The sequence below is a fragment of the Leptosomus discolor genome, chromosome 12, assembly GCF_034619465.1.
Source record: "Leptosomus discolor isolate bLepDis1 chromosome 12, bLepDis1.hap2, whole genome shotgun sequence".
In the NCBI taxonomy this organism is placed as follows: Eukaryota; Metazoa; Chordata; class Aves; order Leptosomiformes; family Leptosomidae; genus Leptosomus; species Leptosomus discolor.
Window position 1 is genome coordinate 18,742,117 of NC_141402.1, and position 144,179 is coordinate 18,886,295.

Consider the following 144,179-nt stretch of genomic DNA (forward strand, 5'->3'; position numbering starts at 1 on the left):
ACTTCTTCTGGCAGACACGACCAAGACACCTCAGCTTCCTTTGCGATGCTGTATTGATTTTTTGCAGTCTCTTTTTTCCCCAAGGAATTGACTGCACTAGATCAAATTAAGAACAATCTGAGCATTTAATGGGGCTCCTTCAATACGATGAAGTTTGATTGCTTGAAGTTGAAGTTCATGATAATTATTTATGCTGACAGCACCCTCGCAGGCAATGAAGACTGACTCTTTCCCAAAGGCCTCAGTCTCTCCAACAGGGAGTTATTTTGATTCTGCTCTGCTTACCTAGTACGTGTACTTCTCATTATTAAATAGGAGAATGATGATCAGAGAACAAAATGTACTGTATTTCCACCAAAAGCTGGCATCAGAATTCTGATTTTGTTTCTATTCTCAGTTACCAAACAAAACTCTCGTGCCTGACTAGCACTAGCAGCACCAGAGCTCATCTGCAGTTCTGGGATCAGTGGCAAAACCACCTACTGGGTGCAGGATCAGGCCTCTACCTCCTCTTCTGCAGTTCCACAGTACGTGGTAAAATCCATTCGTAACAAAAATTGTGACATTTCTGCATTGTCCAAGAGGTTTGTCCTGAGGGTTGCCTATAATCAGGACTCTCTGAGTTAATAAACAGGTTTATCTGTGAGCAGGTATTCTTCATGAATGACAGAGAAGTTGAAAATTAACTTCTCTTGCAACTTCTTGAGCCCTATTAGTAAAAACACTTCTGGTTGGGTATAACGAAAACAGTCCTCAAAGTCTGTGTGTGCGCACTTACCCTCTAAAACCAGCTGCCTTAACGCCTGTGGATGCTTGAAATGCACAAAGCATCAACAGGCTTTCATTTTTGGTGTAGGTGTACACACACATATAAGAAAGCAAAACCATTATGGTGTTGTATGTATGCAGGCACATAAAAACGCACACACCTACGCAAAGCAGCCCTCCACCTGCAGCTGCTATAAATGAAGCAGTTTACCTCCTCAGCCCTCATCAAAGTGTGCGAATTCGCAGCAGCTGATGGTCTGCTCCAAAAAGTGCACAAGGTAAGCAAGGAAAAAAAGGCAGTTTTCTGATATTTTTTTTATTGTTATTTTTTTAAATTTCTACACCCCCCCAAAAAAAGTAGCTACATGCATCCTACTTTTCTCTAGAGCAAAACTGTCAAAATACAACGCATTTTGGGACACTTCTAGCCCCGCATGTATTCTGTTTCTTTCTAGCAGGGAGAAGAATAATGAATATGGCTTTCACACAAAGAATAAGGTACTTACCTGGGTTGTTGAGTCCTCCTTCTGTGGTGAAGAGGATGGCTACAGTGCTCTGACACAGCTTTATAAAATCCTTGCCTTTCCTTTGAACAGCAACACCAGAATCCCTGCTGTTCCTGTCACACTCCTGCTCCCCAGTGCAGGCGCCTTGCTCTATGCAAATTCTAGCATTAGAGCTTTCAGCTGCAGGCACAGCTGCCTCGCGTTACCCAGTGACTCCCCAGCCAAGGGACTGAGTAGAAAAATGAGTCTCTGAACTCGTCTAAATGTAAAAATATTGTTCTTTAAGAAAAGAGTTTGTGTAACAGTTAGAAAAAGTGAAAATTAAAATGAAGCTGCATGGTGGCAGCAGACCTTCACCGGGACAGCACTCGCTCTCACGCAGCAGTACCACACGTGCTGGAGCAGCACAACTCCATACCCACAGAAAAGGAGCAGCTGGAGGCCGGCAGCTGATCAAGGGGGAAAAGCACACTTGAGGGGTTCCCTTGGACGGCTGTACTTATTTCTTGTTTTGGCTTTCATCTGCTGTAACTTTTGTCCATATCTTGGTTCACCCAGTTTAGACTGTACGTCAAAACAGATCTTGTGTCAGGGGGTTGCTCTGAAACCTAACGATGGCTTGTTCAATACCCCTGAGGGGCCAGGGAAAAGGATGGAGCCGCCCCTCCTAGTACAGTCAGGGTTTGCATTTGGGGAGGGAGTTGGCAGAAAGGGGTTTTTCAGCAATATGGCTTGATGCAATTAAAGAAAAGGGTTCAAACCGGCTTCTCATTTGAAAAATAAATAAATAAATAAATAAATAAATAAATAAATAAATAAATAAATAAATAAATAAAAGGAAGAAGCCAGGGAGGTGAGATGGAAACTGCTCTGTTTCTTTAAGTGACAGAGGCTGTGCAGGCTGCTCTGCTGAGCATTCCGGCCATTCACAGCCCTGCTCTAAGTTTTCCAGTAATACTGAACTCCAGGTGACCCTCACAGACAATAATTGCTTTAGCATAGGTTTGACAACAACAGCAAGAAACTCTCTAAAAATAAGCACAAGCTTAAAATAAATTTCAACCCTGGAGACCCCTCACGCAAAGAATCCAGTGCCTCTCCTGAGTTTTCCTTGATTAGCGTCACCGTTCTTGGCAGTTCGAAAAATGACAGTTTTCAAGGGATTTGCAATGCCTCCTGCTCCAGTTTCTAAGCTCACATGGAGCCAGCCAGGACAGACAGCGGGTGGCCTTTAAAGGGACCTCACAGGGCAGCTCTGGGCCAGCATCACTGCTCATTTAGCCCAATATCTAGCTAATTTAAAGGTGGGACGTGGAAGAAACCAAATTTAATTGCAGGGCCTGGGAAAATGTCTTTCCTTGCTTTGCAGCTGTAACAGAGTTCATTGAGAAAGGGTACATCACACCTCGCAATGCAGAGTACCCAAAAGCTGCCCACCAAACCCCTATTTAGTCACCCTTGTGTTGGGAGCATGAAACAACTTTCTGCTCATCAGCAGGACACAGAGAAATTTCAGCCGCAAGTGCTGAAGGAATTATTTGTTCTTAAAGAGGTGTCCACAGGACACAGGCAGAGCAGAGGCACGTCCACAATTCCAGAGCACTTTTAGAGGATTTCCCGTTATAACAAACCTCCTGGAAATGAGCCCTTGTCCCACTGAGGTTTTAAGGCAGTACATACACCTTGCTGCTACACTGAATCTGAGTGTAGAAATCAGAAAGAACCAGAAATCCTAAATGTTCGCTAAATTTGATGGAAAGTAGCTCTTCTTTCAGTAGGGAAGAAGAAAGCATTTTAATTAAAAGGACAAAGTTTGCTTTTTCTGCCATTCAGTGGTGGCGTACAAGGGGACCTGGGGCCAGTGAAGGTAAAAGCTGTCAGCTGTGCTGGATGGACCACAAAATGCATTTTGATTTGGTGGGTGATGGAGAACCAAATATATTATTCTCTGGCTCTTTTTAAGGACATTTTTCTGTTTGCCAGGCTGACTTCTTGCAGGTGCTGTCTGACAATGTGAACTATCGAAAGTTAGAAGGTACCTGTCCACCTTGCATACACTCCTCTTAATGTTTGAGAGGATGCTGTGTTAAGAAAAGGCTGTCAGGACGCTGCAGAAGAACAATAGACACGTGCATAGAACTGCACATGGCAGTCAATGAGTGATCCAAGCTTGTGTTTTACCCTCATAGGAAGACTTCAAGTATTTCAAGTAATGAATTTGTATCAAGCTGCAGTCCTCTATAGCAAACATACAGAAAATAAAATGTCTCAAGCTTTAAATACCAGTGGGTTCCAGGATGTGGAGTGCGAGGCAAGAGAAGACATACATTCTCTGCATACTGTTGGCTGCAAACTGGATTCTTTTTCTTTTCCCTCCCCCTCTCAGATAAAAGGTAGAGTTAGATCCCAGTTGTAAGGTGAAATATTCACCTGACAGCTGATATTCAGATATTCCAGGCAATCCTGGAATCTATTTCTCCTGCAACAAACCAGAGATCTGAATTCCGAGAAACATGAATATGAAAAAGTCTACATCCTTCTCTTGTTTTCTGATTACACTTCTGCTTTACCATCACTGATGGGATCAGTTTGGTCCAATGACTTTCGATGAGACAATGTGGTGAACTGACTGTTGGCTTTTTTTAAGTGCCTACATCTCAGAAAAAATTGGCTATATCGGCTCGCTAAATAACAAAACTTGTGAAATTGCTTATTTTAGTCATCATTTGAACTAGTAGTAATTATGCCTGTAATAGTAAAATGAGGTTTTAATGCTGATTAATGAAACTGCTAAACTGTCAAGACTGCTAGTCACACTTATGGGTCTCTGGAGAAATGTCCCCTAAAACAGTTTCCATCGTATGTATAATACGGCTTTTTTTCTAGGACCAGATGTGAAGCATATGGTGACCTATTACAGTAGGGATGAGCCATAAGTCCTGGCTGAATTATATTGGACAAACTACCCAAATGGAAAGATAACGTCCAGTGATTATTATAGGATCATAGCAGCTTTCCAGAGTGTAAGGGATGATGATGGACTTGGGAAATTGCCTAGCTCAGTTAATCATTCCTGCTTGATAGAGTAATACTGATATTCTTTTATGCTTATTTATATCCTAGAGGAATACCACGCTGCTGTGCACGCAAACACACTGTAAAAGGTATTGCTACCACCTACCACTTGTTCTCCCTCCTGCCTGTTGCAGGTACCCGTTCCCAGTGCTGGAGGGGAGTCCCGTGGGGCGGTGGGTGCCAGCGAGGGGAACCTGTGGCGTTCCCCAGCACTTGGCCCGACGGTCGGTCGGGGCAAACCTCAGAGGTACCGCTGCAGAGGAGGAAACGTGCCGTAGGACTCAAAGGATACCGTACTGCCCAAACCACAAAGAAGCGGGCAGGGAAGTAAGAACTAATTATGTAATGAAACTCACTGCTCCCTGCTTTATGCAGAAGCACAATCGTCGTGTAATTGGGTCCATTTTACCTCCTTACGGCCCTTTAGTTGTTGGGGCAGGGTCCTCGCTCACAGGAAACCGGTGAACGGCTGCACTGAGCTCTGGAGGGCTGTCACGAGGGTGCTCATGTCCCCTGGCAGGAGGCACGAGGGAAGAGCCTTTGCTGAATAACCATATTTCCCCAAACCCATTAACTCCATCATTATCCAATACGGTACTCGGTCTTCAGTACGCTGGCAGGTACTATCCAGAGCACAATATAATTGACTGCTTTTCAGTTTTGCTGCTGCCACTTTGTATTACTCTCTGGTAGGATTCTGTCATTTTATGAACAGTTTAACCTATTTACTCATGTGTAAATGGACAATGGTTGCAGATTAGAGAGGCTTCATTTGCTATGAAGAGCTACTATCTTTCTCAAAGGAAAAAGAACCAGTTGACCTAGATGGCAGGTCATCTCCTGCTTACTGTGGATGTACCAAACTGCCACCCCAGTGTCAGCCGATGTGTACAGTAACAAACACACAACAGCACGGCTCCACAGTGATTTTTAGAGGCTAGCAAATTATAGACAGTTATTTCAGTAAATAAATACACAAATCAATACACAGGATGCTTCAGATGATTCATAGGCACATGCATTATGTTCCATATTCATTTCTAAAATCAGGACTGTAATTGCTGCCGGTCAAACTTACTTTGGACAAGATGTTCTGTTTGAATGTGTATTTGGAGGAGGGAGTAAATTTTGTGTTACCTCCTTCTAAACGCATTTCCCAGTATTTCTCCCATTGCCATATTCTTGGGCTTTAAGATTGTTCCATCTGATTGAAGTGCTCTTCTTATAACCTGTTAGGTCTTGGTGTTTTGTCAGTGATTTCACAGCACCCAGTCAGTATCACCAACTTCATAAAATCAGATCCGCAGAAATGGTGAAACTACTTTCTGCAATTCTGTAATCATACAAGGCCGATTTATTGCAGTAAAAGTCCTCTTCAAATTGTCTGGCAACAGACACTGAGGTATTTTTGTTATATGGCAAAGCTTTCTGTGACAAATAATGCTAACGCAGCTTAATTGGCATTTATACAAATATTCAGGCCTGTAAACGATGCTAGTGAAAGCCACAGTTACAGCTGGGGCTGTCTGCATATGGTTACTACACTCCAGCTAGATAATTCGTTCCTTGGAAAAGTCTGTTTTCATAGTAACGCAGTTACAAAGCAGTCTCTCAAGTGCCACTGTGTCAGGAAAGCACATCACAGACAGGAGGTAATGACTGCTGACACCAGACCAGCTTTCCGCTTGTTCCATATAAAAGCCAGCAAACGCTAAATCATCAGCGCAACCACGCTGCTTACCTGCCCCCGTTGTTCGAGCGTGTCTTTACAGCAGGAAGCTAAATCTGTCAGAACACAGTTTAAGAAAAAATTTACCGCATGGCATGTAGAAGTCCAACTGGCTAGTCCGAAAAAAAATTAAACTAGGATTAAGATTTCAACAAAGAGCACTTCCTACCCAAGGAATGGTGCCTTGTGAACTACTTCACCAAAAAAACCCACCCCACCCAAAAACCTCAATGAAACAGACAAAAACAGCCCAACCCCCCCAACCCAAACAAACAAACAAACAAATCCAAGGTGGGATGTTCCTGTCCTGGACACTTTGGCACATAACCTTGTAAGCTTTATCAGGAAAATGAGGATTTCAGTAAACAAGTCAGGAAATATCGTTTGTCTAACGTTTCCAGTAGTTACAGCCTAGGTACTTAAGCCTGGAAATCCAGTATGTCTTTAGAATGCCCCTCTGGTATCTGTTAGCTGTCGTCGGCCCAAATGACAGCCTTAATGTGAAATGCTTTGTGGGTTTTTATATCATTTTGTTTCTGAGTTAGGATTAGGAAACTGGCTTATTCTCACCGTAAGACCTTTCCAAACAAAAAGCTGTGGGGAACTGAACAGCAGCAAGCTGTCAGGTCAGGAAATAAGGATTCAGTCCTTAGTTTGGCCACAGGTCACTGGTGTGACTGTGGACGATTAGTTTAATTTTTGTCTTATGGCTATTCCAGCAATAAAAATCGCAGTTACCAGCTTTTTGCTTTCCCTGATTCTTGCTTGATTTGGACTTCACAGTAAAGGGACTCTCTTACCACACTGGACTAAGTCAAGAAGGTCTTAGCTTTGCCTGGAGTGCCGCTGTCATCCAAATGAGAGTCACGGCTTTTCCAAGCGGGTGTTTGCATAGCCGATTGTTTGCTGGACGGCGTTATACTAAGAATAGTAAAATTTATCAGCACCTATACACTGAAGTCTAACTAGTAACTGCAGTAGCTCCAGAGAAATCTTGAAGCAAGAAGTTAAGATTTTTTGCATAGGACAGGTCATAAAACTGGTTTGTTTTGGTTTTTTTTTACACACTTCTAGATGCCATAAGGTGAGGGATTTAAATGTCACCAAAGTGACAGGGTGTCCGATAGGATTTTTCAAATGTTCCTGGCAACGTAAAGACATCTGAAAATCTGGCCTCAGTTTGTTAATAGGAACCCAAATCAAAGATAAAAATAAACCACTTGAGTTTCATTTTAAACTGATATAGCTATTGAATTTCAAATTTTTGTATCTAGTCTAATTGATTATGAATAATAAGGCTATGTATTTTGTAGTTTTTAAGTCTACAGTAAATTCAATAGCACTTAGTACAAGAAGTTGTTCTGTTGATTAGGAGACCTTAATCAATACAATTTAGCTCCTCTTAGGAACTGCCACTCTCCCAGCCTGAGTTGGGCTTCAGCCAGGTGCCTTGTGGTGTCAATGCGATGCTCAAATATCTTGTCTCCAAAATTCTCTAGACACCTCATAACACAAAGCCAATAACAACGAAGTGCTACTACAGAGCTGTAGTCGGTATCTTACAGTAATGTAAAGATTTTGTACCTGCTTCAGACCTTTTAAAGAATCTATGATAGTGATCATCTTCAGAGAGTTTGGACTAAGCTAATTCATCACTTATTTGCCTGCTGAAGAAAAAAGGTAAGATGCACTTTAACACTTTAAGATGATGGATAAAGGTTTTGCTGTGTGTCTAACAGATTGCCTGTTCTTTTACCAAGAGCTTGGTTTTACCTGTTTATCCTCCCTCTATTCTAGCTCGATTAAAAATGCAGGAATTGTCTTTGATTTTTGTTTTCTGTCTAGCTGGAATCTCCCCTGTCACAAGCCAGGCTGTGTTCCAGGATCCTGGGATGATTTTCATATCGTAGCTTTGTTCTTGGGGTAACAAAGGAATTGGTTTCTCCATCTATTTGCAAAGGAAAGTGTACAAAAAGGAAAACTGTAATCAAAGGGACAGACCACCGCCCAGGAGATGCAGATTGTTTTTGGGATTGTAAGATCTCCTGTGTGATCTTGGGCAAGTTGGTCACGGTTGACTCAAGGGACTCCTTTCCTCCTACCTTTTCAGCATCCTGTCCTTTTTAGACTCAGCCTTATGTGGGAGATCCCTTGTTATGTGCAGAACAAGCCCCCAGATCCATGCTGACTTTGGGCAATACTATCTATACTGACAATTAAGAAAAAAGGAAAAGTTACACTCTTCCTCCAATTGCAGTGACTCTCAGCAGCCACAAAAGAAAAAAAATACATTGCTGAAATACTCACAATGACGGTGAATGTTGAAAATGCTTGTACGTGGTATGCACAAACTTAAATTTGCTGTGCTGTTCCTTTTCCAGCAGCCACCACTGAAAGCCCTTGGCAACAGACTGACAGGTTTGAGCCACGTTAACAGTAGTACAAAAATACATTTTAATGGGATTTGAGGAAGACTTTAAGTCTTTTATTTTACACTGTTAGGTCTTATACTTTCAAGTCTACTTTTGAATATTTTGTAGTTTAGATAAACTCCTAGGACTTTTGCCGTCCTAACTCCTCAGTTCATAAAGCTGACAAGTCCTATTGTACCACTGAGCCATCTACATAGATAAATACTACCCACTGTTGGAGGAAGAGATGAATGTAGGCCATTTGTTCAGTTATCCTCACTGTGGTACATGGTTTTGTCAGACCCTCTTCCATGAATGTAAACCTCAGGTATAAAATAAGTAACTAAATTGTGTAACAAGAATTGCAGGGAAACGCTGCCTAGAGGAAATGAAGGACTCCTCTGATTCTATTCTATACTCTACAAAAAGCAAATTAAGCCTGAGGAAAAATCCCTCAGAAAAGAGGTAAAACAAAAAGAGATGCATCCTTATGGCCACATCCTAATTGAACCATTACAAAACTGGCTGGCTCAAGCCAGAGATGGGAGGTACAGAAAGCAGTAACTAGATAGGGAAAAAATAAATCAATATGGATGACTGAAAACCGATTTAGTGCACTAAACTCACTCAGACTTCTCTTGCATTTTCTCTTGATTAGGCTGACAGGAATTGAAGACGAAAATATTAAACCCCAGCTTTAGTCTCCCGTGTTGCACTTAGGCTGCGCTCATTTATTAGAGTCCCTTTCCTTGTGCTTGTGTAGGTCAGACAGTGCTTTGATGGCTGAGACTCAAGGGCTGACAGAGTTGTGCCAGCCTGATCGTAACATGATTTTCTGAGCAGCAGAATGTAAATTAGCAACAAAGACAGTCTATAAAAGACTGGTTACTGCACATGAGCAATCTGCAAGGAAGCTAGGATCTGTATCTCAAAACAGAGGAAGGACAAAATACACTGCTTTGTGATGCAGGCTTTGTTCCATGCAGCTTTTACAACGCATTTCTCTTTCCAGTAATAAGTTACCATGTTGGGCAGTGAAAATCAGGATCCCTGCCTGGAACTACTAGAAAATATAAAGTTAAAAAAAAGAGGGGGGAGTGGGGGGTGGGTGGGAAGAGAAGGGGTGAAAATAAAATTCCAGAAATGTAATTCAATCAGGTGTGGTCAAAAGCAAGGTCTCAAAGAAAGCCCTTGGGTCAATTTAACACAGAATGGAAGGGCTACAGAGTTTGGAAGTCTCCCTGTGACTTAAATTACAGATGGTTTCCAGGAGTTTCCTTAATAAAATTTGTCTAGGGAGAAAATATTGGTGTCAGTGAGGGGAAAAAATCAGATTCACGGAAAATGGAAAAGAGAAAGGCAGCTTTAACCAGGAGTTAGTCATCAATCTATTTCTTAGACAGAGTCTTGGCAAAACCCATTCTCCTGGTAGAACTTGCCTGGAGTAGACCAGATTGATTTGACAGTCTCTTAGCCTAATAAATGCTTGACCTCGAGGTCTGCTGAATTCACTAAATTCCCTATGCAGAGAGAATTGGGAACCAATCACCTCTGGGGAACATCCTGTTCTACAGCCCTCCCCTGATAAAGGCCTTGACTGCTTTCAGCCTTATCGAGATGACTAGATGAAAGCTGCTCTCAGAAGAAGAAAGGTTAATCGACTACGCTGCTGTTAATCAATCACTTCGAAAGATTCAGCACTTACAATAGGTAGGTCTCTCTTCCTGCCAAGAGGTTCTTGCATGTTAACCAGGGACCATCTCTTCCAGTTTGAAGGATGAGTAACAGACAGAAACACAATCCAGATAGATGCCAGGTGTCTGATCCAAAGCCAGCTGAAGTCAATAGAAAGACTCCCAGTGAGTTCAATGGGCTTGGATCAGACCCCGGAGAAAGACTTATTATCCAAGGTTCATTCTGCATACGGATACCAAGCTACTTTAGTAGTGAAGGATCCTTGAAAAGAAGCAGATTCATCACACTTTTGCCTCCTTGTGAAATCAAACTTCTTCAAATCATACTGTGTCCCATTTACCCTGATTGTCAGATATGGCTGACATCCAGCAAAGGAACATTACCTGCCTGTGACAGCACAGACAGACACATATACAGTTCAAAATCTCTAAAGAATACAGAAAGAAAAAATGCCAAACTGCTAAGGTTTTCCTGGCCTTTTTGTAATTGCCACTAGCCAAAACGATAGCTTCCTCAGAAGAGAAAAAGCTAGATCAGTTTCTGAAAGGATGAAGGAAAATTGAGGGAATAAAATTAAAAAGATCCTGCCACCGAGAACAAGCTCAGTGCTGAACAACCAGTGGTGGGCAAGGTGAAGCTGACAGAGCCAGAGAGAAAAGAAATACAAGCGAAAAGGCACACTTAGAAAGTACCCCTGAAGAGGAGGTATTTCTTAAACAGCCGTATTCAGCACCAACACCAGCTGATGACAAAGCAGTGACTGTCCTTGACGCTTGTCTACATGGAAGCAGAGCATGAGCCTGCTGTTACAAACCCAGGCCCTCATATCCCAGCGCAGAACTACTGGTAACACAGCTGCTGCACCACACAGCCAAAAAACCATACGGAAAACAGTTGAAAGCAAAAGATACACACCTTTAGGACATCTACAGCTACACATACCAGTTTATAGTTTATTGCAGAGCCTGGTAAAGACTTTTGCTTCTTCAAGGCATTGCTGCTGATATTCGTTCACTATCAGTCTTAACCAAGGCAGGCTCCTGGCTGAACTTAGGCCAGTCTTTACTCATCTGCCTCTGTCCGCTGCCAGAAGGCTTCAGGCTGCTCAAATCCGGGAACAAAGCTGCTGGCTTAAAATTTTTGCTTCAGGAATAACCCAGTTTTCACTAGAGGCAGAGACATGAAGCAGAGAACAACAGACTGGTGCCACGGACTGTACCCATCCTAGCTAGCAAAGAGGCGCCAGGTTCTCCAGAAGGCTGGAGAGCAATCCAGGTGCAGTGGCTATTCTCTGCTGTCTGGAAGTTCATGGCACTACCCAGGCGATGGGTATTTCCTCCTTTTGCAGTGAAAACAAGCAACAGCTCAGTGAAAGAGAATGATCTAAGGTGTGCTATCTATATGATTTCTATGAGCTCCAAGAAAACGCTTTATCTCAGGAAGGACAGCCACCTTAAATGTAGCCATGTTCCTTGCCAATAAACAACTGTGGTTGCCAAAACCAATTCCCTAGTCTTCCCATTGCTGGCTGGAAAAACCCCGCAAGACAGATCCTGCATCTACATCCAAAAGGAAGGACCGATATTTGGTGACTTTTTTCCCTTTGGCTCAATTGATAAAATAACCAGCACTTGCAAGCAAAGCAGGGCAGGTATCATTAAAGAGTGAAGACGCCTGTCTATTCCGTAACTAAACCTGACAAGAAATTCCACATACAAAACAAGAACTAGATTTAAGAGGCACAGCAGCTTCTTTCCCAGAAAAGGCTTTGGTATAGTAGCCTTATAAATCTGAAAATTTCAGCCTAACTCCACAGTTATGTGTAACGCGCATTGCAGCAAAAGACACAAGCAGCAGCCCTCTAAGTAGCACTCTGCTGTAACAGCCTAGAATTTGTTGTCTATAAGCTTTGTATCCAAATAATGTCAAAAGTTAACAACCTGCTAAGACAAATGGGAACACTCTGTGGCTCTCCAGGTCTCGTTTCATGTTACTGCAGATGCAGATTTATGAAATCAGTGCCTTATCTTTTCATGTTTGAAACTGGATTTTCACAGCTATAACTTCTATTTTAGAACCAGATTCTGTTATTACAGAAACTGTACTGCAACAATACCAGCAGGTCCTGTCGTGTCTGCCGTTCTACTGACATGCACTGAACCACCCTCCCCTGCAATTCTCTTGCCAGTGGCAGACCCTGCTGTAGCCACAAAACCGAGAAGGGATCCAGATAACAAGTGATACACTTCATCTATGACTAATTAATTTCTTAACCTGCAGTGGATGCGCATAAGGCACCTGCAGCTTGGTACTAACGACCAAGTGAGGAAGTAAAAAGGTTACCGCCTAACCAATTTTTCCTCATGTCATCCGGAATAGTATCCTACAAGGCTTAACTATGCAAACTTGGTTGCACCGAATTATAGCATCTGAAGACAAAATCTCTTCTGTCTAAAAGGAATGGAAAGATGGATGGCAGAGAAACGGAAGGAAAAGTCTGAGCTCTTTATCGACCCAACTGACATCCTATGAATGGTGAGCAACAGAAATTTATTGAGAAACAGAAAAGTTCTTACTTACCCTTATCACTGCTCCCTAATTGTTAATGCCACAGAAAAATGCAAAATTCCCTTAAACCACGTATTTAAAAATCTTGCAATTTTATTTGCATATAAAGGCCGCTAGATATAATATCACAATAAATTTAAAGAAACAACTGCTTTTCTAAATTCCATTAACAAGGTAACATAAAACAGAACAAAGCTCAATAGCATTTACAGTGGTAGAACAGAAATAACTATCTGCAACAATATTTTGTGCTAGCAAGATTGCATTTACACACAGTGCAAAATAAGAAAAAGGAAATAAAAAGACAAGAAGAATATTTAAATATAAAGGACAACTAAGCCTTATTTTAGTTAGGCTTGATTGTATCCATTTGACTCTATACATGCCTGAACTACGACAAAGATTTAACTTGGGCTCTTGAAGGCCTTGAGCACTTGGAAAATGTGTCACATCCTTCATAATTTAGATGTGCTGTACAGCATAATTTTGCAGATGCTATACGGCAATATTAAATCCTAGCTTAGTTATAATGCACAAAAAATACATATATATATAAATTCATATTTAAAAGGAGTCCGCATTTACACTTTTTTTTACTGCATGAAATACCTGCTCTTTGCAGCTTTCACCCTCAGTCTTTTAAAGCTAAAATAATTTAAAAACAAACAATAGAAGGTAGATATCACACACAGGCTGTGGCTATCTATATCAGTCTTTAACGTACAAAGCAGGTAGAGACAAACAACTGACAAGTCTATTCTCCCCTTGCTGCATTCTACTGTTAATAGAAACAAGTTTCAGTACATGCACACATATCAAGAGGTAAATGGACCCCAAAATATTGTTTGTGCTAGTAAAAAAAAAATTATATAAATGGAGATGAAAAGGTAACATTTAGACCTAGGGAAAAAGAAGACACTTAAAAAACCCCGACAATAACATAAGTTGTGCAAATTTGGGTGTTTTTAAATGCTGCCTATTTTTTAGCTTATAATATATTATTAAAATAAGGTCTCTCACTTATTAAAAGAAAGCTTGGCTGTCCTTTTGAGAACACTATAACAATTTACAATGGCAAATTTCTTGAAAAACAAAATTCATTTTACAAATCCACAATGCTTTATCAATTTAAAATGAATGCTGCATTTCCAAAAAGCACAACCTCTAACTTTTCTTCTTGTTTTTTTTGTACCAGCAATTTACAAAAAAAACCCCAAAACCCACCCAGAAACAAAACCCCCACGGTTCCCCCAAATTTCCACCCACCCACCCACCCCCCCCCCCCAGCCCCCCAATTTTGAAATAAACATGTAACAGAATGTAAGTTTGTAACTAGAAAATGGCAGTTTATAGACCTTCCCCAGTTCCAAATGTGCGGTAGTGCTTCATGATCCTTGAGGGGTTGGGAGGTCAAATATAATTGGAGGGTTGGTCGGTTGAAAGCTGACTGTACACGTTGAAGCATTGATGTAGGTTGTGTAACCGTCTGTCATAATGCCGTAACCTGCAGGGAGAACGTGTCACACTCACTGCAAGATGAACAAACGATACTGCCCGTGGGCAGCTGCACCGAAAGCTTGCTGTGGGATCAATGCTGCTTTGGAATAGAATTAAATTAATCCCTCCAAAATGATACGAGCTCTTGAAAGCTGCCGCAAAGGCCTGACTGAAAAAAAAATACAACGTACTGCGTTTGAAATAAGAACTGCCGCTTTTGTTTTATGTACAAACTTTGTCCCCCCGTGGAAAATCCTCTGTTCCAACTGGATACGACAGAAACAGAGACCAAGCCACACATGTACTTTTGCTAATTACTTACTTTAGTGAGCTGCAGTTCGCACGCCTGTAACGTCTGTCATAAGAAAAAGACCAATCAGGAGCAAAAGCTTTAGGAGTAACTTTGGTTTCACCTACAAAACCCCCCTCTCTGGGCAACGAACCGAACCCAGTAAGCTTTCCCCATGCTAACCCTTATCATCCAGTTCCTCATCATGGGACTGCCATGCTGCTGCTCATGCTAGCTTGTGAAACTCATTGGCAGGTTAAAAATAGACACACACACATATTTACTTTACATATCTACCACTAAAAATCCCGACTAAGGAACGGCATCTCCTGCTATAAACACAACGGAGCGCTGGAGGTCAATGGATGACCCCTAGCTTAAGCAGAAAATCGAGGTGAAGGTTAAATACCTGACTGCTTTTCATTACGAAGTGATCTTGATAACTTCTTCCCAAACAAAAAGCAAGAAAAAGCGAATTATTAAACACAGGTTTTTCAGCCTGCCAAGGACTTGCCTCCTCAGCAACACTACGGCATCAGTTTCAGGATGCTGAAGACTGTTCTCAGCCTTCTGAACATCTGGCCAGCAACGCTCTTGTTCAGAGCGCGTCTGAGGAACCAGCAGCAATCCCCTTTCTCCGCTGGCCTCTACCTCCTCTCCCACTTGCCGCACAGGAATAGGACACAACAGAGGGTTGTGCACTCCGGTAATTTTGGGCAACTGGAGCAAACTCTAGCGACCCACGAACTGAGTCACACCTGAGCCTTCATTCAGCAAATGTGATGTGAGAAAACGAATGATAACGGAAGCGTAGAGATACTGACAAGGTAGAAGCTCTGCTCTTACAGACATCCCCTCAAGGTTAAGGAGACAGAGGCTCCAGTTCCATCAGTACGGAAGGTGAGAGAAAGCTTCGCCATTGTTTACAGCTGACATCCACAAAAAGCTAACAAAGAAGCTAGAAAAAATCTAGGAAGAATTTGGCACCAAATGTACTATTAAAAAAAAATAAATCAGGGTTTCATAGAGGAAGGGAACTTCCCATGGCAAACCCACAGGGGAAAAATGTTTTCCTTTTAAACCATTATGATACAGTACAGATCACTGCTGGCTGAAAGCTAAGATAAATACAGCTACCCACGGTGTCTATCAAAAAGAATAATCGCTTCAGAATTGCTGCACTGTCCGCCTGTATTACTTTATTTATTTAGACTGGCAATTTTGATTTAGATGATCTCATGGTGGCAAAACCCTTGTTTGTAGTTGTTCTTGCTTACCAACCAGGAAGAAAGTCTGCACCACCAAAATGTGTGTATAGCCTCCACTGATTTAATGGAATGTGGTGCATGTTCATCTCAGCTGGAGTTGGATGAAAATTAATTGCACTGTAAGATAATGCTCTTAACACCTGGTTACTTCTTTCTGTACTGAAACTAGCTGCTCTTACGTCTTCTGTGTAAGTACTAAACAGGATTTTAACTATTTTGTTAGTATTCTTGTAGGAATACATTGGAATGTTCACTTTTAATATGTGCTGCCACCTTTCCTATGAGATCTAAATGTGAGGTGCAGCTTGGTGCTTTCTCATAATAATGATCTTGTACACTAAAATACCTTCATCTCCCATTACTTAACACCATTACAACTAGAAGTTTCATCATCCAAAGTGCCTACAAAGGCTGTAGACAATTTACATGTTTTAGCTGAGAGTTTTGCTGTATTTGTTTGTTCTTAATACGCAAGGATTAATATTCATACAAAACACCCAGTCTTTTCCTGGGTGCATTAAAAGACTGCTATTCATGGCACTACACTTAAGGTCATGTCAGTATTTCCTTTATAAACTCTTTATTTACAGATACCAGGCATGAAACTCATTGTATGAGGTCACAAGGGCTTCAGAAAAACCAACACCACCAGTTGAGAAAGCTGTCCTTTTTTTATTTTTCTTTTATGAAGTCCTCCAAATCTTTAAGCCTATGGAGAACCTAGTTAGAGTCAATGGAGAAACCTCCAGGGGGGAACAATATAAAGCATTTAATGTGTAATTTTGAGTTTTAAGGTCACAAAGTCTTACACTCTCTCTCAGGCAGAACTCCTAGTGTTTGTCTCTCAGCCACATGAAAGCCACAGATTGTATTAATTATTTAAATAACTCCAAAATGTATTTAATCTCTCGGTCTCTTCCCCTGCCACAAACTGAGCTTATTTTTTTCTGCCTTCATTTGGTACTGGCAGTGGGGAAATACCTCTTCTAAAATATGAGACTGCTGGAAGGTAACATACACAGTACAAACTTTTAAGGATACTTTTAGAAACGTATGCAAAGTGAGTTCTGGCAATCTCTCCTCCTGACGACTGACTCAAGATGCCCTCCTTTCTGCTCTTCCTTATATGCTGAGGGAGGTGAGCTGAGACAGTAAGTTGTCGTCAATTTTCTTTTTTTTTTTTCTAGCACCTTTCTTGGCTCCTGCGCTTGGAATAATGGGGATAATTTTCATTTTCACTTCCAAGTGTGGGGAATCTCATCTGTTTCTCTAACCAAGTTTGTCAAAATTTGAATTGCTTTCAAATAACCTGTATAGAACAACCTTTGCACAGTGAAAGATGTAGGTGGCTAAATGTAGCACATGCTCCTGAAACAGTCTGTTTTAATTTTGGCATAAATTTATGAAGTGCTGTGCATGCCATCACTTCCCTCAACTCCCTCCCTGCTTTAGTCCAATATGCCATTGTCCATCCTCCGCAATACACCACTAAAATGTACTTCTTTGCAATCAGCCTGAGATCCAAGAGGGGAGGGAGTAGCGCTGCTCCTTACCTTCATGAATCCCACCAAAGACATGGAGTTTGGGCCTCACTCGCCTCTGCACTGTGTTCAACAGTTCCACACAACCCACTCTCTGCAGCTCCTTTGGAACCCAGTCTCGAAAACCTGAAGGCAAAATGCAATCAATACTATTAATTTTCTCTATTCAGGTAAGGTTTCACGTAGTCTTTCAGGAAGTCATAATTCACCGAAGGTTTATTACATTATCTGTAGTCGTAACCTCTCCATTAAAGGACACAATGGCTTTTAAGAAATGCTTCACTGTCACTTTGTCTTCCTTAAGATTTCCTCCCTCCATCTGCATTAATATTTTTCTGGATGTGACTTGGTTTTTTTAAACTATAGGTTTAAACTGTCTTCCACCTTGAAACCCTGGGACATTTATTCCCGGCACTGCTGCAGATTTTTATTCCCTTTCCCCTGGCTCTTACAGCAGTCAGCTTCCCAAGCCAGCCGTGCTTTTACTTCAGAAACGAAACACCTCACAAAGATCAGCTGATCTACGACCCGCTACCTCTGCCACCCCGAAGATTTAAAATACAGTCTGCCCCAACCTCCAGAGGACCATGCTCTGCAAGCACTAGGTTACTTCTGAGACCCCCGTCACCAACAACAAGCAATGTAGCAAAACAGCTTCCAACAAGCTAGTGCTGAATGACTACATTGTCACTCGGTCCTATGGATAATACGGAGAAAAAGCACAAAGCTTGACATCAGTTATTACAGCAGAAGTCCGCTGCCTGGACTAGCACTCGTAAGGATCAGCAGGGCAAAATGAATGAGGGGTAAAAGGGAAATCAGGAGCCACATCCAACTGTAGCACCGTTCTACTGACTTCAGAGTAATTACACCCTGTGCCAAGTTTATCCCAGGTGGTAAAAACATGTTGTGACATGAACTTGACTGAATGTTGGAGAGAACAAAGAGTCCAGTTACAGCTCCACCTCCTTTAATATTTACGTAATTTAAAAAGCAGCATTTCGTCAATATTATCATGCAGGGTGAGACACAGATCCCCTCCTTTCAGGCACAGTACTAACTCGTAATCTATGTCTGTACGGCGCCAACCTTTTGAAATTGAACTTCATTATCTCCATCAAACCCAAAATTTAAGTACACTATTCAATTAAAACACTCATTAGTGTCTGCAGCATCACAGTATTTCTATATGAACCCAATTCAGAGCAGATGGATTAGCAACCTATTTAAAACAGCACCCATGGAACATTATAAACATGCTTGTGGGGTTTTTTGCTTCTTTGGGAAAATAAACAGATTAAAAGAGTGCTATTCAAAGCGTTAGTTTTCAATATCCGGTGCACTCCACTGTCAGTGGATGGTGTATCGCTTGCTTTATCAAAGCAGCATGCTGGTAGCTCTAGTAAGATTAAAGAGATTTTGCACTTCATCTTACAACATTCTCTAAGAAGCATTAAAAGCGTAACCAGGAAATAAAAGGAGAGTAAAGTACATTACCAGTCAAAAACTTTCTGGACTATTTTTTTTTCCTTAGCTGTGCTTAGATTGCAGACTCTTAACTTAATAGTGGTACAAAACATAAGCATGCATTAATTCCTGACTCCACGGTCACTGAGAAGCTCTGTGAGAGAGCTGAGCCAGCCTGGTAGCACTTAAATGCTGTTTTACAATGCACCTTGCAACTCTGAGAAGTTTTTTTCACATTCACTACCACCTCAAAAGTCTTGACTTCATGTGGTCATGTGATGATCAGACCCCTTGGATTTCAAGAGATTACTAAAACCCTGACAAAATCCCAATCTACTAGCAATAACAGTAATGAAGACGAGACAGGACACTTTCTTATCCTGATAAGCCACATTTATAAAAGGCAGATGCTCAATTGTTGTAAAAACAACTGAAATATTTTAAATATGGTCCTAAACTGCTTGCCACACGTGTCTTAAAGAAAAGCAGTAAAAAATATGTGATACTGTCTCGTGGGGTACAGGATAGGGAAAAAATAGTGGGAATTTTCAAATGTTTTAGTGTGGGGTTCAATGACTTCAGATATGCCAAACCCGAGTACTCCTGCCTCTGCTGAATGATCATCCTAGTGTCTTTTTGAGACCACTAAAACTTAGTTTAGAACCTAGAATTAAAATGGGTATCAGTGAATTACTCACATTTACAAGGCAAGCAAAATTTAACCAAATGAAAAACTTCAACTACTTCATGAAGAAAACAAATTATGCATTCATAGACTTGTGCTTACCTGTCATTAGTTCAAGTAAGGAACAATTATCTGAGAACGTAATTTTACTCCTTCACAAATTTGCTATAAACCAATTAATATCTTTAAAACTGCTGTTACAAATTCTGAGTTTACAAAGACATCATCAACGAGAGTACATGACTCCATGCTCCTAAACTGCGTACTCTAAAACCTTAAGGTAACAACAAGTCATTGTAGCGGAAAAATGTTTTGAAAGCTTTAGTCAATCTCTGAGAAATCATACGGGATTTGAAACTGTTTGTCAGATGGATACTTCTTAAATGAAATGCCAAACTATAATGCCTACAGAGTCAGATATTTGATCTTCCCTAGCTTGACTGTTAACAAAAAAACTTAGGTTTTATTAAGAAAACACCTGGGAGCTCACCAGATTTGCTAAGCCTAACCATCACTTGACACTTCTTCCAAAAACGCTTCTTAATTCATAATTTCATGTTGGGGTGCGAGTATGGTATGACTTAAGAGCATTATTAATTTTGCTTATTTTGAAAGTAAATTTTAAAATTCTCATGCAAAAAACCACACACAGATTTTGTTTCACTTACCAAGGGGAGGTCCATGTGTCATTAGTATATCAATTCCCTCAGGAATAAGGTTCCACTTGTCTAGCAAAGACTGACCTCTGGGTAGGTTAAAGCCCCATCCATTAAACCACGGTGTCCTTTGGGGGAAAATAAGATGAACTGCATCAGTGTAAAATAAAAATCTCTTCCCTTCTCCAATTCTTCTGAATTAAGACCATTTCTGTGCTTCAGAGATTACTTGCAGGCAAGCCTTTTTGAAGGGGATGCCTCTAAAACAAACGGTTTCAAATACATACATACACTAATCTATACGTTTGAATTTAGTTTAATATCCTACGCTCTTTTTGTACTTCAAGACTACTCAGCCCTGGGGGCATTTACTCACTAGAGAGAAAGGGAAAAAAGTTAAAACACCACAGTCTAAACCTCAAGCTTTTTTCCAAAGTTTGGGGATGTTCAAACATAAGAACTCCTTCCTTACGTTACCTACCAAAACAAGAAAAAAAATAATCTCAAAAGCTTTTTGGAGGCAGGAGTCAGTTTCTCACAGCACAGGGCAGCTGCTGGGTAGCAGCTCAGCAGAAGGCCGTACGAGGCACCATCTGTACTACGGTGTTTCACTAAGCCCCAACTTGCTCCTTTTAGCACATTTAGTATCAGAACACTATCACACAACTTGGCTTTGAACTCCTGAGCCTCTCAGAGGTCTTGCTCACACAATCTTTAGCCTCAAAGTTACTTTTTAAAAAGATCTCATAATTTAAAATTCATTTAGTATTTCTTAAGGAAAACCGAGATCCTCAGTCTCCTCCACCATAGCGTAGCGTGGTTCTGAGGCATTGGTTTATCCGTCAGCCCAAGCACGTAGTGATGGAAAGCAGACCTTCGAAGAGCACTCTTCCAACGTGTAACAGCCAAATGGAGTAATTTTGGTGCACATATCAATGCCTCTCCTTATCAGGTAGGTACAGACAGCAATTGTTCTGAAGAGATACTATAATATTTACACCTGTTGCTAACAACTTTTTACCCAGCTGTTAGTATTGTACTGATTTTAAGAGTTTTCATCCACACGTGTTTCCTAGAGCTCAGGCAACAGATTTAGACTTCATTTTCCAGGCAGGATACCGCTGTCCTAGCCCTAGTCATTTGGGAGCATCTTTCTGAGCATTCAAGCTACTCCTGCAGTCTTCTACGTACTGCAGCTCCGAAAACAAAAAACAAAAACTGGGTGGAAAAAACCACCACAAACCAACCTCAAAGAAAAGCATACCTGTTAAAAAGAGAGAGATCATTGACAGCCCTACATAATTTCATTATGTAATCTGCATCCTGTACCCTCCAAATTATGCCTTTTTTTCAGCCTCAAATCTGCATTTAACTGGAAATTTCCTGCTCAGATTACAACTCTTAATTTTATTTTATTTTTTTGTAATTAAAGTATTTTGTTTTCCAGAGACAATAATTTGACCAACGAAGATTATACCCAGCTCTATGTATGTATGGTCTGAATTCCTGACAATCGGCAGTGTGGGAAAACAGCAGGCGCTGCTAACACAGGAGCAGGAAGGTCACTGGTGCCTTCCCAGTAACAAAGAATAGACATATCCCATGCAGTCCTACTGAACTCATACTACACACACACGCACACGGGAACTCGTTCAGCCTAGCAGACTCCCTGGATGCGGGATGAACGCTAACGAAAGATGGGACAACTAGATGTTAGTTAAACATTTTATGTGAGCTAAGGGTTCCTCATGTGCACAGCAATGAAACTCCACCTCTCACTGCTGGCTTACTCTGCCCCCACTGAAACACCTGAAAAAGTTCCTATGTTGTACAGTAAGGTCAGCGTACCTCACAGGTTTATACGCAACTGAATTCAAACTGAAGCGTGTATCTCAGCTTTAACTAAATCACAAGTGTTTCTGCTTTTCTATGACTGACCTTTCTGAAACACATATTTAAATTCCCTTTCCTACAGTGTTCCTAGGTTTTAACGTATCAAGATTATTGTAACCTTCAGGGCTGCAGTTGAAAGTTAAAATATGGTTTGGCTAAACATTCAGCTGCTTAAAAAAATAAACACACAGCGCACAGGTTGAACTTTTCACTGTCAATTAATGATTCTTTCCCCACTTGCATTTCTCCTGCAGATAATACTGTAGTTATTACACCATAGTTAAACCTGAAATGTGAAACCACATCTGTGATCTCTCTCTGGAGCTCTTTGGAGACTACAACCACAGAAAAACCTGGATTTGTCTGCAGGTTTTTTATTTTATTTTCTTCTGAAGCACTGGGGGAGGAGGAGGAGGAGGGGAACCTGAGCTCCAATACATTCTTCATTCACCAGCCTCTGTAATTAGCTGTGACTAACAGGCACCACATGGGAATTCACTTGTAAGAAAACTTTTGAGAAACCTTCCCCATTATGCAGGATGTGCACAAAAAAAGATGGTCAAGTACTTCTTTAATATACCGAATATTTTCATACGAAATTAATAATTCAAGAAGAGCAGGCACGACTGGAAGAACACCTGGATTACAGATTTGGGTTTCAGACCTTTAGAACACAAGCCTGCATTGCATATTCAAGGCGAGTACTGTGCCCTGGCTAAGGCAAACCAGGAGCGCCTGCGTTTCTGAGGCGGCTCAGGCCTCACCAGAAAGCCGAGAGGAAAGAGGACGTGTTCAGAACTTCACCAAGAAGAAAAAACAGCTTTATGGCACAGATTCAGGTTTAGATGAGATCACAAGGAAGGTCACCCAATGTTTGCACCACGCCGTGTTACAGTGCAGACAAAATGAAGTTGATGTACTGTGAATCCCGTGAGCGGACAGAGGAGTAGCTGTTTACCCCCAGCAAACTTCAGATGTGTGCAGGAAAGACAAAGCCTGCACTGTAGGTAGGTAGCATCCCATCAAGGGATAGTGGATAGGGATGTTTTACTCCTATTAGTACCCTTTTATGCATACCTAAGAGTTAAACAGTCACTCTCAACCTCTAAATAATTTAGAGGGAAAAAACCCGTGCATGTAGTCACGTGTCTTCTGCAACATATTCTCAAGCTGATTACTTACTGGGAGAAACCACCTCATATCTAGGAAGAAATGTCTATAATGAACTTTAGCTGCACCCACCTGTGGTAAATTGCAATCAGACACAAATAATTAGTAAAGGCTAGTTACTCATTAAGTAACCATATTTAAGACCTATTTTTCTTTCCTATGAAGCTCAAAGTAAAAGATTTTGGTTAACTCCTAAGATCATTAATAGTATACTTCATTTTTAAGTAGCTGGCAAGAAAAGAAAGCTATCAGCTGTTGGATAACGACACAAGGGAGGTACAGATGTAAAAAACCCACAGAGATTAGTAATCAGAGATTACAAACGACTTTGTCATTTTACGTTTGGCAGACCAGGACACTTCCTCATACCTGATGCCCAACGTGACACGGGTCCCACTTGCCCGGCATGCCAGCCAGCATCCAGGAGAACCTAACCGAGCCTGTGCTCGTCAGAACCATGCTGCACTTCCCAGCTTCCTTCACGTGCCATCAAACCACCACGGTAATTCCTGATCCCTGGCTCACCTGACAGCTCAGCCCTCCCCTGACTGCAAAGCTTCCTTATCGTTTAGGGAGAGCAGTTACGCTGGCACCGGACGTGGCACAGGGAATATCCTCATGAAAGGCAGACACCTGGCCCATCCTTACTCTTCAGTTCTTCATTTCTACACAGGAATCCCCACAGACTCCCCTCCACCTGGCATTTTGGAAGTCACATTTTCCGCAATTAAAAGGCTGCCTATTACCTTCACACTTTTAATGGCAGAGAGCTGCCTCTTCAGCAGGTGATCGATCTCCCTTCTCCCAAGTAACTTTGCATGGTTTTACTACTCTACTATTCCAATTAAAAAAAAAAAATTAAAAAAAAAAAGAGCACAGTAATGGAGCATTATTTTATGACACAAAATCACAAGCACTCCATGCTGTGTACACCTCAGAAGCAACACTGTCACATGGGGAAACAGGAGACACAAGGCCATGGCCAAGTTCATCCAGGTGATACAAGAATTTCAACTCCTTCTGGAACTTTTAACATTTTTAAAGGGTGGTCTCTCCTACTACCTACTTTCAATCTCTTCTCTGGCTCACGAATTTAATTACTTGATCCTCCGAGCTCAACAACGCAAAAGGTAAATGTACAATGAGACCTTCTAGATCCAGGTTCTCCTTTTACCTCCACCAGTAAATCCATTTATTTTAACAGTTACTTCTAAACGGGATTAGAAAAAATAAATTATCCCATACGTTTGTAATAATTCATTTCTAAAGTTACACAGTCTTTTAGGAAAGCTTCAATTTTATCCTTAATCCAATCAATAAAGTGCACAGGAGGCAAAAATCTCAGTCTGTTTCCCTCCACAGGATAACAGCCGAGGGGGTGTCTAAAAGCCACCTCAGCAGGAAGCACTTCTGCACCACTAATAACAATCACGGAACGCTCTTTATTTTTGCCAGCATTGAGACCGAACACACAGACCTGTCTCACGAGGGAGAGAGACCGTTCCATTAGCAGAACAAAACCAGTGGGACAGGACACCAGTACGCACTCCCGGACTTGTTCAGTTACAGGACTAGCCTACAAACACATCCCCAAAGTATCCATGACAGCCCCAGACGAAAGCCGCAGCCGTGCAGCGGACCAGCGGAGAACAAACCGCAAAGGGGGGGCGGGGGGGGTGTGTGACCTTTGTGCACAGCAAAGAAAAGCCTTTCAGTCCTCCCCCCTCCGCCCCGAACGCCGCACACAAACGTTTGCCAGGGCAGAGCAGCACACACGTGCCCATCGCCATTCGGTCAATGGACAGAGCGTGCCTAGCGGGAATACACAAAAAGGGATTGTAGCGTGTGGCGAGGGAGAAGGGGAAGGAGGAGAGCGCGTGTAATCATGGAAACAAAAGGCTGAGTAGGGCAAGTGCACAACGTATTAAGGAAGCACGTTTTACAAGATACGAGCTTCTACAAGCGTCCTGAAACTTGTCTTCAGTGCTACAAAAGCTTTTTTTTCTGTTTAAGCTCTTTCTTACAGTGAATATTCAAACGCTTTTCCATAATGTAACAAGAACCAGGAAACCTTAAAGGATAAATGATTTCCTAAATGTGCTCGTTATATGTAATGTTGTGATATCAGTAAAAGGCAGAGTCTGGTGGCTGGAGCTGTATTTCATTCCCACTAGCATTTACCCGCTGTGCCTCAGTGTCCCATTTAGAAAGTGAGGACGAAACACAGAACTGAAAGACGCACCATGGGGTCTGGTTCCTTGGGATTTTGCTTACCCTGCATCTTTAAACAGCTGAAGCTCTCACAAAAGTGGGTTACCAGTACTGTGATTATGTCAGCCATGTTCCTGTATGTACCTCTTTACCACTGACCTGCATAGAAGTCAGGAAGTCTCTAAAACATAGTTCTGCTTTTTTTTACAGTGTTACAAAAACCTGAAGCCTCCACAGCTGCTGGTAATTTCCTCTCCCCCACCCACCGGTTTTACCTCTCTTTCAACTTACCTACTACAACCTCTAAATACCTGCTGGTTGTCTAAATGGCAAAACATTTGAGAAACACAACCCCCACCCATACACTGTGTTTGGAGGCAGAGAATCCACACGGTGCCTTCTCTCTGCGAAGTGGTCTTCCACAAGGAAAAGTTGCAGCAACCACCTCCTCACCATGATCTCGTGCGACCTGGTATACTCCTTGCACGAAGCTATTCTCAGTTTCTACCTCAGATTGTACAAACTGGTCAATGGAGGTTTTAGCTTAGACTCCTGTCAGATACAGATCCGTGCCCAGATCTGTCAGAGGTATGACAGAAAAAGCTACTGCCACTCAGCACGTTCCACAGATGGTCTGATCTGGACCAGATTATGGCCTAAAATTGGGGCAGACACAGGAGTAAGCTTCAGCCATCCATATGGCTGGAAAACGGTACCTGAAAAGAATTCCCACCTGCACCTCGCAGCTCTTCCCTCTCTCAGTCTGTGTGCATCTCTGCCTTTGCTGCCTCCAGACTGCCCCGGCTGTTACTGATCAGTAACTCAGCTCTGGCCCCCAAATCTAAAGCCTGCTACCACTGTGGATACCCTTTCAGTATCTGGTTTCTCTGATGGCCCATACCAACCACTGTATCTTCTATTCTGCGTCTCGAATGTTTAGTGAAGTATTTTGGCAGAGGAATGTCCGTTCAGTTCACAAATTGTGTGTTAGCAATACCAGAGCACCACAGACAGTATTTATGACCACAAGTCGTCTTCTGTGAGGAAGACCTTTTTTTTTTAAAAAAGAAAACTGAAGGAAGTTGAATAAAGAAACACATAGAAAATACACCAGGGTTTAAAAAACACGAGTGCAAAGGAGCAGACAGGCAGGAGGTCAAAACACTAGTAACGTCATGGAGGATCACAAGACACAGAGGACAGCACAACCTGGAGCACAGGGCTCTCCAAGGACGGGGTAAAGAATACACAGTGAAGCACAGGAGTGGACAACACCAGGAAGCTAGTGGATACTGGAAAGGAGAGGAAGGGAGCAGATTAATTTCTCAAGCTTATGACTCAGACAACCTTTGCTTAAGTATTTGAATTGCTCATCAAAGAGGAAATTTCCTCCAAACCTTCTGAGGTTTTCCAATCCCTAACTGTATTGCAATTATTTTATTTAGGGCTTTACTTAATGAGATCTGGGAGATGTTTTAATATCCCCAAAATATGAAAATAATTCAAACTTGACTCAAGGGCTAATTTCATTCTACTTTTTAAAAGAACAGAATAACAAAGGCCTGCTAATAGAAGGAAGTATTAGACCTTGCATATTTCTGTGCTGCGTGTAGTTGAGGATGGCTTGAAAGCTAGACCTGGTCTAAGGTAGCAGCAGCCGCAGCTGGGTCCATACATCAAGCACATTGTGCTTCCCTGCACGGCAATGGGAGCAGCGTGGCAGCAGCTGAGGCCTATGAAGTACCATGCTGGACTGATATGCAGAACAGCTTCTCATTCCAAACTGGTATATCCTCCCCTTCATTCCCATACTACATCCCTGTGCAGGGTACCTGCAACCCTGAAACGGCAATGCATGCTGCAACAGTGAAAAGAGCTCGAATGCCTCAAATTGTTATGGTAGAACTTCGTGGTCTTTGTGGAAACATAGAGAATCACAGAGTATCTATCTAGAGGAAGGAGCTCTCTGGTCCTGAAGCTCACGACAATGTAAATCTAACGGCCATTCTGAGGGACAGGCCGGGGGAAGGAAGAAACAAAACGGAAAAAAACCCCAGCTGGCTGAAATTTTGATTCAATTTTGCTCAATAACTGCGTGTTATTAGAATGATGCTTGGGTGCTTCGTTTCTTCTACTAAACATTATCATAGTACACTAGTAGTAATACATCTTAAATTAATTTCCTACATGCCTCACACTATTCATGCAGGAAGCGTAAATTGACAAAGCTTCCACCCGAGGCAGACCTAGAAGAGGGCTTTACTAGCAGCCCTGTTACCTGTTTCTGCAGTGACAACGCAAATTAAAGCAGAGCAAAAGCAAAAGGGAAGTAAAGACCTCTCCCCCAACACATGCTGATTCGTGCATATTTTCAATCCACCAGGGCAGTGTGTGTGTTTCACACGTGAAAAAGAAAAATCTGTACAGGTAATTACATCCAGTAGCTTCTGTTGAATATTTTATATATATTTATAAAGGTAGCATTTGGAAAACACTAACTGAAAGATGGCTGCCTTTAAAACAAGCAAGCTACATTCCAGTGAATTGTGAAACAAGTGTTGCCAGATGTTTAGTACATACGTTAGTATAACAAATAAAACACTCAAAGAAGTTACGTCTGCCTGCCCTATTGGTGAATTTGGTTCTTACTTCTAAGAAACAGCCTCTAGAAACTTCATGTTTTTGAATGCTACTTAAAACAGAATTCTTTAGCATCACTACAGAGTCTCTGCAGTTTTTCCAAAAGGCTATGCTGGTCAGAGAACAACATGACTGCTTATTCATTGATAAATGCCAAAGCCACAAAACCAGAGGAATTCCACATAGACATTTTTATGTAGCATTTCAGCACCTTCACGTAGCTTTACTTCTCCACCCTGTCCTGCTCTTAATACATGTAACTTAATGACACTGACATGAAAGGTGAGTCTTCCCCCAGAGGATTAGTTTCGGCTGGGAACTCCCTAAGAGTCGCTGTGTCAACGTACCAGTTCATTGCTGGTGTGCACCAGAGCAGCCACAGCGCCCCCACACACCCACCACCAGTCCTTGTACCAGCTCCAGTTCTTGCAGGCCCCACCTATTTGAACCCTGGCTATTCAAATGGGGGAGAACACTAAACGATGTCACTACTTCTATAAGCCATGGCGCAAAACCCAGCCATAGGCGATGGCGGAAAAAGCACCAGTTGGGCTACCTGAAAGGAAGTCACTTTTCTCATGCTGCTGTTCTCTGAAGGCAATCCTCTGAAAACGGGAGACTTGCCACTTTATGCTTACAGGAACACCTACTAGATATCACATCTATGTTTTGAGCCACCTTAGGCATGAAACCCATCACCAGCACTCTTCATCTCTCACAGTAAAACTATGGCTAGTATACACCTAAAAAGGACCCCGAGTTACAAAGTCTCTCAAACAGCGGGCTTACCTCAGAGCCAAATTTAGCTCTTGTTTTTGCAGTGCTTTAAAGCTTTCCACTTAAGACACTTCCATGCTCTAGCACATAGCACCAAGAAGAAAAGATTTGGGGTTTTGTGCCCTTATGTTCTGGATGTCTGGGTTGCCCTAGCTTTTCCTGATCTCATTTCCAGAGTTAACAAACCAGTTAAGTAAAACCAGAGAAGTGAAAAAACAACCAAAAAAATCCACTAAGCACAAACCCACATTACAACCACAGAACTTGAAGGCGTTCAAAAACTCTTTTCAAGTACCTTACAAGTAATAATTAGTTTAGCCACAGAACAGTTTAGACCGAGCACTGTTTATAGAGGTACTGTGTAGAACTAGGTTGACTACACCAAGAATAAATTTGCCAGAATAGATGCCTAACTAACTTGCCTAAAGGGAATCACGGTAGACACAGAATGATACCCTTCATGATCTTCACTATCAAGTCTTTAACAATAAGTCAATTATCCTTACATAGTCCAACAATTTAAAATCAGACACTGAGATTGCTTATTGCCAGATGGTGCTGTTTACCTATAAATACCATCACTATTTTTATTTATGGTTTGCTTAAAATGCTGCTTAGCATTCTTCAAGGAGAAACCGAAACTTTCCAGAATGCCTGGTAGGAAAACCAAACAAGATTCACAGGTATTAAGTGTTTCGTGCACACACAGCCCACAGTATTTAACTGTAGGAACTCGTAACATAACCTTCTGAAAATTTACAGAAAAGAATGGAAACAGTTATAATTAGGTCACAGGATACTCCCAGCATTTCTTGTTTGTTTGAAGTCTGTGCCACCTTCCGTTTCAGCTTATTCTTGAAGCTGGATGTAAAGTCACCCTTGCTAACCAGATGAAAACAGCCAAAACAATCAAAGAGTTTCCAGTGTCACAATCCGTGTTTATCTGGCATTTAGGTACAGTATAAAACACCATGGCTGGGCTTCAAGCAATAATACTGGTTTATTATTGAATTATAAGTTTTAGGAAATGTTATTTTCTTAAAAGACACGCAGATTTGCTTTATTTTCTTCATGTATTACAGCCTTTGCTTTGTGCAGAAATTTAACATCTGTCCTGCTCAAAATTTCACCTTTACTGAAAACTTGTGATCCTACTTGGAGTGTGCAGAAAGGGAAAGCTATCAACTCTTGTACAACCTTCATCAAAAAACATTGTTACTTTATTTGTCAAATTCTGTCAACCAAGAAACTAAAAAAAAAAAAAAAAAAAAAAAAAAAAGTCATCTGGGGAAAGGGGTGATTATGGATCTCCAAATGCTATCACACCTCCTTCTCAGCTCAGGAAACCTCAGGAGACTTGTATGCAAACAAAGTTCACACCTACAAAAATTCCCAATATTACATGCATACAACATGTGCGTGTGTGTGTATATATACATGCACAAAAATAAATCTATCTCCTGTTGCTCTCCCTGTGACAAGGAGTCCAACAAATAACTTGAAGAAATGGTGCAACGCACTCCCAAAGCAATGAAAACTCCAACTGCTGTAGCACTCAAGCATGACCTCAGTAATATAAGCTAACATTTTCAGGTTATTACCTGGAGGAGCCGTCTTATGTATGAGCCAATTTAGCAAATCAATTAAAGTAATGCAGTTACTTGATCAACAGATGAACAGAAAGAAAAAAAAAAAAAAGACAGAACAGACTGAGGGAGAAAAAGCATACCAGGGTCATAAAAGAAGCAGAAGCTGCTGAAAAGACTGCAGAGAGCGTTCGGCATCACTGAGGTAAAAGGAGCATTATTTTAATTGAAAAGGATCTGTTTAAGCACGGGTCACTTGCTTTTGTTGGCTTCAAGATCATTAAGCAAGGAGCTCAGATTACATGTAGGTCAATTTACACAACATTTAATTTTAGGCTCCCCCACCTTCATGTTGTCCCTTCAAAGAGGTTTGTGGGAGATGCAGATCACCACAGACTGAATAAGAGTTAATTTGACTCTTCTGGTGAAAAAAAACCTAACATGAAAACTTTAATTATAAACCAATGCAGCAGAATTTTTACCTCAGTATCAGTGGCTCCACCTGACCAACAAAATGCTACTCATCCTCTTTCCAGTTCTCACCTTGATGGAGAGAGGATTTTGACCCCCATATCTCTCCCAGGCCACATGCAACACCCCAAAAGAGTGTCAACAGAATGTAATTAAGCAAGCAGCAGACAAAAAAAGGGGCAGGGAAGATGTCTTTCTCGTTGACCAGCAGTCAAAACTCCAGGTCTTATGAAAAGCCTGAGTTGCCTCCTAGTTGGATTGCAAGGTAGTTCAAAAACCTCTGGAGGCGGAGCTGGCTGACCAAACTGCTTCTCCTGGAACGGCAAAGCACCAGCTCCAGTCAGGGGCACTGCTCGGTGGGCAACGTGCTGGCATGACCTGGCGTTTCTGGTGCTACAAAGCCTGTGCTCTAGGCTCACAATCACATACTCATCCCTTGGGACCAGACACACTTGTATTTTTAAAAAATACACTTCCAAAGAAAAGTTGTGAGCTCGTATTACAAGTTCTCACCTGAAGTAAATTTTTTACTGATGAGTTACAAGCCTATGAACTGGTGGTTTATAATAGAAAGGCAGACTGACATTTAAACAGACTGGCACTAGAATAATGGCTTTACATTAGTATTTTATGGGAGGCCGAATAACCACAGAGTTAACGTACTGTATTTTCTGGCAATAAAAAAATCTGTTGAAAACAAAAGGTCATTTTATTTGATAATGTGAACAAACTAGATTTGTATTGTATGGTCAAGAGAGTAAAGGAAAGATTAATTCTTAGAGGAGAAGTCAATATATCAGGATGGCTAGGACTGGTTTGGTTTTAATTCTTAAACCATGTTGTAAAGCCTGTGGTTCACAACCCACAGCCATATATTGCTGTACACTGTAGGTTTTAATACAGGCCCCAGACTTCAGTCTGATCTGATAAAAATCTGAAACTTGCAGTAGGCCATTATGTGGGCAAACTATTCATTTTATATTCACCTCCTTGTCGTGTCAGTGCAGAGGTCATCTAAAGAGGGGGTCTAATTAATCAAACTGTCAGAGCCAATGAGGAGGAGCATGTTAATAGGACTTTTATTTCACCCAGGGAAGCAGTGGTCTGACAGGAACCAGAAAATATAGCCTTGATGTTGCTGTTTATTAGCAATGCTGAGATCAGTGGTAATAGGTGCCAAGCAGCCTATGTTTGATAAAGCACTGAGTGTCAAGAACCTGCACCAACTAGAAATTAGACTGACAAGAGGAAAGAACCTCAGCATATTGATAGCTACCGGAGAGCAGGTACGGTTTGGAACCTGCACAGGACACTTGCTCATTTCTTCAATAGTAAAGCCAAAAAACCCCAACCACCCCAAAGCACATCCCCACCCCCAAATACCGAAACCCACCAGCTATTTTCCTGCACTTAAAGGTGAAGCTTTGCAATATTTAAAAGCTATCTGGCAGATACAAGCAACCGCAGTGGTGCTTGGAAACAAAAGCCCTTAGTTTGGTACAACAGTGCTGGACTTAAAAGGACTGCCTTGATGGGATTCCATGGTGGTATAAGGCCAGCACACCAGTATGGCCCTACACCTCTGTGATCCCTTGAGAGAACTGTCAGGATTGTAAACGGTCCAAGACTAGTTTAACAGCCAACACTAACTGAACCAGATCAATGCAGAAGCTGCACCAGGTGAAGGAAGCATGGCACAGGTAGCAGTTGGGTCTGTGCACCTCTTGCCTCCTCAACGAGCTAAACCGTGGCCCCACAAAACACAATGATAATGCTAAAATAAATGTGGTGAAGATTCCATTTCTTACCCAAAGCCTTTCCACAAAATGGATGTTCTTAACACAAAGTGCATGCCCATAGTAAAGAAGAAAACAAGCTTATCTAAAAGGGAGTGAGTGGGAGACACAAGAGATGCTCACAGTTTTTGAAGGGCACTGGACTCATTTTAGCAGCAGCCACGGCATTTGCTGTGTGGGTGATGTATGTAAAATTTTAAATTAATTATTTTAGTAATGCACCCCTACGTGATTTCTCAGTCTGCAATGTATTTTATACTTCAGGCCATGGTAGGCTTTATAATTAACTACTTTCTGAAGCCATTTTAATTAATTTTTTTTTCCCCAACGCCATTATTTCCAAATGAATAGAGAGCTAACATTAAATAGCCTTCTAAATAGAGCTGCATGAATCTACTCTTGTAGGATAAAGTACTTGGAATCACACCCCTAGCAATGCCCCCAGAAAGGTTTAGCAAAGAACGTAGCAGCTGAAAGGAAACGTGCTGCCAAAGCGGAACCTTGGACATTGATGGGGCATGCAAGTTCCTGGCTAAGTTGAAATTCTTCTTGGTGGAAGAGGAAAGCTGCTGTGTTTATGGCTCCTGCCATGGATCTAAATATCCTCATCCTGAATGATGATCTTTTTTTTTGTTTTTCTTCCCTGAGAACACTCCATTGTCTGGATCTTCCTCTTGAAGCCAGCAATACTAAAATTGGAATCAAATGATGCAGAACTGAGTTCTGTGCCTCTCACTCGGGTGAGTCAGCCTCCCAGGCAGCCATGGTCCATCCTGGAGCTCAGAGCAAGCTGTCGGAAAAGCAGGAGCTCAGGGTAGTCCTGCCTTCTGCGCTGCAGACAACTGTTCCTTGCGAGTGCACTAGCACAACTTGATCTGCACAAAGACTAGAGAGATGCTGGCAGTACGATATCTTTCTTTGGCAGCAACGCTACCTGGAAAACCTCCTGCCTCTCTCTCGAGCCTTCCCTGCTACCCCATGCCACCAGCACCGCTCTCTTCTGGTGTTACTGGCAAGATTGAGATGGGGTCACCGCCATCACCCGTGTTTAAAAAAAAAAGGAGTATCTTTTCAGTTATTTGGTTTTACAGGGTTCAAATCTTCCACAGCACAAATACGGGACTGGAGAATGGTAGCACTGGGCTCAGGACCAGTTATTCAAGGCAGAAGCTGCTCCTCTGATGACAAAACTCGCTTAAAGCTTTACCATCAAACTACAGCTTTAAAAACAACAGTGCACCCCTGCCGTAAAAAGCGTATGAAGAATAATTAAGGCCTTCTTCCCTTCCTAATCTGAGGTCGACAATGTTCTTTTGAATGGTTAAAATCATACTTATTTCCCCTTACAGTTTCATAGTTTCTAATTTAAACATAAGGCACGCCCCCTATACTTCACAGAAAATATGTCAGATTGAAAATAAATGCAGAAAGCTAAAATGTGCTTCAAATGACTACCTTTTGGAGCTTTAGATAGCTGTTTTCACAGCTACAAGAAAAATAAATGTTGGTGGGTAAAATCTTAAAGGTTACGAGCCTCATTTTTACATTTCTCAGTGGCAGCAGTGTTAAAAACACGTATTAAAGTCAGTTCACCATTAGCATATGAAGTAGCACAAAAATTTGGAACTATGTTGAACATCTTTTTGATTGAAGAGGGCTTTTCTGACATTGACAATGTATTACTTAGCCACCAACATAGTATTTTATTAGTGTTAGGATTTTATTACCTAGATTGTACTATGAGTTCATGGGGGGGGTGTTGAATTTTTTATAATGGCACACCTGCTTTTACTATCATTGTGTCGTCAGAGTATGACCGAGCAACTGTTTCCTCAGAGGCTTTGTAAAGAGTGTATTCTTTAAATTACTTGCCTAACTTCACGTAGACATTGCTCTTATTTTGAAACAAATCTGCACGTTAATCCCAATGACATTGCTATAGGAACCCTATTTACAGTATGATAAAAAAAATGGTCCTTTCTTACAGCCTCATTAAATCTAAGCCTCATTTAACTACTAGGACATTTTTACAATGGGTTTACTGACATACTATGATAAATGTCTGTACGACATCCTTCAACAATAGCCCCGACCACAGCCACAACCACAATGTGTATAAACACTGCATCGGTTTTAACAATGCGCTGCCCTGAATAGTAGGAAGTGAAGTAACACTAAACACGTTTTTACTAAACCCCCACATCTCCAAACCTGTGTTTCGCTTTAGGTTTTTTCATTGGTTTGTTTTGTTTGGGGGGGCTGGTTTGTTTTGTTTTCTCAGTGGGAAAAGAAACATTCCCCTTAAAATTATGAGAATTAAGATGCTGAACTTTTTAAATATTACAGGATCCCTTTGAAATTTTGACCTGGGCAGAAAGGTTTCCTGAAATTTGATTCTTTAGAGATAAAAGGGTTGGCAGCAGGATGAAAGCAGCCCTACCCTTTTTTCCATGTCAGAGAAATGAATGGAACAGCTTATGAATACATGTAACTCACCCATTCAGGAGCCATGCTGGTGCCTATTTGTCCTGAAATATCAGTGTTAGGTTACTGTGCAAAGCAAAATAACTGCTAGCCAGCATGAACCCGATCCACAAGAACAATGAGGGCCAGAACAAGGTTTTTAGAAACTTAACAAACTTTTCAAACTTCAAGGCAATGCAAGGAATTAAAGGACATCTCTGTGCGAAATATGCTTTCAAAACACCTTTATAAACGGTCAGCCATTGTAACTTAATTTTGCGAGGAACGGAGATCAGGAGTACCAGAATTGTACGACAAACTAAAACTGAACAGGCTCAACTGCTTTCCTGTTCATGGCTGGCCTCAGATTCAATTTCACTTCAAATGATATCGCAAAGCTGGACATAGTAAACCTACGGTATTTTAACTGGAGACTAGGGTCTGACATTCTGTCTAAATGAAATTTCCCCGTTGTCCCAAACACTTTTTATCTTATTTCCATGCTAGCAGTTTGAAATGTCACTATGTATTGCCACAATGACAGATGAGCAAAGGCATAAGAAAGCAACAGACCTGGTTTCTCCAACGAACCATGCCTGGCAAATGTGAAAATTTACTTTTGTCCGTGGCTCCTGGTGCACTCCCAGGTATCAGTGGTAACAGGGATAAGCTCTGCAATGTGACTCCATGCCGGTTGAAATATAGAGCATGGGTTAAGAAAGCTCTGTATGCATCTATGTATGTATACACATACACTCATTATTAGAAAACACCACTAAAGGCCAAATCTTTACCACCACGGGTTATTTCTCACTAAGGTCAGTGAGAGACCGACAGCAATAAAACCCCTGCAATACAGAAGATTGGGCCATGTGGCCATAATACATATTTATGTGGATTAACAGACTGAGGCTTGGACAGTATTGATAAAAAGATAAAAGGAAACATCGTTCAGAAAACTTTTGCTGAAGAGATGATGCCTCCTGCTCGCTCAGATTTCAGAATCTGCAAAGACTTCCTTTCAGTGACAGTGCGGAGAAGACCATGGTAACATTTATCATTACCCTAACTTATGTGAGTATTTCTATTAACTGCAATGAACTGTTCCAAGGACAACTTAAAGATGAAACTCTGAACTTGGGCTTCTCTTTTCTAAATTTCTTTTTCTTGCTGTAATGAAATAATCTTCTGCCTTTAAAAGCCAACTTCTTTATATAGGCTTGCTCATGTCATAGAACTGGTAACTGCTAGGAGAGAAATAGATGGGTTTACATTACCAATTAACCCCTAAATATTGCTTACTCTCTCTCTTCCATTTGAGTAACTCCTCACTCTGAAAAACAATCCCGTTCACCTCACCTCAATAACACAGGAAGAATTGCCACTCACGGCAACGACTCCCTCTGAGCAACACTAAAAAATGGAGCAGCGAGCATTTGTATGCAGCAACCTCCAGCTAGAAACATCCAGCACCCATACCAATGCGTGTGAAATGCTGGTCTCATTGCAGTCAATGTTCAGAATTTCACCCATGATTTATTTTTCAGTAAGTCATCTCTTGCTGTTCTGCTCTTTGATATTGCTTTGCTTCTGAGAGCGCAGAAGATATGAAAAGGTGCATTTCTATTAGCAACATCTACTCTAAAACTTCACATTCTACCCTCTTTATAAGGCCCTGCTGCCATCCATTCTCTGATACAAGCTGTTACTCAGCCTTCACCTCCCTTTACCCTCAGAAGAAATCATTTTGACCATCACAATACCTTCTGTGTAAAAAACCCCAGAGGTCATCAGGGTCTCTCTTATAAGCATTAGGAAACAAACTTTTGAGTAGTAGAGGTAGGGTAAAAATAGGGTTCTGCACCGCTGTAGCTCTATACAGCTATTTTCTTTAACAGTACACAACTGAGGCCCCAAATGACTAGAATCTTCCGTGACTGAGATATACCACATTTTGGGGATATATTTTCAGAGCTTAATAGTGGGATGCATCTGAAACCCTCCTCTTCCAGGGACGCAGGAGATTACCCGGCCCCAGGAGAACCACAGCCCGAGCCATTTCCTTAGCTTACCGTTCCTTTGCTACGGCTGGGAGAAACAAGGGGGAAGGGAATCAGAAGACTGCCGATGGTGACTTCAGTCTATTCAGTATGCCAGTGGTTAAAAACTTCCTCAAAGTCCTCCTCATTCAGGACAAATGAATTAAATACCCTTTAAAAACCAAACAAAAAACTAGAGGAATCACCTCACCATCCCCTACAGACAAGGTAACTCTATGCATGCACACACACCTATACATAACATATTCCATATATTTTTCATATATATATATATATACGAACAAGATACCCTGTATAACATGCTATGCAACTATAATCAAAACATTTTCTGTATTTTCCATAATCAATAGAAAATGAGCATGATTTAGCATGTTAGTTTGACATACTTGCATATCAAAACATAAAAGTCGTTCCCAAACTTTGTTCACCAAATGTTACAGCAGTTCGACTTCTGCCTGTAAATATGAATTTTTAAAAGAGAGAACAGTATTCAACTTTCTGTTTCAATGTCTAATTGCTTAACTGCAGCTTGTATTCAGATAGATGAATTAGCAAATGTTTAAAATACAAGCTATACCTGGCTGTCATCAGGAACGAGTTTCCCACAGTGCTTAACACTTTTCAATGCCTAAATCACTGTCACAATATCCTTACTGAGGTAACTTTATCCCTGCTGTAGTTTTATTTCTTACAGTGCAGCAGGAACAAATATGACCTGTTATTATGAGGTACAGGGAATGCAAGTCTATTAATACTAGAGTCCTTGTCAGCTAAATTTAGGCATTCAAAAGTCAAATGTTTGGTACAAGCTAGTTTCCTGGGCTCCTTTATAGGCAATGGAGGGAGACAAGCCCTTGCAAAGGATACAACTCGTCCATGGGCTGATGTTTAAAGCAGCCGGGATGGATTGCAGGTTCTGCTTTGAACCCCCTTTAACTAAAACAGGATGCTGAGGAACTCTTGCTTGGCTTCAACTCTCAGCTTTTAAATACAAAAAAACCCGCATCAAACCTCCAGACCCAAAAAATTACGACAAAGGAATTACTATACCTTAGGGAACATCATGCATTATATAAAATAAAAGCTTCTGCAAAAATGTGTTGAGAAAGGTGTTTGTTCACATGAGTGTGCATGCATATATACAGCACATAAAATCTGACACCTAAAAAAATACATCCACCAAGTTCTGGCAATATTGAAAACCCTTCAGCATGTTTCTTCTTTGAAAGTGTGCAACGCTTATAAGAAGGCAACTGTGATACTGCTTTTAAGCTATTTTAGTAAGGGCCCTTGACAAGCTTCACATAAAATATTCAGCATTGATGCTTTCAAGTCCACACAATTTAACTTAAAAAGCTCTCCATCTTCAGCCCACATTATAAATAGGGTTATTATAAAGGTGGTGTGTGGATTAGATGCTTTCCCTTGTCCTTTCCATCTGCCTTTCTAAAGCACGGTAGCATTGGGCTGCATCACACACAAGCACAAATCAAAACCATTTTCTTTTTAGAATTAAAATTATTTAGTGAAAGTTTTAATAGTTTCTAAGAAATTTGGAAGAATTTCACATACTGTTCAAATATACTGTTTATATCCTCACCAAGTAACAGTACAGCTGAAAAGCAGCTGGAATTATAAGGGTCCTCTATTTATTTAGTCCTCTAGTATGAAACTATATTGGCCACACCTTTTATTGGAAAGGCTTTTGTCTTCTGAACCAACCTTTGAAATTAAATCCTTTAATTTTTTTACAGTACTGAGGAGCCGATGCTACTGATTTCAGAGGGAGCTAACTTTCATCCCTAATCTTTTATTTCTATCTCCATAATGAACTGATACCTGCTTAATGTAAGGAAGTTCTTAAAATAATACAGTGAAATATTGGAAAACATCTACACTCTGGAAAATGCAGCACTCACGTAACTTTTCAGACTATAGCTGCAATGCAGGACTCTTTGCAAGCATAAAGCAAAAGTCTTTTTCAAATTCTTACAGGCCTGGAGACTTCAGTATATTTTTCTAAGCTATTTAGATGCCAAAGCTGGCATCAAGATGGAGATACAGTCGAGCCTGTATGCTGTATTTCATAATGTAAATCTGCAGTCCTTAATCAGGCAGAATTCCAAGTACAGTATTTAAATTTTTCTCATCTGTTGTCTAAGAACTTCAGGATCAAGCACATAATTTAAAGCCTACTGAGATCAGTGAAAAAAATCCTATTGGCTTCAATAAGCTTTGGATCAGACTCAAGAGGACCACAGTCAGAAAGTTATCTAGGTCCTAAAAATGCACCCAGTGAGTTTTCTGAAGAACTGACGCAGCCTTTCTGCAGATGCTGAAGACGCTTTTACGACTGAGTGCTTTCCGCATGGATTTGGAAAACAGATTCTCAGTTGAACTATGCCAATTTTGCTAGCTCAGCATCAAAACTCCTAGTTATCTTAGTCTTCCTCTCAGCTTTTCTGCACTTCTACCCTGAACTACACTAATCAGACTTTTTTATTATTCTTTCTTTCTCTGAAAATCTGGTGCCTCTTTTTCAGTGTTGTTCCCACCCCCCTGGCTTGGTACACTTGGGAATTTTATCCTTGACAATAGAATTTCATGATAAAACAGAGACTAATAACACTTTTAACTTCTACTCATGTTATGCAAAGATATTTTAACTTCTGTTGAACTTAAGCTATAGGAAATGGTGATTTGAAACTAGACTGGATACATTATATGGTCAGTGAGATATTTCCTATAAATATTTTAGATGGTAATTCTATTCTTCCCAAAGAGAAAATGACTTAATTATCAGGGCCTTTTGCTCACACTATTCATGGAAACAGATATACTTTTTTAGCATATTTAAAGATATTAAATTATGAAAACCAGTTCACATAGGGTAACTATCAGAGATAATTATTTGATAGTTCATTATGATGACTACAGTAGATTTATTTATAATAAATGCCATGTTTTATAATGTGGTACCAAAATCAGAACCAAAAAAAGCCTCCTTTGGCACTAGCAGGTTGAAAATCACTGCAATCTGTTAGTCCAGTCCTGTTAAAATCCAGACACACTTCTCTTTGCTATATCAATATTGCACAGCCACTGCAATCAATTTTCTTGTCCAAAGCCACTCTGGTCAGTCTGCTGTCTTACAAGAGCTATGTATGCACATAGGTAAATACGATTTGCCATTTTCTATGTTGTATAATCTATCATTTAACCTTTAAACGTATGTTTACCAAAGCCTCTACAACTATAACGTCTTATTTTAGCTGGAGAATATCAGACATACAATGCAAGGTTTATACCGTAACTCCTGCTTGACCACAAAATATATCAAAACAGAATGAGTCCCTGTCTGTCTTGGAGGGAACAATAGCCCTCTGTCTTCTCATCCCAGATTTGAGAGTCATTGACAGTGACTGAAACTTCATCTCCCACTGAAATGAGAAGTTTGGCCATTGGTTGAAACTATCAAAATTTAATTCCATGTGACTACTGGCAAGACACTTACTGCAGAGTTATTGCAAAACAGATTTCATTAATGATAATGATACTAAAACGTTGGAAATCCATGAAGGTAGAACCAGAAGGATGGGACCAAATGCTTACTGAAGTCAATGGAAAGATGAAGTGAGCTCTGGATCATGCCTTGCTTACAAAGCACCACCTTTAGAACTAGCAAAATTCTACACAAAGGTAAGAGGCATGTTAATGATTATCGATATAAAAACCCCATAGAACAAAATTTAAAAGAGAGATATGAATGGTGAAAAGACAGTGACAAAGTGGGAAGAGAAGTTAAGATCATCTTTCCAGAAACACACACAGTTACCGACACACATTCAGGGGAGGTGCTTATAACGAAATTTTTCACACCAAAATTTGCAGATGGGCTCCTCTGCTGACTTTCAGCAACCTCATCGCATATTTGAGAAATCAAGCATAGAAACCACAGTCTGCAAACTTCTTTGCTTCAAGTTTTACCAGCACCTTTCCAACCCTGGACAGTTAGAAGTGTAGCGTATCTGACCGGGAGCCACAGAGCAGCAGTGTGAGATGGATCTTCTGCTTAGAGCCTGGGGAGCTCCCTGTGTGGCTCGTCTACCCCGAGGGCAGCTGCTTTAACAAATCACCACACTAATGAAAAAATGTAGTTTCTGAAACAGAGTATCAAGACGGAGTGGTTTCTATAACTTTGCCAAGTTTGCCCTTTCTTGTCAGCTTTTGCTGGAGTGAAACAAATGCACCTGAAATACAGACATCAGAGTGGGGTGAGAGGAAAGTGCAGTACAATTACAATCAGAAGTATTACATGAAAGCTGTGATAATGAAAGCCACAACCCCCTCTGCCCCCACTACTTATTCCAACTAGAATAACATCCTTTGCTCACACCAATGTTTACCTTTTTAGCGGAAAAACAAGTCAGATACACTTTTCAATTAACTTATGTACCATGCCTCCAGAAATGACTAACTTCTTGAATGGATAGTTAAAAACAGCAACAAAAGGAAAACCTAGATTATTGTACCTGTGCAGAATTTCTTCTTCAACTAAAGCTTATTCCTCAAACAGTAATACCTAACTGCTGATGTTGTAAGATCAGCTGCTACAAAAGTATGGTCACCTAAGCTTTCTAATGCACAATTCAGCATGATACTTCTGTATGAAAGCCCAGTGCTTTCGACAGGTAGGCTGAGAACACAAGGAACTTCCATTACAGAAACAAAAAAGGCAAACAAGAAAATCTGAAAGAGATCCCTGGAGAAGACCTGCCTGCAGCGCTTGCTTGCCACCAGGCCTGATGGACTGAAGCCCTCAGCAAACGCACCACCCATCCCCGTGAGCTTCTCCAGACTTTGTGAAGAGCACTACAGCTTTCCAGAAGCTGCAGCCGTACACGAGTTCATCAGGTTCATCTCAATTCGCATTAGGTGTGTTCCAGAAAGCATCACACCACCCCAGAAGCAGACAAATACTGAAGTTTAGCTTACAATGGATGCAGTTTTAGCTTGTAATGAGTGGGACGGCTTCTTATTCTTTGTTGCTAGCTTTCACTGTTCATGATAGAAGAACGCTGACGCCTTCACTCTTTTATTGCTCACAAAAGGCATTCAGTCACCCAAAATATTTTTTACTTCACTGGTTGGCTGCTTTCTTGAGCAATTTATTTTAAATAAGGATCCACGGGAAAGGGTATTTTGCAATACACAATTAGAATAATTAACAACTAAAATTAAAATAGAAACACGTGGAATGCCATTCAAAATCTTCAGCATATTGTTAGCATAACCTTCTCATATTGTGTAACTAAACACAAAACCAAGTGTCATAAGCAGCTGCAACCCCTAGCACAACAGGGGAGGAAAAAAAAGACTACCAAGTAGAAAAGTAGTTTCACATGTGGCTTCTCTGTTCTCTTCAGCCAGTTTAACACAGACTTGCCGCAGAAATTATTAAGATTCAAACAATAAATGGTGGTGGGGAGACAAACTTACATTTCGGATTTAATTAACATGGATTTTTATTTTGAGTTTTTACATAATGAATTCTAGTTTATATTAAGTACGCTATTACTGTTTTGGACAGCTAATTATTTTTAACATTTACCCTCAATCTGTAACTACCCACACAAAGGCTACACTTACAATAATATATTAAAACCGTTAATATCCTAAAAGATAAGCAGTCTTTAATGGCTCCTGAAGTTAAAAGTCAAGCCACTGAACTGGCAGAAGTCCTCACATAAGCTCTCAGAATCACAGTTTCCTGAAAAAGATTTTTTACAGGATTAGTTTCTGCTTTTGGAGAAGATAATGTATTTTTTACTTTAGCCCTTAAGCGTAGTTCATATTAATCTTTGGTTAAAAATAAAAAATAAAAGAAAAGAAACTGGGAATCGGAAAAGCAAAGGTACCACCTGCCATTTATGAATAAAAACTAAGTATGAAAGAGTAGGTCCATTATCTCTGCAATCTTGAAAGACTAGCTTGACCAGGAACAATAGATCAGTTTAAAAACTGAGACAAAGGTAATACTTGGTCTTGTAAGATAAAATTTGCTTCAATGACCTTACTTTTTCTTCACGCATTTAGAAGTTTTAAGGTAGTTTTATTCTGGCAAGAGAACAATTTTAAACCATTCTCTGTTAATTCATAAATTATTTCTAACAATTTGCATCAAAAATCAGCTTGAATTAATGACCAAAAAGGAGTTTAAAAAGCATAATTCACTTTATAAACAGAAAAAAATTAAGTGTAAAAATGTAAAATAAAAATGCAATTACTCTCATGTATAGTAAGCTATGCTGTTATTTAAGTAGATCAGTAGCATACCATCCAAAGTTAACAAGAACGAAACACTGCCAATCAGTGACAAACGACTTTCTTCAAATATACATATCACTTGTAGATTTTTAAGCAACAACAGCAAAAACAAGAGTAAAGCTAATTTTAAAAGTCACTTAGACGTAAACCTGCCCACCCTGAAGAAAACGAAACACTTTCTTTTACAAACGGGTAACTTGAAAAACGGTAACATTTATTTTCCATCTGCTCCTGAGGTTTTTCCATAATGCTGTCTACCTAATCTTTCTGCAGCTCCTTTACGGTGCCGTCCAAAGCTCTACTTCCCATAGCATGCGCCCTCGCTCTGCACCTTGCCCCTGTTTATCTATCTTATCAGCTCAGGAAGAAATTTCGGCAAAACTCTTCCTCTGGTCACCGATATCTCTGGGAACTGAACCCATTAAGATATTTCTGACCCCTACTCATGCTATTTTAACTGTCTGTTGTACAGGAAGGAACTGATAAAAATAGGATTACAATGCCCTTACAGATGAACTAGCAGGAGGCTTGATTGTGATTGATGCCTGAATAAATATACAATAACAGGCCCTGCATTTCAACACCGCTTTTGATAAAAGGTAAGAAGACGTGTCAGTTTTCACCGCCTGGACTACAGGACTCTCTTCTCAAATACCTGGGAAGTGCCTTTGATTGAAGACTGAATCTTCTACTTTTAGTCTGATTTTAAATAAAGGAGCAGAAGGTGGTTATTAGTAGGCAGGAATTTAATATTAGTATTATTTTGAGGTACAAAGGTGCATTCCTTCCCACAGGTGCTTAAGTGTGGCCCACCCCCAAGTTCAAATGAAGGTCTAAATTCCTTTGAAATCGAAGTGTCTTCCCCACAGATACTCAGTGCCAAGGTAGGTCTACTGGAAAAATAAGCAACATCCCGACAGCTCTGTGGAAAACAAGTGGGCTGGACTTGGAGTTTGGGGTGGAGAGAGGAGGGCTGGGATTGCCCAGGTCTTTGGGTAGAGACGTAGTCTAGGGAAGGGTTTCTATAATAGGTAAAGGTGCGCTAGCCAGCCCGCTGCTGGGTTTGGATAGCAACGAGAGAGCACAGCATTCCCAGCAAACAATTTCGGAGGGTTTTCCCTGACTCCGTTGTACTGCAGTACAGACTGAAGCCTGTCTGCATTCTTCAAATCTTTATTAAACTAATTATTAATGAGCGATGTATTTACCATAGCAAACAGAATTTCAGGAAGTAAACTCACTACACAGCTTATATTAACCTTCCTCTCTTTGGAGAAGAGGGCTTCAAGTGTCATAAAATCACACGTTATCAGCTCCCGCTTCAAGTAACACAGCTGTCTATTCCACTTCAACGGTATCTCAAATACGCCCCTTCTTATCCCGCAAAAAAACAGACACCTACTTAGCTTTCCAGTACAAGATCCAGCCAAGTACTTAGGCAAGTACACAAACTTCAAGCAGGCAAACAGTCCCACTGGCTCCTTTGAAATCGTGCATGAAAGTTAAGTCTGCATCTGCTCAGTACCTTGCTGGATCATCTTGCTGAAAGTAAGTTACTTGGCCTTTTGACAGTGCTTCACGTGCTGAAACTACTGTCCAAATGGCAAGCAGTGAGGAAAGCGTATAAGTATTATGAGGCTCATTTTGTAGGTGAGGAAATTAAGGCCAAGAAACTAGTGACCTCCTGCTCCTTGTATGGTGAGACAGTGTCGGAGCCGGGACTCCCCTTTCCTGTTCCCTCACCCATATGCTCCATCCTTCTGGCATCCACGTGGCGCTCTGACTGGAAGCACAGTCAGCACACGCAGCACCTGCTTAGCAGTCCGCAAACAAACTTTACCAACTCAGTTCCACCCATTAGTACACTCTGCAGCAATTAATACAGACCAAATACCATAATTAAAAATAGTCACATCATTAAACTGTGACACATACCAGCACAGTGTCATTTAAGAACCAGAACTCCTTGAAGACACGTGTTCTTCTACTAGCCCAGTGTCAATTTTGAAGGTATTTCTGATACACATACGCGACCAGCTCTCGCAACTACAGATACCTTTCTAGAGCACTCTCTCTCCTCTACACTGAGAACCCACGACCCACCAGTTTGCCTCCTGAAGAAACCAATGCATTTATTGTATCGCACTCTTACCCGCTTATCTTTCTGAAATACGTCTCAATTAAAATTATTTCAAAGCAGCCACCTATGTGAAATTGCCTTTCACGTACGTGCATAAGCGTGAACCACATGGCTTTCTGATGGGAGGGTAAAGGAGCTTCTTAATGGATTTCTCCTCAAGGGTTCAACACATTAAGAACATACACCAGCTAAGTAATACTGTTTGAAAATATATCATGGCCACTTACAGAGAGCACTTTAATTCACATGGGACATCCTTACGTTTACAGAAGTACAAAGATACACACCAAACCTGCCATCCCATCTCTCACTATTCATTAGTAGCAGATCTTACTCACAATTCTGTCTGGAAGTCATCGTTCAACAAGACAGTAAATCCCATCTTAGTGTACTCAGCACTAGATCAAAATTCAATCACACCCCCAAACCAAAGTACTGGAGCAACAAAACGCAAAGCATTTACCCAGTATAAACTTGCCCAGTTCAAAATTTGGAGCACAACTGCAGAAGTAACTGTGTCCCTCCTGCAGTCAGCACATGCTCCCCATTTTATGCTCTGGGGAATGGATCAGGAACCTGTCTGACTTGGAGGAAGTCTGTGTTAATGGGTAATACGGCAGAGCTCAGACCCAGTATTACCAATTGCGGAACTGAGATTAACCTGTCTCCCAGCCTCCCTTCCCTTCCCCAATTTCAGTGGGATTTAAATGCTTGCAGGGTGACATCAAAATCACCGTGTTTAAAGTAATGTAATACAGCATCTCACTGCTTCGTGTCACTGGAGAAGTTGCCCTCTTCAGCAGGCAGAAACCAGAAATTCTGGCTCAAAGCGGTCAGGGATGTATGCGCACCACGAGCGATCACTTCGTTCAGACTGCAGCACGAACCAACCAAAATGTCATAACAAGTGCTCTGGTTTTCTGTTACTACAGCTCTGGATCAGCACAGTTGTACATCAGGACTGTGACCCACGTTCTAATACCTTTTCTTCTCCTGGTTATGACGATTCAGTTGAGATTTGAACAGCATGCCACCCCAACCAAGCTGTAACAAATAAACTCTCCACATTACACTTTATAATGTAAAAATCAACTTTTGCATGGAGCTTCTAAAATCAAGCCAAACATACACAACAGAAACTGAAATTTCCCAAGATCGTTTTTATCCAGCTGCTGAGGACATAACTTGTTATTCAAGTTCATACAGATGCACACAATATAAATGGAAAAAGTCATGGAAAAATTTTTTTCCCTATTGCAATTTAAAATATCTTTGAATTTGAATGAAATATAAATTCAGCGGGCTACTAACCAAACGATACATATACCCCCAAGCTGTGGAGCAAGAAAGCACTTAAACCCACGGTGATCTTAAGCAAACACATAAATCTTAGAAATTGCACAAGGATGAAAGTGTGCACTTAAAAATTAAGGCAAGAGTTTACTGTTGCTTTTGCAAACAGATGAATGAAATTTCAAATAGACACATACAGGTATATACACAAATATATATAAAATTACGTAGTAAAAAAGCTCTGCCCACAATGACTGTTGACAAACAAGCAACAGACAATTCAAAGCTTGAAATATTAACAGAAGAATTCTATCTGGAGTACTTTTTGTTTTCAAACTCGGATCCTGGAGAAGCAGTGAGAAACGTGGTGCTGATCTGTACACTGTGAATTAAGGAGTGATACTGAGAACTATCTCCTAGTAATTCTAAATTCAGCACAGAATAAAATTACAGTGTAATTGGGGTGGGGGGTGGGTGGGGGTGGAGGAGTTGTAATTGCTCTAAGAAAGGAGAATTATAGCTACTCAGCTGCTAAGATTTCCAAGTGCCCCCAAACCATAGCTCTATTTAATTTTTGTAAATATATTAAATTCAGTCAAGTCAGTAGAATAAAACAACATAGTAGATTGTATCATGCCCGACTTTGCCAAATGCGACACAATCCCGTTTTAAAAAACCTAAAATTGGCTTGCCTGTGAGGTCTATCACACAGATGGATAGTGGCTAAAGGGCTATAAACAAATAGATTGCAGCAGAACAAGGGAGGTGCTAGTGGATTGCCACAGGGATTGGTATTAGGATCAGTTTTATTTAACATCTTTATTAATGATCTGGAAGAACGGCTGAACAGTACATTAATTAAATTCACAGATTTCTATGTAGTGAGAGGTGTGATAAACATGACAGTGGGGAAAGAAATTATGCAAAAGGGGGTTAGAAACACTAAGAGAAATAAGAAAATGTATTTCCTTCTGAAAAAATGCATGCTAATACAACTGAGAAGAATTAAAAAACGTAAATAATCACTGAGAGGAAGAAACCCGAAAGCCATTAAGCTAAAACAAAAGACCTAAGGCCAGCAGCCGACAGCAAATTATGTATGAGCTTGCAACATGAATGGGAAAAGGAATAAAATGATCTGGGCTACACACATGGATGTATCACAAGACACGAAAAAGACAGTGTGACGCAAGTCTGGACTGTCTGCAGAAGCGATGAAACATACGGTTGCCATACTACACCAGTATTTCAACTAGCCAAGTGTCTCCACTCCACAGTACGTTAGTGACATCATGCAGAATACCGGGGTTTGGCTCTGAGCCTCTTGTGAAAATTTTTAAAAAAAGTCACACATCCAACCAACCAAAAATCCATACCCAGGGACATAAAAAGTCCTCACCAGAAATAAGAAAGAGCAAAAGAGGAAAAATCTGAAAGGATTATAAAGACTGACTATATAATGTAATTGACACAGGCCTGAAAGGCACAAGAATATAAACATCACAAAAAGTACAAGAAACCTTTAGGCTCATCTCATCAAATATGGAACAACTTGGGTTTGTTTTTAAAGTGTAATGAACATAGGAAGAACATAAGCAGAATATTAGTTCCCATTAGTAACACCTAGTACACTCAGCAACAACCTACACAGGAATTAACTAAAACTCCCTTTTCTTCATCCATTAACACTGGGCAAAACACCCAAAAGTACAGTGTAGGAGACAATCCTGCGATGGCACAGTGACTTAATAGGCCTTTTCCATCTCTAACTTCAATGATGCCATAAGAGACAATAAGCAGAGAGACAACCCTCTGCAAAATTAAATCACTGGAGAATGAAAATTAAATCACAGTAAAGTATTTTCTTCTTTGTAAGCATTAGCATTAATCACATGCAAAAGTAAAATATTAGTTAATTTGATTCTCTGTGCCTTCCAGACTCTGGTCGAAATGAATCAATGCAGGCAAGAGTGATTTATCTGATAATTGGGGAAATGATAAGGAGGGAGGAAAAAATAAGAAAGAAGAAAAAAACCCAGTAGAAATAGCTGGTGAAAATGAAATTACCAAAAGGGGACTAGAGAATACCACATTAGGGGACCTATTTCTTCTGAATTCCTAATAAGAACAATATATGTAAAATTTGACAGTGGTGGCTTTGAAACAGCATTATCCAAAGATGTCTAGAATCGGAAAGAAAAATCACCTTGGACAGCACAAACTGTTACTAATTTGTTTACGTGACTGTTGTTACCAGTCTGCAAACCTCCGAAAAACAGCTTTGCTATTTCCCATGGCACCTTCAAATGGTTAGCTCTCTGTAACACCTCAGGTTTGCCGCAGGGAGAAGGCGACAACCCAGAATCCCAGCTCCTCCTCGACCAACACAATAAAGAGCGGGCACGACGAATCTGCGAGGCACGATCCATGTGGGAACGCCCTCTCCTCAGCCGCTGTGCAGCAGGTTACTCGGGTGTGCGCCAGCCGCTCACTCGGCTGTTCCTGTCAGGATCCGGTCAGCGAGAAGGCACAAGCGAAGGCAGGACATCTGCCCCGCGTCGGCCGAGGGAGAGAGGTGTCACGCTGGCATTTGGCTCTGCTCTTTAGGCCATCAAAGGTCAAACTGGACAAACCACTGCCTAATGAAGCGGTGTGTAGTTGGGGGTGAGGCAGCACGAAGCCTTTCAAATCAGCGGTTAAATGATGGCACGAAGCGCGTAAGGGACCAGTTCTCAGTGTAGCCAACAAGAACTCAGGTGTGGACTTTACCGGGCCAGTTTTGCAAAGGTCGGTAACCCCAAACTTGTTCACGAGAGAAACTGAGGTGTGTGCCGTGGGAAAACAGAAAAAACGGCATGAACACAGCGAGAGGCAAGCACAGCAGCTGAGACAAACCCGGCTGCCTCAGGGCCAGCCTAAGTTCTTTAGTTCAGTGACAGACTTTATTGAGCTTGCAGAGAAACACATAATCAACATAACAACAACTTAAAACAAAACAAAACAAAAAACCACAAACACCTCCACCCTCCCAAAAAAGCCTAAACCACCAAAGCAACAGTACAGAAAAAGTAACCAGGGGTCTGGTTTATTTCTTCTGATACATTTTAAAAATAGATACTTTCCTCCTACAGGGAGGAAATAGTGTATTTAATTAGAAGCATAAATCATTACACTTTTATAGTTAGTAATATCTTCTATAACGAAACTGGATTAGTTTCTCACTACATATCCTGTTTATTGTTCACATTTTACGGTAAGTTCTAATGGAAGTGTTACAGGACTGTTCACTTTGGGTTTTTTTTTGTTCATATTCCACCAACTCTTACATTATTTTTTGGTTTATATACATCAGCAGAAATCTGTCTGGCTTTCTAGGTACTGCAGAAAAATACACGCTATCTTAAATGATCCTCTGAATGTTATGGGGATAGATTTATCTTTAAATCTCTGTAAGAGTTTGAAACTTCGCCTCCTATTTGTGATCAAAGCTCGGATTCTAATCCTTGCATTTAAAGATGGGGCAGGTTGCTTTCATTCAAAATACACCTAACAAGCAGCTCTGCTGTGACAGGATCCATCCTGCCGCTGCCGGTTAGCTCTCTATCAACATGTAGCCACAAATGTCACTAACTTAGGCAATTTTCTATAGGACTGCAATTATTTTCCTCTCTCTATTTTCCCCATCCTACAGCAACACAATCAAGACATAAACACAAAGAAAGTGCAGCAGACACATCACTGATTTCATTGCCATTTAAGACAACCCTAGCAGCTCTGTGCTGCGGACTGATGAGGAAAGAACATTAAGCACTTGCAACAGAACATCCAAGTAGACCTGTTTTGCAGCCTGATTAATAGAAACAACCTCTAAGGACTAATCACAAGTCAAGCCCTGTTTTGTAGATTAATAGAACAAAGGCACAAGAGAATAGGGAAGGTTACAGGGCTGGAATATAAATAAGAAAAGGTGTACACTCTAGGTGGTTTGACTGCTAGTAATTATCAGCTAAAGACACATCCTTACAGCGAGGTCTCGCTGCTCTGTGCTAAAGTAGCTCACTTCCAGATGGACGATCAGCCTCTGCATCTCTGAATATTTTATCTGTATTTTAATTCCAAAATTTACAAAACAACAAAATCCTTCTCTGAAACAAAGCATACTTTCATCTCCACTTTAAGTACCACTTAAATTTCTGTTGCTATTAGAAGATTATAAAATTTCAAGGAACTATACATACATGGATCAGCAAACACAATATTGGCACGTAATGAATGACCGTTACTCAAAACACTGCTGCCACTGCAATACGGTAGCAGATGCTAAGACCCAGCAGAGATCCCACATATCCCATCTGACCCCGGGAGGAGGTGTGCTGCTTCTGCTGCGCCATCCTGGCCAGTGGATTTTGCTGGCCCTGAGCAGAATGCCACCACATGAGGAAAGGCACTCAGCCAGAGAAAAGTCCTACAAATAAATCCCTGTGAAATGAATGCAGGAACTATGTGCAGTCCCTACACAGACACCATACGGAAAATGATGGACTTTCAGATCTTTTAAGCTTTCCCAAAAGCTGTAACCTCTTCCAACGCTATACACACAAGAACATAAGCAATGTCATTCTTGAACCTCACAAATCTAGGAGTTTATGGAAAAGATCCTCAGGTTAGGCAATGGAAGACATTCTTCCTTAAACTGGTACTTTCTGGGTTTCTCAACAAATACAAAACCTGTGTTATATTCACAAACAGAAGAGGGAGATAAACCTACTAAGAACTGAAAAAACAAGATCAGGTACTGTTAACGCTGGAGATTACAAAATATTGGGACATCCCACATTAAAAATGGGAGCACTTTAGGACTACAGCTTTCAGACTAGCACTCAGTTTGCCTTTCTCCTCCATCTTCCTGTAACGCAGGACATGGAAGTGTCTCAAGCAGGCCAGACGGAACACCGAGAGAGGTGTCAAAGAGAACACCTTGCTTGCTGCTTGTTTTTATTACATTTCCAGTTTTGCAAACAAGACGCATTCAAATCTGCACCAGGAAAAGGAGACTGAAAGATTCATCCTTCCTTCTTGTATAAAGTTTGAGGCAATACACAATCCGTAAGTATATTCCCAGGGTACAAAACCTGTAAACCTTACTCACGAGAGCAATTCCGTTAGCAGCTGCAAATACCAGCTTTTGTCAGCAAGATACACTGATTCGCATATGCACAGAAGTGGCTTTTTGAAGAGCCAGACCACACATCTTTATTGTCAGCCTACCCATCCAGCAAATGCTGCTGAAGCATCAAAATGGAAAGCGAGAGCCCTCCAGAAGCAAAGGACAGACAGGTTGGCAGATCTGCAGATACGTACTCAAGTACTCACAACATTACTTGCAAAATGAATACGATGACACACTTGTCAAATGATTTAAAATCATCACGAACTCATTTTCTAGGAAGCATTATTTCCTTTGTCAAAGTAGCCACAGGCACAGGGTTTCCAAGCATGACATGCATGTCACTATGTAAGGCAAACAGCTAAGCACACATATTAAAAAACACTGTGTTTACCTAAAATGCTAAAAAAGAGGAACACAGAACGGAATTACCAGGGGGTAGCTCCCATTACTTTCTCCCAGGTACACTGTGCATGCAGGCCGTAAAATAATGCCCCTGGCTGTGCAAAATTAACTGAGGAGGTAGCAAGGCATCGCAGCTTGTGAGGCCTTCTGTACTTACTCAAGGGTGTATGCAACTCAGCCACATCTATGAAGGCACAATGATACGCTGTTGACATCTTCCTACTTGTAAACCACTGCCTAAGCCTTCTCTCTGTGTGCACATACACAGCACAGCTCTCAGCCATATTAAGATTTTGATATTTAACTAGTAGAGTCAGAAATGTCAGCAACTCTCATACTTTAGATGCACACAAACCATAATATAGACTAGCACCTAAACATTTTAGAGGTGGTTATAAATACCCAGTGGTCTCATTGATTCTCAGCTGAATCCATGAGTGTTGACCACTTCTTAAATAAGGTGCCAGATCTATTCTACTGAATGGATTCTCATGAAAATCTGATGAATGTAGCTGTCACTCTTGACCTTTATGTCTATGCTCAGATTCATGATGTGTTCTCTTATTTGAGATGCCTGTGCAATTTTTGCTTTATTTCACAGCCTCTGTGAATTACTTTAAGCATTTTATACACATGTCAGGGTAAAGTTATCATTCTGATCGATAAGTATTAGATAAATATGACCCAAATCATCTTGAAGACAGTCATGAGAAATCTTATCCTTCACCGGGAGCTAACAAAATCTAGTCAATTGCTACTTGACTTACTTTTGTATTAAAACCAAATACAGTTTTTCAAACATAATTTCTTTTCCATTTCTATTGCATTTTATCACCATCACATCATGGTAGCTTTATCATCAGCTTTACCCGAAGCAATGTAAATTCTTCCAGATTTTTTCCCGTTTGTCCTGAACAGATGAACTATGAAGCAAACCATCTGCAGGCTACACCTGGTTCGCCCACCTGACAGTACACGGGACAAGACCTACCTTCTCCCCTCTCGCCCCTCCAACCCATTCTCATTCATTCATTAAAGACACTTGGAAAGTATCCCTATTTTTCCAGTTACAACTTAACTCAGCAAAGCTGTTAATATGTATATCTGCATGTAGCTGATAATTATATACTTAATCAAAGCTTATTACGAATCTCACTGAGTCAGTGAAACTACCCATGTCCCAGACTTGGCACATTTAGGTCCCTTGTTGAAGTGAGGGGGTTGCTACACTTTTCCAGTGTGGGTTGACAATCGCACTGTGGAGGTGTGGGCCCATGTCGTCTCTTCTGACTCAGGGTCACAAGTCCCGAGTTAGAAACGATTCATGCATTCACTGCTTTTAAACCCACAGCACGGCTGATAACCCCCCCACCAAACGCACCGATGTGTTGTTTGGATCTAAGTACCCTGCTGGGAACACACACCTTCACGTACACTGGGCTGGATGGGCCTTGCCCTTCCAGTGACACAGCCCTTGCATCCTCTGCCTACCCCTACAGCAAAGTCTTCATCTCCCACTTAGTTCCTTGCTGGAGTCCTGGCTTCTCTGGCTCACCAGCTCCTCCAAAGGGCCCTGAACCTCCTCCCGCTCTGTGCTCCAGCAGCCAGGCCCAGGCTTGCACTCACCCACACGTCCTCCAGCAGCCTCTTTGCCTGTCACTCGAAGCATCCAGCAGCTCCCTAATTCTTCTCGCTTAGGGTATAGGGGCAATGAAGGAAAAGAAAGTAACGGGGCTTGAAGAGCACCGTCCAATGCAAAATCCGTTCTGATGTCAGCTCGTCAAAGCTCAAGCTCCTCTCTTACTTCTCCACTTCCCTACTGTGAAGGTGGTCGTCCTTGAGTGAAGTAATTTTTCAGTTAACCTTAACAGCATGGTATTTTCAGTTTTGTCTTTCTTCCCTTCTGCACTAGACCACCACAAAGAGGTATGGTGCACATACAGGCAGAAGAAAATGGAAAAGTAGGAGTCCTGAAGTGCAGAAGCCACACAGAAGAATTTGCTCAAGCAAGCATCAACACACAGCACCGAGTCCATTCCTGTAAGGAACAGTGTATCTCCTCATTTGGGTTAACTCTCACCTTCCCGCCTCTTTTCCCGGCTCCCATTCTCTGAGGGGGTTCAGACCTCCTCCCAGGAGGCAGTCTGTAGCAGCCAAGTTGAAAACTGCAGTTTTGTAGTATTCTAGGTAATCTCTACTCTTCCCAACTCCTCGCTGGGTGCAAATGCTTTCAGCCTGCTCAGGGTACATGAATGCCACATTGACCGCTGTGTTATCCCAGTGCTCAGCAAAAGGAAACCAGGCTTGTTTTTCCTGGACAGCTGGCAAGCGAAAAAACACAAAACCAAAGCACAACTACAAACACAAGCACAGCTTGTGCATTTTGTATGTACAACCCTTACATCAAAATGACCTTGTTGTTGAGCAAACCACGCTTCAATCTATGCAGAGGAGACCACCATAAATAATTAGCCCCTCAACAGCACAGATCATGCTCATCCTGGCTCTTTGCTTTTTTGTGCAGCACCTACTGAACACCAGGAAAATGGAGCAGGAATTAGAGACGCAGAGCATATTCCCACAATCATCAGTTTGGTACTGCTCTGAAGGAGTTCAAATCCCTGTTTCCACACTAGGAAAGATTCCAAAGAGTTAGAAGAGCCACCATTTTAGGTCTCTCTTAGTGGGCTAGACTTCCAACCACAAATAGACAGAGTTTGTGTGTTACACTAGTAATGAATACTCTAAAGATCTTATTCCTGCTGACTTCAAGCCTGAAGGACAGGTTAAGGCTTCACGATCTGCCCTAGTGCCAGGATGCAGAGCTTTCCAAAGAATTACCTAGGGCAGGTTAGCATCACAGTATTAAAAATTACTTATGAGATAACATATTTAAACATTCTACCATTACTGAAAGAAAGAAAGAAATAGAAAGAAAGAAATAGAAAGAAAAGAAAGAAAGCAAGCTTTAAAAAGGAAATGGGACAACTTTTTTACTTAGAAGCAAATCTGGTATCAAGGGAACTGAAGAAAAATCAGTGACATTCCCAATAAGGCAAAAAATGTAAACAAACCACTGCAATTCTAAACCGGGAAGAATACATTCTTCGATCCTAAAACGAGAGACCTGAAGGACAAATGCCAAGAAAAACGAAACAGAAGCCTGCACCTTTAAACACAACCACGCTACAGTGGCGGTGTGTTTGTTTAACACACAGACAGAAGACTTCAGTCTTTGCCAATACTTTTCTCAGTTGCTGACTTCCATTGCATAAACACTAGAATTCCTGAAAGACTGGTACACCACTAACAGCCTTGTCCAGTCTCCCCCTGGTTTCCTCGCCACTAAATAGCGATGAATTTTTGTTATTGCTGAGTAGTCCGATTTCTATTCTTCCCCTTTTTTAGGTGCAAGCTAATTGCCAACTAAGACTATGAAAATAAAAGAAATGAGATCCATTCCAACCCATCAGTATATCTGAATCCCATCATGTGAGTTGCCAATTGGTTTTCCAGTCCTCACGCTCAATATCTGCTGTTAATTTGCTTGCTATTTCAAGAACTTGAAGACTGTCAGCAAAATCCATGATGCATTACAAAACTTATAATTGAAAAGAAAAAAACCCAACATCTGACGCTTTTCTGACCGGGTAAACACGAAGTCTGAAAACACTGATCAGAACAAGGGAGAGGTACTAACTTAGAGCTATTTGTATTAAAATATGATTGCAAACGAAGCGGGGAAATAAACAGAGCTACAGAAATAATTTTGAACTGATACAAAATCCTTTGACGAAACCTCTAAAAATTTACCCTGGAATAAAAAGAAAATAAAACCATTGCACGAAACATTATTTTTAAAGGAGATGGCTGAACCTGTCCATAATTTCTTAAGGCCGCATTATCCAGGCCAATTAAAATTTTGCTTCTGAAAAAGAGTTAAGGCACTTCCTCTGGAGTTACTAAAAAAAGCAAATGAAAGCCTTGGCTTCGCAGAGGTGAGCGATAGTGAGCCGTTTGTTCTTGACCTCTGGATCACCCTACAGATCAAATTCTTGGACATAGGAAAAACCCACTAGTATTCATTAAAAGCAACTGGGAGGCCAGCTTTGTGCTTCTGTTCTTGAGACCTGAACAAGCTACAACTTGACAAATGTGCAGGATACTGCAGAACAATGCTGCTGTTCCTGTCAGAAGGGAAGAGCTTTATTCCCGGCTTCATTCAGGATGAATTGATTTTCATCACACTGATGCAAATCACAGATTTCAGTCATTATTTAAATAATCAATTTTAATCTTATATGTTTCTGCTTTTCAGTTATTTCCATAAAGTTGTCTCCATTAAACATTAAAATGCACTGATTTATGTTGAATTAGCTTTTCCATTAACCATTTTCTTCCCTCAAAAAGAGTCATCTATCTGTAGTTAACTAAACAAATATGCATGCTGAAAGTCTGGGATCTTCAGTTTTACTGTTCATTCTGCTAGGCAGGGGTGGAATTTGCCCATATATTTTAACAGCTAAAAATAATGTAAATGATCGCTTTATCAGATTATTTTATACTTATGGCTTGTGACATTTTTTGAGGACTTTTTAATAGAGAACAGAATTTAAAACCCATAAATAGGCCTAGGGCCCCATTATTCATTAAATTAACTACCAGAAATTTCCAGGCACACAAAGTTTTTCAGAATACTTTTGCACTTCAACTATTTTTTGTCTTTCAAACAAACCAAAAAAGCTACCTGTAGAGCTGAACAGCACAACAAAATAAAACAGAGAAAAATATTCTCCCTGAACAATTGTTTCTGTCAAAACGTGGCTTAAACAAGTTCTGGCTCCAGTTAACCGGAGTTCTCTAGTGGTTTGAACGCTTTTAAAGCTTCATTAGAAAACAGACATTGCTAGAAAATTTGTGTTCAAATGTCTATAGCATACTATAGTAAATTAAGTCCTTAGAATGGATGAACAATTTCAAATAAATTTAAGAAAACCACACACATTTTAAAATAACATTTGAATTTAAATACAACTTACATGTATTCACTTATACATATTCATCACCCGAAGCTGCAGTAAAAACACTGTCTCTCCTTACCCTTTTACAGATACATCAGTATTAGTTACGCTTATGTATACTTCACAAAGGGAGTTTTAAGTATTAAAAATTCATATATCCATTACGTTTTGAATTTTTTGTCCATTCAATATGTAGCCTCAATCTCAAATTTCCAAAGAAGAAAATGTTTCCATTGGAATCTTTGAGAGTTTTGACTGCATAAAAGTATAAATTATCAGTTTTTTCCCCCACCAAACAAGCCAGGTTCATAGGGCAAAGTCAGAAGGAAGAGAAAGGAGGGAAATGATTCTGTGGATTATTAGCTATAGACCAAAGGGAAAATCTTCAGCCATTTTGCTCCTTCAAACATCTTCAAACGTCCAAGAATTTCCTATTTAAGGCATGAAAATGTCAGTTAGATTCTTCACCTCTGAAAATGAGCAGATGTCCAAACGTGATTCGTGTCCCACCCTTACTCTTTTCTCTTTTAGGGTCTGATACTCTTGTTTTCAACTCCCCTCCAGCTAATGCCATTTAATACTCTCAGAACCATCAGGCTAAATTCAGATTTTCTGCTCCTTAGAGGCTGTTGATATGCACCACCGCACATTCCAATTGCAAATACACATGAATGCTCCCGTGTATTGTAAGTTATTTTCTACATACAAATTCTACTAAATTGTAAGTTAGGAGGCACTACTTGAATTCTCTTAGGTCTTTAGAAAGCTTTCAGATGTACCATGAGTAATAACATGTAATGAATATGGACTGATATTTCTTTTCTGTAGTTACACTGCGTTGGCAATTTACATTTTCTAAATAGATAGATGACTTCTAGCCAGTTTTCCCAGTATTCTGCCAATTACTTCTTAGAAACCCCTGACAGGCTGAAACCTCCAGAATCACAGCTGTTATTCTTGGTTTGATCCCTCTTTTTAAATTAAAACCAGTAGCTTTATCAGCAAATGAGAATTTTTTCCCTCTGGAAATACTTACAAAAACACACATAAATTGAACATGCCAACTTCTAATTTTAGGGTTGGAGCATCTTCTGGATTAATGACCAGTGTTACACTCCTGTGACAAAACTAAGTGGGATAGGGAGGCCATAAATACATACAAAACCCCTTCCTTTGGGGTAATCTGAAGATTTATAGTAGTAGAGCGAGATGCGATTGGAGGGGAAGGAGAAAAAATTTAAGGAGTGCTAATAGGCTTGTCTGATCACTCTATCTGTTTCCAGGCACAGAACAGAACTGGAACAGATTTTTCTAGTATCTGATGTGACTCTTTCTTCCTCTCAAAGACCAACTAAAATGCAGGTAATTAGCTGAATTTTCATGTTTTCCAGGAATATGAGAGACAGAGAGAGAGAAGATGACATCGCATCCCTACACTCTGAACACACAGACTAGCTAATCTAAAAAGCTGTATTCAAAATGATAGCCTCAACTCCACATCAACAGTTGCTCAAAACATGCTTTGACAAGTGTTTTACGCAGCTGAACACAAATGAAACACCCTTCAAGAGAGAGAAGTCTGCACTTGGCTGGAGCTCAGCATGTCTTTCTAGTAATCTAGCTTCATTTCTCGTTGATCACTAATTGGAAAAATCCAGTTATCAATGGATTATAGGGACAAATAATGAAGATTTGTCTTCCATGACTAGGTCAGAACACATATGCTACTCACTTGTTACGGTTAAAAAAAAACAACTCAGTTCCTTGATGTAGCATTCCTTAATATTTCAGAACAAACATTCTAAATCCATGTATATATCTGCAAAATGAAAGAACTTCTAAATCCAGCTGGAGAAAAAAGGATAACAGATTGCCATTATGGATTCAGGATGCAAAAGGGGAAAAAAAAACCGCTACATTTTGCCATAAATGTAAAACAGGCATATCACCTGGTTCTCCATTTCAGAATGCCAAGCTCTCTCTTCCCCAGACTTGGATTCTCCATGCTCCAGATCTCTCCAGCAGCTCTGCAGTAAGCAGAGTTCAGGTAAATCTGCCCCAAATAAATCTGAAAGATGCCTACACTTCACAGTCATTGGTTGTCTGCAGAATACAAGTCCTCTGCGTCTGACACACACATATGAAAGGAGCTGAACACAATCTTAGCAGCTAACTCTCCAGCTCACACAGCTGCTCACCTTGCAGCTTGTCTCAAATCCACCTCACACTGCCCAAGGCATTTACGTGCCCTGTCTTCTTCTGTGTGTTATATGCTGCTATACTAAAGAAATTACTTTGAAATGTCTTTAAGAGATGATTCCTAACCTGAATTAAGATCATCTTTCCCAATTAGCTGATACTGCAGGATTTAGCGTTTTGGGTTTTTTAGCTAAGCAATGTCAGATTGATTTAAACTGCTAGCTAAAGGCTATGACTTAAATTAAAAGAATTAGTATCTTAAGTCAAGAATGTGAGATACAACGCTAGATCAGTTTTCTAGCCAGCACTAATGTATGTATATGACAAAAAATATCGTTGTCAGAAGCATCCACGTATGTGGTGCTGTATGAATCACCCAGGCCTGCGGGCCAAGTAAACAGTCAGCGGAGACGAGATGAAGAGGAAAATTTCAAATATCTGTATAGGTTTGCCCCATTCTTTGGTTCAACCCCTGCCATCCCTCCCTCTCCTACTTTCCCCTTTAAAGCAAGCCTGACATCAAAAATGTAAGTTATAAGCTTACAATAAACCCTTCTTACAGGTGTGCACAAACTAGCACCTAAGCACTTCAGCTGACAACAGAGAACACCAAGTAGTGTAATGATTCTCACCATCACTGACATTCACATTTCTGGTAGAGCCTCAAAGGACTGTGGCTGTTGTTGGCATGAGAATTTAAAACAAGTGCTACCCAAGCCTCCACACAGAGGTATCAGGCATCACAATTAAACAACACGTAGAAAAGACAAGGAAGAGTCTCCTTAGTACAAAACTGGACAGCAATTTTTCCTGCATATCCGTGGCACAGGGGTGGAACGAGATCAAAACTGGCTTGAAATCATTATCGCAACTTTACAAGCAAAAGAAAACAATGTGTAGAACTGATCAGAAATAAGTCTTTAAAGCACCTGCTGCCATGAACCTTATGCTGTGCGGGTGTTAAATGCTACCATATTAATCTAGCAGCACAGCAGACATAAATACCTAAATAGCATACAATATAATGGAGCTTCCTTCCCTAATACATGCAGTTAATCCACCCGCACACGGTGGATATTGAGTCCACATTTTTTTAAGTGCATTCAGCAGGCAGAACAGAAATAATTACAATTCTTTTTCTGGTATTTCACACACATGGCTATTTATCAACGAAAAATGTAGCAATTGTTTCACAGTGGTTCACAGCTAAGTTCAATACTCTTCTGCAGGGCAATGCAACAAAGTGGCTTCATGCATTTTCAGCAGGAACGATTCCTGCTGTGGTTCTAGTAATAAACGGCAAAGAAAGTTTAAATTGAGACTTACCATGGGGCACCGTATATTCGGAATCCTTTAACTGTTATCTCGGAATCTTGTAAGTAAATGCTATTTGTCAGGAGTGACTGAACATTGTCAAAGTCCTCTGGTTTCAATTTGGACACAGAGGGAAAGCGGTAGTAATCTTGTTTAACAAGGTCTGCCATGAATTCCTTATCAAATGTCAGTTCATGATTCCCAGCAATCACTATTTTATATTCATATGGTAGGTTTCCTGAAATAACAAAAAAAGAGGACTTAATTAGCACATTTTCCTCCCACACCAGCATTGCCGGCACAATAAGCAGACAGCTAGCAGTGACAGAATGAAATACCCAAGATCTGTGTGCATCTCCATGTTGAGCAGAAGTTACTAATATCGCTTCTCTTCCACTGAATGAAACTGTGTTAAAAATGTAATGTCACAGAAAGCAACGTCATAACAAAAAGCATTAAACAAAACAAGCTGGTAGGCACCAAACCAGCTCCAAAGGCGGCACAACCCGCCACCGCTCCCTTGCCTTCAGCTGATGGCACACTGACATAGATCAGCCCAAGATGTGACCCCTAACGCTCAAGTCACGGTACTGGGTCACACTCTGGAGTCCTGAGTCCTAATCCACAAGAGTGACCTGCACTGAGGTACCTCGAGCGCTTGAGTGGGTGGGTAGCCCAGAGAATGCAGGTCACCTCAAAAGTATGTCATGAGGGTACCAGGCATCGGGTACTGAATTAGGCTGCTGGTGCTGTGGTTTCTTAAATTATGCAGTTATTTGGATTAATTTGCATAGAACGCAAAGCGTTCAAGACGCGGCCTTTATTCCAGACCTAGCCTGTTCTTCAGAACTTCAATTCACTTCCAACAGACTTTCACTTTACCATTATAATTCAGTTTATGGTAGTATCTCATTTCAGTAATACGTACACACAGAGAAGAAAATGAACAAACAAGGAAGACACCAAGTAGGAAACAGGCAATTCATTGACTGTGAGGGTCACAGATAAAGAGTACAGGCTTGATCACCTCAAGTCAGGGCAACTATTTTCAAAGAGGCATGGATCAGGCACACGGAACCAGATTTTTGGAGTTCAGAGACAGATTTTCAAGTATTTGGTACCAACAACCAGTGCCAGATCTTCCAAATAAACATACTGGGTGCTGAGCTCCCTTAAAAATGTCATCCCATACTGTGGCGTCTTCATAGAAGTTAGGTTGTCTTACAAAATCTGTCCCACTGTGACTTGCCAAAAGTCACACTTAAGTTTGCAGCCAAGCTAAAACCAAACTCGCATCTCCCTTCTACTGCGTTCACCATAAGCCTGATTTCCTAGTCTTACACCAAATCATTCATTTTGATGTATATTCCTAACAATCATTTAGAAAAGGCTGGGTTTGGTTTGGGTTTCCCCCCACCACCACCACAAAGGCAGCAAAATATATGTGGAAATCGATGGGTCCAGCTTCCACTGCTGGTACTCCCAACATCTGCCTCAAGGAACACAGAATTGGATGCTATGTATTTCTCATGAATGCTGTTCTCCTAAATGGATGTGGCTTTTCTAGTTTAGAACTTGTCTTTCAACTTTCAAAATTGTTTGGCTTTATGTTGTTTGTTGTTTTTTTTTTAAACTAACTTTTGAAGTAAAGCTGTAAGTATTTATAAGAAGATTAACTTTCCCCTAAATAAGACTCAAAAGGAACTACTCAAAACCCTTTACTTTTCAGTATTTACATCACGGAAACAGGAATTACATAAGATGTGTATATAAACATTAGCTTTGCAAAATTAGTTAATTCTGGATAGAAAAACAAAAAGCTATAAAACCCCTGAAAAAAAAAAACCCAAGCAGATATCTTCATAGACACCTCACATCTGAACGAAATGCAGATCATACATATTCATAACTCTCTGCAGTGCTGCATTAGATTAAAAGCTGGGGTAGATGCAATAAATGCTCCTCTACAGTTTATGCCTCACCCTCTTCCCTCCCCCTCCCCGTCTCTGCTACATGCTGCTCTGCAATTCATTTTTATTTAAAAACTTGATGTGGCAGGTACCTACAATTCCTGCTCTCCGTGACTCCTGGGCACAAGGTAAAATTGCTATTTTCTCCTCTCTCAGGAAACATAAAAGATACCACTGGCATGAAATTTGATACACTTGTCATAACTATCAATCCCCCAAAACAAGCCAGATGTGATTAAATTCTCAGAGAAGTTAAATTCAGGTTTCTGCCAAGTTATCAACATTGGCCAGTTTTAGCAGAGAATAGTTCTCATCTTACTGGATAAATGTTCAGGTTTTACATTCTCTCCCATTTATTTTGGAGGATGTGAAAATCAGGACATTTTGCTGACATTATGTCCAATTAAGTCTGGAATATTTTTGCTTGAAGTGAATGGGTTTTTATCTTGACACCTTGAAAAAGAGGGCTTACTTTGAAGACACGCAGGACACAAAAAGACAAGCCGCTGGTGGCACAAAACATGCGAGTGTAACATTATATATGTTATATAAACACCCGAAATCAGTACGGAAAACCAAACTGCTGTTACTGCAATTGGTGTCAAGGCAGCTGTTGATTTTGTTAAGACTCAAGAGAGGCTCTGCTCGGTGAGTTCTTGAGAGCCAGGATAGCGCCAGGGGTCCTGGGAGAGAACAGCCTCTCCCCGGTGCTGCTGGGGAGCCCAGGACATGGTCCCACCAATGAAACCTAAGGACCAACGCCAGGACTGAGGAATAAGGCAAAACTAGCCCTGGAGGGGAAACCCCAGGTTCATCGACACCCACCCGTACGCCCTAGCTCAGCGGTGCTGCAGACCCAGGTCCCCCATCCAGCGCTGACACGAGATGGGCTCCGCTCCATTCTAGTACACACTTCAATATTGACCATAGGAAAGGGCACCAAGATCTGACCAGGCTCCCCGCCTAGACCCCCGACTTTATAACCAGTCATGTTTTGCTTTCCTTTTCCGGAGCTGTCTCGGGAGCTAGCGGTGAGCAACACCACTCATCAAAACGCAAACACAGCAAAAGCCTGGCCCAAGCAAAGGGAAGCAGCAAGAGGAAGTCTCATCCATTTCTTTCCTCTTCCCTGAGGAAGGACTATATAGCACTAATCACAGCAATAAATTACCTGCAATCAGATTAGCTATTTATTCATCGCACAGGTCTTCCCTTCCTGGAAAGCCCTGCGGCAATGCACAACATTCATTCTCTCTGATACAATTTATGAAACATTTTGGCGTGTTTTCTTTTGGCAGTCCTGCCCTCTGCCTATAATCTGCTGACCTTCTGTGTTTAATGTGGAAGCAAAACCAGTCACACACAAGATCTCCTACTCCATGGTATTTTAGTTTCATCTTGACCGGATTAATCTCTGCGTATCTACATCCATGCTGTCTGTACAGAGGGAGATGCTGTAGCACAATACACAGGTTGAAAGGCATTTCCTCATTCTCCTTCACTAAATTTTTGTTAGCTATATTTGGTCTTTATTAGTCTAATTTCCTAACTAATGCACCAGTAATATTATTCATTCCAATTTATACTGTGAATCTGGAAAATAGATAGGAGAGTCGCTTTCCAAACCAGGAAAAAAGAGTTTGATATGTTTGCTGGGACGAGCACTTCAGAAACCCCAATTATCAACTCCCTAGATAATAACTGGGTTTAAATTAAAAATACTTGAATATTTAAAAGGTGAGATCAAAATCCTAAAATTACAGCTACTAGAAGTGGTTAGGGCACCAAGTCTGTGAAGAGAGTCACTTATACTGGGGTATTTGAAATTTTACATATTTATGTGTATATACCACACAGGGGGCGCATGTGTATCTTCAATATATATTTGTATTATTTTGGCCAAGGTATTTTTCAACATCTGCCCTCAACAGCAGAGAAGCAGCAAGGGCACAATGCAATTGCTGATTAAGGAAATACTGCAATTAGATGAGGCATTCTCTTCCGGAAGACAGAAGGTCAGCATCACTCTTGCTCAAATAAAAGCAAAGATAGTTAACTCTGAATAACTTGTAAAAACTAAATTGTTTATAGTAAATACATTAACCTGGCAGTCTCAGCAGATTTCTGTGACTTCTCATGTAACAAATCAACCCTCGAGCTCCAGTGTCATGTACCTCCATCCTCCAAGCATTCACCCTCACTCCTGTGCCACCACGCCTCTTTGCCAACACATGGATTTGGTGGCCACAGAACACAGCGGATCAGGAAACCGATCCAGCTGAAAACGGACAGAGCAAAAAAGGAATGAGACTCTGTAAACGCTGGTAAGGCAGGACTTCTTTTGCGCTTCCATCACTTTGAAGCGTTAGCTGAACAACAGACTGACTTTAAATACACTTATTACATGGGACGAGGGGGGAAGCTGGGGGTGGGTGGGGAGGAGTTGGGGTTTTTTAACCGACGTAAGTAGGTGTTCCAGTGGGTTTTTTAAGTTCACTTTAAGTACTTGATCCTAGGAATCCTTAATCTGTTGAACAACCGTTCCCGTTTTAATGGCATGCTTCATACGAGTACAATTTAGTCACACAAGCCAGGTTCTGTAGAGCTGCCAGACACAATGGCAATGATGTTAGCTGCTAGGGCCCTATAAAAATAGAAAATCACATTATTTTTTGACTCCTGTTACCTACAAAACCCACAGGGAAGTAGGGGTATAAGAAATAACGTGATATTAGCTATGTATACAGCGGTAGAAACCTGTATTTACACACAAATGCTATGCAAGTGCTTTTAATGTGAAGCTCTGCATACGCATACACACACATTAACTATTCAAACCGCACAACACTTCCACGAAATGCAAAGCATTTTCATGCCCATTTCATAGCCTTGCATACCCTTTGGCCATATGTTGAGAAACAGGCTGAGAACCTTGAAGTACAAATCTTAGTCCCTTCAAAAAGAGAGGAATCCGTACAAGTGAGATGCCTGTGCAAGTGGATCATCTTGAATTTATGGTATATCATATATGCATCAAAAGTGCAAAACTGGTCATTTGCCTATAACCAACCACATACACATCCAGAGATAAACACTGAAGACCAGATTTTGTCATTGCTATGGACTTCCAGTCCCCACAGCAGCACAGGTTGCTATCAGTTGTCTGGCCACAGCCTTCCAACTTGTCCACAGATGGGCAGCAGGCGAGGGCAAACAGCAGAACCTGCTACTGGTCAGCAGCTCTGTAATTCTTCACCCAGGTTTCTCATGGAAAGCCCACTGCATCTCCGGACCTTGATTCCTCTCTCTTCCCAGCATTTACAGCACAATCGCAACACATGCAGACCCCTTTTAACTTTTTAAAACACAGACAGAATATCTCAAAGGCTCCGATTTCTCCTTCAGCAGCAACAATGAGTTAGACTGTGTAAGTACAGTTATACAGACCCGAGCTTTCAAATCATAAGTTGGACTTCTGTTACCAACAATCAATTGCAGGTACTGAGATCCAAAACCGGGTAGGAAAAACGAATGGTTTTTCTACTATGAGAATGATCAACTGACTGAAAATATTCTGGCTTTTTTAACCAAATAGCCCTCACAAAAAGTCCACAATGGAACAGCCAAAACTGCTATCAACCAACATACTGGCTGAAAATGTAACCCATTAACTTCTACGCATTTTACCTCTCTGTGTCCATAGAAATCTACAGAATGAAGCAATTAAACCCAAAAAAGTAGGCAAATAAAAGACAGAACATGCACAAAACCAGAATATGCTTCTAAAGAATTACAAAGAACTGACATACAAGATCTCTCAAAATCTTCCTGATGAAAAGTATTCCACCAGCTCTTTCAACTATCATCGGTTCAGATGCCCCCCCCCCCCTCCGTTTTATTTCCCCCTCCAAAAGAAAACTTTGTAGAAGGAAAAATAAAGGCAAAACACACACGGCCAACGCAGCAAGGGGAGTAGATGAATGAAAGTTTAACTGTTTTGCCTTTATGCAAAGAAAACATTAGACCACAGCCCAGGGAGAAGCAAAGGCTGAGACCCCTGAATTCCTGTGATAAATCTAAAGCTTGTACATTAAAGCTCCCCTTTGTTGAAAACGCTGTTAGACACAACAAAACAGAAATGTTAGGTAAGTGCAAGCTCTGCCTCTGACCTTTCACTCTGTAACCGTCAGGCTTCATTAATTTTCACAAGGCCTGACAGCTCTAGCGTTAATACTCACACTTGCGGATCGAGCCACACAGCAGGTTCAGACTGCTACCTTCTCCTCTGAAACTCATGCATTACGATTTCTTCCATGCTGGCAATGGAAAACCAAGTCTAAGAAACATTAAACACAAAAAACTACGTTACAATAATGCCAAGGTTGAGTCATAAACCCATGAAAGCAAGGAAGTATCGAGCGAATCCTGCCTCAGCACCCCTAACTCAGCTACGTAGCGCCAAGGTATGGCAGCAAACACGCTCTTCTCCGAGCCACCGCAGGCACAGGTGCTACTTCACCTACACGGGCACTCGGGACGAGTCTGATACCGCAGAATCAGCGGTACCTAATACCAAGTGCTTCCACTCATTCTCTCTCCCGTAGGTAAACGTAGTGAATTTTGCACAACACCGGGACATAGCACTGCCAAGCGCAGGATGAACCCTGCAACAAGGCCACGCACACTGCAGAACCTAGTTAGCTATGGGTCTGATTTAACAATGCTCCGCATCGGTAACAATTCCTTGCTTTTATGTATTTATGGCTCAACCATAACATTATTCTAATGTAACTGTTTGTGATTAATATACTTCTCCTCTCTGTTAAAAGAAAAAAACGTAGCACAACATAAGCAATCTTTTTGTTTTGCTTCAGTGTTCGACGGCTTCCTTAGCATTATTCTGACATAACTTGTGTTGGGTTTTGGTCTCAAAGTTGTTTTGAATTTCACTGGGCTACTGTTAATGAAACATTTTTTCTTGAAACACGGAAAGCTTCACCCAAGTTTTATCGATTAATACATAACACTTATTTGTTTTGAAACAGACAGAATGTTTCCAGTCTAACCTCAAAACCAGAAAAGCCTCCAGATTTTGCAGCTCACAGCACTGCCAACTTCAGGTGTAAGGAGTCCCCCAAACTGACTTTAAAATTACAAAACCTGAAACAGAAGCAGCACAGATTGCTTGCTAGTCCCTGGAAAGGCTTTCTTCCAGGCTCGCAACCATGTAACCTAAAAGATGGAGCTTTCAAAACTAAAAAAAAAACCCAAACAAACAAACAAAAAAACCCAAACCCAAAAAAGACCTAAACTAACATCAAAAACCCTGACAGCTATGAAGGTTCCCTTTAAATTTAGCAGATTCTGAAAACAACACCCTCCCTGGAAAGCATAATAGCCTTATTTTTCCCTTCCATTTTTAAAAAAACATTCCTTGCAGAAACAGTAGTTCCTGCTCCTCTTCTCTTTCTCATAGCAAAGCAATACATAAAGGAATACTATAACTGCATCGGTGCTATGTGCGCTCTTAAGCGAAACAGCATTCGCTTGGGAAAATACAGAGGGTTTTCAGGCAAGAACATCTTTTCTCTGGCGGAGCTGAAGGGCGTTCCTCTAAACAGAATTACCTCATATTCACACTTATGAGATTTGCACCTAAGCCCCTGTAGTTTAAGGTCTATAGTGCATGTATACTGTAAATACATAAATATGTTCTATTTTGTCCAAGAGAATTTGCATTTTCTCTTGTGATCAAGACCTTTATGTACCAGGGCGGACAAGTTTTACACCAATTTCAGCTCGATGTGGTTTTGAATGGCTCAGATCTTGAACTCTGAATACCAAGGCTGAGAATGGGAACATAAACTCTGCCTTCACAGTGCCAGTGGGGATAAGTAGAAATGTTCTCCTTGAACTTGATTAAGACTAAATTGAAAAGGAACATTTTTGGTTACTATTACATTAAGCTAAAATATAGAAATGAACTCTAATACTATCTAAATCTAATAAGAAAAAGCCATCTCTATTTCAAAATTTTCAAAGCATTCTCTATAAATGCATCACAGATCAATTTACATGGTACTTTTGCCAATAAGCAAAACGAAATCACAGGTTCCAATTGGCTTAACTCATATTGGAAAGTGTGAAAGCAAATGCTAGAAAATGCAATTACTGCAAACAAACTCTATTTTCTCCACTCAGGAGGGAATTTCAGTGAACATTTTATTGCCCTCAAATAATATTTCTGAAGGCATCAATACACAATTCTATTTTCTTTTCGGAGTCCCCACACTATATAACCTAATCCTCTATAAAGAAACTCACTGGATTTTGAAATAATACATTGGTTGTTGATATTACCTTGCGCACACACATACTGTATCAATTTAAAATATTTTTCTCCAAGAATCTTAAGAATATAAAATCCCACAGCCACTGTATGACACAAACAGATCTGGACCTACTTCCCATAACATACCCTTTGTCTCTGTAATTTATAATTCCAATTAAGTCCTTTTTTTCTAAAATAAATGAATAAAACCCATCAAAAAGGAGGTCATCTTGAGAAACAATTATACAGAAAGTAATTAAGCTAATAATAATTATCACAGGCAATGTCTTGGTATTCTCATGCACCTGTATTTTCACACTGCAAAAGGCCAGCAAATGCTAAGGACAAGATTTTCCAGACAAAGTAAAATCTTTATTTAAAAGAGAAACAAGTCTGGATATCAATTCCCCACCACTTACTGAAGGAAAGCTTACCGAAGGAAATGAGAATTACGAATACAGGACCCAGATCTAGATTCTGCCCCAACTTTTCTGCCTTATTCACAGGGACCTCTATGTGAGCAGCAGAACTTCTTTTTTTGACCACAGGATGGAAAAAACACACCTGTCAGGATAATTCCGACACCTATCTACCTACCTTAAGACAGACAAACAAATAAATCAATGAGGAAACAGATATAACCACCAAAACCACTGTCCTGTTTCTCTCCTCTCTGAACTTGTTCCCATTATTTGTTTTCTCATTTTCCAATGAAAGGCTCTGAGGCTTACAAATGCACAAAGCAGCAGGCACACGCCTCCCTCTGTCTCTCAGCCTGGTAAAGCCTAGTCAATATTTCTGAAATAATCCCTCCAAATGCCTCCTTTTTTTCTGTATGCTGGGAGGGTGATCAGAGCGTTCCTTATGAAAAGCAAAATCTCAAATACATAAATAAGAAACTTCTGATAACTATTTTAATTTTCTTTCTATATTACAGTATACTTTACACAACTTCTTAATTTTTATACATGGAACCGAAATAATTCCTTTGAAAAGTATAATTTTTTGGAGTACATTATTGGTAATCTATAAAACATACTGGGGCTCAGACTTAACTGACTACCAATGCTAAAGTAACCTGGATAAATTCCCATAACAATAAGGGGAAAAATAATAAGCAGGGACAGCAAGAATAATCTCCAGGAAAACAAACTGAAAGGAAAAAGAATAAATAAGATAAAATATTTTTCAAAGATCCCAAAGGTTTTAAGAGCATGGACTGCTGTCTAAAAGCAGGATATCAGCTTTTTAATAACTCTGAGAATGTAACATTCTCCAGTGCGCAAAGCAATTAGCTGCTTTTGAAATTTTACCCTGTGATCATGTTTTGTGCTTTTACTTGTAAACATTTAAGTATAAGAAGCAAGTTTGATATTCAAAGGTGGTTTAAAATATATTTTCGGCTGGCAATGCTGATGTTTGTTGGGAATTGTTTCTTCCTTTTCCAAGTCAGAAAAGAAGTCTAAAACCTGAACTAAACCCCACTTCTAGAAGCAGCCCAATATCCATTTGACAGCACTATGTGCTGTATTTCAGAACTACCTCTATGGTTCCTCTCCTGAAATTTTTACAGAGGAAAAAAAATCAAGTACACAGAGAACACAAACAGAATTTACACTCAAGTCAAAATATTCAGGCACGTCTTTGTGAACCTCCAGTATTATTTTCTGAATCCCATGTTAAAATTTATTATTCTAAATAAACCTAAACATTCCATTATAGTCTTTCAAGATGAACTTGGATACCAGGAATCTCCTGAGCCCTGTAAGGAAATTCCTTTTAATAACCCAGCCCACAGAGAGGTTTCTTAGCTACAAAAGGCAACAACCAAATCGCTCCAGCTGTACCATGTTATTGCAGGGAAGTGAATTCTTCTTGTGCAGGTTGGTGGGTTTTTTCCCTAGCCATCTGGACTTGCCTAAGCAGAATGGCACATAGCCTCAGGTACCTTCCTTGTAAGTTTAAGCACATAGAGTAACACAGAGAAGGAAACTTTAAGCCTGATAAAGGTCTAGAGCGGTAACTATGAACTTGGTGCCAGTGATTTCTGAGTCCCAAATCTCACCCCTGCCTCTATTTCTTGCCACCTCCTTTCTTCTCCCAGCTTTGCAGAATTTCAATTACCAAATTATTTATGCTCCAGCACCCCAGGACCTCGTAAGAGACAGTTCAGACTGAAGTTTTTTAAAAATCCAAGGCACCGCTCTCTGAATTTCAGTGGGCAAACCTATGTGCTGAAATACCTCCTAATACTCCTTCCAAAGAAGGAAAGACAAAACAGATGAATGAAAACTAGTATATGTAATGTAAACTCCATTCTACAATATCAAGAGTTTGCATGCTTTATTTGTGATGGAAATCAGGTGAAACTCTTATCTTTCCTATCCTTGTTACTAGAAGTATGTAGACCCTCTGCTGCAGCCATCTCTGCTCCTTAATAAAATAAGGATAATAGTAAGCACCTAACCAACTACGGTAGTGAAATGTTTTTAAATCGAGTTAAATAGATACGTGAGATTTATGGTACTTGCATCTGTGCATTTGAATTTACAGTAATGTTTTCACAAGGTGTTGCAAAATCTGTATGATGCAGCAATTGTAGTTTCCTTCTGCATACAGAACTACATCGAGGAGTCTGGTACACGAATAAATATTTCTCTGTAATTAAATGCTATCATTAACTGTTGGGGCACGCGGCATTTGCAATTTTTCATCTAGTGTGCTTTCTGCAGAGTAGGGTCTCTCTTGACTTACCCATTCTAGCCACCAGTTTCCAGACTTAAAGAAAAAAAGGAATGAAAAAACTATGATAAAAAGGCACAATATCCAGACCTTAAGTTTTGCTGAATAAAGCGACAACTATAGTCAACCAGAGCTGGTCATTAAGACAAAGCACTACAAGAGCAGCTATTTCAGTCACTTACACAAAGGCAACAATTTACTTCTTATTTATACTCTTTCTGCTAAGGTTTTGCCCTTTCACCTTAAAGGCAAGCATCATTGTTTTTACAGCTGGCTTCACGGAAGCATTTGTTTATGAACGGCTATATTGCTTCCACTATAACAGTACACACATCCTCTCCAGTAACTCTCAAATGCCAGGACCCATTTTAACACAGATAGCCAGAGCTGTCAGTCACCAGAGCAGCAGCTCTGCCTTCCCCCTGGTCCCCAGGGCAGCCCGGGGGACTGCCGCAGCAGGGCGTCCCCTCAGCCATCCTCGCTCGGGCAACCCCTCCCCGCCTTTCACACCCCAGCTAATGGCACAGGATTATAATTTACAACCAGGACACTGCAAATGGCAAACGGCTTTCCCTACAGCGCTGGTCTGGGAATTACTTCGCATGGGGTTTTATGAGGGGAGGTTACTCCAGGACCTTTACTCTCAGCACCACTGGTATTGCTACAGCAGTGTTATTCTATTCCCAGTGACCACTGAAGCTTGCAGCAGGGACAGAGAAGAGCAGAAGGAACGAGCTTCTTCTCCACAATGCTCAGGAGGCATCGGCACAAAAAGGCAGGAAACCTCACGGTTGCCTTGCAGTTTTTCTGCTCATCCCTCAGTAGCGAACGCAAATGCCAAATGCTGCTTAGGGAGTGGGAAGCCTTAAGGGTAACATATGGGGGAGAGCAGTACATGCAAAAGGAATGAAATGCAGGTAACTTGTCATTTGCAGCTCTGTTTTAAACTAAAACTCTCTCTGTTTCTGTGGCTGGTCACTTAAAGGAAAAATAAATTAATAGCAATGTTCAGGAGAGAGCAAGCTATTGCACTCTGATACCCAAGCCTGGCCTGTAACGTGAAAGATTCTGGTTCATTAGAAAAGATGTACGTAATTCTGAGGTCTTTAAGGTTCACTTATCAACAGTTATGGGAAATTCAAAGCACAGACTGTTCCTGAGCTCTTAATTTTATTAACTTGGGAAGAAATTAAGCTCTGGAAAAAGCAGGTGAACCTCCACTACTTTACATCTCTGTGCTCTCATTTGTCTCCCTCTCCTTTGTAGCCTCCGTCCCTCCCCTAGCTTTAAGTTATTTTGCTCTCTTCTGAGTCGGCTTCGCATCTTCTTGCTTCTCTCCTTCCATTGCTGTCCCTTGTTGTGTTGCTTTGTTCCTTCTCCACTAGATGTACCATCGGCAGTAAGCGAGGGTTTGGTAACCGTCACATCACAGCTGGGGTGCAGGACGAGGAGACCTGAACAGCTCACTGAAGTGACCTGAGCCTCAAAGCTATCTCAAGTCCTGAGAAACACAGTTCCCAAAGCTGTGCAAGGGCCACCACGAACCAGCCTGCACAAGAGCCAAATGCCAAGGACCGGCCCAGTGCCACAGGACGTGGCAGCAGAGCCGGTCCTCCCAGCCTTGCACCGGGGTTTACCAAAAGAAGACGCTCGCTGCCTTTGGGTCTTGTAACCACTGTCCGTTATTCACACTGCCACGCTCGGGATGACAAAGCAAGACAAAGAAAACGCGAATTCCGCTAGCTCTGGGAGAAGGGCTTCTCTTCTCCTCTCTCTCCACACCACTGGTATCACTGCCCATGAATATAGCTCCCGTCCTCTGAAATCAATAGACTCCCTAAATGCAGTCAATAAAGATTTCAAGCTCTTCTAACAGGCACGACAGGGGTGGACGGGAGAGGTGGAGTTGCACAGGTCTTTCTTTCGCAGCCCTTTTGCGCCAAGACGTATTGTTTCCAATACACAACATGCACGCAAAATTTGTCTGAGCTCAAATACTCAGCTTCAGCCTACTGCAACAAGGGGGTTAATTAACGAGCTATGCAGGCTGGTTATAGCCAGCATGAAGCAACAACCTATTCTTCTTTTGTCCTGGTTTCGGCTAAATCAGAACTAATTCTGTTTTAGTGCTTTAACTTTTCAGTTAAGTCTCCTCTAACTAACAGCATTTTCTGAAACAGCAGCATGTTTTTCCAGACAGTGACTGCTCCCAGCAGTGATAAGGCCTGGTGTTTATAGTTCGTACCAAGGAATGGGATGCAGAGAGGCCCTGGCTTAGACTTGTTCTTATGGCGACCAAGGTCACTGCTAAATCTTGTACTGCGTGTTGGGGTGCTGGGAGTGAAAAGGGTCACACCTACAGGGAGGAGCGAACTGGACAGGTGACCCAAACCTGACCAACAGTGTTCCATCCCATAGACGTCATATTCAGAATAAAGCTGAGAGATCACGAGGGTCTCGCCCCTTCGCTCTTCTTCGATGGCCGACATCTGAGGAGGACTGATCCGTGTATCCCTGAATCCAGTGCCTGAGTCCAGCTCCTGCATCCCGTCCCTGTCTGCTGCCAAGTCCAGCCTGGGACTGCCCCAGTGCCAGCCCTGCAGCACGGTGGTGAAGTACTGTCATCAGGGTGGGGGGGAGTTGGGTTCGGTATTGGTTTTGTATATATTTGTACATACTGTATATATTTCATTTGTTTCCTTATTCTTATTATTATCTTTTCTTTTATTGTTATTGTTCCATTAAAGCTGTTTTAGTTTTCTTTTCCAAACCGTAAAGTCTCTCTCCCTTGTTCTCTCTCCTTTTCCCTTTTGGGAGGGGAGAGGGGTTAGTAGAGAGCGTCTGTCATTCGTTAGTGGCCGGCCCAGCCTCAAACCGTGACATCTTTTAAAAAAAAAAAAGTCAGTAATTCTTGAACATTTATTAACCCCCTAGTATAGACAATTACTGTAAGATAAAGGTCTGCCAGTCTTGCATTAACATAAATTGCTGCACGTTGCTTTTCTACAGCATAGTAACATCCACAACAGTGTGAATAAATGCTAACATTTCAGTTTCAAGCTTGGTTCAACCCCCCCAATCTAACAGTTTTAGCAGATCTTCACTCTCAGTGGCTGCTGGGCCAAAAAAAAAGAGAAAAAATAATTTTATACAAGTCAAAAAAATACAGGACTTTGGCATTTCACTGCAATACCATTTTGTAGCTCAGTTTAAGGTAATCTCGCACATATCCTAACGTGCAGAACTGAAAAGAGGAAGGGGGGAGGAAAGCACAAAACCCCAAGATCACTCCTGCTGTCTGCCAGGTTCTGTAGTCGCATACAATACCAAAAAAAAAAAAACCACAAAAAAACCCAACAGCGGTGATTAAAAAAAAAAAGGCTTTGTAATAGACAGGACACTGCCAACCAGCTTTAAATTGAATTACACAGCCTGCTAATCTTTATGATGAAATAAAATTTCTTTGAACACTACACATTATACTAAAATCTGCAGTGCTTTCTCCCCCAGCCTCAACCTTTCTCTGCTCAAAGCAACTCCTCCACCCCGAAACCATTGTTCTTTCTAAGCAGGAACGTGATGCTCTACTAACAGAAAGACTTCTTATTTTAATTAGGTATTGTTAATATGGCGTGCCTGATGTGAAAATTTAGGAGAGAGATTTGCACTTTGTACTTCTGATGCAACATTAAATTTGTAAGTGACAAAATAAATTGATGGTGTACAAACAATACACACTTTTACTGCTTTCCACTGAAATCATTCTCATATTACGGTATGTGGCTGCAGTAGCAGCGCTGGAGGAAGAATCTGATGACAATGTCTATAAAACTTTCTATTTGGGTGGCATTACTTGTTTCATGCCTGGTCAATACAACAACCAAAAATCTCTGTTCAGTTTCAAAGTGGATTTGCGGGAAAGGGGGAATTGAAAGGAAGAACTATTTTGGTTATTTTAGAAATTTGTTTTGGTTATGGTTTGTTATTTGAAACCTCATCATACCCTCCCCTCCTTTTAAGACAACATCAGCCCAGGGAAGCAGATTCAAGAAATGACAGAGCAATTATTGTGACTGAAAGTCCTGCCCAAGTATTGTGCAATACTTTCCAGTGCTCACTGGCTCCTTTCTTTCACTGAAAATTACCAAATGAGTACGTTAGGTTTAAACATACAAAGAGCCACTCAATCCAGAACATCATTCTCTTTGAAAGCACATTTTACCTGAGCCAAGTTTTCTAATGGCTGTCAAATAAGACCTTAATGTTTGGTTTGACTGATCATGGCAGGTAGTACACAACTTATATCGAGAATTTCATACTGTATCTATAGCAAGTTAGTGAATACAGTTTAAAAAAAAATTCAAAGGTACTCTGTGTGCCATTAACAGAGAGTAAAAATTGTTTCTTGTGGAATTTCTTTAGGAAAAGGAATAATAGGTGCAAAACAAGAAAAAACCGAGCAGATACGAATAAACTTACACTGCTCCTCATGCGTAAATTCCACTTTATCAGTGGAAATTGTACTATTTTGACACCCATTTCTATACAATTTCTTCTATTTTACCTTTTAAGTTATACTTCTAGGGTTCTGTTTTCCATAAAGCATCTAGTATCTGACTCAGAGCAGAAGATAACTATGAAGTAGCATCTATAATAATCATAGCACAAAAGTAGAATTTTGCACTTCTTTCCCCCACTTTTGTTTTCACATTTCATTGTAGATTGCTACATCAGGAAAACACTATTCAGCTTATTACAAAAATCCACATGGCTGTATTTTCTTACTACTTTATAAATACAATAAAATGTAACATTTAAATTATTTTTATTCCTCTCACAAGAAAAAAATAAAATTAGTACTAATCTATCTAAAAAAGATGTATGCAAATAAAAGCTGAGCATTGATGATTAATTTAGTCAAGCCATACGGGAATTTAAAACTAAGTACAAATGAGAATTTAACCATGACATTAAACACAGTGCAAGTTAGAACAAAATCAAAGGAAATATTCTTAAGCAGTAATACTGCAATCAAACCTAAATAAACTTGGAAGAAGCTTTTAAAAACTTTACCATAAAGACAGAGTGAGATAAATAACCCAGAGAACTAAATAAGTAAAAATCAAACCAAAAAAACTTGAAGACTAGATTTCATCTTGGAAATCTAGGGGGTTTTAAATGACATTGTATCAACATGCTCCGAACTCTTAATATTCAGCATCTATTAGCGACTAGATTTAATAAGCAGATACAACAAAATTGTCTGTCAGGCTTGCCAGTGAACCTTCAGGTCCTCATTATTCTCCAGTTTAGAGCATCTCTGAAACAGGCAGCCAACATGGTCTGGATCCTGCAAATCACAGGAAAACTCCTAACGGTATCAGAGGGATAGCAGAATGCCAACACCAACAGAAGAGTCAACTGTCTTCAGCAGCCAGCTCAACCTATTATTAAAATAAATGTATCCTATTCCAGCGTCTGAAGCCTGAAGAAGCTCCCCACCAAAGCCACTCACAGAAGACATAGCTGTTTTCAAAATCAGACTAATAGATTTTCCAGGGAGCTGCTTCCCTCTCTTCCAGAACAGCTGTGCAAAACTCATACATACTTAGAGGATTAAAGCTACCTCAGCATTTTCTTTCACTTGCAATGGATGCAATTTTTTTCAAGTGCTAAGAGTTTTGTTCATCAAAATGGTATTTTATGTTTAGTCAATTATTCATTCTAGTTGTAACAAGCAGAGCAATATAGGATTCAAAACACGCTCCAGATGGCAAAAACACAGATCAGAAATAAATCAATATATAAAAATAGGAAGAAATTTGCTTTTCTTGACGTAATTTTACTTTAAAATACTCAAGCTTTCTTCTGATTCTAAATCAGTTCAGAAAACTTCGAGTTAATATCCCTCTGAATTTGGAAAAATTTAGAGCTTACTGGTTTCTTTTTATAAAAAAGTGTCATGTCAGATGCTAAAATACTTCACATCAGAAATACACTTTTATGGAGCAAAAGTTCTCAAGATCAAATACTGCATCACAATGAAACTGTTTTCAGTGTACATTAGCAAAAGGAACACAGTCACACAAACCCCTGAATGAAATATGACTGGAGAGATTAAGCCTAGATAAAATGAGTGGAAAACTGAGCCAGACCAGAGAGACTGAGAAAGGCTACAAGAGGAAAGTGACCCTGAATTTTTAAACGGTGATAAGAAAAGAGTTTGATCTTACTATTGCACTATTTTGTTACAGTTCATTTTTTTTTCAGATTAAATTACACTATCTTCAAGATCAAACACTACTTTGGCGGGAGTCTGGCTTACAGTTTTGAATATAATTTAAGGTTTCTACAGTACTAACGCAGAAATCTAAGTAGGTTCCAGTAGACTGGAACGAAGTGTCCATGTAACAGCCAGCAATTCCAAGCTGAAGCTGCTATTTTCAAGAACCAAATATTCACACAAAAACCAACTTTAAAAGAACTGACAATACGTTTCTGAGGACCACAGTTACATATGCAGAGTATAACAAGACCTCCATGTTAAAATAGTATAACCATTCTTTTCTTCCCACTTTAACATAATGGAGGAACTACAAACCAAAAAAAGCTGAATTTTTACGTTAGCTCTATCAACAATGTTTATACTAAAGGCAAGCTTATATATTACAGGTAAAGAAATATTTGTTCCAGTACAAACCCATATGTGTTTGGCCACTAAACCATTCACAAAGTTCCTCAAGTCATTATCCCACGGAAATTAGAAGAACCATACATGCAAAACAAAAGACATGAAAGAATCAACATGAAACAGTCAAGCTGCTAAAGCCCAGAACAACTCAGAAAAAAACTAGCCAAATTCTGCTCTCGGCTCCACGGACATTAGCCTGCAGCAATTTCACCTTCTGGATTTATTTGTATCTACCACTGCAGAATTTCACTAGTTTGTCCAATAATATGCTTTATATTAGAAACCTTGCATGGAAAAAAAAAAACAAAACCAAAACACAGCAAGAAATAACCACCAGACAAAAAAAGAACAAAACTGGCTATTTGAGAAAAATGACTAAACCAGATGCAAATTCTTCACACAAGTAAGGATACGTACAATCAGGCCCACACCGATTGAGCACAATAAACATATCGTCCCTCATTAAAGATCTATCTGTCTGAATTTATTTTTGCTTTCTCGTCAGTTCTTATGAGTTAGTCAATCACTTCCCATCACACGGGAAAGGAAATACTGCACTATGAAGACAGAGCTATAATTAGATATTCCTGTATTTCATTTCCCACGTATGACTGAATGAGAATGGATAGGAAAAATATGAACAGTGATAATAACAGTATGTTGAAACATTCAGTAAGAAATATATTGGGCATAAAATAACGTCTTAATTCTTTCTCTGCACATAATGCTGTGTTTACTGCAAGGTCAGTTAAGTTACTATAAGAGATTTTTAATGAAAACAATTATAAATTTAAAATAACTGTGTTTAAAGCATTTACCAGTCACCGAGGTCAAGTGATTACAGCAGTTACAAGACCCAAGGGACATGTTCACACCAAAACAAAGTGAATAAATTACCTCAGCCAGTGTATGTAATCACTAAGTGACCACAGAGGTTATTCAATGTATAAGCCCAGACGACTTTCATGCAAAACCAATAATGAAAATTTATCAGCCAAAGGGAAAAAAGCATAAGGACTAGTAAAAGTTGTGGGAAGGGCTGAGAGCTCAGAGGAGCAGGAAAGAGGGCGTGGAAAGCACTGCCGCGGTTCGGCTGTGGAGACAAGGAAGAAGGATGAAAGTTAATGAAGTGGATGAACAAGATGCTGCACATTTTGCTCAGGTGAGATAAACGGAGAGTTGCAAAGGGGTGCAAGGCCCACAAAACACAGAACTGCAGGGCTGACAGAAGCGTTCTCAGCCCTGTGTAACTCTGGCTTGTGTAACATCAGTGAAGGACGTGTGAGGCAGTGATTCCGGATATCATCTTTTAACATCGCCCTTGGCTTTACTGCCAAGAAAATTATGGACAGTTATTGTGTCTTAGTTATCCCATTATATAACCCTAGTGGAGATGAGACCCTGATTTTTTACCACAGAGTAGGTAAAATAAGCTAACGAATGCAGCCTAGCTTTGATCTCACTTCACTCCATCACAGTAGAAACAATACAGACGCCACGTCTTCATTATAGCTTTACACACGATTGCCAGTGGAGAAAACCATGCACACAAAAGACAGGAAAAACCCTTTCTAGAAGGACAACACTGTATCCAAAGGAAGTTCTCAGTGCATTGCTCTGGAATAAGATTCCTACCAACTACTACGAAAAAAGATGCCTCCCACTATATGGCAGAAGAAGGAATCCTGCTTGTTTCAATGACACTGACTGCCAAAGAATGCAAAATCTGCTTTCTCAGATAAATACCATACTGACTTCTACAAGATCTATATATATGCTAAGAAAGCCCCATGGTAAATTATTGAGGCTGGAACAAAACCTGTCAAAGGGTTATATTAAACCAAGGATCTATGTGATAAAATAATATCACCACAAAACATCTGTTAAATACAAGGAATGCCAAGTGGCTGCCAATACTGTAAGATTCCCCACAAAAGGGTGAACACAGGCTAGCAGCTCACTTGTTTTGGCTTTCTGCAGTACTGAGTTAGCGTTTTCAACTGCCAAGCACTGGGCTTGGGCTCTGGCTGCATCAAAACAATACTCATGAACATACTTGTGAAGTCCAAAGAGGAACTTTGGTAGCCAGACACTGCTCCCAGCCTTCAGGGTAGACTTTGGAGGTCCATACACTTCAGCAAACCATTTCTTTTTTGGAGCTGCCTGGCACCCGTAACAACTGCACCAGCAGCGTTGCTTAGCTTCCCTGCGAGGACTGAAGCTTGGTAGGACCACACCACCTACTCCCAGGGAAGCTATGCAGCCTCCCGCTGCCCTTACCTTGCTTGCTCCTCCTCCTTCAGAACACTAACATTTCCAGGCTATCACAAAACACTCTAAAGTTGAGGAAGATGATTCCCACTGCGTCTCTTCCCTCAACTTATGTACACACCCATCTACTTCTCCTACCGCTTCTTTACTTCCCAGTGCTGCGATTACATTCCTAGAAAAGGGATAGTTTTGAGCCCATAAAAATCTAGTACCGCTTTCTAGAAATTAGAATTATAAAACTAAATTACAGTAACATGTCAGTATCTGGAAGTCCCAACCCCACATGCACAGCAATAAAAAGAAGGAAAAACGTTCTTTAAAATTGGGCTGTGCAAATCAAAGGAGGTCAGAAGGAAGATAAAAAGAATAGTATGGAGAAAATGCAAAGAAGGGTGAAAAGACAGAGAACGTGGAAGCTCTTCTATTTAAAAATTCCTTTTGTGATTCTGAATGTTCTTTACTTATCTCTTGAAGGGTCAGTCAAGGAACTCCAATGGAATAAAATGAATATTAAAGGCACATAGAGATGGGGCCATCATACGGCAGGTAAGAGAGTGCAGTGATGGAGGTAAAGCCTGATGACAAAGCTATGCTTTCAAAGGTTTCTATGTAACGCTGTAAATTCATTCTAACGCTTCTTGAAGATCAGCTGCTCGAGTCACCTTCACCGCTGAGTATTTCTAGTGCAAGTGGTGACATGATAGTACACAGCCAGCCTACCAGTGGCATTCAAAACAGCAGTGTCCTGCACAAGCTCCTCTCCTTCATTTTGGTCTTGCTGTTGCAATTTAATTGCCCTTAACTGCAACAATCATGATCAGGGCACTGCTGTCAAATACAGTAGAATATGAAAGGCATCCCACCAAAGAGGTGGTGAGTGCCTGCATTCCAAGTCAAATTACCAGTACTTTAACTCAAAGGGGCAACCATATGAATACTACACCCAAAAAATTCTCTTCCAAACAGTACCATTGATTTTGCCATCCTGTATTGTGGGAAGAAGGACTTTCATCATTTCCAAACATGTTGTAGCTTTCAGCACTGTTTTATATTATGGTAAACCCAAAACACAGCAAGCAATGGTTTTGGCTGTGGATATAAAACCCCACAGTGACAATTACTGGGACACTGTATGAATTTGTGTGAGGTGCCACCACCCCCTCAGCACACACATTAGGCTACAAAGTCCTTGCTGTGGAATGACAGAACCTTTTCCCACAAGATAATGGAGAAATACAGCAAAGTCTCTAAATTTATCTTAATTAACAGAATCATACTGAGACTAGAAACAGCACATCACACGAGGACAAGTGAAGTAAGGGTAGGGGGGGGGGATTTTCAAGCGCTCTAATTCAATTAGGAGGCAGTGACTGACACTTGGACAGGAGAGGTTAATTGGGGTCACCAAAACGCAGTAATTCCTTACCTAACCAGTCATTAAACTTCTTAACCTCTGAGGGCAGTCCCAGTTCGGTGAAATCGCCCGTGTGGAGAAGGATGTCCCCATAAGGCATCTGGATGCCATCTGTTCTGGAGTGTGTGTCTGAGACGCAGACAAATCGCGTGTGGCCCGCTGGTTTTGGAGTGTCATATGGGATAGGGTCGACCCTAAAGCAGACACATAAAGATGTCGTAACAGGTACAAGGTTAAAACCCTCACATCTATTATTTCAGATATCAACACAGATCTATCTCTACGTCAGCATGCAGGCACACGCATACGCATCCATTTACACACACCATGCTGAAAGAAATGACTCTGTAAAACAACACTGCCAAAAACCCAGAAGTGACCACAGTGCTACCTAAATACTTACCTGGTAAGGAAGGAAGATTAAAAAATACACAAGACAGGCCAGTGGAGAAAAACTGGTACTAACGTTAATTTAAACATTGGAAAAAATGGATTTGAGAGACTTTGAATTCAGATACATTTTTTCCATCATCTGCCTTATAGGTGAACAGGTACATGGGCCACTAAATAACAGGTCTCACAGGTGGGCCAGCAACAGGCTCTCACTTGAGCCAAACAGTTTAGCATCGGATTTTGTCCAAGGGCACAGACACTCCTACGGATTCCAGCAGGAGTATTTGTTTACACACAATCAGGTACGTTCAGGAGCGCTTTGATGAAGCCTGGAGATTGCAGAACTGAGTCAAACGGCAACTTCTTAACCTCATACAAAATCCTGAGCTCATCTTCCCAAAAATCTATAAAGTCAGGAGCTGATGTGGCCGAGCACTAGGCCACCATAGATAAAACATCTTTTTCTATAGCCAATGATGTCAAAAATTTAGTTCAACTGGTTATTTGCAACCTACATCTGTTAATTTTATCTTATCCACTATATGTGACCCATCACAGAAGTCTGGTTGTGAGGTGTTTTGGGGTTTGTTTTTTGAATTTAAGCAGAACAGAGAGGAATAATAGGGAAGAGAAGTGCTTTACACGTATTTAGTGGTTAGAAACTCTAATTTGCAACAAAGTAACTTCAAATACAAAAGGCAACCCATTGCCTACTTCGGAATACCAACTATTTTTCTGCAGAGTTATAGTAATTTCATTTGCTCAACTTAACATTTGAATAGCACAGCCTCTGGATTACCACCACAGAAAACCCCATCCCAACTCCACAAAACTTTAACCCATTCCACTGATGTGCCACTTTGATCATGGTAGGAGCTTAGCTTCAGCTAGAAATTTTCAGGTATTTAGGAGTTACGTGACAATAACAGCCCACTTCCATCTCACATTATCAGAGCAGTAAAAACAAGCTCTACCTATTTTAAAGCACCCAAAATAATGCTGTTGTAAGACTTATTGGGACAAACTGGCACAACAGACATTCAAAAATCAGTGCCTGAAAGTAAAAAGAAAATTAAACGGGTTTTATTGGTTTTGTTGTCCACCCTGAATGAGAAGAAAATCAAGTAACTAGCATACATCACTGTGAATCTGTTTTTCTTAAATACTCATAGTTGTAATGAGATGTATGATCAGTAACAGAAAATGAAGCACAAATCCTAAGAAAATATAGACTTTTAAAGTATTCTTTTATTTACTGAACTGTATTTACTGTGCTTAGTAAACTAAATTACCATTTAGTATTTACTATACACTGAACAGTGTGAAAACTTCCACCAGTGTCTTTAACTCCAGCTCCCTACACAGGTGGGAAAGACCAGAAGCGTCCTCCAGGGAGCAATTCAGCTCCCTACACGTGGCACTGTATAGTGGTTCTCCTTATGTACTGGCCTCCAATGGAAAAGTGTCCATGTGAATGCACTAACAAGACTTTCCTGAGTCTTTTGTATTTGGCACAGTGCTTATTAACAGCTAAAATTTCAGCATGAGGGGCTGGGGGAAAGATATTATTTGTTAGACTGCATTTTCCTAGGTATCATAATCAAGTATTTCCAATCAAGCTGCATTTACCATAAATGTACAACATTTGGTTGCCATGGTCCACTGAACTAATTTGCAAAACGCAGGCTCTACAATATGCTGTTTACTTTAATATGGTCTTTACTTTATAAACAGATTTCACTGTAGGCTGGACTGGATGGGAAGGGGCAGCTTGGTAGGTAATTTTGTTCTTGATTTTGCACCTCCTGTTCCACCCTGAGCACCAGGTACAATTAGTTGAGCCATACAACTGGTTACCACTACAGAAACCCACCGCAAAAATCTTAACTCCAGCAACCAATGGATTCTTCTTCTCTGCAATGGTCAGAAATTAATAACGTAATTATTACAGAGGAAAATTCATTTACCCATTGAAATTGCATTGGCACGGTGGGCAGAACTGTGATTATAGGCCATAGTGCTTTTGTATTTGGTGTCTTCCTCCCAATTCCTGAAGGTAAGTCGAAATTTTTCTAATATTATGTCACGCAGTAAATACAGTGGTCTCCGAATCAACATTCCCACACTTCCAAGTATGCTTACTCCAGATAATGCAAAAAATGAACACCAACCTTCATCACTACCGCATACCTCGTTCAGATTGTCTCTGCTTGAGCTATGACCAGCACTGCCTGCCTCCGGGGAGTTCAATTTTGTTTGTGCACGGCAGCTATGCTTTTGCTATTCTCTGCAGTTTGTGGCCAAACAAACCCTGTTTTGCTTTAGGCAATCCCTATTAAAGTATGACACCAAAAGCTGGGTTAGGATTTTTCTATTCATGCAACGACTGACTTACAGAAAATTCTATAATCCAAATTCATTAAGTTCCTGACCCTTCTTTCTCTTCTTTACAAACCGTATGATGTTGCCAAGTAACCTTTTTTCTACATCTTAGCTTAATTTCTTCTCTTATTCAGTAGCACTTGCCTACTAAGTATTTGAAAGTGAGATACTGAACGTTATTGTGTTCAGCCCATCAATTTATCTTGCCCAAAATAGTCCTTCAATAGAAACTTAATAAAAGTGGTGTTATTGCCAGTCCTAAAGGCTCAAGTTTTCTTTTCATCCACAGTATGGCAAACAGTAATGCGAGATTTTTCTTTTTCACTACATCATGAGTGGATTGGCCTCTGAACTTGTGAGATCAGCTACCGCAGTAGGCAAGGCGCTACCCTCTCACAGCGTGGGGTGACACGCTGCTCACTAGCAGGGCTCTACCTGGGCTGTGAACCTCATCCATTCTTCTGGTGGTCTGCTCACCTCATAACCCAACATCTGGGGATTACGGACTGGCACTTTAAAAGCTCTGTAGTAGTTATGCATCTGACCCTCACTGCAATTTAACAGCAGACAAAATAACTACTTCAGCCCTGCCCACCACCAGCCTCTGCTGAATCAGAGCACACACCTAAGAATTTCAACGTATTTTTTACCATTTGCTCCAAACACTGTGCATCCAGCTGACACACTCTCCATCACCACCAATACTTTATTTTTTCAGTCGTCTTGAGCTGGCAGCCTGAAACACTTCACAGATTATTCGATCACTGCATTTGGAAAAGCACGCTCATGGAAAGATGCAGTAAAAGTCATTCCAGAATAATTTAAATGTTCTTATGTTAGGATTAATACATTAAAGGAAAAGAATGTAACAAAATAGCCAAGTATCAAAACAAATGAGCATTTTTTTGCCTTCAGTTAGTAAGCGATTTGGGGTATCTAGCTTTCTTTAAAGACAGCTGTTAATAGGTACTTATCTGCCCTAAGATACCTTGCACATTAGAAAACCAGGCACTTAAGCAGTTGGGTTTTTTCGCAAGTTTATGTAAGACCCAGAATGAAATCCCGTAAGGCAGTAGAGCAACGACTGCTTTCTAAGATCATGACAGTAATGTAAGATCTGTCACATTTAATGCATTTATGACAAGAGTTTAGGAATCAGAAGGGACAACGTAATCTTCATACACTTCTATAAGGACCTTGTTTATCAGACAATTACCTGGCTTTATTAACCGCCCTTACCGCCGGTTGTTCCCGTTCAGAGTGAGAGTCCCTCGGGTACAAACCTCTAATTTACAGTTCCTCACACGTCACTGCAGCTGAATCAAACGGCAACACAGACCAGGCTCTGCTTTGCCTTGCTCAGCTATCGCTAATCAGTATCTTCCTCCAAAACCACGGTTACCATCCATGGTTACCATGGCACTTGCGAGACAGCAGGGCCGTGTGAGGAAGGAGCGGAGGGCGGCGGAGGGCCGCCCCTTGCCCTGCCGGCAGCCCACGCGCGGTGCTGGCGGGCGCCCGGTGCTGCTCCCGCGGACTGCACAGACTTGGAGTTGTACGTTGTCCTCACCCGTTGGGCAGCAAATTTTGTCATGGCTTCACGTTTTAAAAGCAGAGATTAAGCAAGTAACAACGAGCAACACAGATGTCCTCGAGGGGATTGTGGCAGTGAGGCAGGAGGGCTGAATTCAGAAACTCGGAGGAGGAAAACACGGGGCCTTTCACACGCACGGAGGCGAAGGACTTGACTTAGGATGTCACGCTATGGAACAGGCACGTTAGCTGGGTATTTTGGCCCAAGCTTTGATGTCTTATACATCAGCAGCGTCAGAAATTACCTCCGAGACAGAACGGGCAGCGTGGCCCTCCAAGAGACAGCTGCAGGCAGAATTATACTGGGACCCTGTTTTCAAAGAAGATTTAGAAAAGACACAAGCACCATTTTTCTGAAAGAAACAGAAGTTTTGATTGCAAAGGATAATTCTCCACGGGTGAGTTCAAGTGCTGAAAATACAGGCCTCTGGCTGGGTTAGCCGGTCCCCAGGAATGTCTATACTTAGAGAGCTGAACCCGCTGCCTTTTCACTTCCCTGCTCTGCTCTCCTGGGCTTCGAGATATGCAGACCCCAAATCCCCTCTTACAGAACAATTCTCAAGAAACCAATCCATCTGTGAAGATGGAATAAAAATCTTAAACATTAAGCCAGAAAGAATTTTCAGCTCCTAATGTCGAATAAATCACTCAGATGAATGCAGCACCTATGCCCGACAAAACATTTACAGATGCTGAAAATCCCTCCCCCCACCCCAAAACCTACAACTCAAACCAGCACTATTACTGCTTACAGTCCACTACTTTTTAAGCTGGTTTTGTTGGCTTTGCTACAGGTGAACAAGTCACCAGTCAGCGCAGAAGACCACATAATTTTACTCTTTCCCAGGCTCATCAGACGCATGAGTAGTCCTGTGACATACGGGCCCATGTCCTTCCTAGACTGTGTCACATCATACGTTGTCTTTTAATCTCTTAATAAACTCTCCATTGGGTTGTATCTGTGACTGAATCTGTGGGTTTGGTTTTTATGACATCTAAATTAGTATTCATTATAGATCCACGTAATACAGACTCCAAGTCTGTGTACCACGTAGTATCTGTGTGTGTTGTTGCATTTACTCTACTGTTTTGGGAGTCATTTGGAGACATGCTATCTAGCAACTATTCTATATTAAAAACATATCTGTATTACTAACTTTTAAAAAACCCACCTACTCATACTTGCTATGAATAGTTATAGTTTTATTTCTTTACAGTTTAGCTTCCTCTTGTGAAATCTTCATACTCTTCCTGCTACTCCTATTTTCAAAATTTGTAAACCAAATACTTTTTCAAAGAGCCAGTTAGCTTGGTATGTTTATTTTAGGATTATAATACAAACATTTTCTGCAAGAACACTTTAAAAAGCTTGTTTCTAAGTGATGTTAGTTGCTCCTCCTCAGCTAAGGCAACAAAAGATAATTTTGTTGAAACTGTAAAACAAAAGCAATGTACTTTCTACATCTCCAGCTTTTTCTTTCTTTGAACTCACACCTCTGCCTCTACACACGCTCCCTCTGGCATGGGATGTTCAGAAAAGAATGGGAATTTCTGTGAAAACTCCTTGCTACACTAAATAAAGTATTTCTTACTGTTGTCAAATCTCACAGCTTTGTTATATAGTGATATTTGTAATTCCTCTTACAGCCAATCCCAAGTCCTGCAACTGGGTGATCATGTGAGACCTGTGGCTCAGTTATTTTTGTCAAAATATATCAGTAAGTCTCTCAGTTGAAGAAAAATGCATGAAATGCATCTGTACGCCCTGCAGATGTTCAAGAAACAAAACAAAAACAAAAGATGTGTAATTGCTCTTGGTTTTTTAGAAATCCCAGGACTATTTAGGCCAACTTCATAATTTTAGAACCGGTTTTCAATGCCACAGACCAGAAGGACTCTAACAAAAATCAAACTGTAAACGTGTCTACATTTTGAAACAAAAATTTAACACCTGAATTTAAAATATTCAGGTCAAAACACTGACGTAAGTCTTAAAATGAAGCACCATTTAGTTTAGTTGATCAGGCTAATACGAACACGGACACATTACTAAAGACTTTATACACTCTCAGACTAAAACCCAAAACTCCAGCATCAAGTGTGGAGCAGACAGACCGCCTCTGTTCTTCACTAGAACTTACTCAAAATCTTTTGAGCTGCTTCACTCTCCCAAAGCTAGAGGGGACCAAGCTTTCTGTGCCTCTGTTGCTCTGCAACTGCATCTCCCAGAGCTGCTCTGGATGCAGTTATCTGAATTTGCAAGGCATCTTGGAAGACCCAGGCATTTTCTTTCTTCCTCTCCCGAAGCACTCATTTCTCACAACTACCCCCGTGGCAGCGCCCATCCCAACACCCAATTCAACTCCTCCCCGCCACGCCCCAGCCGCAGGACGCAGAGCCACCGCAGCACCAGCACATGCAGGGACCGCTCGCCCTCCTTCACCAGGGGCTCAGCCACCCTGGCACGCACGGCTGTGCCTCCCCAGCTGCTCCGTCCAGTTGGCTTTGCTCCCTGAACTGGCTCCGCTCCCGGAGCCCAGCGGGCCCTGGCAGCTCTATCTCCTTGAGTCATCTCACCATGATTGCCAGGGTAGATGCTGGTTTCACAAGCACAGCTGTAGATTCCAGTCATAAACGAGACTCTGCGTGATGAGGGCCCAGTCACAGGAACTGAGTAAAAGGGAAACAAAGCACATGCCTGGAAAAGGGGGAGGAGGTGAAGGAGAATACCACATCCACCTGACCACAACCATTTTGATTTTCTTGCTTAAGAAATCCTAGTACTCATGGGTGAAGCCAGACACCACAGGTTACCACGGCTTTCCTCAGCCAACAGGGTAGCAAACAAATTGGAGAAAAAGACAGGAGTTTGGGGATGACGGGACTGGAAAGAAACCCAGCAGGGTGAACCCTCCAGTAACAGCATCCCACAGAGGCGGCAATGGTTGCTTCAGCCTAACATCTGCCATCAGGGAGGAGAGGCAAACGCCAGCGCACCAGGTAAGAACACGACTGCAGGTCGGCCACCTCGGCATCTCCGCCTCCCCTTCCAGGACCTCCTTTCCCACACCCGCCTCGCATCAGAGCGCTCACTGGTGGCCCCCCCAAGGCCAATCCAGGGAAGGTGAAAGCTCAGCACACTTCTCACCCCAGCAGTCACACAGGAGATGTACCTCTAGACCCACAGTGCTAACACTCCTGTGTGGAGATCTGCAGTCCTGAAAATTCACTCTAGTCAGTCAAGAACCACTATCACTTTGTAACTTGGATTTAAAAATTCCAAACAAAGCAGGCCTTTTACACATATTTTTGAAGTTGCAGTGACTATTTTATAAAAATGGCTTGGCGAACAGATTAACTTTTCAGTATTTATAACTCATCTCCTGATTTTAAAAGGGAAATTACAAAAACTTTGATGGGGGGACAGGCAGGTTATCTGATCACGTTGTACCCTCCAATGAAAGGTGGACAGTCTGCAAATTCTTAAAGCATAAATTCAGCACATCATATAGATATCTAGACATCTCCAGCCAGAAAAATACGTACATGCACATACACCGAGCTGATTCTGTGATACAACACACGCTGAATGACTCAGCCAAATACTCATTTCCTCTCAATAAACACAATGAATGCCAAAATACAGCATTGCTTTAGTTGGCCGCTAGCAGCCACTGATTGTTTAAATCATACGTATTAGTGCTTTTGTTAACTTGACTCCATCCTCCAGTACGGTCAAACACCAAGAAAACATCTGGTTTCTTCTCTGACTAAAAAGAAAGGGATGCAAATACCTTTCAACACTTTCACTGGTAGATCTTATTTGTACACGTATCTAAGAACAGACCACCTCAAATTAGCTAGAAAGCCTCACCTCTTCTGGAAAGCTCCATGTACATGTGTCACCCATCAAAACCTTAGAGAGTGTTCTGGAAACTGTAAAACAGAGGTCTGATATTTATTTCAGAAGTGGCATTAATTGTGTCTCAGTGCAATGTGGAAAGAAAAAATAAATTACATTTACAAACCCACGGGAGGATTCAACGCACCACTCAGCAGCTTACTGCTAACGTTTCCAACAATTATAGCTGCAGGGAAATGATGGATCTTTTTATTACAGGTTTTGGAGCTGTTTTACTTCCAGTGAGATTTATGAGATTAAACAGAAAGACCTTTATTATCCACTGTCATCATTTCGGCAAACTTAAGAAAACGCTCCTTTATAAGGAATTTATAATAATACGTCTTCTCAGCCCGATATAAACCTCAACTAATTAGGAGTCCAAACTCTGTTAATCCCAGATTCTGGTCAGTAATAAAATCAGAAAGAGCTAAAATCCAGATTTTCTATGGTGTTCTTTGGAGGGAAATAGTCAGCTGGTCTTCTTTCTGAAGTACCTATCCTCCTTTGGTATTAATGGGAATTCAGAAACTGAACTGCTTGAGCGCTTCTGAAAATCCTATTAATCATCCCTTTGCAGACGAAATTTCTTTTTAGTCAATGAAATACCTTCTAAAATTTGGGTATACGTGGCCTTCCAAAGGTTAAAGAAGCTAAACAGAACTGAAAACAGTATCAACACCACTATCAGCATCATTCTAAGGCCCAGGCAAAAGTTCCCTTTAAATGAAACAGTAAACTGCCATTTTCATACTAGTATGGTTTCAATTAAAAGTCATGAAGAAGCACTTTTCCCGTATTTTTTTGTTGTTGCGGGACTGCTATAAATTATGTCTTCCTCCCACCCCGAAAGAACTCATCTGCTGACAAAACTGCACCTACTAGGAAGGTATGTCAATAAGCTGTCTACACCGAAAACACATTTTTATTTCCCTACTATAAGCTCTTCAAACACCAACTCATTAAATATACTAAGAAAGTGCAATCTAGCATCCCAAACCCCAAAGAGAAGTGAATTTAGATCCAAATTTAATTTAAGGACAGTGAGATTTGAAAAAATGAGCAAGATTTGAAACCTCAGCAAGACTGAGGCTACTTTAATGTGTGGCATCCCTCCAATCATTTCAATTGCACGATGCATAAAATGGGGCAGACTTATTTCTAGGGTGGAAATCCCCGAGAAGGCTTTAGCCCTTGCTTCAACAGTAAATCAAGTTTTTCAAATTGCAATGCAAAAAACTCACCCCAAAACAAACAGAAACAGATCTCCAGGGCAGATTAAATTTAATCGGTTTCGCTTTAACTCAACACATCAAAAATGCCATCTTTCTCAAATTAAGACAATTTTGGTCAGAGGGACAAATGTAGAAGACTAATGAGGTTACTTATAATCACAAGGTTCTGTCAAAAAAGAATTATATAAGCCTGTATTGCAGCATATACTCAATTTTTTTATGCCCATTTGTATTAAGAATGAAATCTGGATCATCCTAAAATGTAAGCAATTCATAAACATGATTCAGTACTTTTCCTTGGAGATGATAAATTCAGCAAATAGACAGTAACTCTTACAGAATAAGGCAACTGGACTTGAATGAACACAAAATTTTGAGGAGAACTGAATATCTTTTAGAATTTGCTACCAAATCTAAAATCTGTCTTCATGTTTCAGCGTTTAGACATCCACAGGATTAAACCTAGAGTGTTTGCAGAACATCACTTGAGGCTGGTTTTGATTCCCCCCACCCCCCAATATATATTTGGTCTAAAGGATAGTAACTACTTGAAATTTCACTGACTTCCAGCTCAGGAAATAGAAGTGATCTTTAATCCACAAGTTAAGTACACAGTGCAAGTAAGAAACTCTGCACTTAGCCTCCTCAGTCATTTTACTTTCTGACCTGAAGGTATCACCCTCTCCAGGGATGAGATGCAATTCAATCTCCATGCAAGCAAAGTGTTAGCCCTTTCCTAAACAGAGTGCTAATCACGAGTCTCTCTGCTGCTCTGCCTTATGATTTGACTTCCACAGGGATGATGGAACTGAGTCCAAAAAACCTGTTCAAAGGAAGGACAATTCATGCTGGGCACACGCCACCGGTTCCCATTTTGAAGTTACTAAGGGCATAGAGTGCCGTCAACATGCCTATGAAATTGTCACTGATGTTAGCAGGAGACCAGTGAACAAACAGAGCGGAACATATAACTCAGAAAGAAATTTCCTAGTATTCATGCAGCATGAGATACTTACTATTTTAAGGAAGTAAATTGGCAGACACTGTATGTTATCTACAAGATCAAATCGTGAATCTGAACCAGTACAAACATCTGTCTCCGTTAAGATGTATATTCTCTCCTGCACCTAAGCTGTAACAGACTTTTTGAAGGTATTAGTAACAAAATGCTTCCCATCAAAATCCAGGCATCTAACACTGTTTTCCTACTCAATAAAACCCTTCATAATAGCCATGCTGTCTTAAAAGGCCTTTTGCCACTCAAATCTCATGTATATGAATTATTTCAATGCTTGTCAAAGGTTTCAGCCTGTAGTTCCTCTTAAGGTTTAAGAAGCTTTCTGCAGAGAAGACAGCAATTTAGCTCTCCTTCTGAAGTTAAGTCCTTGTTTTTAATAGGAATAGAGAGAGGAGATAATTAACTAGCTTCTACCAACACCAAAATACAGGTTTCTGCTCAGCATCCAGGTTACCAAAAAGCTCAGTACTACATTAAAATGGTTGATTGAAGCTTTTGTGTTATAGAGTCACGCAGCCGACCTAATATTTCTGTACTCCTAATAATTCCACTGCCACAAATTTTGACACGACTCATCTTAAGCTCAACTTGAATTCTCGATTTAGACTGGTAAGAGATCTGAATCAGTCTCAGGATATGTAGAAAACTATGAATTTAATTTATATCATTTTCTTTGAAGTAGGGGGGGGGAAAAAAATACTAGAATCCAGTTCTGCTCTTAGATATGCTCTCAACCCTTTGCAGTAACTTCACTGGAGATACAGAAACATAAGAGAATAATTTGGGCACGAAATTCTACTGGAGAGAAGTTTGCACTTTTATCTTTCTATCCTTTATCTTCCTAGTGCAATTGTCTTCATTACAACTAACATCATCGCCCTGACATACATGTCTAACGTGAAACCCAGTCACAGACAGAACTGGATTCAATCAACAAAATGCTGCAATTCCTTGGTGGCTGGATTGGAGAGGGCTGTAGCGTGCTGTGCCACAGATACAGAAAGCAGGTTCTTTTATTTGTAAAAGAGTGTGCCAAATACATTCCCCAGCTAAAAAGATTATACCAGATAGCTTTCTCCCTCTTTTCTCTCTCCCCAGTATTAAACAACTCATGACAAGGAAATCACAGGTCAAATAGTATACATTCCACAATATTTCAAGATACAAACATTAGTTCGAGGGGAAAAAAACCTCGGTAGATTAAGCTATAGTGGGGTGAGAAACAAAATCTCATGGCTGCACTAGTAGAACCCGGCACAAGTGTAGCTTCAGCTGGAGATAGTCCTTAGAAGTGCACAATTCAATCTGACTTACTTTCTTCCCCCTTTATTTTCTTTTTCAAATCTCGCTTATTATCTGGTGTTCTCACACACTTTCTTCTAAGCAACGAGTACTTATATGATAGAGGCTGCTGACCTCAGCATCAATGACTTCTTACAGAAAATAAAATTAAAAAAATCTTATGCATAAAACCCAGCACTGAGTATTTTTGTTGCACCACGACTGTAAGTTGCCTATGGCATTTATTTGACACATATCACATTTAGACAATATTATGAGAAGCACTGCTGCATATACGAACAGGAGGTTTTATCAACAATGTCGTTAATAGGCAGAGGTTTCAACCGCAGTGTTACCGGTTATCTAAGAACATTTTTGGGTTTGCTTATATTTCTATCATAAAAATTAATGACCTAAAAGTCCTCAGTGGAAGTATCTGGGACATTCACATTTATCAGAATTGTTACTGACTTCTGCAGTTAGCAATTATTCTTACCATTTATTTCCAAAGATGTATACCCAAAAATCAAATACATCCCAAAATTAATTACAGTAAAGATAGAAATCTACCTCAGGGATACTTTTAGAAAACTCAATTTAAAAATGCATTTACTTTTGCTTCTACGTCAGTAACAAAGGCAAGGGAAGAGAGGGAAGAACCACAGAATCATTTTGATTTCAGTATTATCTACAAGTCAATTCCAAAGCCAAATAAGCTGAAACCCCTCAATATGCAGCTTCTGTAGTAGTAAGGTATCGTAGCGCATGACTCAGAGGTTGTTGCTAATTGTACAAACCTCAGTAATCACTTAATATGCAACAAAACACAAGCTTTGAAAACTAGCTGCTTCCCAAATCCGTATGTTGCACACTATCAAAATTCTGGTTCACGTGGCAGATGTAACAGTGCATTGCAGAAAGTAATTTCTATGCCAAACACAAAAAGCAAATATTTTGTAGCCTTTAAATTTAGAGAAAGAATATCACCATGAAAAGCTCTGGGAAAGAGGGAAACGAGCTGCACCACATAACATTTTGCAACACAAAATGAGATGTGGGCAATGTAATTTCACTGACGTGATTCAGTTACAAGCGATGCAAACGCAATCTCACTGGTTACACTTCAAAAGAGGGAATTTCATTACTTCAACCAATGCATTAGACATGTAAAAATTATGAAACCTCCTATCTGCAGCTGAACAAATAGAAAGCATCATTTCACATACAGATGGGAATAACCAAGGTAGGTGGAATTCATCCTATTGTGGTGGGTGCTGGTAAGGCATAAACTGAATAATGCAACATTTAAGCTCACATAGTCAGTGGTACATAAGGACTCATGCACAGAGATGAATTCCACCAAACTTGTCATTAATAAACTGAAGAAAGAGAGCACATGCCTCAGATTCCCCAAACCAGGAGTTAAAAAAAAAAAGCCCCTAACAACAACAACAACAAAACACCCCACCTCACACCTTTTTTATGCAAAAGAATCTTTTTCATTGTTTTTATTTATCTTATGGTTTCTTGAGGCTTGAGAATGCGAGGCAATTACTCTGAAGTAAGACAGGCTGTGTGAATTAAAAGTACCATAGCTTTTCCTATATGACTCCCCAGGGAGTCTATTTATTAGGCACAGTCCTGTTTTCCGATTTAGCTTAAGCACTTCTCCTAGAGACCGAGTGACCACACCAAGAGGAATTTCAGAGTACCAGCTGCAGAACAGCCTTTTCTGTAGGAACCATCTTGAATCAGCTTCCCTATATAAGTGGATACACACTTAGTCTTGGGTTTCATCTTCATACTCTTAGCACTTAGAAGGAAAAGAAACTTAAATGTTTAGTATGTATTAAAACTTAAGGAAAGCTTCAGCTACTTGAAAATTCACAGTAAAACTGTCAAACTAGGAAAACCAAAATACATCAACGTATGGGATATCAGGGTGCACTCATCACCAGCTATACTAACTTGGGTGGGCTGGGTTGGTTTTTTTTTTTAACAATCAAAACCATTTTTGCTTTGACTAAGAATTGGTGTAAAATTGCACCCACCTACCCATCCACAGTAATTTTTCTCAGCGTGCAAATGAAATGCCAGTTCTTTCTGTCATTATGGAGCAGGAAAAGATACCTTCCAGGGACAGACTACGACAGAATTCCACAACAGCTCTGCAAGGTGATAGGGAATTATAAATTAAAAGAAAATATGTTTCTGTGAGTTTTCAGCAAAAAATCATTACAAAACACTCTGTAAAAGATATCAACTAAAACTTCCCAGCATCTCTGACAGGCTTATAACTATTAGGGTATTTTCTAAGTAAGGAAACAGGCTAATTCAGGAAGTTGCTAAAGAAGACAAGAAAAAAACCAAGCCCGCAACTCTTTAAAACCTGGGAACAGCTGTCTTAACCATTTTCTTCCTTTACATCTGGATCCATTTTTTTTTTCCTTAGTTCTCTTTACATTTCTGCATACTGGCCTTGCCACTGAAATTTCCAGTCGGACAGCACAAAGAGCTTGTGCTTACTGAAGTCAATAAAATCAAAGTTCACAGTGACCGTAACAGTATAAGAATGTGAGCTAAGTGAAACTCTTTTGTTCACATCAATACTTTAACAGTCATCTATATTAAACGAAATTAGCAATTAAAATTCTTAGTTCTTTGATTAAAGTGACTAATTTCCTGCAACCCTTCTCCTCCTTCCTCCCTCCAAACTTTTTGGAAATCAAGAACAGACTAGACTGTTTCATAACAAATACTGCCCTTAAAGGCAAAACTGGCAAGATACTTCAGTCTGTTCCAGAAATCCCTTCTGCAATTGATTATTCCATCTAGTTCTACTCTACTGGTTTACTTTGGCCTATAAAATCTTGAGCTCCTTCATCTTCTGCAGACTGTGAAGACTTCAGACTGACTATAACCCTAAAGGGCAAAACTGTCTCTTTCTAGAATTAAGAGGCCCTGGTCAATCTGCCTTCTGGAAAATCTGCTTCAACTTTTCCCCAAGAATGGCTTTGTCTGCAGGCTGCTGTAGAAACCAAATGTAACATGTTCAGAGGCCTTCAAGTATCAACTATTGCACAAGAAAACACCTCTAGCACTTGCTTTTTTCCATTGCTGTTACCTGTAGTAACAAGGATCACGTCTATTTCTCTCCTTGTCAAATAACATGTTAGATTTTTTTAAAAAATAATGATCATCTTTAACTGATGAAGAGAATACCAAGCAGTTCCAAAGAGCTATGCTCATCTCACCCCCACAAATGACATTTTCTTGTCTGAAGCATCACAATCTCCCCAAGGACCATTTCTCACTGAAGTAATACCTTGCTGTTACTGCGATTTGATACCTGCGTACCCTTTACAGTGTGTCACCCAGACAGCAGCACATACAACTTAGTTTAACAAGCACAGGTGTGTATTTTTTGTAAAGCAGCTGAGAATCGCTTCCATGTAGACCAATGACATTCACTGTGTCACGATACCCTTCCTTATAAGCCACTTTCCCTCTGCGCACACACACACACCAAACATGATCCACTAAGTCACTCTGCCCTTGACCTTTGCTGAATAACCATAACCAGAGAACAGCCTGAATTACAGACTTGCCATTGCACTATTCCTCAGCGTGAGGCGACCTGCCAGGTGCACGTGCCATCAGCCCCAAAGCTCGGTAAGCAGGGCTGTCCCTAGCTGCGCTCGACTCGGACGAGCCACCCATCCAAAGGGTAGCTAACCTCACAGGAATTTAACAAGGAATTTAACTCTGACTTGTGGCATGTGCCACTCACTTTCCAGTTCCCAGCCTGACGGCAAAAATGCAATTCCAGTCCAAGCGTGATGACAACATGCTTATATGTGGAAGGACAACTGCAGTATGGTACAAAGGGAATTCAGCCCTAGGACATTAAGTATGGCCTGCCACCAGTTTAACAAGATGTCAGAGCTGCACACTGAGGATAATACAATGTACAGCCACTTTTATATTTTGAAATAAGCGCAGGGAAGTGCTGTTGACTGCATAAGCTATGCTGTGATTTTTCACACCACTAAGCAAAACAGAGAGAAGTGTTAACCATGAAGACCTGTTGTCTCCTGGATTTTCCCTGACGGCTCCCAGCCTGTGATTCTCTCTTTCATGAGTGTGCCACCCAGCTCTGATTTATGGGAGATTAACAACTTGTATCAGGATGCCTATCAAGACAATTGCCTTTACCATCCGTCCCACTCACAGGTCTGGCAAAGGCCACTATTTGCAGGATAAGAGTGTAAAATACACAAGCACAGACTTGGCCCTCCTTTAAAAGTCAGAGTGTAGAAAGCTGAGCCGTGAACCATTTCATGGGTACTTGTCAGGAAAAAGGGAAAAAAGGCCTTCTTCCTCTCCCACTAACCGAGAACCTATACTGGGAGCCTACAGACACATGGCTGGTCACATCCTCCCAACCACTCCTCATTTCCAGGCATGTGTTCAGTCAAACCTCTTCCCAATCCCATTCCCAGCGCAGCTGCACTAACAGCTGTCTTGAGCCAGTACTACAAGACTCCGGGCATCACAGCCTAGCCGGGAGTATTCACAGGGCAGCTGTGCAGACCTGGACCTCGATCTAGCTGTTCTCACGTCCCCACCTTGCTGCTTCTCACGGCGCGACTGCTGACTTGGACTACCCCAGAAGTTGTGCGGCCCCTCCACGAGCTGATTCAGCTCACCAGACAGGCAGGAGAGTATGAGCACAAGTGAAGGAACAGGAGCCCTGAGGCACGGCAGGAACGAAGACACTGGGCTGCTCTTTTCATCAGAAGCTATGTGTTGAATCAACACAGCAATTTTCCTAAATGTTAAGCGAGTTTTTTTCTTCCTGTTAAGACAAAAGTTAGAACCTCCTTGGTCTAATGAGAGTTTTCTCTATTTCCAGACACAGTTTGATCTGGCATCGTATATTTGACTTCTAGATGACTCCTTTTGTTAGAGACAGTATTAGGCTTGGATGGGAAACGGTCTTCCTAAACAGACAAATTAAAAGCAAACAAACAAAATGAATGAAGAAAGAAAAAAAAGAAAAGCAATTTACTTTAATATATTGAGATAACAAGAGCCCTGACTGGAGTTTCTTTATTGTTCTAAGGGGCTGTATTTCACAACTTTCTTCACAACCTTCTTTCCCAACATCTCAGTCCTAACCATCCATGCCTTTTTGTTATTCCATTTCTTTGAATCTTCCTTGAACAAAGCTGTATCTTTACATGGTCTCATACATTTATCTGAACACTAAAAGCAGCAAGTGACCACGCTGTATATGAAAAACAGAGTTATGCTCTGCACAGTTTTACAGACTTTGCTTTTTTCCTTTTTGTTTTCCTACAACCACTTCATTTTTTCCTGAGGGACACACTGACATGAATGCCACATTAACTGCCAAGTCTACGAGAAGAACATTTCAATCACCCATTACAGTGAAGAATCAGACCTCTAAAGTCCAATGGCCAGACGCTGTTTCATGCCCTTCCAGTAACCCTGCAGCATGGCTATCACTGCCACTTCTTATCTTATCGCAGTTTCAAAGTTGTCTGCTATGGTCAGACAAAGAGCCAGACCTAAACAATGATGTTAAATGAAGACTTCCTCCCATCACAGTCTTGAACTTCTAATGAAACTGATCACTCCTTAGCAAGATAACAAACCATGTTGGGATTTACAGGCTTTAAAATCAAAGTCAAGAGAATGTCAAAAGGAAGCAAGCTTCCAGAGAACAGCAAACCTATTACTGCATGTAAACACTCGCTCTGGGCAACAGGTAAGCACTAACTATACAGGTATATGCATACATACACACACGTAGAAACAAATATACACCACGTGGGTTTTTTGATTCGTTTTTTAATCACAGGGTAAAAAGTCCAGACAAATTCTCTGTTACACCTGGTGAGCAGAAAAAAAAATTTAAAGGAGGCCTTTTAGCTTATTAGATTTTAAAAGGCAGCTGAAGCGGCTGGGAGTTTTCCAGAGTAAAGAACTCAATGTTTTTTAATTTCATTAAAATTCAGACAACTCTGCACTAGAAAGTGATGTCAGCTACAGAAAATTATTTTTTCAATGTTTTTATAACAGTAAAAGATCTGATATACATGAGAGAAAACAAAAAAAACTAAACCCAGGAAGGAGTAAGGACTATGGAATAGTTTTTCTCCATCTGGCTGCTTGCTGTCAAGAATATAAGCATTTTTACCAGCATCACCTGTGTCCTCATTAGGTGTATCTGTTAACATGATTAACATTAGAACTACACCAGCAAACTTCACTAAAACAGCTTCCGACTCTGCTCAGACAAACTGCCGTTTCTTCCAGGGGAGCCACCGGTAGGAGCTCTGAACGAGGACTAAGAGTTTCCAAGGAGAGAATCTCCTGTCCGAGGCTCCGTGTGGCAAAGACCACTCTTCATTCCTCCCATCCCACCCCATCAGCACTCTTACATGGGACCACGCTGACTGCCTGCAGCTCCCCAGAGGCCTCAGTGCCAGGGAGGGTCCAGAGATGCTATCTTACAGTTCGAAGCGGGGTACTTCTTTTGAACCCTTGCACTGACCAGTGCCTCGCATCATCACTCGTTGTGGCAACACCAGCGGGACAGCTGGCAGCTCAGTCCTCTCCACGCTTTAAAGCACTACTCTGGCCCTGCAGAAAGTCAGGTTCCCACTGATCTCCATAGATGCACTCAAGCCCTTGAGAAATGATCTCTGATTATCCTTGTAGCTTTGACAAGCAACGGGAAATTCTTCACATCTTGTTTAGAAATAACACAGAAGTCTCACGTGGGTTCATTCTAGCTTTGCAATTCACCTCCACAGTGCACTCTAAACCATCCGACACCAGAAGACACATAAAGCAATGATTTCAAAGCTATGTCTCATGAAGTACTTCTGCAAACAAACTGCAGTCAGACACACACTAAACACAAGGCCACTACTGATCAGCGCAGTACACAGTTTGACAGCCTCGTCTTTCGGCAGCAGTGCCAGCCTCTGCAGCTCCCAGTCCCACCTTGCTGCGGCTGGTTCCTGCTTCAGCAGTCGGCCCTGTTGTGCCAGTACAACTGTCTGCAGGGACAGATGGCGAGCGGGACTGGAGAACTGAACTGGGCTACACAGAGTTTCTCTCCCTCTCACTCCAGGGGATTATTCTGAATTCCAAATTATGTTACATGTACAACACAGACACGTGGGAGAACAGAGCAGCGGTGCAGGAGACTGAGGGCTATCCAAGTTGGCAGTAATGCCACTCCCAAAAAACCAGGGGGAAAAAAGCCCTCATAAAACTATGGCTTCACACACTCATTGTCATCATGAATTTAACAAGTAGTGGCTGGAACCAGCTCTCAAACCACAGTGGATGTTACAAGGGATGTTAGTTTGAGCGGCTTAAAGCTGCCTCAGGTTGCAGGTCTTTGTGCAACCGCAGTGCAAATCAGGTTGCTGACCCATTCAGGAGTTCAACATCACATCTGAAGGCAGTGGTGCGCCTTGACTAGGTGTGCAAGTGAATGCTTTCCCAGCTTGGCTTCATCAGTGATGAAGCCACATAAAAAAGGCACAGTATCACAAGGAAAAGTAAATTTTTAAGAAAGGTATTTTGCCCTTTTTAGCAATATAGTTTAGTTTATGAAAATGTTCCGCAGCACCTTACTGTTTCTGCAAGGATAATGAAGACTTAAACTCAAAAATCTTGATCCCACTGAAACTTGTAAACAAAACTTCCATGCACAGAGGTTACGCTTCACTATTTCAAAACATTTCCCCAGCAACAATTACAAACTGGCCTTTCAAATGTATATGATGGGGTATGTAGGTCAGCGAAAGCACAAGTTATTGAAGTCCTACCTTCTCACTATTTCATAAACATCTAGGTCAAGTGCTGCAGAGCAGCATCATAGAAAGCTCCTTCAAAATTCAGTCCAAGAAAGTCAGAGGCAGCCACCTTCTTACTAAGTGCAGGAAGCAAAAGAATGAGAAAGCAAGTAAAGCTGTCAACACAGGGTGTTTTCTATATGCTATTCCTCTGTAAAAACACGTGAACTGTAGAACCTTAAAAGTCCTTTTCAGACACCGTGTCCCTACTAACAGCTAACATAACAGGAAATTTTAAGTCAAACAGTATATTTGCCAAAACAACACCAATAAATAGCAAAGTTGCCAGGCTTAGCATAAAAATGAAACACGCTAATGAAACATAGTGCAGCTTGTTCATACCATGTGCAGCCTAGAATCATGCATAATGTAACAGTGCAACTGCTAACAGCAGGCTCACAGAAGATAATTTACACTTGTTTTTATGGACACGAGGAACTGATCTTTGAAGTTGTCCCTAATGAGATTCTGCTTGGCCCTAACAGCATCCTGAGAGAATGTGCTGATTTTCTCCCCTGCATCCAGTGCATATTTATAATGCAGAATCCAGACATATTTAAACTGCACACGTGGACCAGCGTCCCGCCATGCCATCACAAAGTCAGATTCTCACAGTGGGGGAAATCCCTACTAAAATGTCTCAATTTACCTTCAAGTCTTTTTTGTAATTACCCATGTCACCTTTACTAATTAACAAAAGACACGTGGAGGTTAAGGAATAAGGTTTCTTTTTCCTTTGTACAGCTGAACTCCCAACTTGATTAAGCTGACAGGTCACTGGCAGCTCTATCACATGTTGCAGAAGACATGTCCAAAATACAATCATAAGGCTGCTCAGAGAAACCAGAATTGTAGCTGCGTAATGGACAGAAGACTTTATTTCAAAAACACAGGCAGTAGCATCAGCAAGACAAACAGAAAACGCTTTTTGCTATGCCCTATGTAGTCATTGCTTTAATACGATACCCACCTGTTTTCAAAAGCCCTTTCAGTTACGAGATCTGCAAGAACCACTGAACCAACATCACTAAAACCTCAAGTTGCAGCTAGTGCAGTAGCCACAACCCCTCCTACAAGTAAGCAATACCGTGGCACGATGGCCAAAGATTGGCAATGGGTGAAGCACAGAATATTCACGGAGAAGAGACCTCCACTCCGTCATGCTCAAAGGACACAGGCAGTCACATCTGTAGTCACATGTACAGTACTCAACTCTTCTACAGTACTGGACCAAAAACGACTGCAAAAGTTAGATAAACATTTAAAAACATTTGTTTAAATGCTGCCTAATGTAACTTTGGTATGTGAGTACCCATAGCGCTGCTGGTAACGAGTGTCATTGCCCACTCTGAGCCAGGGTATTGACACATGTTTGGAAACAAATCAAACAAGGATGGCCTAGGTTTTACTCTCTTCCATACTTCTCCCAGATGTAGCCACCCATGCACTGTGGTTCTTGACTCTCACTGTTTCAAGTCGAAGTATTCAAGTAAACTAAAGCTGATTTTCATTTGGAGTAATATACTGAAGTGCAAACGAGGGCAGTTTGGAAAACTTTTTCATGCTCCATTCAACAGGTCCTTCCACAGACTAACAGGAGGGTGCTAAAATCAGAACACTGGCGATGGCAACTCCAGCAGCTACCCATGTAGCTGATACATACTATATTTAAGTTATACCATCAGCAAGTCAACATTTTAACTTAGTTCTCTGCCTTTTTCTGCTTGGGAAACACAGAAGAAAAAAAAAATCCATAAATTCTTTTAACATACTTGTCAGCACTGTTCACGCCCTACGAATGCACAGTATATTGTTTAAGGTTAGATGACCTGGGGGATAGATAGCAGGATGCCTGATTTTTCATTTAGATCTCATTGTCTAATTTGACCCTAAACAAACAGAAATTCTACCCCCTGACAGCTGTTTGGTGCCGTAAAAAAAACCCCACAAACGACTGCACTTTAGTTCCTAAAAAGACGTTCATGTAACAAAGACCACCACGGCAACTGGTGTTCTCTGAAGAAACTAGTTTGAACGGAGGCAGACTAATCTACCCTCCCGGTTCCACGTGAAGTCCCTACAGGTAAGAGAGGACAGTCATTTGTGGGGAACTTATGAGGGAAGCTCTTACAGTAACTACAATAGCTCTGTGTGCATACGTGGAGAAAGAGAATTTGTTCCCAGCGCACTGTCTGACACTGCTCACAAGCACACTAAGCCCAACAGAAGAAAAAGTGTAAAGAATAAAAAAAAAAAGCGTGCCTTTAAAGCCGCCAGGTTCTGGGCACAGCTCTGAAAGGTTCAAATGACCTTGCCTCAGTATGAGAACGAACAATCTCTTGGTCAGCATTGCCAGATTCCCTTGTGAACAACTACAAGGCATAAGTCTGGAAGCACAAAATCTAAAAAAGCTTTTGTTAGGAAAATAATAAAACACATACAAACCTGAAAGACAGACTCCGATACTACTGCTGCAGCAACAGCGTGTCATATATTACTGCTACGCTTCACGCTAGAGCAAGATCACCTTTAAACACATATGCAGACAGTAAAATCCTAACAAATGAAATACAGCTGCAGGTGCAAGATGTGCAAGAACTCTACTCCAGGACAGTATCTTATCCTATTTCTGGGTATTTGAGATCATTTATCCATTCCTCCATTTATTCTGTATTAGTCACCTCCAGTACGTTCCTCTCGCATTTTATTGGACAAGTGTCTGGACCTTGAAGAAATTGTGTTGCCTCTTTATAAACACATATCTGGAAAATTGCCACTTCTTGCACCAAATCTTCTATAGACCCCCCATTTAATCTGAACTAATTAATTAAGAAATTCTCTATCAACTTCCTGACTCTATGTGGTTCAGCTTATACCTTTTAAGTCTGCACTGAACAAAATGATTCATAAAAGGTCTTTCTCATTCTGTAGAACGATGTCTTAAAATCCTTGTGAGAGAAATAGTGACTGAAAACAGTGACTCTTGCATATCAGAGCACTAAATGATGATGTGAACAGACAGACTATCAAGGAATCCAGGTGATCCAAAGTTAATTTTCAACTTAAACCAATATTCCTCTTGACAGTCTAGACTGAATGCAATGATTCTTTTCAGGAAAATACGCTCTGTATTAATGATATCTAAAATGCATGAGCCTGAAAACAAAACAAAATCCCCCTAAACATAGACCATTTACATTCCTTGAAACCAGTACCAGGGATTTCCTTTCTCCTCTGGCTCAGAGAAATGAAGGCTCTACTCACATATATTTTCAAAACAACCTGTTTTCTGTAAGGCATAGAGTTTATGGTAACAGATAACTAACAACAAATGATGAAAATTCCAAGAGTTAAAGGTCTTCATTTTGTTGCCAAGATGATGTATCAGGTTCTGAGAGGAACAGTATGTGTGATCCTTCCATTAACACAGCGGCACTCTCACAAAGCAGCAATGCAAAGTAGCCGAGCAGAACACCACCAAAGGTCACAGTGAAAAAAAAAAAAATCATTTACCACCCCTAGAGGATCATCATCACCATTTTAATTATCAGAGGGTGCCTGAAACTTGTACTACAGTATTTGATCTGTGCAGCCTCATTATACTGACATTTCTAGCAGAAAAACTGTCTTAAGAACTTCGTGCAAACAATTAAAATACTCTCCATAAGATCTAAGAAGTTGCAATATGAGTCATAACTCTCCTTCAGTAACCCAAAGAGGGTGTCTGAAACAGAAACTTTCAAGGTATAGAATAATAATGATGGCAGAACAAAATTTGTTCTTCTTGCAAGCAAGCCTTCTGTTTAAAGCTGCAAACATCACTGTTTAACAAACCAAAGGTGATGGAAAATCCAACTAATGTCAAGAGAGATATAATCAAAATTAAAACAATTTATTTTAAAAACTTTCAAGTAATTTCAGAGTCTACACACAAGTCCCATATAATTTCTTTATGTATAATTATGTATTTATTTAGTTTTCATTTATTCACATCTTTCCACCAGAAATTAAAGTGAATGTCTGGCTGACTTTAAATTTACAAAATAAACCATAAAGATTAGACTTCCCTCTCCTTTAATATCTGTTAAACATCATAATCTTACATGTACACTGTTAACAACCAGAGAGAAGTCATCCCTGAAAGAATCATAGCTTAAAATTGAGGGAGCCACTTAATCTGGCATCTCTAAGTGACTAGTCCTGTTCCACTGGAAGCAATAAGAGGTGTCACTAATCACTGCATTTAACAAGTGTAAGACAAGGCTCCTATTTATTAAATATGCTGGACCACAGGACATTTTAATTCTGAACAATTATTTCCCCCAAAACTATTACTTCACCATTCACAGGAAAGAAAATGACCCTTTGGTAATTCTCACTGCTGGCCAAAAGTGAATGTGCTTTAAGAAACAAAGAAGCCTGGAGTAATTAAAAAGTAATGACTTTTTTCTTTGTGCTCCCTATATGAAAGGAGCATGAGGGAAGATATACTGGACTAGCACCTTTTCCTTCCCATAAACTGATACAACAGCTAAACATTTAGGAGTAATGTGCTGACCCTGATGCTCCCAGTCACTACACTCAATTCCTTACACCAGAGAAATTGTAAACGTGGTAAATAGCAAGTTTCCCGTCTTACAAATACATCAGATACAGTCCCTCTATCATACTCCTTTCTCCTTCCCTCCCCCATTCTCTCTCCATCTGCTGCCCTCCTGGGAAGGGAGTGCTACACTTAATGGCTGTGTGCTTTTAAGTCTAATGTGCTGGATATAAGTTAATGCCCAGTACAATAAGCGGAGACTCTGCTGTGAGGAAGCCTCCAGTACCGTTTTTTCCTTGTCAACATCCAGTGGAATCTCTGTAGCCCTAATGTCAAGCAGCACGCAAGGAAGAGAGGGTCTGGGAATATTAAACCCAACCTGTGAGAAAAACAAATCTTGCAAGACACCACACAGCAAAGTCATTTAAATAATCTTTTGGTAAAAACAGGAGCAAGCTGGGATTTTCTTTTTCGTCTCTCCCCTCAACACAATGATTTAAATTCAGAAAACACGCCCATTACAAAATAGAGGGACAAGTATTTCCCTGTCAGAGGAGAGTACAGGGGTGAACTCTGTTGACAGCATTCTGATCTACAAGACAAGAGGAAAAATAGCATGGGCATCAGTTATGAAGAGGACGACTGTATTTGGGGGATTATGAGTTGACCTGCTCTCTAGCCATCCCCTCTGCCCCCACCCTTCAGCAGCTTCAGCAGCAGCACACAACACCAATGCTTATCCACCCGCATTTTGTTTCAGTCAAGCTTCATGCAGCAGATCCTGCTGGTGTGCCGGGAGAAATCTTCAGGTTTATGGAGGTTAAGACCAAGCTTTATGGTCAACTCTTCAGGAGATAAATAAAATGACTGCAACTCCAGGTACCTAAAGTTTATTGTTTGGAATCCAGACTTGCAGTTTTCTGCTCTAACCACTTGGTACTGCTCTGGACACATTGCCAGCTACTGTACACGTCACTGGGTACAAGACCATCATACGCTGTCTTTTTGTTTGAAAAAGGCATCAAAATAAAAATCATTAAATTAGGAAATCTAGTCACATTTCTACAGGATAGAATTGGTTTGTCTTCAGTGTTTTAAATGCACACATGTTTTGGCCACAGCTTCCTCATAATTAAAAACAACCACACACCGTATCACAAAACTTGCCCTGTGCAATATAAGACCTAAAAATTGCAATCTTAACGGCCCACATCAGAACTGAAGGTAAACGGGCAAGACCCGAATTTCCAAATCCCATCAAACAACAAGCTCTTTGTATCTTCTGAAGTATCTTCTACAAAATATGTGCAGGTATACATGCAGACATGCTTGCCTCCTTCCTCTATTTCACACTGCTCTGCATGTATAGATGACAGAAAAGACCAGAAAGCCAGTAACAGGCCTTGTGAAGGCAGAAAAAAATCATGATGAAGTCCATGAAACCACACCTGCATATGCCAAGTATGACACAAACCACTGGAAACAAGAAGCCACTGCTTCAAAGACCAAAACTCACAACTCGCTGGAATCCTTCCTAGGGACTTGGAAAAACCTGGCATGAATTAAGAGGTGAATGACTTTACCACACAAGACTGAGGGGACGTCCTGCCCAGCACTGGCGCTCCCCTTTCTCTGCTAGTGCTCATCGCTCGGGGCAATGCAAGTAACCAACCCCTACGCCAAACTTCACTGTATCTTCAAAGAAGTAACTTCATAGCTTGCCGCAAGAGATGCCTGTTTTAAAGAAATCTCCCTGCCTCACTACATTTCTACTACACCTAAGCATGTTTATTTTCTCAAGTTCTGCCATGACATTTTACAGAATTCAAAACAAAACTCGTCAGGTGCTCTTTTGGGAAGGAGACACGCTGGCCCTCCATTTCTAAATTTTTCCATAGATACCCACGCTAGGCAACTGATTCAGAAATTAAGCCACCTCTGGTAGTTCAAGACTGGAAACGTAAACTCAAAATCTTACCCTGCAACATTCAGGACAAAATCAACATCCGTCACCAACACTTCAGTACTTGTGAAATAGTCCTGCATCAAACATAAGTAAGCTGCATACGGTAATTTAACACAGACCTCTAAATCCACATTGTTTACATGTCTTTTTGCTTACTTATCCAACAAGCTATTCAAACAAGGATTTGTAAAATAAAATAACAAGTTATGTCTAGGTCGGTGCAGCACTTTCCTCAGGCTTGGCATAGCCATCCATCACAAGGGACATGCTCTCTCATCACTGCTGGCCAGCCTCGTTCTGCCACTAGGAGAAAACCACCAGCCAAAAACTCCATGATGAGACTCCCAGTGTGGGGCCTGTAAATTTTCTAAAGCATTAACTCCCTGTTTGGAAATCTATGCCCTAGAAGTTGTTTCACAGCATAGATCACACCCTCACCCTTCAAGCATTACACAAAAGCAAGAATCTGCTGCTTCCACAACAATATCCCTACTGCCCTGCTATTTTAAAATAAGAAATGACAAGCTTCGGGTGACAGTAGGACATCCTGATTGTACTGTATATCCCACCTTTATTGCCTTAACTACTTCACAGCAAAGAACTCCCTCGGTGAGCAGTCTCCCTCCAGCAGAAGGTACGGTGGTAGGGACCCCTGCTGCAGAATCAGTCCTGGTCAGATCCCGTCGCACACCTCCCGTAAGATAACACACTGTATGTTGTAGATAGACATGAAACTGAAAGTCAACTGTCATTTAGTATGACTGACCACTAAATGAACTACATCAGTAATACCATAACACAGAATCAGATCATGTAATAAAAATTTCCATTTACAGTGCTCAGTTACTGAAATGGGCCTGACAATTAAAGTGCGTGTTACCTGAAGGCTTCTTTACCTGATTAATACAGCATAAAAGAACATTAACATACATGTGCATAAAAACCAAACCATTTTCTTTCTTTCTCCCTCTCAGGGTTTACCACAGGGGCCAGACAGGCTCTACAAGGTGCTGTTTTAACAGCACGATTTCATCACTGAAGAAGTAAGGTGAAGAAATACCTGTGCTGGCCACCCCTGTAACCCACCACCGGTGAGGCTGCACCATGAAAGAGATCACTGAAAGTACCTCATTGGGGGAAGAAAGAAAAAAAAAAAAAACAACCACCCAGGAAAAAAAACCCAACACAACAGAACAACAAACCACAAACCACCGCTGAATGGACATTTTTAACCTAGACCATTTCAGTGGTACGACCTATACAGCAGCCTCACGAAAGGCTCTGCCAACGCTACCGGGGAGGCGGCAAAGCACGTGGCACAGGGGCAGGAACGGGTGGCTGGGGAGCAGCAAGCTCAGCGCTGAGCCTGTGGACCGAGAACTTCCCTCCTTCCAGCCCGGCGAGCAACCTGCGGGCACGGCTTTTTACATTCAGCCGGCCAGCGGTAACCGCACCAGGCCAATACCTCACACCGAGTGACTGATTTTGGTAGGTAAGGAGACTGCTCTGGCAACCTCTTCCCACCAGCACCACAGGTACAGGGTTTCACTTGACACAATGGGCTGTAAGCTGCTGTGTTTCAGTAGCCACCCACGCCATCTGAGGGACCAGCGAGCAGAGGGAGACTGAAATCGCACAAAGGTAAAGCTGACCAACTGTGAGCCGTGACCCCAGTAAAAATCCCTGTGTCCGAAAGTAAGGCTCAAGTTTTAACTGCAGTCGTTCAGGGTACTCATGTTTCCACCATCAGACCTGAAATGCAACTTGATTGTTTCAGGGCGTACTGGGTGTTTTCAATTTATTTAGAAAAATAAGTAGCGAAAAGGAACTTGGGTGGTCGGTCATGAGCTATCTATGCTTTTCTAGGAAGTGTTATTAATGGACAGAGCAACGTACCCACCAAAACTACAAGCCCCTGTCACATCAGTATCAACGGAAATAGCCTGCCCAGTCACACCAGGTATAGCCAACTAGCTTAAAACCAAATCTCTGTATTCTCTCAACCAATATTACCACATGTACAAATTCCGCTACTCTGTAAATGTCCAATAAGTTCATATTCTATTAATGCCAACTCTCTCCCCCTTCCCCTAAATATCAGACATCTTATATGAAACAAAAGTTAAGAATATTGCAAATCAAATGCATGATTTCCCACTAATCTCAGTGGGAGTTTATAAAACCTATTACATGCAGGATGGTTTCCCCAAGAAAAAAAAAAAAAACAAACAAAAGGCAAGATCCTATTTCTCAAGGTTAGTAGTCTAATAAGATCTTTAGGTTTTTCACAATTTAAGGCTTCGTTACAGCTTAAAGTTTTTTCTTCTGTGATTCTACAGCTATATTTTTATATGACTATTATTATTATATCTACACATTTACACGCACTCATACATTTAAATACTTTATTCAACTACACATACATAGTTCTACTAATATAAAACCCTGTTTATACTCTTTGTTTTAAAATAAGAATATTCACACGGGGAATTACTCCAGTACAGAGAAGGCAGTAAAATTATATAGTTACAGACAGTTCAATGTATCTCCAGGTATGCATAAACTCATTTAGAAGACTTTTGCTCTGGCACAGAAACCTCTATCTTTCTTACTCCCCTACTACTGAATTTAAACCATACCAAAGTTTTAACGTGTACTCCAAGTACCCTAAAAACAAGCCAGCAAGAGATTCTGGTGAGACTGGAGGAAAACTAATGAACTCCTCTAAAAGGCTCAGCCTGCAGCAGCTTGGGCTACAGCTAGCTTATCTCCACAGAGCTCTCTCACCCTCACCAGCTGGGCCTGTCAAAACAGGCATTTTCTACAACAGACTCACAACATTTATTCCCACTTTCCCCATTTCTTCCCCCATGGAAGTAAATGGTGTATTGTACCCAAACAGGAAGATTTTTTCCCTCTGGTTAACACCTAAATAAATAATTTCCATTTGGATTTGTCCCATTTTCTTCTCGGCTCCTTTCCATTGGATCGCGGAAAAAAATGGGTGCGATGGGAAGGTTCCACAAAACTGAGCCTTAGTAACTCCTGTTAAATTAAAATGGTTTAAAGACCCGCTGTGGTGGCTGCTGTACAGCTGCAGAGTTAAAAGCGTAAGAAGGAAAAAAAAAGTCTTACAAAAAAAGAGAACACCCCAAACAAATTACAAATATACCTGATAAATTCAATTACCTTCACAGTTCAGTCATTTTTAATTTTTTCCTACCATTCGCTTACGATAGTAGAAATTTTCTCTGTTCTCTCTACTTCAGGGCTCTGCTTTCACAGGATGAAGCCTTCTGCAGCTTAAAGCTGACCTGCCCCAGGCTGCCAGCTCCTCCGGCGTGTGCCCATCCCGTCCCCAGGCGGCATCCTACTGCTGCTCGCTGGTATTGTTGGCACCACTGACCACAGCCCCATACAGAACGCCTCAAGGGTCTAAACAGGCTTACAAGCTTCTTTTTTTTTAAAAAAAATCTTATAGTGCTTGGCAGCACTACACTGAAAGAGCAAGAAGCATTTGCCTCTTTGAAGTCACAATTCCTGACAAAAAAAGGGAAAGTATGAAGACTTCAGAAGAATAATAATCATTAAGAAGCAAAGGCAGGCATGTTATAATTCTTATTATTTTGCAGCTGCCCTTTAAAGCTGGGAACTAAGGTGATGCAGTCAATTAAAACTGAAAGTAAACATGATTTGTACAAAGCATTCAAATACAAACATTTTATAACATTTTTAGAAAATAAGTGAAACCTGTGGGTGGGAGCATTGCTTCAAGATGAAAAAATACTTAACATGATATCCCGTTATCCAAAATAATTGTACAGTAAAAATTGTCTTTAGAACACCTGTTCAAATATTAATTAGCAGAGAATAAAACACAAAGACTGGACAAACTGTTTCAAAAGTCATACTATACCAGAGCTTAATAACTGACAAAGCTGCCATCACAGCCAGCCCAAGCAAAGGGAGTTTTAATACGCTGATAATAAAGGGTAAACGGATTCACTGAGAAGTGCTGGTGTAAAAATACATATAAATATGGTAAAATGAGAACTGCTGATGGAACTACATGACACTGTCATGTGCAAGGCACAAAATGAAAGTGGGAGAAAAAGTGCAGGACGCAGGCCGAGTAACGCCACAGCGCCTTAACCAACAGGTTATGCTGGTGATATTCCAGTCTCTCCATTTCCTCTGTGCGAGAGGAGTTGGGCCCAAAGGACACTGGAACCAGAAATGGCTCAGTACACACCAAGAACCCAGTTCTCACCTTTGCACAGGAAGATGCATATCCATAAAGAAATTACTTTTTAAAAAATTATTGCCTTTACAGCGGAACATTGTCCTTAAGCTGCACCCAGCTACTGGTTTATGGCATGCAGCAGGGCCCTGTAACAGTGTATTGCCCTGCTATTCACGTACATGTCATAATGCTTAGTTCCTGCGTTGCTTTAATCATTTCTCACCACCCCATGATTTTTTAAAACACATTTTTCACTAGAGAAGAATAAAACCTCCTCAAACTCCCTCACAGAAAAAAAAATCATTAAAAAGCGTGCATTACTTTAAGATAGCAAAAAAGAAAAGCAGACTGTAAAACCAAACCAAATCAATCCCAGCAGCTGCAGCACTGTGGCACTAGCAAAGATACAACAGGGTAAAAAGATCATCGTTTCTTTGTTTTTACCAATTTTCTGTTCAAGTTTCTCCCTTGATGACACCCTCTTTCAGAAATACGCACAACGCTGCCGTTACAAAACACGGGCAAGACAAGCAAGACGACCCCTTCTGAAGCGCCCACACAATCTAGTCTCTCCGCCACAGAAGTAACTCTGCAGTTGTCACCGTCACACCAACCCACAGCCATAGTCAGATCTTCACCTCCCGGCCTCCCTCTACCCACGACTCCAGACACCTGGTAGGGTCCTGTCATTTTTTTTTTCCTCAACAGGTTTTCTAAGACCCATCATTTACTACCCAGACCTACCTGAACTCACCTCCTGCACTGCAGCATTGTTTTCTTTGCTTCCACTCTAAATCTGAGACTAATCCCTTTCCAATTTTTCTAAATTCTCATCTCCCTTTTAGTATGGTACACCTTTCCTTGAAACCAATTTGCTGCTTTTAAGAAAGCTGCAGTTATTTCAGTTCAACATCCTTTAAAATACTGTCACTATATTGTACTATGTAGTTTCAGTATCTATTTCAATTACACAATCTCTCCAAACAAGAAAATATCTTTTAAGGCATCTGTCAAGTCAACACAATTTAAGAGATACACAAATTATTAGAGAAGCAGCTGTATAAATGTGTGTGAGTTTTTGAAACAAAGCATGAGCAATTTTTACAATGTTGAACACCACACCTAGCTGGTCCTAAAACCAGCTCCCACTGACACCAGTGTCAGTAAGAACGGGTTCTTTAAAACCGCTTTCTACATTTTGTTTGTTTGTTCTGAATTCATTCTTTAGAATTTGTACTTAATGTCAGTGAGAGTGCAGTCTGGAGTGGAAAACATGCAACAGAAATTTGCTGACAAAAGGTCTGAAAAGTGACTCTAGAAATGGAAACATTTCTAAAAGAACAGTTACATCATCGTTGTAGTAATAAATGAAATGTAATTAACGAAAACTTCTTCCACCTTGAAAAGTCCGACGCAGGACAGACACTCTTCAGCACCCTTCCTGAAGTTGCCCTTAGGAAGACTGTAACCACATGAAATCCTATTAGAAGGTGCTGAACTCCTACATTGTGACTCTTCCGGCAGGCTTCTACATAACAAAAATGCAATGAAGTTCCATACAACTCTTCCCCCTTATTATGCAAAATCCTTATCAAATTCAATAGTGTGACATCGTTCAAAATCCTGACTAACAATGGCACGCAGGAGGTCAAGAGATGTCGTCTTTGTTTTAGTTTCACTGCTTTTCAGTCTATTAACGTAAAAGAAAAAAGAACCTTCACAGAAATAGCCGATAAAGATCAAACCTAACTAAACAATGGGAAGGAAATTCAGAGTTAAAACTGGTGCTTAGCCCTTCACACGGACCATTGTGCCCGGGTGCTGCGCCGCAGAGGGATCCCGGGTCACACAATACCCAGGAACAACAAGGTGAGGTAAGCGCCCTCAGCTCCCCACCTCCCTCCCAGCTTTTGTCCTCCCAGCTGGGGCCAGGGCCGCTCTTTTGGGGCGGCATTTGTACTTCTGGGGGGCACCACGGCGCAGCCCCCGGAACGCGGCGTGCGGCACACGTTCCACCCGCGACCGGCAGCACAAAGGCTGCAGTGGTCGGGGGGGGGGACACACACACAATTAGTCCCAATTAGGCCTATTTCGCAGCGGGTAAGGGCTGGGGGGGGGGAGGGTGCTTAAATTTTAAAGCACTGGGTCCCTCCGGCGAGTTCAAGCGAGATCGGTAAAGTGACAAGTTTCAGGAAACGGACCCGACTGGTGACCGTGGGGGCAAGTTCCACGAAGTCAGAAAGAGCCCCCTCCGGGTGACGGAGCGGTGCTTCTGCAACCCGTAAGGAATTCCGTAACCATTCCACCAACAAGGAATTCCGTAACCATTCCACCAACGCCGCTAACCAATCCTCCCAGTTCCCAACCGGCTGGGCCAGCAGCAGCCCTCACTCAGCCCCACGGCACACCAGACACGCCGGCAGGCACACGCCGAGGCGACGCCGGGAATACTCACATGTGCACATGCGGAGGCTGGAACCTGCTCTGATTGATGTTGTAGTGCGTGAACGCCTGCGTTGGGTTGGAGCTGTATTCATCCACCGTGATGGTAACTTTGCCTTGTGAAGGAATTCCATGAGCCATCCTTCCTCCTTATGGACATGAGCAGCTCACAGCTTCCCAAGGCCAGGAGCGGGGTAGGGCATTGTGTTCCAGGCGGCTCCCGACTCCTAGAAGCTCATCAACTCCGCGGACCTCTGCCAGGAGAGAAAGACAGCACGCACTGCTATAAACTCAAAGGAGATGCAAACATACGCAGACATATTACTCTATCCTCTCCTGATTTCCATTCAAGGATCTTTTTCCATTTTTTTTATGTAACCATCAACCAACTCTCCAAACATTACTGTTCACTTTTTTTTAAATTAACTCATCATTTAACTCCATCATCATTAAATACATCCACGGGATGAAGGCTTAAACTAAGGCTTTATCTTCAGAAAAAAAAAAATAATAAAAAAATCTGTGTTGAAAGCTTGTGAGAGACCGAACCCCCGGTTTGCCCTGCCTGGGTTGTAACAAAGCTCCAGTTAAATACTCCAAATCTACTACTCTTTACTTTAAATAAGATTTTGTGCTAATTGCAACCATGAAAATTAACAAGTGGGCCCAGTTTCCTAAAGGACAAACAGCTTTCCACAAATACACACACTTGTTTTCAAGGCCCTGTTGTAGCTTTACAAAATAAGTTACAGCTCAGAGACTTACGAGAAGCTGACGAAAATCTTACAATGGCATAGCAAAAGGTACACCCAACCACCTTCGAATCAAAGCATTTACCTGGCCAGAGAAAGGCTAGTATCTAGACAATGTTAACAGAATATCCATGTTACAGTCCACTAGCAATGAAACTGGTTTGGATTCACCACCAGACAGTAACGATTTATCTGACACATTTAAGTGCGATTTTACGCATAAATATTTCTGTGTACGATGACAGAAATACGCTCTTCCCTCTCTACGCATCCCTATCTTTCACTTCTTCAAAGCACTCTTAAACACATCTTGCATTAAGGCTGGAAGCATTCTATAACACGAGCCCAAGAGCCAGAAACTTCCCACACCCGATCTCTGTTGAGTTCCTTGCACAGAATCTGAGCCTCAATTTCTTCAATCAATAAACTGAGGATACCTCAGCTGCCTTCCTTTCAGAGGGACTTTATGAAAATTGATCTGCTGATGTTCCAAGAATACTTTCAAGACACGCCACTCCTTAAAACCCTGTTTATGAGGTAGATCCTCAGCTGGAGCATGCTAGCCTAGCTGCAAGGACCTGCATGAAATCATGACGCTTCACAGCAGTCGATTCTCCACCCTTTGGTTGCTACACACAACGGTGGATTTGTCATATCTGGTGTGTAATTTACAAAAGTAAATCAGTGCTTGGCGGGAAGACAAAGAGATAGGGAAGGCAAGAGAGTGACTTGAGCCGTGGGCACCAAGCTAAGCAGTATTTTTCCAGTGCGATATTCCTGGATGTCTCTTAGCTCCCAGATAGAAATGTGTTTGCCATGTGTAACATTAAACATTTGGAATCTTTGATTTGTATTCAAAATATATTTTTAATACAAAGACTAATTTCCAGTTTGGCATGAAGCATGATAAAAAATGCCCTGCAAATGGCAGATGGCCTGCTATAGGCCATTTATTTTACTATTTTACAACCTCAGGCCTATGTAGGCTTCCATATGTTAGTTGGGTTAAGACATTCTGCAACCTTCGTTCCAGTGATTGAGTTCTATCCTTCATCTTCTTTAGCATTGGGGAAAAAATAGAAAAAAAAAAAAAAAAAAAAAAAGATGAAGATGAAGCTAAACCATGAAGTTCCCGTTTAAAAACCAAGCCACAAGTGACACAGTACATCTCTGTAACTATGGTTATGGTCTGGTCTTTGCGCTAAGCCCCTCTCGTAAGAATAAGTGCAAAAACTATAGGAGTAAAAATCAGCAAGGTGAGCTTTACTAAGGCAAATCTTTCCTGTGTTAGAAGTGATGCAAGATGGGTGCAACAACCGCTCACGAATCATAATGTAGTAGTGGTTACCATACCAAGTTTGCAGCTGTTTCCTTAATTTCCCTTACAATTATATTTTAGTGTTATTTTGCATAACAGTAAAACACAACACCTGCTTCAAATTGCAGTCCTGTTCCAAGTACTGTAATTCTTTTGAGACAGAAACTACGAGGAGTGTGCAACACAGAGCAGCGTAATTGCCCTGCACTGAAAAGTAAATACAAATGAAAACATCTTCCCGTTAAGAGAAATGACTGTCATTAACAAGAATGCTAGCCATTGCCATCAGAGCTCCCAGGAAAATAAGTTTTTCTTTTACACAGCAAGAACTTCAGCATCTGCATAAATTAAGAAGTAGTGTGAAAATTACGTGTCTAATGTTATTTTTTCGCAATTAAAAGCTACAATATAAAACAACACGTTAAACCAACAACAAAAATATGCTTGGGCTTTCAGAAAAGCTACATTACACTATTTTCAGTAATCTAGCAAAAAAAAGGTCAGAACATTAAACTTCATATTATAGTTCACTCATGGAAAAAAAATCCAATTTGTTCATGAGAGTGAATTATACATAAAGATAATAAGCATTTTTTTACAAGGTTTATAACAATCCATGTAACAGAAAGAAATTACAACTAATTGGCATAAAACAAATGATAAGAGAATACTTGAATAGCTGTATTAAATACTTTAAAGTAGACTTTCAGTAAGATTGTAAGCATATAAGCAGCAATTGCTTCCCATTGTTCCAATCTTTAATCTTAAGAATAAATCTCTATACTTAAATTAAGACAAAGCCGAACAAAGCATCCTTTTAAAATGAAATTCAACAACAAACGCTGGACTGGAAAAAAAAGCAGAATTTGAAGCTGGCTTCTGTGTCAACTTTCCATTTAGCGGTCCATAGAGTACCACAGTTCACCCACCAGAAGTATCTAATTGTTACCTTCTTTACTGTGAAGGTCTCTGAAGAAAGTATCAAAAAGAAGCTGAACACTTCAAAACTTTAAAACCAAATTTATTTTAGGCCCAAGAAAAAAAAAAAATAATACAAAAGCTACTTTGAATCACCACCGTTCTTTCTTCAACTGCAATCACTCTTTGAAGATTACGTCCAGGAGATGAGTACAAAAGAATAAAAGTTGCATTATTTTTCACATCTGCCAAATAAAACAATGTGCAATATCTTCCACGCCTTATGTGGCCGTTTTAAGTAAGAAGGACTGTATTAAGAACCTAAATGAGATTTTTTTTTTTCTAGCATGTTGCGTTTTCCCCATACAGCTGTTATCCTGGGAGCCACAAACCTTTTCTAGCGTGGGTCTGCACCGACAGCGAGACAGGAGATGCGCTATTGTACACATCTGCTCAGCCTCACAGGTATGAACCGGCCCTTTTTCATCAAAGGGCTGACACGAACTTACGCGCAGCTAATTTTAAATCGGCGTAGTACCGCCGTGTCGGAAAACTATCACTAAATATGCACAGATAAGAGATTTTAAGATGTATCGTTACATTTCACGGAGAGCTACACACAAGCTCCACATACGCACAGGCACGCGAAAAAAAAAAAAAAAAAAAAAACGCATTTCCCCCAAATCAAATATTTACGCCTTCCTCCTCTGAATTTCAGCAATTTGCCTCCTGGCTGGTCTCGGGTTGCGAGAGGAAATTTTGAAAGGCAGGGGACGGAAAGGGTTAACGCCGTGTCAACACCTTCTGTCGATCCATCCACCAACCGACACCGCTACCGCGACAGAACACGCAGCACCCCCCGAGGCGCCGGCACCTGCCGCCGCGCCCCCCCCCCGCGCCCCCCCCCCCCCCGGGGTCCCCGCAGCGCCTCACCCCGCGCCTGGGGGCTACCGAGCAACTGCCCCCGGTGCCTCCGCAGCGCTGCGCCGCAGTTGGCGGGCAACTCCGGGCTCCAGCCTGCCCACCCAGCCGAAGGCGGGGGCCGGACCCCGACTCCCCCCCCCCCCCCCTCCCCTCCCCGCCGCCGACCCCCGGTACCTGGGCTCCCGGCCGCTCCCCACCGCCGCCCGCCGCCGGCTCCCGGGCCGCCCCGGCCGCGGCCCCGCGGGGCGCCGGGCTCGCCCCCCCCCCGGTGATTGATGGCTCTGGGTGGCCAATGGCTCCGGCGCGGCCCCGTCCCGGCGTGTGCCGCAGCCCCCGCCCCGCGCCCCCTGCCCTGCCCTGCCCTGCCCCCCCCCCCCCCCCCCCCCCCCGCCACCCAGGGGCATCTCCGCAATGTGTGCGCGGTACGTGCAGCGGCGCACAAAGTTCGTACCGCGCACACCCCCCCCCCCCAATTGCCACAGAACGAAATTATTGGGGGGGGGCGGGGGGTGTGCTCGGGGGAGGGATGCGATAAACTCCACAGCGAGCCGCGGGCGGGCCGGGGCGGGGGGGTGCCGGCCGCTTTTTATCCCGACAGTGCCAACCGCGCCGGCCCCCGCACCTCGCCCCCACCCCCGAAGGTTTCCAAGTGCTTGCGGCCTCCGGGATCAGGGTTTCAAAGCGGATTCTCCCGCTGGCGAAAGGGAGAGGGGAAACTCCGCCGGGGAGCGGCAAAGCAACCCGCGCTACCCTCCTTACTTTTGCGGCGTGTCGCGTGTCCCCCCCCCCACACACACCCCCCCCACCCCGTCCCTCACCCACACCCCCGCGTCCCTCCGCGCCGGGAGCCCCGACCCCCGCCGGCTGCTCGGCGCTGCCGCCCGCCCGCTGGCCCCAGCCAGCACAATGCTCCCCGGCCTACCCTCCCGGCCCCGCCGCGGCTCCCCCCGCCCCGACCCCGCGCCCGGAGCCCGGCACACCGCCTCCCGCCCCCAGGTCACTTCCAGCGCTGTGACACCCACCCCCTCCCCACCCCGGCCAGGGAGCGCGGCGGCGGGCAGCGAGGGCACGGCCTGGGGGAGGAGGGCAGGGCGGGCTCGCTCCGAGCCGCCGAAAAAGCCGCCTCGGCTGCGGGGAAGCGCCGCCGCCGCCGCACCGACACGACCCGACCCGACCCAGCGGGCTCGGGGCGGTCACGCCAGGGGATGGGAGAGAGAGCAGGCGGCCAGTTTTATCCTTATTATTGTTTGCAGAAGGCTGGCCCCGGCGCCGCCGCCGGAGCTCTGCCCGCCCCCCCCCCCCCTCCGCTCTCGTCCATGACACGGCACCTCTAACCCGCCGCTTTGTGCGCTGCCGCCCCCCGCCGGGCCCCCCCCCCCCCCCCCCCCCCCCCCCCGGCAGGCAGACACCGACCCGGGGCCGCTCACCTTCCCTCCGCCGGCTGCCGCTGCGGGCGGGTCGGGGATGCCTTCAGCGCGGGCGGCGGGGCCGCTCCATGGGGCTGCGGGGGCGCGGCCGGGGCAGAGCCTGCGCCCGACCCCGCGGCGGTGCCCGGCGGCGGCGGCGGCCTGGGTCCGGGTGTGGGTCTGGGTCCGGGTCCGGGGCGGCGGCGGCGCGGGCGGGCGGGCGCGGTGCAGTGAGCGGGACTGCCACTGGGGTCAGGGAGCAGGCACCAGGAAACACGGCGGCCACGGAGCGCTGCTCGCACACACACACGCACACACACACACACGGAGGCACAGCTCCTCCCGCCGCCTCGCACTTCACCCCCCCGGGCAGGGAGGGAGGGAGGGAGGAATCGCTGCTGCATTTCCCAAGTGCGGCACAGCCTCCCCCCCCGCCGAGCCGGCAGGAGCAGGCCGGCAGGAGCAGCGGCTCTGCCGCCCGGCCGGGGTCAAGGCGGGGTGCCGGCTGCCAGAGCCCCGGGGGAGCGGGGAGGGCTGTGCCGGGAGCCCGCCGGGACCCCCCCCCGGGCCCCCCGCCGCGGGGCAGCGCCCGGGAGGCCGCGGCAGGCGCCCGGCTGGCACCTCTGACACACGGCCGGCCCGGCAGCACGCACCGCGGCTCGGCTCTGCCGCTGCCTAAATAAACAATAAAATAAATAAATAACAACAACCATTTAAAAAAAAAAAAAAAAATTCCTCGAAACAGGTTTTCACATCTCCCGCACCTTTCATCACTAGCTACTACGGCAGTGCTCTGCTCCTTCTGTAGATAAGCTAACCTCAGCAACCAGAAAAAAAAAACATAAAGAAACACCACTGTAGGGTGAGCCTTTGAGGCTGAACATTGTCTTAGGGTAATTGGGGCTTTTCTATGGAGACGTAGAATCAGGGAGGTTGCTGTTGTCTTTTTTTTTTTGGTCCCTTTTTTTTTTTTTTTTTTTTTCCAAAATCCACAGCAATTGTGTCAACAGCCACAACGGTAACAAAGTAAAAGATTAGAGGTGTTTGTTCTTTTACTTTCGAGACAGCAAACGGAAGGGGGGACTTCCACAGTCATACACTTACAACGGGGAGAACAAAAAAGAAAAAAAGAAGAAAAGGAAAAAAAATCCAAATAATTCAGAATAATCGAGCTGACAGAAAATAAAAGCTCCTACAAGGCCTGTAAGAGTAAGTAGTGTCCTACACATTTTAAATAAGTAATTTTGACTCTGGCCAACCTTTGGATATGCGTGGCAACTAGGCAGGTTTTTCTTTGTTGTTGAAAACAATGAGAAGGGTCCCCAGTATTGCCAGAGAGAAATCCACTAGGATGGATTGTCCTGTTTAGAAGCATGGCAAATTAAGAAAAAATAACCCCAAAAAAGAGTAAACGGCGTAAGTTTTTTCCAATTTTTATATTAGACTTTTCAGTCTGATTTTTTTACTGTTTTCATTTTCCCTTTTAATAGAAGTCAGCACCGTGAACCACCAAAGGAAAATTCCTGGTTCAGACAAAATGGCCCACAGATGAGTTGTCCACCTCACCAAATCAAAGCAACATTTCCAGGGAACCTTTACCTGGAATGGAGTCTGAGGCCATAGTTTCGCAGATATTTTTAGCTGACTTACTCTGATACAGCTGTAAAATAAGCAATCCGGCCAATTCAGCCCACTTAGCCCACTTCCGTCCCTGCACTAGCCCTCGTATGAGAACAGGGAACCCCACCTGGGAAACCGATCCAGTTAGCGCCAGGGAAAAGCAGTGCGTTTTGCTGTGGGTCAGTCTCCACTTCGTAATCGGCTGGAACAAGGCAGGGAGCGAGATGAGCGACTGGGGACACAAAGAGAACAGGATCACTTCATTGGTACCACTGCTAGCTGAAAGATTAAAACATGGGGGAAGGGGGCGGAGGTGAGGAGGAGTGGGTTTGAGCCTGAACCTGCTGCAGCTCCTCTCTGCAGTTGCAGCAGAAGGACTTTTCCTGCATTGGTGCCCTTATGCATCCCCAGCACTACAAAAATGAGCTTCTAGCACAGAGGGAGAAAGAGGGCAGAAGCCCGGGTAGGTGCCTGGACTAGGAATTAGAAAGCTCAAAGACCTTCTGTCTGATACCTGGTACGGTGGCAGACAAGCAGACATTACCCCAGTGTCTCGGTGTCCTAGCACTGAAATAAAACATTTACCTAATTCACTAGTCCTTATATAAAGCAAGGTGTGTGGCCTGAAAGTTAGTGGTACTTGGGTTTTGCTCGTATGAATCCAGGGCGGGACCTGATTCTAAGGGCACATCTTTTTCACAATACTAAATGTTCAGCAACAACACCAAGCTGTAATGCAGCCATCGGGAGCACCGTTTTAAATATAGGACTTCGCAAACTCTGAAACATTTTCTGTCAAGAGCGCATAGTGAAACTTCCTTTTTAGAAACTACTTGTTTTCTGTTTCCCCGAGAGCAGCACGCTTTCCAAAGATGTACCCACTTCAGAAATGTGCTAAAAGAAGGAAAAAAATCTTTTTCTTAAATTGGTTAAAGGTTTTCTGAGGAAAAGAGTTGCCTTTTGTCACCTTTCTTCTCTAATTCACAAGAGCAGCATCAAAATGCAAGCCTGTAAGTGCAGAAAAATAAAATGTCTTTATTTTGACTGGAACGTGTATTTATTAATACACACTTGACCAGAGGATCTCAGAGATAAATTTAAAACCTTAAAAAGTAAACCAGCTGTTTATTGTGTCACAAGGCTGATTCTTCTAGTTGGGCGAAATTCAACACAGTGAAAATGCAGCTTTTGTTCACCTTAACACTCCCTATTCGTAATGTTAAAAGTGTATGTTATACATGAAACCTTAGTCATGTCCAGATCTTGTTTTTTCAGTTTTACAAGTCCAAAGTGAGTATCATCAACTGTACAGATGCAGCAGACACATGTTAAAAATTATTAAACACTACAGTATCACGAAAAGCATACAGATTCTTCAAAATCTCTTATGTCATCACTAATACACTTCAGAGGTACCACTGTCTCCAGTTTCTGTCGAGCACAAGACAGAGCTAACAGCTTTGGAGACACGCATAGGGTAGTCCACAGTGAACCACAGACACCCACCTCACTTTCCTCTTTACTTTGGGAAAAATCTTCCCTAAGTATCTGTGAAGCAATACAAGAAAGTATCATTTAAAATCCATTTCTGAGAACTCATTCCTTGAATAGCATGATTTTTTGAGTGATCTTTTACGCAGAAAGGAAATTAAAAAAAAAACAACCCACAACTAAAAACCTTTCAAACGGTGTATCATGACATTGGTCAGTGGTTACAGTCCTGTCCTGATACAGATCCTACCCGGTCAGGATGTACTACATCTTGTGGTGCGTTACTGTGCTCCACCATTTGCTGCAGGTTCCTTGTTGAGAGTACTCTCAGGGTAAGCTCAAGAATATTCCATCGTATGACCGAAGGAGGGAAGACCCGATGACAAGGCCACGTCTTACTGTATAAAATGATCAACAATGCTACTTCAGTGGTGCTTCTCAACTACCCCACTCCCCTGCCACTTCTGCTCCCAAACATCAGCGATACAAACCACACAAGAGCAAATTTGGTTTCTAAAAACGTCTCCTTCCAAAAAGGCAAAAAGGGTTTTGAGGCAGACCACTTCCCCAGTCTAGCCCACAGTCTGCAGTGCAGGACCAAGACCGGCACAGGGTACGCTACAGTTTCAGAAAAAGTTAGGCCCACGTTCCACACTATCTTTTAGTTTGGACACAGTATCATCAGAAAGGTTTTGTTTGTTTGTTTCAATACATGTATTTCCTGGATTTTTAGCCATTTTAAGACCAGAGCAGCAAGGTTTCTCATCTGTATTGCAGACAGAATTCACTTCCAGCCTGCAGAGACCGGGGCATGCTGATACAGTAACTAGACAATGCATATTTTGATTTAGTAACATTTTAAGAAATTAGAGTTTGATCCAGTGGACAGCCACTGGTAGCAATCTACACTGAAAGTCATTGGACTCACCATATTTCAATATAGACAACTGCGATTCTGCCAAAATCTGTGTCTTAACAAGCTTATTCCCCTCATTAAAGTAGAAATTCTTCAGTAACTGTGGATCAGAAGACAAGAGAAAACTGCATTAGTTGAGGCTTCTTGCCCCCCTGAGCAAATACTACATTCCAGATTTTCAGAATATAGTTGGGTACATTAAAAGTTCTCTGTTGCTCTCTTCCTCCATTTGTAGCCTGCAGGTCACGGAGCATTTGGTGTGCATGCTGGCCAACACCATGAAAACAACAGAAAAACATAGTAGTAGATATAAAGAATGAACAAACAAACAGACAAACAGGAAAAACCCCAGGATTCCAATATTGAAGATAGAAACCGGGTTTTTAGCTCTCAGAGCTTCTTTCCCTTAAGAAAATCACGGACTGGAACTAGCAGCTAATTAAATCCTAAAAACTTAAATAATAATAAAAAAAATGCCTCTTGGCTTTCCATTTTTGTAATCTCTACCTTTATGATTTTTTCTGTCACAGACACGGGCCCATACACTAACCTGTTCAACACTCCAGCAAACACTACATCCTCAGGAAGAATCTGTGGCCTCTCCATAGAAGTGCACCAGCTTTTGGAGAAACAGGACAATTCTCAAAAGGAAGTGAAATGAGCCTTCTGTCAGAATCTGCAGCCAGAGAGGAGCATGTCATTTTAATGCTGATAGAGCATCAGGTAAGACTACTGAAGGAAATATCACTAGTTGTCCTCTGGGCATTCTTTTTATATTTGATGGACCAGAACATTGCCACAGGATAATGGTTGTCTGCAGCCTTGCCCCTATTAAATTAAATTAAATACTTGATTGGAACTTTCCTACTTGCCCTCTGTAGAAATAAAAAGAGATGCAAAAAAGCTGTAGGTGAATCATTTACCCTTCTAAAAAATCCCAGTAACTGCTAGTCAAGGTACCTAGAGAAGAAATCATTCCTATTATTTTTTTTTTTTTTTTGTCTTGAACATTCCACCAAATAGCCTTTTTCAAAATTGAGAAGGATGTATGGGTTACTTTTTCCTTCATAATAGAGCAGGCAGTGACTCCAGTTTTGAATGTACATAAAGATGCAAGTATTGTTTGATGCACAGCAGTTATTGCAAAGACGTTACTGCAGGAACTCCCAGATACTGAAGGCTCAGGACACACTACAAGGAAAGGTTTTTGGTGGTCACCTTCTGGTCAAGGAGCTGTGGCAGGGAACATGTGGGAGTAACGTGAGGTGTTCAAACATCGCATTTATTTCGTATCAACTTACCTGTTTAAGAGAAGGTGGATGCCTTTTTCCTCAAGTGACCATTTTATCACTAAAGTGGTCTACAGTGCATTGAGTCAAAGCCAATGCATGAGAAAACCTTCGGTTTAATTCAGCTGCAGTTCAGGCACTCAAAACTCATCGTACCAAATAATTCCAAAACTTGAAGATCTGTCAGGAAACAGGCATTTAGTAGCACTACAGTAAAGAGTATTACAAACCTCTCTTCTCCTTGACCTTTAACTGATTCAACAACTTGCTTCCCTCTTCATCACATAGATTATCTCATCCTGTGGCAGACTGTCCACACTACATTTCTGTTCCTGGATTTAAGATGAACTGTGTCCCCGTGAGTTTTGAGAAGTCACAGTGATATCAGACAGCTTCCTGTCTACACTTTCCCTCTACCCATGTCCCTCTGACTTTAGAGGGAAGATACAGTGAAGTGGGTTTATATCACATTGAGTGCATTCTGCAGATGACAGACTCCATGAACTGAAATTCCTGCAGACAGAGAAAAATTCTTCTCTCTGTTCCTGAGAGAAGGTCCCTGTCGAACTGACAGTTACGTACGAAATTCTTAACGTCAGTCAAAATTCCATATGGGAAGCAAATTGCAAATTTGCCATTTGAAATACATCTCAGATCATAGTGCAACTAAAGCAATTTACATGGCGGTGCGGAAGAGAGAATATTACCTCTGTGCTCTCTTGAAGATTTTTTTTGAAGACTATGGATTTGATGGCAAATTCATCTGATGATGATGACTGTCATCAACAGTTACTCATAGTTAACCACTTTACATCTAAACAAATAGAGCTTCAACTCATGCCTTGCATAATTAACTTTACACTTTTGACAGACATTAAGAACCCCGGTGTCCAGCACATCTACATTCAGTTCCAGTTTATGGACTCCAAATAATCTTTGGGTCAGGAGTGTGGTCTTTTACAGAAAATTGTAGGGAACTGTAGGATAAACATAGTGGAAAGCCTTTAAAGGGGTCAGGCGTTCCAACTCAGAGATCTTTCCAATTTGAGCATGAAGTTAAGAGCAAGAGTCCTTAAAGGAAGGAAAAGACTTTCACAGTCATCCTCAGGAGTCTTGTCACTTCAGATGACCCCAGTAACACTGCTGATCTGAAGGTACACGTAAACCTAGAGCCTGAAGCCAAAATCTTTATTATGTGCTGTCATAATCATCAAGCTGTGTTGTACAGAAAATACAGTTCAGGATCCTTACGAATCCTCCCATTCTGTGGTTAAAGAGTGAAGCTTGGATTTGCGTGCAGTGCTCTTTAATGTAAGATAGGCTTCTGGAAAGAAATGGATAAGGTCTTGTATAATCTCTGGTTAATGTTCGTTTTTATCCCTTGATTTGACGTTTTAAAATCAATATTCCATAGCAGTTGTGGTCTAGATTTTTAATTCATCCAGGCTGAAAACACTTGCTAAGAATGGAGGCATTCTGCACTCTGTCTCAGACCCCTAGGAAAAAAAAAATTCCTGTACTCCAGTCTAACATTTGAGTTCAGTGTTGGCAAAATGGTCCCTGCATATCTTTGAGGCATACAGAAATTGATGATGAAAGTGTCTAGAATAAGTAGAAGTATAATTTGATGAAAACTGAAGCAGTAAACTGTGACAAACTGCTAAATCAGTGGCATCAAACTCTGCTTGAAAAATAATGAAACAGAAATACCACTAGGACATGAGAAATGCAGGGTGCAGACTGTGAAACCGGGGAGTAAATATAAAAACTAAGGAAACACACAAGATATTATTTTAATTGTTGTTTTTGAAACACGTGCCCAAAATACAATACAACATTCCTGTCCAAATTCACTCCACAGAGACAGTGACATCATGTCTCCTCCAAACTGTTCAAGCCCAAATCTTGGCACAAGCTCTTCCAATAGAATACCATGTTTGGCCCTGGCACTCTGGCCTGTCTGCCCATAACCATGTGCAGAATAAGAACGGCACTGCAGCCAATGCAAATCCCAGTTATAGCTCAAGTCCCTTGGGGCAATAGAAAAAGACCAAAATAGAAAACATATTACAGTTTTAAAGCAATAATATGGCTAAGGAAAATAAAACAAATGTAACCTCAGAAGTAAGATGACATTTATTGCCTAAAAGTTAACAATTCCTGAAGCTGTAAAAGCACTCTATAAATAAGACCTGAAGATGGCAGTGAAAAGATCCTGATATTGCTTTATTCATAGATTTTGAATGAAAACAAAACAAACTTGCATAGAAATCTGAGAGCAAGAGAACAAAGGAGGAAGATATTGTATGTTTTGAGGGTTTGCTTACATCAGTAAACACACTCCTATTATGAAAAATACATTAGTGATTCTGTTCAGTTGTACCCACGTTTTGAGATAGAAACATGTAAGCTCAAGAAAGGGATATAAGCTTGCATACTCAAAGACTTGCCAGAAAATTTGTACAAAAAGACCACAGGGAGACAGAGACAGCTGGAAAAACTGGAGCAGGGGCTCTGATTTTCACGCCAGTGTTACACCTAATGCAAAGGGAATGCAGATGATGGACTGCAATCTATATGTTGTTCTTCCAGCCATTTAGCAATGTGCTTGTAGAGCTGAACAAGAGCTGGGAAGTAACACCACCACCACCACCACCCCCCCCAAACAAACAACAAAACAAAACAAGACCCAGAAATGATAGACAGTGTGCTATTGTAAATTAAAATACTATGTTAGGACATTTATTACAGTCACATCAACATTTTCATGTACAAAGGGCAATCATCAAGATCAAGCAGTGGAGAGCAAGCACTAATTTCTCTGAAGCGTAGTCTGATTTGGAAATTTAGCTGAACTACAGCCACAATCTCACCATAGCATGCACATAGCAGAAACCATGAAATGGAAAATGTCTACAAACTATCATCTCTTGAAGGTCCTATATCACGCTTTAAAACAATGATAATGAGAAGTTTCTGCACATGGATTTATCCGGATTAATTATCAATAAGCTTAATTAGAAAGTTGTGCTAACAAATATCTAGAAGACTCTTTCTATTAGGGAATATATAGATAGGAGGCTTAGTAGAAAAAGGGTAAGTAAAATCTTGAGAGGATTTTCTGGTAATACATTCAAGGTTCTAAACTAATCTAGGCATGATTTCCATGGGTTTTGATACCATCTTTTTCCATGAGGTGATCTCAAAACCTATGTGTTACGAAGTCATTTTCTCTGTCAGTTACTGTTAACCCAAACTAAGCACTTGAAAAGCCTTCTAGCAGTGTTGTTGTGTCCTGTCCTGTCCCGGCCCCCCGCCCCCCGCCCTATTAGCATCATAGAAGATGAAATTGTGGTCATTACTGCAAATTCAGGACTGTGATCTTATTGTAAGAAATGGCTTCCAAAAGAAAACCAGTTTATAAAATCAGTGTATAAATCTCAGGTAGAATTTAACCAGGGTACCTTTCTGTCGACCTAGGGTTCCTGTGGATTCCTGATTTGCACACAGTGTAGCCTTTGACAGTAGCTGAGAGAAGCAGAGTCACAGTGTCTGTCTGCAGCACCCTCACTGCCACAGTGACCCATCCATTGAGGAGTCTCACCCCTGGAAAAGCAGAAACGAAAAGAGAAAAAATTAAAAATAAAAAAATGGCAAAGCAAAAGACAAAGGAAAAAGTAGGGGTTCAGATCAGTGGCATATCCAATATGGGGCTCAGCCTACAAAACCCTATAGCTTCTAAAACAAATCCAGGCATTCAACTTCCCCAGGTCAGCTGATGTCTCTATCCAGATGCACGACAAGCTAACAGTCTGACAACGACTCTTTCCTACTTAGAACAAGATGTTAACCTTAAGAAGGTAAAAATATAGAATAAACCCGGACAAACATATATTTAAGCTTCTGCCCAAGCTTCAAACTAAAGGCTATAGTTTATGTTGTTGGGTCAGAGAGCAGAAGCTACAGAATCACCTTCATCCCACTGAAATCCTTGGCTACACTTCTAGCTAAATTGATAAAATTGAAAGGAGCAGATGTTCTGCCCTGCCTTGACGTCAGACCCTTATATTTGAAAGCAGACCCTTATGTTTGAGATGAGATATTAGCTGTGGATATAAAAGCTTTTTTTTTAAGTATACACGATTTTTAGCCAGCTATTTCATATGCAAAAAATATTAGACGATACTATTTCATCCACTGTTGTTTGTGTCTTTCCATTCTTTCAAGATCAGCCTATCATAAAGCACCCTGTAAGCTTAAAAAGAAAATTTACCACATATGGGAATCCTACAATGGGTACATTATTTCTTCATATCTGGGGATCTCTATTAAAATGAATAGTGCGAGCCAATGAACAGTAAAGGAAGAGATCACCCCTGTCAGTTCACACTTTGGTTCTTTCAGTTCAGAATCTGACTAAGTATGCACACTCATGTTACTTTGAAACATCAACTTGTCTTCTGATGGATTTTCATCATTGTGCTCTTTTCCACATACTTGTCAGATCAGAATGCTACCGTTACCTACGTTCAATACCGCCAAATTAACAAGGCAAAAATCAATTATTAAAGCCTACAAGCCACAAGATTGCCATAGTCTGCAAACTGCTTCATTTCCTTTTTTTTTTTTTTTAATACACTGTTGTAAAAGTCCCTATGCTGTTACTCTATATTTATATTGGAACATGTGTACATACATACAGCACGTGTACTTATAGAAAACTTCTGTGGCATTGCTGCTGAATGAGCTTTGGTCTCCCAGAGATCAGTGTGACCTGAACACTGCACTCATAGGGAGTTCCACCGACTTTTGACATATAACTTTTGATAACAGGCATTAAAGCCTTGACGGAAAAGAACTCCAAGGTTTTGGATTCTGGGTTCTGCACATGTATTAAAAAAAATTATTTCTTTGTGTGACTCATAGTAAAAAGAGTCAAGCTCTCAGGATTTTAGAAGTCTGGGTTTAAAAGTGGAAACACCAGGAAAACATGCTCCTAAACTGTCCAAGAACTGATCCAATAGCCACCATCTTAATCACCTCTGGCCACACCGATACTGATTTATTACTATGGTTTCGTACTTCCCTAAGAGGAATGACAGGATGAGAATCATCAGATGAGATATTTTAGCTGACTTAATGGCAATATTTTGTAATGACAAAGTGTAGTTACAGAATGGGAGGAGTTGGAAGGGCTCAGAAGACACTATCAACTATTCTCTCTGCAGACTAAAATTTCTCTTTTAAACATGGGGCTGAAGCACAGGCTTCTTGAAGAGCCAAAGGCTCCATTCAGGCCTAGCACACCTCTTCAGATCTCCTCAGTCTGACATGAGCAGGGTTTTCAGAAAGATTAATTTGATTCATGTCTAGTGCCTAAAAAGCATCTCTCCCAGCATCAGCATCATCCCACCACAAACCAGAGCTTAATCTTAAGATTTCTCTCCTACTACCAAATCCCACTCTTTTCAGAGATAATTTGGGATTTACAAGGAGCGCAGGATCATTTTCCTTTCAGATACTAACGAAATATTTAAAAGTCAGTCTTGCTCCTACTGAAAGAGGTATGAGTTTTACCACTAGCTTAAACAGAAGTGAGATCAAGTTGCAGACTTACAAACCTGCACCTATTAGACTTTTTTTTTTTTTAGCTTGGAGTTTGATGTACAAGAAGGTCACTTCAAAAGCAAACCCAAATGGAATGTACTTTCAATTTAAGACTCCCTAACACTGACAGAGCAGAGCAAAATGTCACTGTAACAGAGGATATTGATAATGGTGTCATCTAGGCTGCACAAATCTATTCAGATTCTCTTTTAAACAGTAGCTGGTGCAAAATTCAAAGTTCTTATTTGTGAGTTAAAGTCAGACTCCACCAGCACTCAATGATTTCTGTTGCCCGCTCGAGGAGCCACGAAGCTTCAGGAACCTTTTTTTTTTTGTTAAACTCCTCTTCACACACCAGTTTTTGAAAGTCTCATCCAACAGATATCAAGGGAATCCCAGCCAGCAGTTCATTGGTACACAGCCTCCTTTACTGAAGCCAGGATTTCGTTTTCTCTTTTGAGAACAAGACAATTGTGAAGCAGTGGAGCTAGACAGCTTTTATGAGCAAAAGTCCGCACCCAATAACTCACTTGCCGACATCTTTAATTTTGTCTCTCATAGCATTTATTTGGTACAAAAGGATGATATAGGCTACATTTTAAATACCTGCACTAAAAATGAATATTAGAAAATCCCATATTGTATTTTAACTGTCAGAGGTCATCAGAAGCTGTATTTCAAGAAATCTGAAGGCATTAGATGTAGTTTGCCCAATAGATTAATACTGAGCTGTGAACTTTCATCCTCTGCAGCAAGATTTCCATCCAACTGACATAGAACTGACATGCAGTAACACTTACAACCAGGGGGATCCAATTTAGACGGAGTTCAAATGGTTTCAAGCTACTCGTAGGTCACAGAGGTAAAGTATGCATAAGAGAGCTGGCTTTAATCAGAAGGTTTTCAGTAATGTCACACCAGAAGTGATAGGCCACATTGAAAATGAACTGGATGTTAGGCTTGAGAATTAAATTACCAAAGATATTTGAATATTCTGAATAGATTCTTTAAGACATTTTCAGAAGCCCAAAATGGTTGGGGTTTTTTTTGTTTTTTTTTTTTTTTTTTCCAGAACACTAGAAAAAGACACAGAATTTTGCATAAGCATAAAACCCCCCTTCTTTCCCATATGGCATCATACCTGTGATGTCTATCTTCAGAAGCTTTTGGGGAAGAAACGTGATCCAAAACAGTAACAAAACAGCCCCATTGTGGGTGACTGTTTGGAAATAATCTAAAAAACCCTCAACGCTTTCTCCATAATGGAGCATTAGAACATAAGAAAATTGAGAAGGACAGGAAGGATTACAGGGAGAGACAGAGGATTTAGGAATCGCCAATTTTAATGCAGTTATCAAATGCTGACCTACTTGTGGAACAGGCAGGTGGAATCTCCGTTTAACATTTCATACTAAAGAACAATGTGAAAATGAGAGGACTCATTGAAAGACATGTCATTGAAAGACAACGTGTTATTCTCTTGAGACTTTTAAAGGCCATATTCCACCCAGAACCCCCTGAGTCTGTCAGATGTTCTTATTTCAAGTTTCCCTCATCAGTTTGGCTGTATCCAAATCAGCCCTATGCCCTCCTTTTCGTGTAGATGGGCTGTGAGCTATGTCTCCACACCATTAGAGATGCCAGGAAGTAAACTGGGAAACAGCTCGCTAATACAATGGAAAGTATCACTCCTTTTGTACCATCATTCCTACAGGTTTGCACTCTGTTTAGGAACTGCTTCCCAACAGAAATAAAAAAGCAACTACTGCACAAATTCTAGCAGACAAGTTACGTTGAGTTTCTGAAGATTTTCATTGAGCTTTGTTACGAAAAGTCTTAAAAATCCTTACTGCTGTGCCTGTCTACAATATCCTCTCTGCAAAAATTTGAGTCAATGCCACAAAGAGAAGGGGGAACTTGAAGTCTGTCACTAGAAATACAGTGCTGGATCTCATGTCATATTACAGCGAGCGTGTCTCAGCTCAGATCAGCAAAGCAGAAGGAAGGGGCCTGGCAGTGGGATCCAGGGTTTTCTTACTGAATAACCACCCAGAAGCAGCACCACAATCGACAAGATTACACCTTCGTAACCCATTAATTTCACTGCATCCTGCACTGATGATTTAAAATGTGTAGGCAGGAAAGAAAAGCCAAGGAATTTTAAACCAGTGTCTTCTTAAGCAGCATAAATTGAGGCTTGTTGAGCTCCTTACTATTAGAAACCAGATTATTTCCAGTACCTGGCTTGCTCATTTACTTCTATTTCAGGTAGCTCTTTACAGAACTCTAAGATGTGTGATACAGGCACAACTTTAAACACTGGACTAGCTAAAGTGTCTCCATCTAGGTTAGTAAAATAAATATTTACATTTTTTACCAAAACTAAGCGGCTTTTAAAGACCAATCCATCACTGCTTAGTCATGGGTACGGACTGCTCACAGACCATACCCATTTTTCTTCCTCGTACTGAATGAACAAGTGGTTTATCAGTCAGAACATCATTCACTTTATGAAGTTGTGTCTTTCATTTGTTGCTCTCACTCGCTGGCCAGACTAGTATGACAAAATTAGATGTGCTATTCCTCAATTTTATTTACACTGCACAGCTCAATTTCCTACACGCTCTCAATGCTGCAGGAAAGATAGCTGTACTGCATGAACAGTCCACAGAAGCCAAATATTAAGAAATTCTTTCTTCCAGCCTACTAGGTCACATAATTCTTGAATTATGAAAAAGTAATTTTTCTTACTTGTCAGTGGCACCTTGTCCTAACAAAATAAGATTTTAAAATAACACAAACCAGCAAATGTCCAGTTGCTCCAAATCCTCCACGTAACCCGTTCGGCCCTTCCTATACTCACCCTGTGTAAGTCTGAAGCCTTTGGTTATCTGTGTTTCCATTTCCACACGTAATTGCACAATTCTAAGCTGATGGATTTAAGAGCACAGGGACTGCACCTAAGCAGAAGTGCAGCATACTTCTGTAATTAAAGCACGTAAAATAAAGCGAGATGCAGCTTTCCTGCTTCGTCTTTGCTGCAAAACCGTACTATGCTGCTTTTTGCCTTTTAACACATCCTAATGACTCACGGCATTTAAAATGGAGTTAAATATTTTTCTTAACACAGCTGTGTATGTTTCATTTCACACTTTCGCCAAGATTCCTCAGATACTCTTCCAACGGTCACAGTCTTCCTTTCATGTTTTTTAGTTTCCATGGTTCCATAAAACACAAGTTGCTGAATGATCTTTAAGCTCATGGCTGGACGTATCTCTTTGTTCCACCCCACGGCTACATAGAACCTTGGACAGACTTCAACACCCATCTTGTTGGGCTCCTTTTCAGAAGCTGTCCATTAGACCCTAGCCCCAGGTCTCCTCCGTGTTTCCCTGAAGCACTCAATCATTACAGTGCTATCCAAGGTTCTCTTATCTTCTTCCGCTAATCATGAGTTTCATTAGCTCTCTCCTTAGAAATTAAAAATCCCACAGCAACCGGAGAATTTAGCAGATTATGTCTTCCTACCAGAGAACAGCTGATGCATCCGAGCTTTCCAACCTCCTTGAAGGATTGTTATTTATTTTTACATAGTGAAATAGAGAAAAATAATACATTGTTAGATGCATCTCAGATCAACCGAATGTGAAATGGGAAACTTGTTTAGAGGTACTCTTGAAATCCTTGCTAGCGGAATGCCCTTATGTGGCAATGAATGGGGCTCCCGCTAAGTGACTCCATCCTACCCTACTTGTTAATGATCTGGCTTCAGTTATTCACCTCTCTCACCAGTGCAACACAAAATCCAATTAGTGCAGAATGCTTCAGTACATCCCTTTGACAATGCAAACCATCATGCTTTCACCATCATATCCTCTGCTCTCTACACTGGAAAGCCTGTGAATCCTAAAGCTTTGCAATGAACTACTCACTCCCCCAGCAAAACAGATTCTTAGGCAAGAAGCTAGGGCTCCTCTGGAAGGGAGCAATCACTGCCATGAGGGCTGACCTAAAACTGTGAAATGAACTGCCTTAGAAAAGAAGGGATCATCTCAAATCTTCCCCACTATCTGCTCCAACATCAAGGCACATTTTAGGAACTTGATTTAAATTTAGTATTAAAAAGGAATCCACACGTGTATTTAAAAAAAAAACCCACAAACCCAAAACAAACCCTAGCAAAACAAACAGCCAACAGCAAATTACTCTTGAAAAATAAAACAAACCACTCAACTGCTACTGAAGAGGTCTTAGAACATGGCCATAAGATAAAGAGATCCTAGCCCTTCCAATGGGCTGCTTGGAGTGTCTTTTAAGGAGTCAAGCACAGTACAGCCAAGAGCAGTGAATTTGGTGTAGAAATAATGATGATAGAATGGGAACAGCTATACCACAAAATCAACATTTTATCCACACCAAGCATTGCTCACTGATTTCTCCTCCTGCTGCTTTTCATTCATTGTCTTCCCAGGCTCTGCTCAGAGCTTACACTTCTCCCCAGTGAACTGCCCAACTTATTTTATGTCAGCTGAAAAAACCACATACTGATTAAGAATAATGCTTTCCTCATCAAATTAAAAAAAATACACAACACCCATTCCCATTAAGCTGACACTGGATAGTGATGCTACATAGGACTTCAGATGTTTCATGTTTTTTTGAAATGATTAGTATCAAAATCTCTATATAAAGATAAAGTAGTGACAATTATAAACAATTAATTAAGCTATCTCCTCTGTGCGGCTGCACACCACCTTTAAAAAAAACAGCAGGGGATGTTTATTTTAGTGCTAAATATGATTTATCTGTTGATTCTTCAGCATTCATATTTCAACAGCATCCAAACCATTAAGCTATCCCACGAGACACGTATCCAAAAGCATCCTTAACCGTCTCTGTTTACAGAATAACAGAATATGTAGATCTGAACATTCTGGTTAGCTGGCCCATAGTGACCAGAGAGTCGATCGCCTGGGAAGTGACAGGAACTATAAGGGTTAACTTGTGGGCTACCTCAAAACATATTTGTGTTCTTTTGCAGTAAAACACCAAACTTAATAACCATCAAATGGTGGTTGCGTAATCTGAGATTTGGAAAACCTAGATGCGTTCAACTGCTTTCTCTGATTAGGTCTGTCCTTATTTGGCATTACCAGAGATATCTCAATCCCTAAATAATTAACCTACAACCAATATGTATGAAATTGCCTCTCTAAGCTCGCTATCCAGGACTGTTTGCTGTTAAATTAGTAGAATAAATAATTTACACCAAAAAAGTGTGCACAAGACAGTGCCAATAAACCTGGGGAAACTTGTTCATTATTTGCAAGAAAATTGGATGAAACACAATTCCCCAAGTACAAGCCATTCTGTAGAGTAAAAGGTGTATTAGTATTATTGCAGCATGTAGGGAACAAAAAATGAAGTCTCATGACTGCTCCCTTCAGAGTATGCTCTCTTCATTAGCCTTTTCTTCAGAGCTATAAATACGTGTAATACACTGTACATACGAGAACGTAGGAGACTGAACATTTGCGCACGCAGTACATTTCTTATAGGGGAAAAAAAAAATCACAAAAGTATTGTAGATTTATCATCACTCACTACTGAATAAGCAAGGAGCTAGAAGAATTACATGCAACACCGAAATGGCAGCTGTGTATCATTTGGAAAATCCACAAATCATCTTTTCCAGTGGCAAAGGTTACTATTGCTAACTCCAAATGCTAAAAAAAATTGCTTTGCAAATCTGTAATTCACAGGATTTTTATCATTTTAAGATCATTTCAAAATAAACTGTTGATAAAACTTATCTCTTGCAAAGTTCTGCGCGGTTAGTCATATAGCACTTGCTCCAGCACACAAGGAATTGGTGAGCGCCTTTGTGCCGACATCACTGGGGGCTGAAAGAGGCCTCGGTGGCAAAGAAAAACAATACTGACTCTTGTTAAAACTTCAGAAATAGTTTAAAAATAGTTATTCTAAAAGCACATTCAGAATTTCAAACCAAAAATTTGGTTTTATTTATTTATATTTATAAATAAATATATTTATATTTATATTTATATTTATATTTATATTTATATTTATATTTATATTTATATTTATAAATAAATAAAATTCACTGAGAACAATTTGGCACAGAAACTAGTGCTGAGGCCAAAGAGTTTAAGGCTTTTGTGTGGGCCCATCTCGCATTAGGTTCCTGAAAACTGCAAGCTCCTGTACTCAAATTGTTGGTAGCCCTCGAAGGTACGGCTTTCCCGGCACAGCAAGGTACAAGGAAGAGATTCCCTCTGTCCACAGTGACTCGAGCTTTTGTGACAGAAGCACCACCTCCTTGCCCTCCCTGCGCTACACAGCCCCTTGAAGAGATGCCCAGGCAGGGAACGCCCTACCCTGAAGAACCACCTGCAAACACCGTCTGCTCTTCAGACGATGTCTTTCCTACAAGGAGAGCTGGTCACCGGGCTGGTGTTCTTGTGCGGGCCAGGGGCAGAGCCACAGACACATTTACCACATCCAGGGAAGGTGCAGCCGAGTCCCTGGCTGGATTTAAGTTTGGATTAAACCCTAGGTCTCAGACGGACTCGTGGCGGTTTGTCGGGTTTTATTATTTGATAGCAAGTATCCTGGGACATGTTTTCCTGACCTTGCTCTGTATTCATACTGAAAACACAACAATCTTTTTTATAAAAAAAAATAAACATTTCTCCCTAGATTATGAATCATGTAGTTGCATGACCTGGCTCCCAATGCTTCCTGCAATCTATCTTATTTAATACTGAAAGAAATCATAGATATGAACGTCAGCTTACCTGTTCTTCTAGAAAATAATACTGGGGATGCCAATTTCACTTATTTCACTCATTTTTATCCCAAAAGAACAACAACAACAACAAAAGGTTAGCCCTGTGGAGTAAAAGGTGTCCCAATGTCATTGTCGCATGCAAGGATCAGATAAGCACCTGGTTTGTTCTGTCTGTGAAGACAGCTTCATCCAAATAAAGCATAGTGCATTTTATCATTCTGTAATGGAAAAGACCTGTCACTCTTTGAATATCATCATATGGTCGGTGGCCAGCAGATAATGGACTGTTAAGTGTCAAGGTGACTGGCTCTGAATGCGCACAAAACTAAAAATTATAGACCTGTCATTCCATAGGCAGGCCACAATTAGCTGTCTATGCAACTTGAAATTTCCATTTTGCCAGCTGAATAATCAATTGGCCACAGTTTCTCTATATAGCTGCATTTTTAGGCTCTTTGCACTCAGGATTTTATCTTCTTTATAAGGTTTTTCAAATAACTGTGTAGTGCACTTAAGCAGATGGGGTTAGGAGTGAACTGCACAGTTATCTCCTCCCGAAACACACACACAAATACATTCACCAATGTTTTATAATCAACACTTTTTACATTCATTTCCTTTAGCTATGCTCTACCCTATAATGTTTCTGCCAGAGATGTGGTGCTAAGGAACACAAGCTACACAAAATTCACAGCTTCAGACTTCACAGCTGTTTGTTTCTATTAACAGCGTAATGTTCTTTTTCTACATTTTGCTATCAGTCCACCCTGATAGGAGCTAAGAATACAACATGACTTAGAAATAAAATGTTTTCAATGGGCAAATTCAAAAAGGGAAAGTATTTTCTTTTTGGTGAATACTAACAAAATTTTAAGGTGGTTGGGGCAGAGACCTTTTTTTATGCTGCTAAACCAGAAGAGGTAAATACAGCGACATATAAATAATGACTCTAAAATCCGCTTTGAAACTAAAAAAGCAATGCAATCAAAAAAGTTCAGAATCCCATGACGTATATTAATGTGTGTACTGTAGCCCTTTTCGTCCTGGACAAGTAGCAATCATTGGCTGTCTTATGGGCTGTCTGCATTTGAGAAAGAAATGGAGGAGTTCTGTAAGTTCTGGGTTATAGATACCAACACAGTATCAGGACAAATACTGCCTCAAAGTCTTTTTGATACGAAAAAGTCCTTTAAATATATGTTATTGCAAATCTTTTTTTCTTTTCTTTTTTTTTTTTTTTTTTTTTTTTTTTAGCTCAGCCTGATTTGTAGCACATGATGGGCAGAATTCCTCCCATCTGATGTGGAAATGCTACACATAGGTTCTCTCCAAAGCCACCTGGAATAACAGAAAGACATCTGGGATCATCACTGGGCTTTGAATCTGGCTGCAATGCGTAGCCTTCCATTTTTATAGTACTCCATATATTGATCAAGCCTTCGCACGCAGTCCTGGGAGGTACACAGTGATGTTTTGACAATCTAAAGAGGGCTATTGATCATTAAAGTCTGTGACTGAGTCTGTAGTTACATGGCATATGGGCTTTAGTGATGACTGGCTCAAGTGGTACCGGCTTGAGGAGCTCCTGGTCTTCCCTCATAGACCCGTGTTCATGTCCTCTCTCTTGGCACAATTTACTTTTCCTTCATTTGTCCTATTTAAGTGCTCCCCCTGTCCTTTTCTGATGGTGACTTAACAGCAGTGATTTGAACAGTATAATTCACAGCAAGTCATAGAAGTAGCTGTATGTACAAAGCTGAGGACATGGCAAATTACAGCAAGAGAGCAGGAACAAGAGGCTGGAGGGAGCAGAGGGGAAAGTTCTTAAATCCACATTGCAGAGCTACGCTGTTAGCCTGAATTTCCTCCCTGCTTTTTCTCCTCTCTCCCTCTAGAAATAGAAGGTTAGGCCATTAGAGAATTCAATTGGTTCCAGATGGACCCTTAACCCAGCTCTTCTAATAAAAACATTTTCCTGTTAAACAACCTGTGTCACATGGAATAGATGAAATTCATCTTTAGTATACCGCCACTGAAGCCTGGAAAGACAAACGTGAAGTATGAGTAGCTGCATCTCAAATATAAAAGGGTAATGCAACAATGATTTATCTCATAATTAGGCAGTGGTAATTAAAAAAGTAACACCGCATCAGACATACCAAGCTTCTAAGAAAAGTTAGAAAAAATGATAGCTGTGTTTTTTAAAGATAGCATTCCAATTTGTATGTTTTCTATCAAATTCTTCAAAAAAATCAAAATATGACACTGATCAGTATGTATCCTAAATAATCTCTTTCATGGGCTATTGCCATTGTTAACAAATTTTGTTTTATTTCACTTCTGGGTTTTAATCTATAAATCAGAAAGCCAGTTTTGCTTGTATAGAAATCAGCGACAAAAATCTCCAGGTTTTCTCATCAGACCATGGTCAATCCTTTTTGCGCATTAGAACAAAATCTTTACTGTTCTAGATTAACATTTAAGGTGCTTGGAAGACAAGAATAGACTGTGATTCGGCATTCGGTAGCAGGTTGTTTAAATAGCTTCCACCCTCCTTCCTCCCAGCCTTCGTTCCGCCTCACGTGCCAACCAGTGTTTTGGCTGGCACAGACGTTTGTGTTGCCATGTAGTCAGCATATATTTTATCTTTTACCAGCTGGATCTATTCCTTGATCAAGTTCACGGTACCGCTGTGCAAACAGTTGTGGCAGCAAACGCAAGAGCTGGGAACAACCCGCCAGGAGGGGGGATAGATGCCCAAGCTGCTTCAGCTATGACTGCTAGTGAATAAATGCTCTCAGTACCACAGCCTATGTAGCCTGTCTGTCTGTCCTAGGTCCTTAGAGAGCTTCTATTTTGTTGCTTTTTCTCTCAAATATGTTTATTCATACGTCACCTTTGCAAGAAGTGCTGCAATTCCCAATTTACAGCTATGGAACGGAACGGCAGCAAGGCTTTCAAAAATATCTTTCAGCAAGACTTAAATTCTGAGTGCTTACGATGCTTTCAAAATGAGCTTTTGATTGACCTAGATGCTTTTGAAATTATTTGCTTAGAAAAGCAACAAAGAATTGGGTTCTAGGCTAGTATCCTAAGCAGCAAGCTGTCCTAGCGCTCTTGCTTTGTGCATTTCCTTCCATTTTCCCACAAGAGATGACTGTAATATAATTTATTACGATCCTGAAACTGATTATGCATTCTGAAGTCAGCAGATTTACCTTAAAATAACACAGTGCCTCAGTGAAAACCATTACATGTTCACAGTGGAATCTGTCTGGGCAAATGAAAAAAAAATAAAATGCTACTTGCCTCAGATTCCATCTGGCCTCCCCCAACACACATACATACACACTCACTCTTTTATTCTGTTACTAGTTGAAATAAGAGAAAAATGATTGGGTTTGTCCATTCTAGAAATTAAAACTTTTACAGAGTCAGAGTTGGTGGATTTTCCCTCCATGTTTCTGGAGGGACCTGCATTCAGAACAGTTCGTTGCCTGTTTGATCTTTCAGTACTTTGCTTTGAGAAAAGGGAAGAGCTTTTGCACTGTGGTTAACAATCTGTGCAGTGTCTCAGTCTACACAAGCAGTCTGCGTACTTTGCTGTATGCTAGCAGAGGTTTGAAAGAAAAAGAAAAAAATCGCACCTCCACCTTTTTGTTTCTGATATCTCTTCATCTCAGAAAGCTGCTGTGTTGCCAGACCATCCACAGAAGTCTGAAACAATTCCAAACTAAACTGGCCTTCGGTCAGACCAGAGTCATGCATACATGGTTATCTGCCGCCTTGTAGAAACAAAACTTATTTTCACCAAACAGTGCTTTCCTAGGGAAGTTTCTTAGCCTTGAGATAGAAGAGTCCTGCGTCCCTGTAATTCTTGTTTAGAGCATATGAAAACATCTTGGATCATCATTTATATGGAAACACAGGAAAAGGGAAAAATAGGGTAACTGGCAAAATGAAGACAGGGAATTTGCACAAAGGGCTAGATTATCCAACGCAGAACTGACCGAGCTCCTCAGCCACCCCACCCCCTCTTCTGTGCTTCTGCTTCTTCGAGTGACGTTGCTTCTGCAGCGCTGTTTGTGACCCTTTTTCCCGCTTGGTAGGCCTTTCAGGTTGGAAGGGGCAATGCCGGGATGCGAGGCATTCGCCAGGGTAACTGCTGCTCTTCGCAGTGGAACCGAGAGTAAAAGAATCGCATCAGCATCCCCCCGCTGCTGTCTGAGGTGCTACGCGATGCATTGCCTCTAGCAGCACTGGATTTTATGTACAGCTGTATGGATAGTTGGAGAAGTTACCATGACACCAAATCACCCCCTCCCTCCATTTCACTACATGGCATCTACATCTCCCTTCGAGGTGAAAACAGACAAAGCAACAAATACAGCATGAAATATGCCTGGGCCTGCCCCTGCTCCACCTGGAGCTCGGCCATTGGCTTGGCTGGAGCAGGGACAAGCCCTTTACCTGCACCGAGATCAATATAACTTTGAACAAAAACAAAAGATTATCTGTTGAGAGTCTTGGCCGCTACGCACACCGTACAGTTGAAGTCCGGCCAATTAAACTCTCACAGCAGTAATGCTGTCAAGACATCCAGCTGCTAAATGAGGTGTGGGCAGAAGATTTTGTTTAATTTCTCAGAATGAGAAAATATTTCCTAAAAACTACCGTACTCTAAATTCTGCTGCTTTTTCACCTCAAAAGCATTAGATCTCCAAAAGCCGGCTGCTAAAGGAATGCAGTTTTCTTTCTCAAAGCCGAGGGTACATTCAGACTCTACATTAAAATTACCATAAATAATATAGTGACTGCACGTGTCAAGTTAATATTAAAAACAGGGGCCGTGCGATGCATACCAAGTAGCGACGTTCTCCATCTACGTAACACAATGCGGGTGGGTCCCACCCCGGGAAATTCTCCCCACTTGCTTCGGGAGGGGAGCGCAGGCAGACTCTCTCCTGAGAACGGCCGTGTCACGCCGAGCGCACGCGGCCGGCCGGCTGCCAGGGCCGCCGCTGAACGGCAACCGGCCACGAAGGCGGCCGCGGGTCCGGCCGCCCGGGGCCCGCGGTGGCTCCGCAGGCCTTGTGCCTGCCCACGCTGCCACGCTCCCACCCGGGGCCCGGCATGCTGACAGACTCCATTAGCGTTAATGCTGCTCTCTTATCTCCCGGTGGCCGGCCGGTGACGGCTGCCTGCCATCGCCGACAAGGCCGACACCGCCAATCGGCTCCGGCGCGGCAAGGTCACCGCGCTGGCCGGGCCCGGGATTGGCTCCGGCGCCGCGGCGTGTTATTACTGTCTGATTTGATCGGAGGCAGGGGGTGGTCTCCAATCAAACAGAGAAAAGGTCCTGGAGAAGGTAATTAAATCCTGTCAGAGGCAATTATCGGTTCCAGGGCCATGACTCTGGCACTGAATGCAGATGATCTGAAGCTCTATTCTTGTAGAAATTCAAGAGGGCTTCTGGCACGGATCAGTTAGACATAAAGGAAACAGCAGGCTTTTTGCAAACAATGCGGCGCTGTATTTTGAAGCTTTTTGCACATCTTTTTTCCTCCCTGCTCTCAGAGTTTGGTTACTGCTGATCAAAAATATTTCCTTCTCCCCACATTCTCATTAATTTAATAGATAAGATTTACTTACGTATTATACACATAATGACAAGCTACATAAAGGGAATTTTGTTCTGAAACACTGCCCACTTAAAATGTCT

At 41.3% G+C, this 144,179-nt stretch overlaps 1 protein-coding gene across 1 annotated transcript; it reads right to left on the reverse strand.

The window, feature by feature from the left end:
- Nucleotides 1–14,137: 14,137 nt before the first annotated feature.
- MPPED2 (metallophosphoesterase domain containing 2) lies at nucleotides 14,138–115,546 on the reverse strand. The gene is made up of 6 exons (XM_009961788.2): nucleotides 115,419–115,546; nucleotides 82,520–82,701; nucleotides 61,101–61,326; nucleotides 20,168–20,283; nucleotides 17,360–17,473; nucleotides 14,138–14,256 (listed from the first exon to the last, which is right to left on the reverse strand). Exons 1-6 carry the CDS (start codon nucleotides 115,544–115,546, stop codon nucleotides 14,138–14,140), a joined length of 885 nt encoding a protein of 294 aa, XP_009960090.1.
- Nucleotides 115,547–144,179: the final 28,633 nt, after the last annotated feature.

Coding starts and splice junctions, on each gene's coding strand:
- MPPED2 (XM_009961788.2), bottom strand. CDS start 115,546: ATGGCTCATGGAATTCCTTCACAAGGCAAAGTTACCATCACGGTGGAT. Junction 61,327..82,519: donor GAAGTTTAATGACTGGTTAG/GTAAGGAATTAC, acceptor TTGTTATTTCAG/GAAACCTACCATATGAATAT. Junction 20,284..61,100: donor CGAATATACGGTGCCCCATG/GTAAGTCTCAAT, acceptor TTTCCCCCAAAG/GACACCGTGGTTTAATGGAT.